Source organism: Phascolarctos cinereus, unplaced genomic scaffold (genome assembly GCF_003287225.1).
Source record: "Phascolarctos cinereus isolate Bilbo 61053 unplaced genomic scaffold, phaCin_HiC Scaffold_5;HRSCAF=322, whole genome shotgun sequence".
Lineage (NCBI taxonomy): Eukaryota > Metazoa > Chordata > Mammalia > Diprotodontia > Phascolarctidae > Phascolarctos > Phascolarctos cinereus.
In genome coordinates, this window is record NW_027555958.1 from 228,555,557 (window position 1) to 228,681,977 (window position 126,421).

Sequence of the window (126,421 nt, forward strand, 5' to 3'; positions counted from 1 at the left end):
AAAAAAGAAGCCTTGTATGAAAGAATGATGTTCTTATATTCTCTTTTCCCTTCTCCCTCCTAATTAACGAGTTAGACGTTTACTCAGATTAGTTTCTCCTTTGGTGGAGATGAATTGTACTGAATCACCCACATTCTTTCATCTCTTTGTGCCAAATCATTGAGACATCATTGCCTGGAGTGAGAAAAGTAATATCTAGAATAACCAGATGACATTTTTCCTTTGTTCATGACTAATTAGCCTAGAAAATGGTCAAATGGAAGACCCTGGGCCTCCAAGGCACCATCAATAATTAGCTAAGGAATCTGACAGTCTAGGACTGATGTCTACAAAGTACAAGGGTTTGGTTGGCCCAGAGAGTCATTCCACAGATGAGGGACAGGCAGAAATATGGGCAGAAAGACAATGACATAAAATACTTCCCAGATCATTTCTATTGAATTGTAAGGTTTACAAAGCACTTTGGTCTCAACAACTGTGTAAAATAAAGAATACCAATATTATTATCTCCATTTTTTATAAGTTAAGTGATTTGTCTAGGGTCACACAGCCACTATTACAGCCCAGATTTTAACCTCGGTTTTAAATACCGAGTTCTTTTACTAAATTATTTCTTCTTCAGTAGGGACCTAAAGCAATCGTGGATTGAGGGACACACGCTTGAGTTGTAAACGCCGGCGGTGGCCTTTTGTTGTTGTCGGCTCTCCCAGTTTGGGGTTTTCTTGGCAAAGATACTGGAGTAGTTTGGCATTTTCTTCTCCTTCCTTCATTTTACAGATGAGGAAACTGAGGCAAACAAAGTTAAGTGACTTGTCCAGGGTCACACAGCTACTAAATGTTTGAGATCTGATTTGAATTCTGGAACATAAGGCTTTCTGATTCCAAGCCCAGCACTCTGTGCACTATGGCGCCATCTAGCTACCCCTAGCCATGGTTTACAAAACCGAAAATACCTTCACTTTTCACTCTAGTCAGTTAACACCTACTTTTTGGATACCTAGGGCAGAGATTACTAACCCTTTTTGTATCATGGAGGACAGTTAGGTGACACCAAGGATAGAGTGCTAGATTTGCCCTCGGAAAGAGTTTGAATCCTGCCTCTAGCTGTGTGATGTTGGGCAAGGTCACATAACATCTCTCAACCTCAGTTTCCCCATCTGTAAAATGGAGATGATAATAGTATCTACCTCACAGGGTTGTTGTTAGGATCAAATGAGATAAAACATAAAACTCTTTGCAAACCTTAAGGCCCTTTATAAATACTAGTTATTTTGGATCCCCTTTGGCAGTCTGGTAAAGCTTATGGACCCTTTCTCAGAAAAATATTTTTTAATGCATAAAAGAGAATGCATAGGATTAAAAAGGAAATCAAAGGTTAGTGAAAATAAAGATGTGATTTTTTTTCCCTATCCAAGTTCATGGATACTTTTTTTTTTTTTGGTGTGTGTGTGGGAAATCTATGGACTCCAGCAAAGGACCCCTGCCCTAGAGTCTCTTTAACATTGTGAAAAGTAGTACTTTTCATAAAAGTATAGTGGAAAGAGTACTGGTTTTGGAATGGAGAGCCTGGGTTCAAATCCTACTTATGGGACTTCAGGCAAGTCAACAAACTTCTCTGAGCCTCAGTTTCTTCTTCTGAAAAGATAAGGAGATTGGACTAAATGGTTTCTGGCATCCCTCCCAACTCCAGAGCTACGAACCAAATATTGGGAGTGCAAGTGGTCAGGGAAGTGTACAGAATGCTAAAGAAAGGGTGGATGAGGCTAATTAGGGAAGGCTTGCTACAAAGCTGTGTATCCCACCACAATCACAGATGTCCATCTCTCTGCTCTAAGCAGTGTGTGTGTGTGTCCCACTGTCCCATAATCTATCAAAAATCATTTATTATGAATCTAGGTTCTAGGTGTTGTGGATTTAGATAGAAAGAATGAAACAATTCCTACAGAAAGAAGCCTCCATTCCTGAGGAAAGACAGGAGGGCTTCCTCCTCATTCCCTTCCTTTCTTTTCCACAAGACCCCTCCTCTACTTCAACAGGTACACCCTGGAGGGGGGTGGTGTACCTTTGAGGTGGAAGAATTTGCTGTTGCTCATTTGTGTCTGACTCTACCTTTAGGGTTTTCTTGGTAAAGATACTGGAGTGATTTGCCCTTTCCTTCTCCAGCTCATTTTTCAGATAAGGAAACTGAGGCAAATAGGATCAAGGGACTTGCCCAGGGTCACACAGCTAGTAAGTGAGTTCAGATTTGAACTCAGGTCTTCCTGACGCCAGGCCCAGTGCTCCGTCCACTGAGCCACCTAGCTGCCCCTATGGAAGAATAATCCCAAGGAAACAAGATCTTGAGGAAATGACAGAAGATATGGTAGTGGAAGAGGCCTTCATCCCTAGAACTAGAGTTTTATTTATTTATTTTGAAGGTGTGTAAAATCATTCGCATACTTTATTTCATTTGAACTTTACAAACTTATGAAGTAGGTACTACAGGATTATCTTCTTTCTTTTTTGTTTGGGTCTTTTTTTATTATTATTTTTTGATATTAATATATTTTTAGTTTTCAACATTCACTTCCATAAGCTTTTGAGTTTTAAATTTTCTCCCCCTTCCTCCTCACCTCCCTCCCCAAGAAAGAATGCAATCTGATATACATATACATTCTTATTAAACGTGTTTTTACATTAGTGATGTTGTAAAGAAGACTTAGAACCAGCAGGGAAGAAGAAACAAAACAAAACGGAAGGAAAAAAAGAGCAAATAGTATGCTTCTATCTCCAATCAAACTCCATAGTTCTTTCTTTGGAAGTGGATAGCACTTAGAACTAAGTTTTAGAGAGGCAAAGGTAAAATGTGAGATGCCCCTAAAAAATCCAGCTGAAGCCTGAGGCTGGAATCTCAGGGGGTAGGGTGGGGTTGAGGAGTTGCAGCAGAAGGGAGGACTTGGGGATGAACAGATGCTAGAAAATCAATCAAATTGGAGGCAGAAGGATGGAAATCAGGAAAGAGGGAAGAGAGAGAGGAAAGGACGGAGCCATGAGAGAAGTCCTGGTTCTTGGTGGTTCTATTATGGTAGGGGTTTCTTTAAAGACACCTGGGTGACCTTAAAAGCAGGCAGGGCTGTTTTTCCAGGTATTTAGTACCTTTAAATGCCGGTATTACCCAGAGCAGGAAGATGTCCTTGGATCATAGAAAGGGACTTTAGTGCTCAAAGGGCTATAAAATTGCGCATACCCTTTGACCCAGCAATACCGTTTCTAGGTCTGTATCCCAAAGAGATCATAAAAACAGGAAAAGGACCCACATGTACAAAAATATTTATAGCAGCTCTTTCTGTGGTGGCAAAGGATTGGAAATTGAGGGGATGTCCATCAATTGGGGAATGGCTGAACAAGATGTGTTATGTGAATGTAATGGAATACTATTGTGCTATAAGAAATGATGAGCAGGCTGACTTCAGAAAAATCTGTCAAGACTTGTATGGTCCGATGCTGAATGAAGTGAGCAGAACCAGGAGAACGTCATACACAGTAACAGCCACATTATGGGATGACTGACTTGGACAGACTTGGCTCTTCACAGCACCTCAAGAATCTAACACAATTCCAAAAGATTCATGATGGAAATTGCTGTCAACACCTAGAGAAAGAAATATGGAGTCTGACTGCAGATGGAGGCGTACTATTTGCTCTTCCTTTCCTTTGCTGTTTTGTTTTGTTGCTTCATTCTTAAGGTTCCTCTCATTAGTTCTAATTGTTCTTTATTACATCATGACTAATGGGAAAATACGCTTAGCATGAATGTGTATGTAGAGCCTATATCAGAATGTACACCATCTTGGGGGGGAGGGGGGAAGAAGTGGGAGGGGGAGAAAATCTAAAACTCAATCTTATGGAAGTGAATGTTGAAAACTAAAAATAAATAGAAAGAAAGAAAGAAAAAAGAAAGAAAGAAAGAAAGAAAGAAAGAAAGAAAAAAGAAAGAAAGAAAGAAAGAAGAAGAAAGAAAGAAAGAAAGAAAGAAGAAGAAAGAAGAAAGGAAGAAAGAAAGAAAGAAAGAAGAAAGAAGAAAGAAAGAAAGAAAGGAAGGAAGGAAGGAAGGAAGGAAGGAAGGAAGAAGGAAGAAAGGAAGAAGAAAGAAGGAAGGAAGGAAGGAAGGAAGGAAGGAAGGAAGGAAGGAAGAAAGGAAGAAGAAAGAAAGGAAGGAAGGAAGGAAGAAGAAGGAAGAAAGAAGAAAGAAAGAAAGAAAGAAAGAAAGAAAGAAAGAAAGAAAGAAAGAAAGAAAGAAAGAAAGAAAGAAAGAAAGGCACTTCAGGGGCCAACTAGTAAAAATCTAGTAAATAAGGGATTTGCCCTCATTTTATAGATAAGGAAAAATGAGGCCTGGGGAAGCCAAGCGATTTGGACAAAGTCATATAGATGGTAAACACCAGAGACAGGATGTGAACCCAGGTCCTCAGTGGTGACTTTGGGTGTGTGAAGGAATATGTGGTACTGTATCTCCATTATGGTTTGAAGATTAGCCCTAGAGGCTGATGGGATTGGAGGAGATTCTAATCATCTCTGATGCCTCCAACATGCAGAAACTCAATTAGAACAGGAAAACAAAAAAGGAGATAAGGAAAAGTCATTGTTTTCACCTCCCCAGCCCTCACCCCTTTAGGACATCTAGTGCCCCGCTTTCTCTAAACATTGTTCTTCCTCCCTAACTTTTTCTACCCCCAAACTCTGCTTAATACTTTCCTCCTGGAAGCCTGCCCTGATTTATCTAAGCTGCTTTGACACTTTCCTCTCAGAACTATTGTATACAAACCATATTGATGTCTAGAAAGCGAGAACCAAGACTTTGATCTGTAGAGAATCACTCTACAGCTGAGGGAGAGGGAGGAAAGTGAGCAGAAAGACAATGAAATAAAATACTTCTTGGATCTTTTCTACTGAGCTTTAATGTTTACAAAATACTTCCCTCCCAATGACCTTGTGAAATAGAGAATTCCAATATTATTTTCTCCATTCAGTCTGAAATTATTTCTGTACTTCATACGGGAACAGAAACCCTTTTCCTCTTCTTTCTCTTTTTTCCTACAATTATATATTTCCTATATATATTCCTATAATTATATGTGTTTCCTATAATTCCTATAAGGCCTATTAGGAGTCCTTAAGCTCCCTGCTACAGAAAATGAGGATGGAGAGGGACAACCAGAGACAGGTGTGTAGAGCTGAGGACAGGATCAAATGCTAACATTAACTCAAATCAGACTCACATTCATAGAATCGAAGATTTAGAGCTGCTGGGGCTTCAAAGACCAGCTAGTTCAACCTCTGAATTTTACAGACGAGGAAACTGAGGCCCAGAGAGGTTAAGTGGATTGCCTCTGGACACATTTAAATGGCAGAGCCAGATTTATACCCTGACCTGTGGACTCTAAATTCAGTGGGCTTTTCACCACAACACAATGCCTTTCATTCATTCAATTAATCATTTAATTAATTTCATTTAATCATTCAACAAATATTAAATAGAGAATTCCATCCAAGCTGAGGTCCTCATCAGGTCTCCTAACCCATTTTTCTGTCTCCAGTCTCACACATCACTCCCTCATCCCCTAATCCCAACAACACCCTCAATCCTTATACATACATACATGTGTCTATATATATATATATACACACACACATACACATATACATATATATATATACACACATACACATATACATATATATACACATGTATTTATCATTACACATAGATTATTGAAAGATGAATTTTCTAAAGCCCAGTTCTTTTCAAATCACTTTCCTGATAAAAAAAAATGTTCAGTAAGTCTTTACTGTCTACAGGATCACATGCAAACTCCTTAGCCTGACATTCATAGCTCTCCAAAATCTGGATATTCAGGTTAATTTCCCAGCCTTATCTTTCACTTCTTGACCACTGTCTAGCCTCAAAGGCCCACTATTCCCAGAGTTCCTGCAGTTTTCAATTAAATTGTTGTTTGTTCCCAGAATGTCTTCGTCATCCCCAGAATGCCATCTTAGCCTACTTCAGTCCTTCCCACTTGTTAAGACCAAGCTCAGAAGTAACTTTGTCCATGGAGCCTCCCCTGATGACCCAATCAGATCTCCTTCCTAGAACCTCTGATTGTTCGTAAGTTCCCATTTTCCATACGTGTGCATCATGCTCTATTTTGTATTGTAATTATTCAGGGGCAATCAGGTGGTGCAATGGATAATGCTCTGGCCTTGGAGTCAGGAGGACCTGAGTTCATATCCGGCTTCAGACACCTGACACTTACTAGCTGTGTGACCCTGAGCAAGTCGCTTAACCCCGAATTGCCTCACTAAAAAAAAAGTGATCATTGTATTGTAATTATTCATGAAGGTGCCTCATCTCCCTGCCCTCAAGGTCATAAAATCCTTGGAGGGCAGGAGACCAGTTTTATTTGTCTGTACATCTCAGTGTTTAGCATAGTGTGCAACACACAGTAGGTGCTTAGTAAATGGTCCTCAGTGTTCTGCACACAGTATAGGTACTTAATAATTGGTCCTTAGATAGCGTTCTGCACACAGTAGGGTCCTTATACAAACATGGACCTTAGATTGATTCTCTTCCTAAGTATATAAAGAGTAGCACATCCTAGCAATTAATCAACCATTATTAAGTACCTACTATGTGTCTACTGTGCTAAACCCTGGAGATACAAAGAAAGGCAAAAGACAGTCCCTGTCCTCAAGGAGCTCACAGATTAATCCAGAGCTCCGATCACCTCCCCGATGATCATAGTCCATGCTAAGCCTCCCACCCCCAAGACAGTCCCTGACCCCGGTCCCCCACCCATCCCAGGTCCCTCCTCACCTCTGAGTAAAGTTCCTAAGAATCAGGTCCTGGCTCACTCCTCTCTTCCTGGGCTCCCTGCTGCTACCACAAAGGCCACAGCCCTGGACATCTACCCGACTAACTATGCGCACCCCTTTTTATCCTCTAGTCTTCCCTCCTTGCCAAAAGCCAGCTCCCTCTGACTGGCTACCTCTCTGCCCTATGTCCTACCCACCTTGGGCACCTTCTGTCACCACTGCCTCCTCCCCCCATTCTGATGGGGGAGACAGTCCCTGGGCAATGCAGGCACTCCCTGACTATTGTGGGGGAATGCAGAGCCAGGCGAACTTTGCATCAAGTGGACTAACTGGGCTTGGCCCCAGAGGGAAGAATTTAGAGCTAGGGGTGAAAGCCGCAGGTGAAGGTTTTGTTTGATATAAGGGACAAACTATTCAAAAGTGGCATAGGCTGTCAGCCGAAGGTAATGGGTTTCTCCTGATCAGAAGTCTTAAGGCAAAGGTTGAAGGATGATAGTAATAATAACAACAACAACACTAGTTGTTTGACCCTGGGCAAATCACTTAATTGCTGCCTCAGTTTCCTCATCTGCAAAATGAGGATAATAATAAATAGTACCTACCTCTCAGGGTTGTTGTAAGGATCAAATGAGATCATAATTATAAAGGGCTTAGCACAGTGCCAGGCATATAGTAAGTGCTATGTAAATGTTAGCTATGATGATGATAACATTTTAGGGTTTGAAGATGACTATTTATGTAGATAAATTGTTTTTTGTTATCCTCACAATAGTTCTGTGAAGAAATACTATTATTATCCCCCTTTTACAGATAGGGAAACCGAGGCTGAAGTTAAATGACTTGTTGAGGGTCATACAAGTACTAAGTATCTGAGGTAGTATTAGAACTCAGATCTTCCTAATTCAAAGCTCAGCAGTCTATCCTTAAACCATCTACCTAGATGAATGATTGTCAGGAATGCCTTAAAGGGGACGGGAAACAGACTTGTGGTTTCTTTGGTTTGAGAGGGTGACTTAACTCCTTCTACCAATGCTGGTGGGCACCTTCTCTTCAATTTATAATCTTAGGGAGTTGTCTAGATCACAGAGAGGTTAAGGGACTCATTCAGCCAGTAGCAGGACTTGAACCCAGGTCTACCTGGCTCTAAGGCCAGTTCTCTAACTACTAAACCACTGCTTAAGTATGGGTTGGTCTAGACAGGCCAAAGGCTCCTTCCAGTTCTGAGTTGTGTGATCTGTCACAAGAGGTAGAGTGGTACAAAGGAAAGAACTAGAGATTGGGACCTACTATATTTGAGCAAGTGACCTGTAAGGTCCTTTCTTATCACTTCTGTACCTTAGTTTCCTCATCTGTAAACTGAGAGATTAGGTTATCTATTTTTTTTTAACTTTGAATAATATTTTATTTTTCCCAATTACGTGTAAAGACAATTTTTGATATTCACTTAAAAATTTTTTTGAATTACAAATTCTCTCTCTCTTTCCCCCTTCCTTGAGACAGTAAGCAATTTGATATTGGATATACATGTGCAATCATGCAAAACATATTTCCACATTTTAGTCACGTTGTGAAAGAAGACACAAACCAAAAAAAAAAACCCACAAAAAATAAAGTGAAAAATAGTGTGTTTCGATTTGTACTCAGACTCCATCAGTTCTTTCTCTGGAGGTCGATAGCATTTTTCATCATGAGTTCTTCGGCTGGATCATTGTATTGCTGAGAATAGCTAAGTCATTCACAGTTGATCATTATCACACAATGTTTCTGTTACTGTGTACGAAGTTCTCCTGGTTCTACTCATTCACTCTGCATCAGTTCATGTAAATCTTCCCAGGTTTTTCTAAGAGCACTCTGCTCATCATTTCTTATAGCACAGTAGTATTTCCATTACAATCATGTATCACAACTTGTTCAGCCATCCCCTCAACTTCCAATTCTTTGCCAGGTTATCTATTTTTAAAATGTATATTAGATTATAGGATCTCAGATCTAGAAAAAGACTTCAAAGGCCAACTCCTTCATTTAACAGGTGGGGAAACTGAGGCTCAGGAGAAGTTAAATGACTCACCACACAAGTTATCTAGTGGCAGAGCCAGGATTTTAACCCAAGGCCTCTAACCCTAAATCTATCATGATTTACTTTGCATCATCGCTAAGGTGATTTTTTTTCCTTTTTGAGGCAATTGGGATTAAGTGACTTGCCCAGGGTCACATAGCTAGTAAGCATCTGAGGCTGGATTTGAACTCAGGTCCTCCTGACTCCAGGCCCAGCGCTTTATTCACTGAGCTACCTAGCTGTCCCTCAAAGATCAATTAGCAAACTCTTATTAAATATTATTACACATGATCTCATTTGATTTTCACAATCAAATGCAAGAATTATTACCAACATTTTACAAATGAGGTGATTTGAGTCTCAGAAAGGTGGAAGAATTTACCAAGGTCATGTAAACACTGGTTGTTTCATCCTCTCTCCTCTGACTCTCAGGCTTTTGTTCTCCAGGCCTTTGAGCCTTTACCTGTTTGATTCATCACCCCTTCTCCTCTTCCTCCTCCTCCTCCTCCTCCTCCTCCTCCTCTCCTCCTCCTTCTTCTTTTTCTTCTTCTCTGAAAACTTCAGATTCACTTGTGAACCCATTGATGATCTATCTGCTAATTTTTAAAAAATTCTTATTCTTTAAAGCAGATTCCCTAAGGAACACTCTACCTGCCCCCCAGTTTGGCCGTTCTTAGTCACCATCCAATTCAAGTTCCCTTGGGATGATCCTATTTCCTGAACATGGCATGAAATTTCCTGCTTCTGTGTTTTCTTTGATCCATTTCATCTGCCTAGAATGTTCTCTCTTGGCCCATCTGTCTTTCAAGACGGTCCCTATCTTCTCCAGGAAGTTATCTGAATTGCTGATGTAGTCCGCTCTCTCCTTCTGTTCCTTGGTCCATTTGATACGCTTTCCTCTACATTTCTGCAGGCACAAGACCTGTACACGGCATGGCCTTACGGTGATGGATGTGCCAAATGGAATTGGTTTGTTTCCAACAGAATTCCTCAGCCTCCATTGTAGTACTCTTCCCATCTCTCATCCTGGTGTGGAGGCGTCTCTTGGTTGGCTGCTGATTGCGGAGAGGCCTCCCCTACCCAGGTGTTCATTTTAAGGTCACCATAACTTTTAGAAGGACTTTGACCTGCTTTTTGGGTTGGGGGGGCACCCACCCTGAAGAAAATGTAGCTCTTGCTCTTCTCTTGACCCGTCCTAGGTAACCATTTAAAATGGTGAGGTACTGTCTTGATCCAGAGAACCCCACAAAACAGTGCAAGTCAAGGGGTTCAAATCTCCGGATCCACTTCAAGAACACCCATGAAACAGCCCAAGCTTTCAAGGGCATGCATATCCGGAAAGCTATCAAGTATTTGAAAGATGTCACATTGAAGAAACCATGTGTTCCCTTCCAGCGATATAATGGTGGAGTTGGCAGGTATGCCCAGGCTAAGCAGTGGGGTCGTTCACAGGGTCGTTGGCCCGAAAAGAGTGCTGAATTCTTGCTGCACGTGCTTAAAAATGCAGAGAGTAATGCAGAACTGAAAGGTTTGGATGTGGATTCTCTTGTCATTGAGCGTATCCAGGTTAACAAGGCTCCCAAAATTCAACAGCGTACTTACAGGGCTTATGGTCAAATCACCCATACATGAGTTCTCCTTGCCATATAGAGATGATACTTACTGAAAAGGAACAAATTGTTCCTAAACCAGAAGAGGAAGTTGCTCAAAAGAAAAGGATATCCCAGAAGAAATGGAAGAAACAAGAGCTTATGGCATGGGAGTAAATATGACATTAAAATGCAAATAAAAGTGAAATGAAAACAAAAACAAAAACAAAAAATGTGGTTCTTCCAAAGTGTCAAAGTATTGCTCCAGGGATCATAGGTCTTGGAACTGGAAGTAAAGCAACCATTGTGATACGGGGGAAGGGACACTGACTGGAGAGTCAGAGGACCTGGGTTATCTGTGGCATTCAGGGCAAGTCATGTAACCCTCCTGGGCCTCTGTATTTACTTCTTAATTTACTTACTTCATATACTTATTTTACTTAACTTACTTCTCTGTAAAGTGAGGGGTTTCCATTAGATGATCTCTCAGGTTCATAGGTCATAGGGTTATTATAGGATCAAGAACCGAAGGGGATCTCAGAAGCCATCTAGTCTAAGCCCCTCAATTTACATACAAGGAAATTAAAATTGAGAGGGGTAATTATAACTTGCCTAAGATCACTCGGAATCAAACCCATCCAGTGAATTTTCTACTATACCGTGTTTCCTGGGGTTACTAGTCTTTTGTTGAAGTTTGGGGTCATGCTACTATCTGTGTGACCTGGGGAAGTGGTGTGACCGTTCTGGGTTTTGCCTTCCTCACAAGTTTAAAAAAAAATGAGATTGAACCCTATTGGGTACCTTCTAGCTCTAAAGGGTCTATCTGTCCTGAGCCTGTCCAATACAATGGACAAATGCCTTCTGGATGGAGGGACACCAGGGTGTTATGCCAGAGTCAGAATGCATTTGTTCAAAATCTGGTTTGGATTATTTTCTCATCAGTGATCTACCTTTACTTGTACATGGTGATGCTTGCCTGCCACCCTTTGCCCCCTTCCCCAGTATGCCCATCCAGGCAGCCTTCCTGGACCTGGGAGCTTATGCCCCTGGGTTGGGCATTTCATGACTCAGAAGCCTTGCTCATCATCTTCAACCTTCAGGCCTGTCCGGGTTTCCTACCCCCTCCTGACCATGTATAAAAGACATTAGCAGAGTCTTGGGCCAGGACATCCCTAACCCACCTGTGTTGAAATCTGGTGCCACCCTCTGGGCCTGCAGCCCATGTCCAGTAAAGGCTAAAGATGTACTCACTGTCTGGCCTTTGTCTGGCTTCTGGCTCCATGTGTCAACATTCTGTTTGCCCTGCTGATGGCATCGCTTGTCTGCCTGAGGCCAAACTCCTGGGACTGTTTCGTCTCTCCTCCCTTTATTATTTTCCCATACAAGCCCTCTCCTAAAAGAGGCTCCTGCTCCTATTTATTCACCCCAACATAATTATAAACTAATGTTTCTTGTCTCTGCCCCATAATGTTTGTGCTCCGATCTCTCTTCCTCTTTGCTCCCCTCCCTTCGCATGACTGTATTTTCTTGCTCTCTCGTTTCTTTTCTTTTTTATTCTCTGGATCTTGCCTGATAACAAAAGCAACAATTTATACCTCACATTTCTATGTAGCTTTAAAGCTTACAAAGCTATTTCTTCCCAAAGGAGGTACTGTAGTACAGGCAACATCATGCCCATTTTACAGATGAGGAAACTGAGGTGCAAGAGGTTGTTAAATGACTTGACCCACAGGCATAGCTCAGATTCAAAGTCAGACCTCTTTTTTTTTCCCCCAGGCAATTGGGGTTAAGTGACTTGCCCAGGGTCACACAGCTAGTAAGTGTCAAGTGTTTGGTCTGAGACCAGATTTGAACTCAGGTCCTCCTGACTTCAGGGCCCATGCTCTATCCACTGCACCACCTAGCTGCCCCCCAACTCAGACCTCTTGAGCCCCAGGTAACTCAAGGCTCCTGCTGCTGTACCTTGCTGCGTCCTATAACTTATGGGTGACAGGAGAGTAGAAAGACTGAAGGTGCTGGGGACCTCCACAGTGGGTTAAAAAGGCTTATGCGTTCAACAGGAATTTTGGGAAGACCCACTGTGGGCAGAGCATATACTTGGAGCAGGGATGATGCAAACTGGGAGGATTACAGACAATTCTTGGTGTAGGAGTTCTGAGGAGGGAGACATCTCCTTGTCTTGGGGGCTGAGGTGGTCAGGAAGCCTTCTTAGAGGAGATATAAGATCCCCTAAGAAACTCTTAGAAGAATGGTAGGGGATAATTTAGGGTGTCAAAGCATGAATAATGGCAGGACAGTGGCAAAAGAGAGTCAAGGGTGGAGGATAGCATAGAGTTGCTGTGTTCAACTATAGAGTTAAGAATCTGAAAAGAAGGGGCAGTTAGATGGCGCAGTGGATAAAACATTGGCCCTGGAGTCAGGAGGACCTGAGTTCAAATCCGGCCTCAGGTACATAACGCTCACTAGCTATGTGACTCTGGGCAAGTCACTTAACCCTAATTGCCTAGCCAAAAAAAAAAAATAAAAAGACTCTGAAAAGGAGACCAGAACAGAGGTGTCAGATTGGGAGAACAGGAAGGTATAGAAGGACAGAATGTTGTAATGAGGAGGAAGAATAGGTTTAAGAGGAGTAAGGGTTGGGGGCAGGACAGGAGGTGATCAAGGAAGGGAATTTCAGAATTCAGAATCATAGAGGCAGTAGTTATGGCCAATGGTGAGATGTAAGGTATGACCATCTCTGTAGATGGCTGAAGTAGAATGGAGATAGGAGGCCAGAGGGTTAGAGGAGACAGAGTGCCCAGGTATGAGATTGGACACAAAGACAGTGAGATAGGTTTGGAAATCATTGAGAAAGGAGAATGAGTGAACTGGAGGCCAGTGAAGCCTAACAATAAGGGTCTGGATGGATGACAAAAATAGATAGAGTCAAGCTCAAGAGAGATTGATGGGTGATGGCACCAAAGGAAGAGTTTGGAGATAGCCATGGGGAGCGAGGAGAGCATAATTCCTCCTCTGCACCCATTATGTAGGGGGCATGAGTGAAGAAGCAACTGACACTGGAGAGGGAGTTTGGGACGCAGAGGACCCTGGGAGATGGAGGGACAGGATGTTGGGACCTGGACTTGAAGGAGGCTTCTGTGTCCCTGGGCTTAGGCCTAAAATTGACACTTAAGACTGCATCTTCCAGAAAGAAGAGTTATGGACACCCACCAATTCACTTGTTCTTTCCCATATGGAGGATTGGCATATGCCAATAGGAAAAGACCTTAGCAGTCAAAAAGGCAGCTAAGTATCCTAATGAAAGGAGTAAAGAGGACTCTTCATGGGGCAGCTAGGTGGTGCAGTGGATAGAGCACCGGCCCTGGAGGCACGAGGACCTGAGTTCAGATCCAGCCTCAGACACTTGATACTTATTAGCTGTGTGACCCTGGGCAAGTCACTTAACCCCAATTGCCTAAAAAAAAAAAGGGCTCTTCATGTGGCAGCATGGGACTGAAGCACATGAGCAAAGGAGAGGGGAGAAGGGCTTTTGGGAAGAAGAGCCATGAAAGAGATGGGGCAGGGCATATGAATGATTCTGGTAATGATTAGAAATTTAGAGCTGGTTCCTTAAAGCAAGTGTGTTTCAAGTATGAGCAATTCCTGAACTTATCTGGGAATGTGGGAACCAGAATGACCTGGAGATGCTATGCAGAGGATAGGGCTGAAAGATGGGATACAGACCATGTATGTAGATGTCAGAACAGATATTTCCCTTGCCCTCCATTCCATCCCACCTGCTGAAGCAGGCAAACAGCAAAATGTGTACATGACCTTTGGGAAACTCCCCAACTCCGCCGACGTTTCTTTGGGAATAGGGACAGAAGGAATCACACCTTTGTTTTGCTACTGTTATTGTTCAGATACTTCTGATTTCATTACCATCTGGGGTTTTCTTGGCAAAGAAAATTTCCCTCTCCAGCACATTTTATAAAAGAGGAAACTGAGGCAAACAGGGTTAGGTGACTTAGGTCACACAGCTATGAAGTGTCTGGGGTCAGATTTGAACTCAGGTCATCCTGACTCCATTCAATGGGCCTGTGGACATATAAGGTATGTATTTCACATGAGAGAGATACCATACTTCAGGGTAATACTTTAAGTTAGAGTGACTCTACAGGTACCCAAGGTTGGTGGAGTGGATCATAAGGAAGAGTTTTCCTAATTACAGGCTCAAATACAAGCCATTTGTATTTTTGTTGGTTGAGTAAAGCCTACCTCATATTCGATGTCTTGTGAGCCTAAGTGGGAGCTTCGGACCCTTTGGGGAGAGAAACAAGCCACATTCTGATATGCCCAGAGGAAACCCTTCTTATTGCAGAAGTTCAGAGCTGGAAGGGACCTCAGCAGCCATGTAGCTGATTCCATACACCCCAAAAGAATTCCCGCCAGAATATACCTGAAAAGTGGCCGTCTAGCCTCAGTTTGAAGATCTCCAGTGAGAAGCACTGACCATCCCTTAAGGCAGCCTACTGCACTTTTGAATAGCTCTAATCATCAGGAAAATTTTCCTTTTTTTCAAGCTTAAATTAGTCTTTCAGTAACTCTCATCCATTACTCCCAGTTCTGCCCTCTAGGGTCAAACAGAACAAGCTTTCCAGACACTCGAGTATAACTATCACACTCCCCATGAGCCTTCTGTTCTCCCAGCGAAGCATACTCTGTTCCTTCAACACATCCTCTTACGGCATGGTCTCAAGACCCTTCACTTTCCTGGTTGCTCTTCTCTGGGTACTCTCCAGTTTAACATCATCCTTCTTAAACTATGTGGTCTAGAATTAAACACAGTATTATGGATGTGATCTGACCAGGACAGAGTACCATAAAACTTCCGCTTCCTATTCAATCAATATTTATAAAGCTCCTACTATGTGTCAGTTAGGTGGCACCATGGTGCATAAGACCTGGAGTCAGGAAGACTTATCTGCCTGAGTTCAAACCTTGCCTCAGACACTTACTAGCTGTGTGACCCTGGGCAAGTCACTTAACCCCGATTGTTTCAGTTTTCTTATCTGTAAAATGAGCTGGAGAAGGAAGTAGCAAACCACTTTGGTGTCTTTGCCAAGAAAACCCCGAATGGGGTCATGAAGAGTTGTGACTGAAACAATTGAATAACAGCAACAGAAATGGAAATAATAATAGCATTTATTTGATAGAGTCGTCGTGAGGATCAAATGGTATGTAAGAGCTTTTCAGACCTTAAAAGTGCAACATTTAAGATCTTGGGGTCTTAGAATGGGTGTTTAACCAATTTTAGATTAATTAATTGGTCTCAGTCACTAGCACTCTCTCTCTTAAAATGACTTTGTATTAGAAAAGTCAGTGGAATCAGGAAAACAATGCTCAGAATGACAACTCTGTAAATGGACACAAGAAACTCAGCAGGAGGCTGTGGAATTTTTAAAAAATGCTCTAATGGCCCCGAAGAAGAGGGGCACTGTGTATGGGTGTGGAATATTGCATACACTGTCAGACTAGGTTGATGGATTGTTTGGTTTTACAGACTTGTTTCTCTCCCTCCCCTCCCCCCTTTTACTCTTTGTTAGAAGAGATGGCTCACTAGGCAAGAAAGAGGTGGGCAAAGGGGAGGAGGGGATATATTTGGAAAAGATGACATAAAAGCAAAAAAAATAAAAATTATTTTTAAAAAATTAAAACAGGTTAGGGAAAGCTTCCTGTAAAAAGATGGGCTTTAATGCCTGGCACATAGTGCAGTTGTGTCCAACTGAAACTGAGGAAACTGAGGCAAACGGGGTGAAGTGACTTGCCCAGGGTCACACAGCAAGTAAGTGTCTGAGGCCGGATTTGAACTCAGGAAGATGAGTCTTCTTGACTCCAGGCTAGGCACCCTGTGCGCTGAGGACCTAGCTGCCCACACATAGTAGACACCTAATACATGTTGTTGAATTGAACTGAATTGAACTAAAGACAACCAGGAAAGTCAGTGGACAGGCTTGAGGAAGGACAGTATTCCCAGGAATAAGGGGCAGCCAGAGAAAATGCTAGGCAGTGATATCTCTATTAATAGAGCTCCTGGGGGCAGCTAGGTGGGCAGTGAATAGAGCACCCGCCCTGAAGTCAGGAGGACCTGAGTTCCAATACGACCTCAGACCAAACACTTGACACTTACTAGCTGTGTGACCCTGGGCAAGTCACTTAACCCCAATTGCCTAAAAGTAAAAAAAAAAATTTATATATATAGCTCCTGTTTGGACTGGCTGATTTGGCAGCCACTGTTGATGCACATTAAACTTTCAGTCCACTAAAACCGCCAGAGCATTTTCAGATAATGGGCTGCCTGGCCGTGCATCTCCTATTATGTATTTACAAACTTGGTTTCTTGAAACCAAGGATAAGATGTTACATTTTTTCCCTATTAAGTTTCATCTTGTTAGATTTAGTTTAATGTTTTAGCCTGCCAAGATCTTTTGGATCCTGACTCTGGATTAGCTAACCCTTGAGCTGTACGTCATTTGTAAACGTGATGAGTGTACCATCTATGCCTCTATTTACACAATTGATAACATTATGAAACAGCACAGGGCAAAGCACAGATCCCTAGCCTCCTTCACTGGGAACCTGCTTCCAAAATGACATAGAACCAGGAATAACTACTCTTTGAGACTGGCTGTTCAACCACTTTCAAATCTATATAGTTGTCATCCTGCCATCTTTTCTACAAGAATAGCATGAAAGACTTTCTTAAACACTTAAATCTAGGTAAAATCTATCTATGTCGATCTCTTCTTTCATGATGAGCTTAGCAACTATCAAAAAGGGAAATAAAAAGGGCGGATAGGTGGTGCAGTGGATAGAGCTCTGGCCTTGGAGTCAGGAGGATCTGAATTCAAATCCGACTTCAGACACTTGACACTTACTAGCTGTGTGACCCCGGGCAAGTCACTTAATCTTGATTGCCTCACCAAAAAGGGGGGAAGAAAAGGAAATAAAGTTGAAGTGGCATGAACTAGTCTTGACGAAGCCATATTAGTTTCTTGGGATCACCACCTCCTTATCCCTTATCATCTTTAATAACGCATTTTAGGATTTTTCCAGGAATTAAAGTCAAACTTACTGGCCTATGTGTGCTGCAGTTCCCATTCTCTTTTCTTTTTGGAAAATTAGAATGAGTACTTGTCCAGTGGTATCTCATCTGTTCTCCATAATAAAACAGATACTTATGAGACATACCCCTAAGGTGGATCTCAACCTGCAGTTATCAGGTCTGGGAACCAAACAACCAACAGGTTACATAGTCATCTATGTTTGTCTTTGGCAATCAAAAACACCCTCTCTTTTTTCTTTTGTAATTAAAAAAAAAAGATTTCTTTTGGGCGGAGCAGAGATTTATTGATGCTTTTTAATGTTTTTTTAAAATAAGTTTTTATTGATGTCTTTTTTTTTGTACCATCATAGTTATCCCAAGTATTTCTGCTCCCCCTCCCAGAGAGTCAACCTATATAATAAACGGTATTTTTCAAAGTGGAAAAAAAAATCAGCACAACTGATGGATACATTGAACAGCTCCAAAAACATAAGCAATGTGTAACAGCTGTGGACCTCCCACCTCCATGAAGGGGTCAGTTATGGGTGCCCTTTCATATCTATTCATTTGAGTCTGGCTTCATCTTTAACATTTTGTTACATTCACTTTTGATTTTCTGGTATATGGTAGTTCTTTTCATTTACATTGCTGTAGTTATTGTGTATATTGTTTTCTGCATCACACTGCATCAATTTGTGTAGATCTGTCCATGCTTTTCTGTATTCATCCTACATATCATTTCTTATTGCATAGTCATATTCCATTACATTCATGTACCACAGTTTGGCCATTCCTTAGTGGCTGAGCGTCTATTTTGTTTCCAGTTCTTTGCTATCACAAAAAAGTGCTGCTATTAATATTTTGAAGCATATGGGAACTTTTTTCTTATCAATGACCTCTTTGGGGTGTAAGTCCAATAACAGAGTCTCTGGTTCAAAAGATATGAATATTTTAGTCACTTTATTTACATGATTCCAAATTACTTTCCAAAATGGTTGCACAGTTTTTAACCAACAGTGTGTTACTGTGCCTATCATTCACAACCCCTTTAATATTGAGCATTTCCATTTTGGGGGGTCATTTTTGCCAATTTGTAGGGTGTGAAATAAAACCTCAGGTTGGTCTAGCTTTATATTTCTCCTATTTTTGCTGATTGGGAACATTCTTTCATGTGGTCATGAACACTTTGCAATTCCTCTTTTGGGAACTGTTTGTATATGTCCTTTAACCACCTGTTTATTGGAGGATGACTATTAATCTTACATATTATTACTAGTTGTTTCTATATTTTGGATGTCAAGCCTTTATTTGAGAAATATGATGCAAAGTTTTTTCCCATTTGATCACTTTCCTTCTTATTCTAGATGCATTAATTTTGTCTGTGTAGAAAACTTTATCTGTGCAGAAGTTTCTCACGCAATTAAAATGATCTATTTTATCTTTTCATAATTGCCTCTGTCTCTAGTTTGATTAAGAATGTATGTCCTACCCGTAATTGTGAGAGATCTATTTTTCTAATTTTTAAAATAGTGTTAACTTCAATATTAAGGCCACTATCCATTTAGAATGTGTTGTGGAATATGGTGTGAAATATTTACCTAAGCCTAATTTCTGCCAGCCTGCTTTCCAGTTTTCCCTACAGTTTTTATCAAAGGTTTTTTTTTCCCTCTAGGTAATTTACGTTTTCCTCTTTATCAAACATTGGGATATTGAGTTCCATTTTTTCCCGAGTCTCTCGTCTACTCTGTTCCATTGATCTCTCTATATTTTAGCCAATACTAGTTGGTTTTTGTGAGAAAACTTTATTGCATTATTTGAACCCTGGCTTAAACAATGAGAGAGGCGGAAAAACCAGACCTGTTCCTTAGAAACCAGGTTTGTTTAATGCTTAACTCAGGACCTAGGTTATGCTCCCCAGAAACCTTTCAGATCTGAAGATTGATGTGAGTTTCCTTTCACTGTACATCTTAAACAACCCACAAGTCTTATCTGGCATTTACTAGCTTCCTTGTTCCTTTGTTTAAATTCTACATAATGTGTATCTTGGTGTAGAGCGGACCACCCTTTTCTGGCTCTCCCCTTCTGCCAGACAACTTAATAAACTTCTTTCTAAACTATTTCAGTTCTGGGTTTTGTTTTTTTCTGCCACATCATTTTGATGACTGCTGCTTTATAATGTAGTTTGAAGTCTAGAAGCAGCATTCCTCCTTCATCCCTATTTCCTTTTGTCATTTGCCTTGATATTCTAGATCTTTTGTTTTTCTAATTGAATTTTATTGTTATTTTTTAACAATTTCTAGAAAGTTTCCCCGTGGTAATTTGATTGGTGTAGCATTAAAAGTGTAGAATTACTTTGGTAGTATTGCCATTTTAATTATTTTCGGCATAACCTAGTCATGAGGGCTGAATATTTCCCCAGTTATTTAAGTTGTTTGTCATTTCTTTTTTGGCTAGACAATGGGGTTAAGTGACTTGCCCAGGGTCACACAGCTAGTACTTGTGTCTGAGGCTGGATTTGAACTCAGGTCCTCCTGAATCCAGGGCCGGTGCTCTATCCGCTGCACCACCCAGCTGCCCCATTTGTCATTTCTTTAAATAGCACTTTGTTATTGAATCTTGACAAGTCTTTTGTGTGCTTTGGTAGGTTTATGATAGTTTATGCATTTTGTAGTTATTCAGAATGGAATTTCCTTTTCTATTTTTTTCTTCTTGGGTTTTGTTATTATTACATGGAAATACTTTTGATTTTTAAAGGTGTATTTTGTAACTAGCAACTTTGCTAAAGCTATTAAATCATATCAATTAGTATCTTTGCTGATTCCCTAGGATTTTCCAAGTATACCGTTGTATGGTTTTGTGTCCTTTTATTTGTCTTTATGCCTTTAATTTCTTTTCCTTGTTTTATTGCTGTTGCTAGCTAGCATCTGCATCACTATGTCATATAATTCTGGGGAGTGTGGGCATGCTTGCTTCACGCTCAGATTTATTACAGAAGGTTCTAGAATATCTCCTTTTCATAAGATGATTGTTTTAGATAGATGATTTTTATGATATTAAAAAAAGGCCCTCTATGGCTATACTTTGCCAGGTTTTTAGCATAAAAGAATGGTGTACTTTGTCAAAGGATGATCTTGTGGTTCTGGATGTTTTGATTTTTAATATAATTAATTATGTTGATTATTTTCCTAACACTGAACCAACCTTGTATTCCTGGTATAAATCCTACTTGGTCGTAATGAATGATTTCTTGGATAAATCTCTGTAGTCTGACAGGATTTTGTTTAACATTTTTGAGTTGGCCTCGTGATGGAAAATGCTATCCACATCCAAAGAAAGAACTATGGAATTTAAATGCTGATTGAGGCATACTGTTTGCTATTTTTTTCTTCTATTCTGTTTTGTTTCCTCTTTCTGGTAATTCCTCCTATTGGTTCTAATTCTTACTTACAACATCGGTAATGTGAAAATATGTTTAATAGGAATGCATATGTAAAGCCTATATCAGATTACGCACCGTCTTGGGGAGGGTGGTGGGGAGGAAGAAGGAGAAAAATCTAAAACTCAAAAGCTTATGGAAGTGATTGTTGATAGATCAAAATAAATTAATTAAAAAAAATAATAACAACAACAGAAAAAGAAAATCTCTAATCCTTCATCTTGCTTTGTCACATGACCCAGAAGAGCAATCACTTTTTGTGAACTTGTGAACATATCACTTTCTCCTCCTTACCCCAGGAACCATCTCTTGTAACAAAGATTAAAGAAAGAAAAGATAAAAGGAAAAAACTCAACACATCAACCAGGTCTGACAGTATACACAATATTCCATACCCAAAGTCTGTCATCCCTACAATGAAGAGAGGGAGAAAACCTTGTTTTTTGACCTGTAAGCAGTGTGAATGTGTGGGAGTTTTTTTGTTTTTGTTTTGCCCATGTAGGTTCTGTGTACCCACATGGATCTGTTGAAGTAGCTTGTAGGGAGGCAAGAATAGATATCTCTGGAGCTTCCTCTCTCCTTTCCTTCTCCAAGAGTAGATTTTGATTTCTGCCATGAGAGGAAGCAGGAGGCTGAGACCAGAGGCCGACCACTCTGTTCTCCTCAGAGAGAAGGGGGACCAGGTTAGAATTATATTTGCTCCCTTAAATATTGTTAGTTTGGGAGAAATTCTTTTAGGTTCAAGCTATACTCCTGATCTCTCTCTCTCTCTCTCTCTCTCTCTCTCTCTCTCTCTCTCTCTCTCTCTCTCTCTCTCTCTCTCTTCTCTCTCTCTCTCTCTCTCTCTCTCTCTCTCTCTCTCTCTCTCTCTCTCTCTCTCTCTCTCTCTCTCTCTCTCTCTCTCTCTCCTTCCCTCCCTCCCTCTGTCTCTGTCTCTCTGTCTCTCTCTTCCATTCTGACAGAGTGAGAGAGTTTTCCTATTGGGAGTGAGATAACTCAGCTTAACCAAGAGAAAGAGTCTCAGATCTTATTCAAGGGGAAATTCCCCAAAATCTCTAGTGTAGTAACCTGGGAATAGGGATATCCTGAAGTGCTGACTTCTCTATATGTTGGGTTTTTCCCAGAGTCTTTCTCTTCTCAGGTTGAAGTGAGGTTGGAACTGTGTGTCTTCTCTCATGAGACTAGAAGCCAGAACTCTCTGATATTTCTTCTCTCTACCTCTCACCCAGGTGTGGAGCACTCACTGAGTAATCAATCTCCACCAATGAGGAACGTCTCATCCAAATGGCCCTTTGAATCCAGGGTTACTGACCTCTTGGAAATCCATATATCTCCTATGGCAGGCTGCCTTAGTTCTAGAAATGAGCCTGTCCTCATCCCCAGAACTCTTCACCTGAACCCAACATATCTGTAATCTTCCGTGCTGGAGAATCTTTTGCGCTGGAGACTTTTAGCTCCAATGTTGTATGTTGCCTCCCCCTGCTTGTGACCTATCAGACTTGCTAGACATCTGGCCTCTACCCATAGAGCCCACCATCCCCCATCAGTATTGCTTAGCCATATGTGGGACCCAGGTGTTCCTGCCTCCAACAACACATTTGTGTGCCAGGGGTTCAGTTTTTGTTTAGTTATTTCCTACTCTTTGTGACCTCATTTGGGAATTTTTTTTTTTGGCAAATATACTGGAGTGATTTGCCATTTCTTTCTCCAGCTCATTTTATAGATGAGGAAACTGAGGCAAACTGGATTAAGTGGCTTGCCCAGGATCACATGGCTTGTAAGTATCTGAGGCTAGATTTGAACTCAGATCTTCCTAACTCCAGGCCCAGTACTCTCTCCACTGTGCCACCTAGCTACCCCTCCTGCTGCATCATCAATCCTTTCCTTTTTCCTGTTGTAGCCTAAAGATCATCTCCTTTGAGCCTCAGCAGTATCCCTTGAAGACTTACTGAGTCAAAGAACTGACCTCTACCCTGATGTGTCTTTGGACCTCTGGTGACTATAATACAATATAATATAATATAATATAATATAATATAATATAATATAATATAATATAATATAATATAATATAATATAATATAATATAATATAATATAATATAATATAATATAATACAATATGACATGATATGATATGATATGACACGATATGATATAGTATGATATGATATGATATGACATGACATGATATGATATAAATAATATGACATGACATGATATAATTTTATTTAATATAATAAAATATATTATAATATGATATAATATAATATAACATTATATAATATAATACAATACAATATAACATATGATGTGATGTGATATGATATGATATGATGATATGTGATATGATATGATATAATATGATACAATATGATACAATATAATATGATGATATTTACTTGAAACCCTTCCTCTCTTATGGCCCTCATTGCCCACTTCAAGGTGATTCAAGGTAGGCCTTCCCTTGTGTAAGTTAAAATGAACTTGTAATAAAAATCTATCACTTTTAGTATTCCAGGCTAGCATGCCACCCCAAACTGGCCCACAAGGCCTTGTGAACAGTAATGCCATCCTCTCTCCTTGCTAGACAGTAAGCTCTGTGATGGCAACAACTATAGCGTATCTAGATTCTGAGTTTGCCCCAGTGATGAGGACTGCGCTTTGGACATCGTTGCTGCCCAGTCGTGTTCAACTCTTTGTAACCCTGTGGAACATAGCACACCAATACTGTCCATGGAGGTTTTTTTGGCAAATATACTAGAGTGATTTGCTATTTTCTTCTCCAGTGGTTAAATGACTTACCCAGGGTCACACAGCTGGGAAGTGTCTGAGGCTGGATTTGAACTTAGGTCTTCCTGACTCCAAGCACGGCCCTCTATCCGCTGAGCCACCTAGCTGCTCTAGATATAGAAGATACTTAATAAATGTTTCTTGATTGGTAATGTTGAAATTGCAAAGAGGGATTTTGTCTGTGTGGCTTCTAATATTTTCAGTCTTTCTTCCCCTTCATTGTTTTCACATTTCTTCTTTTCAAACTAGTTCTGTGGGAAGGGGCTGAAAAAACTCATTCATGTATAGGCAATTACTATTGATAATGCTGAATGCATTTTCCCTCTTAGGGGTATATGTTCTTTAAGGACATATTGAAGTCTGGTACCAAAGGGATTTAGCAGGAGCTGTGAGATTGCAAGCATCAGTTAAGCAGGCGGAAGAAGGGTTTGGAGGGATGGGATGCTGAGGGAGAGAGTCTTTGTAAGCAGCCATCTGCCACACGGTTAAGGCTGGCCCTAAAAATGATGGTGCCACATTTTGGCACTTCATCACACATCCTTTGCATTATTCTGGTAGCACAATATAGTGGACAGGGCACTGGACATGGAATCAGGAGAGATGTGAGTTCTAATGCAGGCTCTAAAATTTATTAGTTATATGCCTTTGGACAAGTCACACAATTCTCAGTGTCTTTTTTTTTTGGTTACATTTTAAGTTCTGAACTGTCTCCCTCCCTTTCTCCCTCTCCAAACCACACTAGAGAAGGCAACCATTTGACACAGATTATCTATATATACATATGTAAAACCATACTATGCATATTTTTATTTATCTCTGGGGGTGGATAGCATCTTCTATCATGAGTCCTTTGTAGTTGATTTGAATATTTATAATAACTTAGAATAACTTAATCATGCACAGTTGTTTTTTCAACAATATTGCTGTTACTGGTATACAACGTTCTCTTGGTTCTGTTCATTTAACTCTTCATTATTTCATGCAAGTCTTTCCAAGTTTTTCTAAAATCAACCAGCTCATCATTTCTTACAGCACAGTACTATTCCATTATAATCATATACCGCTTGTTCAGTCATTCCCCAATTGAGAGGCATCCCCTCAATTTCCAATTCTTTGTTACCACAAAGAGAGCTGCTGTAAATATTTTAGAACATATAGGTTCTTTCCCTTTCCCCCCGATCACCTTGGGAAACAGACCTAATAGCGGTATTGCTGGGTCAAGGGGTACGCACAATTTTAGAATTCTTTGGGCATTATTCCAGATTGCTTTCCAAAATGGTTGGATCAGTTCACAGTTCCACCAACAGTGCATTAGTGTCCTAATTTTCTCACATCCCCTCCAGCATCTGTCATTTTCTACTTCTATCATTTTAGCCAATGTGATAGGTGTAAGATGATATCTCAAAGTTGTTTTAATTTGCATTTCTCTAATCAATAATGACTTAGATAATTTTTTCATATGATTATATGTAGTTTTGATTTCTTCATTGAAAAACTGCCTATTCATAACCTTTGACCATTTATCAATTGGGGAATGACCCATATTCCTATAAATTTGACAAAATTCTCTATCTATTTGAGATATGAGTCCTTTATATGAGAAATTGTCTAAAAGATCCCCCCTTTTCTACTTTCCTTCTAATCTTGGCAACAATGGTTTTATTTTTATGAAGTCTTTTTAATTTAGTGTAATCAAAATTATCCATTTTATATCCTACAATACTCCATCTCTTGTTTATTCACAAATTCTTTTTTTTTTGCATGAGGTAATATGTTCCATGTTCTTCTAATTTTTTTTTTATGATATCTCCATTTACACCTAGGTCACATATCCATTTTGACTTTATCTTGGTAAACGGTGTAAGATTGGTCTATATCAAATTTCTGCCAGACTGCTTTTTTAGTTTTCCCAACAATTTTTACAAAGTAGTGAATTTTTATCCCCAAAACTTAAATCTTTACATCTGTGAAACATAAGGTTACTATAATCATTTGCTACCCTGCTCTGCTGATCCACCTTTCTATTTCTTAGCCAGTACCAGATAGTTTTACTGCCTTACAATATTGTTTTAAGATCTGGTACTGCTAAAGTTCCTTCCTTTACATTTTCTTTACTAACTCCTTTCATATTCTTGATCTTTTGTTCTTTTAAATGAATTTTGTTATTATTTTTTCTAGCCCAATAAAATATTTTTTTGGGGGTAATTTAATTGGGGTGGAATTGAATCAATAGATTAGGTAGAATTATCTATTTTATCATATTGGTTCTGCCACCTACAAACAATTGATATTTCTCCAATTATTTAAATCCGACTTTATTTGTGTAAAAAGTGTTTTATAGTTATCTTCATGTAGTTCCTGGGTTTGTCTTGGCAGGTTTACTCCCAGGTATTTTATACTTTCTACAGTTATTTTAAATGGGGTATCTCTTACTACCTCTTCTTGCAGGATTTTATTGGTGATATATAGAAATGCTGATGATTTATATGGATTTCTTTTATATCTTATTGTTTTACTAAAATTATTAATTGTTCCAACTAACTCTTTAGTTGAATCTCTAGTATTTTCCAAGCATATCATCTGATCGTCTGCAAAAAGGGATAGTTCTGTTACCTCATTGCTCAATCTGACTGCTTCAATTTCTTTTTCTTCTTTTATTGCTATTGCTAGCATTTCTAATACAATATTGAATAATATTGGTGATAACGAACATCCTTGTTTCACTCCTGATCTTATTGGGAAGGCTTCTAGCTTATCTCCATTACAAATAATGCTTGTGAATGGTTTGAGGCAGATGTTTCTTACCATTTAAAGGAAAAATCCATTTAACTTCTGAGTATCTTGATTGGTAAAAGGGGATGATAATAATAGGTTGCACTGTCTGTCTCACTGGGTTGTTGGGACCACAAAGTGCATTATAAACCTTAAGCTTTTATAGAAACATGAGCTGTCAGGACAATTGAACTTTAGCTCTGGCTCTGCTACTAATTAGCTCTATGACCTGGGGCAAGTTATTTGCCTTGTCTGCTTCCTTATCTGGCAAATGAAAGGGTTGGACTCGGGCTTTCTACCCTTTTTGTGAAGCCCTACGTTTCCATTTCCCACTAGTCTAGGGCTGAGCTTTATTGTACTCTCTTTTTTGTCACAGGTTCTGGCGTTCAGAATATCCTTAAACTGCTTTGATATGGTATGGTAGCAGCAAATTTAGACCTGATCTTTTGAGGCTTCAGATAGACCAGTCTTATTCAACTAGGATTTATTAAGCACCTATTATGTGCAAGGCAGGGCACTAAGCCAGGTTACTGCGATACAGAGAGAAAAATAAAACAGCCCCTTCCCTTGAAGGGTTTACAGGCTACTGGGCGGGAGGGTGAGTATCACGTACACACAGAAAAATAAGAGGCAATTTTAAGAGGCTGAGTGCACTACCAATGTGGGTGAGCTGGGGTCATGGATAGCTTCACTGAAGAGGCAGCCCCAGACTCGAACCCTCAAGAAAGATAACATTTCCCAGAGCTGGAAAATGTGAGTGTCTGTGTAAAGGCTTGCAGATGGGTGAATATTCACTCTCTGAAAAGTACTATGTGTGAAAAGGAAGCCTTATGAAATAAGGCTGTAAAGGCAGACAGGTAGAAGCCAGATTATGGAATACTTTCAATGACAGGCCAGGTTACATTGATACTTTATCCTAGAAGCAATAGGGAGCTAATGAAGATGTTTGAAGAGGTGACTTGTTCTTTAGGAAGGTTATTTTTGGAAGCTACGTGTTAGATGGATTGAATAGAGGAGAGACTAGAAGCAGAAGCCTATCGGAGAACTTTGGGGCATACCCTTGAGCAGGGAGTGAGGCATAGCTAATAATTTAGCAAAGAACCTAAGAAAGACATGTCAGATAGGAGGAGAACCAACAGGGAATGGTCAAACAAGCTAAGGGAAGAAAGAATATCCAGGAGAAAGAGGGAACAGAGGATGAGGACTGAGAAAAGGCCATAGGACTGAGCAGTTAAGACATTGTTGGCAGGCTCAGAAAGCAGTTTCAGCCAAGTGATGAGGTTACAATTATAGACTCTAAGACAGGGGTAAGGAACTTGCCCCTTGAGGTCACATGAGGCCCTCTAGGTCCTCAAGTGAGGCTCATTGACTAAATTCAAACTTTGGATTCAGTCAAAGAGTTAAAGTCCTAGGGGCCACATGTGTCCTCAAGGGGCAGGTTCCTTACCCCTGTCTAAGGGGTTAAGGAGTGGGAGGTGAGGAAGGCAGGGTAGCCAGTGTAGACAACTTGTTTAAGGAGTTTGTCTATGAAAGGCAGATCAGACCTGAGTTCAAATATAACTTCAGACACTTAGCTGTATGACCCTGGGGAAGTCACTTAACCTCTGCTTCAGTTTCTTCAACTGTAAAATGGGGATAATAATACTAACCTCACAAGGTTGTTGTATCAAATGAGATATCTGCAAAGTGCTTAGCATAGTACCTGGCACAAAATAGATACTTAATAGATTTTCCTTCTTCCTTCCCTCCCTCCCTCTCTCCTTTCTTTCTTCCTTACTTGGCCACCATTTTCAAACCATGCTGCTTACACTCTTTCCATCAGCCTCATTCCCGCTCCTCCCCTCCCTCCTCTCCCCACCCCCAATCTTTGATTCTGCCCTCGGGATGCTGGGTTCTGAGAGGTGTTCTTTTGCTTTATTTTTACCTGGAACCAGGCCTACACATCCCTTCCTTGCCACCACTTCCAAACTACCCCCCTTTCTAGTTCCCGTCCTGTGTTGCCTTTCCCCATTAGAATGGAAGATCCATGAGGGCAGGAGCTGTCCTGCCTGACAGTGTTTAATAAATGCCATCCCCCAAATCTATCTGATAAAAGTTGAAAATATGGCAAGGTTAAATGAAGGCTATTTTTTAAAATAAAATTTAAATTGATATCTCTTGTTTTTACATAATCCGTATTTCCCAATGTAGTCTTCCCCAGCCCCTCTCAAAGAATCATCCTTTTAGCAAAGACTAAAAAAAAAAAAAAGGGAGGGTGGTAGAAACCAGCTCAGTGCAACTAGCCAACATATTGAAAAAGTCTGACGAGTGAAGGCTTTTTAAACATGGGCTCTACCTAAGCATGTTTGTAAGGTGACTGGCAAGAGAGATTAAAGATGAAAGAGAAAGGATGAGGGAGAATGACAGAGGATAATTGAACTAGTTAGCTCCTAGAGGTGCAGAAATGGAAGGGATAAACGGCACAAAGAAAAAGATTGGCTTCACTTACTTGTCTCCAAAGTCCCTTCCAGAACCAAAATTCTATTATTCTGTATTGCTTCTTGGGATTATTGTTGTTCAATCATGTCCAATTCTTTGGATCTCTGTCCTTGGGGTTTTCTTTGCAAAGATGCGGTAGTGGTCTGCCATTTCCTTCTTTAGGGGCAAATGGAGGTTAAGTGACTTGCCCAAAGTCACACAGCTGGGAACTTTCTGAGGCTGGATTGGAATTCAGGTCTTCCTGATTCCAAGCCCAGAGCTCTATTCAGTGCTCCACCTAGCTGCCTAAACTTCTTCTCAGTCCTCCAAATAAGTAATAGCACAGACTCTCATTTCAGTTATATTCATGTTATCATGGGCTCATGCCCACTGGGAAAAGCAGGCACAGGAAAAATGCTTCAAAGTACTAATAAGAGAAATGAAAATTAAGATAACTTTTAGTTTTCACCTTATAGATTCAGCAAGTTGGTAAAGATGATAAAAATCAGAAATAGTTAATATTGGAGGTGCAATGGAAAGATGAGGTATACTGATATGATACACTGTTGGTGGAGTTGTTAATAGAAGCAATTGTTTTAGAAAATAATTTGGAATTATTCAAGAAAAGTTACTGAACTCTTCTTATTCTTTAATCTAGCAATTCAGCCAATGAGCATATAGACTAAGAAAGTCAAAGAGAGAAAGGTTCCCACACACATTAAAAAAAAATATTTACATGCTTTGTTGTAGTAGCAAAAAAATCTGGAAATGATATGGATTCCCATGGATTTGGAGAATGGCTGAACAAATGGCGGGACATGAATGTAATGAAATATTATTGGAATATTAGAAATGGTGAATATAAGAAATTCAGAGGGACATGGAAAGACTCATGCAGAAAAAAGAAAGAATACATCTAATGATCAGGGTAACAAGGTGGTACAGTGGTTATAACTGGGCTTAGAGTCAGGAAGGCTCCCTGAGTTCAAATCTGGTCTCAAGACACTTACTAGCTGTGTGATCCTGGGCAAGTCACTTAACTGTGTTTGCCTCAGTTTCCTCATCTGTAAAATGAGCTGGAGATGGAAATGGCAAACCGCTTCAATAGCTTTGCCAAGAAAACTCAAGAATGGGGTTACAGAGTCAGACACGACTGAAATGACTCCGTAACAAATATATCTAATGATCACAATAATGTCAATTAAAAATGTCAAGAGGCAGCTGAACTCATGTTATTTGCAATGACCAGTTTTTGGTTCTACAGAACATGATGAAATACACTTCCTTCCATTGAGTTGAGAGGTGGGGGGGAGCAACGTTGTCAGTTGGGTTTTTGCTTAATGGTTTTTCTTTGGCGGTAGGGAAAGCAGGGGGAAGGGTAGATCAGAAGCTGAAGGCAAAAGGGAATAGATTTAAATAGATTTGAGCACAGAAAATTCAGAAATCACAGAATCCCAGGGGATTTCAACCCCCTGAACAAAGAATTCCTTTTATTTTTGACAAGTGTTCATCTACTGAAGACTTTCCCCCCTTTTTCCATCTTTTCCCACTTTCGGGCAGCTCTAATGATTAGGAAGTTTTTCTTTATATCAAGCTAACCTATGCCTCTCTTAAACTTTCACTCATTCTGTCCTCCAGACCCATGAACAAGCCTAATTTCTCTTTTGCATGTTGTTTTTGAGTCATTTTTCAGTCATGATCAACTTTTCATGACCCCATTTGGGGTTTTCTGGGCAGAGATACTGAAGTGGTTTGCCATTTCCTTCTCCAGTCCATTTTACTGATGAGGAAATTGAAGCAGTTAAGTGACTGGCCCAGGATCACACAGCTAGTGTCTGAGGTCAGATCCAGGCCTGTCACTCTATACACTATGGCACCACCTGGCTGCTCTTTTGCATGACAACTCTTCAGGAAGGTAGCTATCATGCTTCTTCTTTTCTAGGCTAATAACTTCTCACTCATTTCAACTGATCTGCATTTGGTTGGCTGCATTCAAGGCCCTTCACTTGGTGGTGCCTCCCATGGAGGTTATCCAGCTATAATCTTCCTAAAACACGGTCTTAGCTGAACAATAGTACAGTAGAACTCTTAGCTCAGCAGGTTCACTGGCCTCTGTGTGTGCACGGGAGGCAGCAAGGTGGGGACTGAAAAATCTTCTCACATCCTTTGGTCTCATCCCAGAACTTATCTTTGTCCACAGACACGTCATTGTCCAGTTGTGTCTGACTCTTTGTGAGCCTGTGGACCCATAGCACTCCAATACTGGCCATGGGGTTTTCTCGGCAAAGATACTAGAGTGGTCTGCCATTTCCTTCTCCAGTGGATTAAGGAAAACAGATTACGCAATTTGCCAGAAGCACTCAGCTAGGAAGCGTCTGAGGTCACATTTGAATTCAGGTCTTCCTGATTCCAGGCCTAGACATACACATTCTCTAATCCCTTCTCAAGCAAGCCTGGGGGAAGTGTGAAGGAGAAAGGCAAGGCGAATGGGTGTGGGTCCTTTTGTCGACTATCTTTCCCCGCCTCCACCCCCACATCCCTTCCTAAATTAGGCCCCATTGATTTCATTATGCTCATAGCTCTTTTGTGGAGGTCTGGTCCTAGAGGAAATGTCTCCCCCAAACTCTGCTCCTGCCTCTACTTGCTTCTCTCACTAATGGCTTTAAAGAAATTTAGTTTCAGCAAAAATCATGTATTAATAATAACTAACATTTAAATGACGCTTACTACGTGTGAGATTGTGAGATACCATGCTAAGCACTTTAATTCGGACACATACCTTCCATGGTTTAACATGACTAAAAAATTCACGGCTCCCTCGGCAGCCAACCTTTAATGACGGGTCTCCTCCACAATTAATTAGCTGGGATACTCTTCAGATACTGGATTGTCTCCAAGACCATTCTTGAAGCCTTTCCAACTTAGCAGCCTCTCTCAATTGCACCCTGCTTGCCTGGCCTACCAGAACACAGGGCTGCTTTCTTGCCATGATAGCTTGTCAAAGAATATTGGTGGATAATCACAAAAATAACTGACACCTACGGACAGCATGTTAACATTTGCAAAGATCTTGGGAAAATTATCTCACTGAAGATGAACATATACTGCTCAAATTATGTCACAGAGTTAATTTTATCCTGGATACCTGCTATACTATGGGCACACATAAAAGCAATCTGGCCCATCATGTAGTATTCTCCCAGTGGTGTTATGTGGCACCCAATCAGGATAGGCCTAAGTAGGCTACAGTCTATTACTAATGATGACTTACTCCATGAGAAGTGGTGTAAAAGATATCAAGGGCATGAACAATTGCAAAAGATGGGGCCATCATATAATAAGAGCATGGATTTAAACATGGATTGCTAGGCTTGGTGCTTACGGTGGTAGCCATCATATTTGAAAAGATCCATTAGGCCTGTAATATTTTTGATGAACCCCCTGAGGAAATGACACACAGAAAAGAGGACCAGTCTAGGTCTTTGGCCAGGAATACCCACACCAACATACCAGATCCTCTGAAGCACTCAAACTTAACAGGTCTGCCCACCCCAGTGGCCTCCCCTCCAGTCCTTACCTTTTTCTTTTACAAAGAAGCCCCAGACAGGCAATTGGAAATAGAAGAAGGGGGGTGGGCAGGAAGGGGAGAGTACTGAGAAGTGCAAGGATGGATTTGGGAAGCATCTCCATAGACCAGACACAGTCTCACCTGTTTTTCATTTTTATTTTAATGGAGAAAAAAAAGTGCAAAACCCCATTTTCCAGTGTCAGCTGTGCCCCTCCCCCCCCACCCCTCCCCCTCCCCGACTCCTTCCCCACTACCTGGGGGACAGATAGACTCCACTTCCCACTTGGCCCCCCACTCCTCTCATGCAACCCCCAAATGGGGTAGGTAAGGATAGAGGTGTCCCCAGAGCATAAGGGCCTGGTGGGGGATTGGGAACTGAAGGGGTGTAGGTCCCATTGTCCACCCTGACCCCCGCCATATCTCCAGTCAGTGCCCCCTCATGGCTCTCTTTAACCCCATTCTGGCCATTGCCCTGGGTGGGAGGGAAGGGCCTCTGGTTTGGGGGAACCTCCCCTTTGCCCTCCCCCTTCACTCTGCCCCGGGGCCAGCTCGGGGCGATTCTCCTCATTGGGCAGGGGAGAAGGGCTTTCAGGGGAGAGGCTGGCCTCCAAGGAGGGAGGCAGTGGGCACTATCCCCAAGGTTGAAATACCTTAATTAAAGCAGAGTGGGGGAAGGAAGAGGCTTTAAATCTAATAAATTATTAGCGTTTTAGTGTCCGTGGGGGGCAGGGTCGGGGAGGAAGGGTTAGGAGCAGGGGCTGAGCCACCAGGGCCTCCCCCACCCCCCTTACTGGTGGATTTCATTCTCTATGAGGCTCTCCACATAGGACTGGAAGTCTGTGTCTGAGAGCTCCTCCTGGGTTATCAGAGTCTCCTCATCATGCTCTAAGGACAATGGAGGCTCCTCCTTCATACACCTGGAATTCACAGAGGCCCCAGAAATTCCAGAGACCCCAGAAACTTCAGAGGTCCTAGAGCCCGCAGACACGCCAGAACCACCAGAGTCCCCAGAATCCCTGTCCTCTTCTGAGTCCTGCAGCACCTGAGCAATGTACTTCTGTGAGGGGAAAGAGAAAGGAACAGAGTGTACGTGAGTATGTACAGAGGAGAGGGAGGATGGTGCACCAAGATTGGGTAGAAGCAACGTCACTGGATGGAGGGTCTCTGGGGTTAAGCTATTTAAGGAGTGACTCCCAGGAATCTTGTGAAGGCGGGGAGAGACCTTCAAGATCATCTAATCCAGTTACTTTATAGAGGAGGAAAAAGGAGACCTGGATGGGGAGTGACTTGCCTATGGTCACACAGGTACTATGCAGCAGAGTCAGGATGTGAAACCAGGTCCTCTGACTCAAATCAAGACAACAAGCATTTAACAGACACTGACTACACGCCAGGCACTGTGTTAAGTGCTGGAAATACAAAGCAAAAGCAAAAGCAAAGCCAGGCCCTGCCCTCAAGGAGCTCATGCTCTTGCTAGTCCACTACAGTACCTTGGAGAACGCCTGTCATTTGGACATCTTTTTAAGGTTCCCAAAGTGTTTCCCTCAAAAACTTTGTGGTCCTTCATGAGAGGCGGGGTGGGAGCATCCTTCCTCCCTTGACTTGTGGAGGGAGGAATATGGAAAACTGCCATGAATCTCATCTTTCCAATGGCACATTGATTTTCTCTCCTTGCGGGAAATCATGGAATAATGGGCGTTTGGTGGAGGAGAGGAGGAAAAGGGAAGACCGCGTTGGGGGGGAGGAGAGAAGGGATACTCACTGCAGATTTGACAGTGGTGCGACTACCATTGATTCTGGAGTCAGTGGCATCCCCTGTTTCGGTGTGATCGATCTGGGGAGGGGGTGAAAGGTCAATCATGAACCACTGACTTCCTGAACTTCTTGGTCTCTGCTGGATGCTCTCTTCTGTTCCCCACCCCGGGAGTCCCAGTTGCTTAATCCAACAATGCCCAGAGAACCTTCATCACCACCTGGCTTCACCAGCCACCCCAAAATTCCTCAGAGGCTTAGCCTGTAGTTCCTAAGACGGATTTACTCTGATATCCTTCCCCATCTCACCTTGTAGTTGTGGGCACTGAAATATTTGAAATATCCGAAGCAGAGGTGACAGAGAGAGATGACAATGGTGATGATCAGGACCACAAACGTAAACATAGAAGTGGGGGCCAAGAACCCTGTGGGATTTGGAGAAATGAACAGGGTTGGGCTGGGGAGGGATGTGTGTCCACCTCTGCCACACTTCTTCCTTCTTTCCTCCTTTTCTCCATCCCTTTGCTCCTTCCTGTGTCCCTTAATCTCTTCCTACAGTGTCTTCCCCACCTTCTCAATCCCATCCCATCTTCTCCCATTGTCCAACTCTCCCTCAACTCTATTCCAGGTCAGGAAAAGCTGGATAAATTGAATTGTGGTATATTTCAGCCTCCCACAGGGCCCTGGGCCTTTTCCAACTGGCCTGGACAGGTCCAGGGGCTTTTTTTAGCTTCCTAACTTTAATGTCCGAAGACCTCCCCCCACCTCCAACCGAGGAGCTGTTCCCACCCTGGTCACCCCATCTCTCCCCAGGCCTCCCTCACCGGCACGCAAGATAGAGAAGAAGAGGAGCCAGAAGAGACAGAGGATGGGCGCAGCCACCACCTGGGTCACAGCCCCAGCATGGATCTTCTTGTCCAGCTTGGCCGGCAGGTATGCATAGTATAGGTTGTATCTGTCCACCAGGTGCTTCAGCAGCATGTACATGAGCCCTGGGGGGACAGGTAGGCCAGTGCCCTGACCTCTGACTTCTAAACAACCCTCCCTCCCTCCCCCATTATGAGCCACAGCCCAATAGGGCAGCAACCTATCACTGACCCACTGGGGCAGAGCTTACACGGTAATGATTAACGGCTCAGTCTCCTTCCCTCCCACCTCTGAAATTCTACCACGTGGTCCATTCCTTTAGAGCAGGGGCTTTTAGCCTGGACTCTGTCAGCTTTTTGTTGTTGTTGCTGAAATATTTTGAAAACTGTATTTCGACATAATTGGTTTTCTCTATAATCTTACATTTTTTCATTTATGCATTTAAAAACATGATTCTAAGAAAGGGTCCATAGGCTTCATCAGATCATCAAAGGGGTCCAAAATACACAAAAAAGTTAAGAAGCATGGGTTTGGAGACTGAGCCATTTCTTTAGAATGTAAATGACTCCTGGGTAGTCGGCTAGCACCTTAACTGGATCAGTCTTTCACATTTCAGTATGAATTAACTTAGATGATCAGTCTCCTTCCTTGGCTAAACCCAAACAAGTTCCTCGAAGGGTGAGATCTAAGTGAGGGTATAAGAGGGGAGAAGAACGGTAACTCTGGAGGACAATGCCTAGAGAGGAGGGAGATTCCAGAGAAGGGGCTGGGCTAGATCCAAGAGAAGGGTGGCTGGGGCAGGCCAACCAAGACAAACTATCATTTTGTAGCTGGCTTTGCCCCCCGGCTCCTGGGAAGGGAATTAAGTTGCAATCTGCACTGTTAAGGTAGCTGGATAACAGCTCAAGGAAGCTAAGGTTTGGGTGACAGCAGACAGGCCGGGAACCAATTATGGGCTAACTCTGCTCCACCAATGCCTGGCTGTTCAGAGCAGGGAGGTCTGTGCAAGGTGTGAAAATCACATGCCCTTTGTATTAGTTTCTTTCCTATGATACTATGGGCATTTATCACAAAAAATATCTTTGTACTTTGGGTAGTGTTTTGCCACTAAAAGCATATGCATTCATCCAAAGGATTATCAGAGTATCATTAGTGATTCCCCATGAATGCTGTGTCTGAGGTGACTGCTTACCTTGTCCGTCCCTAGTGCTGGCTAGCCCAGCCTATCTATAGCATAGACATCTCAGGGACAGTCCCCCTGGAGGTTTCAGCTTCAATATTGTGACTCACCTTCCCTTCAGTGCTCTGTCCCTGAGTGCTTTCCCCACTAACCCAAAGGTTCCTCTTCTGGTCCTGAAGACCCTTGAATATGTGCATGCATACACATGCACATACGTGGACATGTGTGAACACAAATGCATCTGTGTATGTCCAAATGTATTTGTGGACGTGCCTAAGCACTCAGGTGTGTGAGTACCTCAGAATCTGCCTGTAACTTTTTTAACACTGCCCTCCCTCCTCCCCTCCTTTTCTGCCTAGAGCCTGCAAAGGGTAGACCTGGGCTGGGCTGTTCTCTCCCCCAACCCACAGGCCAGGTCCCAGACTGAGGCAGAGACCGGGCGGGAGGATCCAGGGGCTCTGTCCTCCCAGCCCAGGGCTCTGTCCACTCGGGGCAAGGCCTGACCTAACCCTTATAGCCCAGCATAATGCTTCCCAGGTTGGGGAGTGGCCCTGGCTAGGGAAGTCCCCCTCAGCAGGGCCCAAGTCCCGGCGCGGCGCTGCCTACCGAAGGGTACGATGATGGGGCAGGTGATGCTGTAGGTCATGACCACCGTGAAGACGCACATCATCCAGGCATAGGCCGCGCCAAACTGGAACTCGTAGGCCTGGTGCTGGGGGGGAGATGGGGCAGGGGGTGGGGGAGTGGGTGGCTCAGAGACTTCTGGGGACCCAAGAGACAGAGAAACAGGACAGGGATGGATAGGGTATGGATAGCTGGGAGGCCAGGGTCATGGGAGAAAAAGCAGGGGAGATGATGGATATAGGGTGAAGAAAGATACATGGAGCAAGGAAAAGGTGAAGGAGGATAAATACGGAAGGTAAGTATGTAGGGGGCAGGGGAAGGAGTTATGGAGGTGGGGGAAGATGTTACAGACAAGGGAAGGGTAACAGGGATTGAAGGAAGAAGAATGGGAAGGGAAAAGGAAAGGGTGCTGGAAAATAAAGGAGAATGGCGGGCAGGACAAGGAATAAAGGCGAATGAGAGAGGATATAGAGGGAAGGGAGGATAGGTGATGAGGACATGGGAAGATAGGAAGAATGGAAAGACAGGGAGAGTAGAAGAAGGAGGGAAAAGGGGCTGAGGGGACAGAGGAGCTGGGGATGTGTGTATCGTGGGTGGTTTGTGTGAAGAGGTCAGAGAACAAAAGCAGGAGAAGGAAAGACAGGCTACCTAGGCTCATCTCCTTAGAAAAAGGATGGAGTGTCCCCTTGTGGAGTAAGAGCAGATGGCTGCCAGTCCTGCTCCCTTTCCCCGCTCCCAACCCTGTCTGTTTCTGTCCTTCCCAATGCCCTCCCTTAGGCCCCTCCTCTCCCCTTGACATCTTTCCCCACTGCTCTGCTCTCCCGCCAGGTGCCCAGGACTAAGGCCTGAGGTGTGTACAAGGGAGGCCCTCACCATACCCGCTTGACGTTGCGCCTTTCAGCGGCGGAGTGAGCGAGGAAGAGGCGGATCATGTATAACAGCAGCCCTGGGATTCGCAGCAGGTCCATGGCATTGCCGATGAAAGCCGAGGCAATGACGTAGTTGACAAAGAAGGCGCCGTTGTCCGGCAGGAACACACACCTGTGGGCACCATTGGTGCTCCACTACCATGCCCAATGGTGAAGGGCACTACGAGGCTCAGTCCCCAATCCACACACTTGAGGACCCTTCCTATCCCAGCCATCAGGAGCACTCTCCATACCCCCCTCACCTGCTCTACCCTCCTCCTTCGTACTTCTCCCCCCAGGGCACCACCCTGCCCTCTGTGTACTCTACACCACATGGGGCCCTTCCGACCCTGTGGAGGTGAGCTGTGTAATCCTAGTGATCTGATTAACATCTGCTCATTTAGCTCCAAAGGAACACTAACAAAGCAAGTGTAGACATTCTATCTAGAAAAACCACCACAATGGGTGCCCTAGATACCCCAGAGCTTAGGTTCTCCCATGTCCTAGAGTATGTCTCAGAAAAGACATCCCAGACTATGTCTCATGCACACTCCATCCACAGAGACCCCAATGTCCCAAAAGATGGTCCCAAAGCATGTCACCATTCACTCCATCATAAAAACCACTAGTGTACCCCTAAACACCCCAGAAGGTATGTCCTATAGAGATATAATGTGTTCCCACGGACAATATACACACAGAGACCTCTATGGAATGTGCTGCACAGACATCCCAAAATATGTTCCATTGAGCACATTCCAACAAGCATCCTGCCCACTGAGAGCACCAGGGAACGTGGGCAATGGACACACCACAGTGTGTGATCCTAGACAGTAAAACCAAGGCATGTGTGCACAGACACACCCAGGCTGGGCCTTCCTAGTGTGTGTTTCCCACAGACAGTCCACACCATAGACAGTTCAGAGAGGATGCTCCCAGGGAGGGTCCTCAGACACTCCTGAAGCAGGCGTTCCTGTAGACACAGCTCAGTGTGGGTTTCAGACTCTCATGACACGATCACTACAGTGTAGGTCCCTAGACACCTAGAGAGTGTACCCTGAGAGACCACCAGAATGTTTCCACACCCACACACCAGAGCATGTTCTTAGACATCCTACCTACAGAAACCACCTGAGTGTGTACTGCCAGAGATATCCCTACATGAGCTGTAGTTTGTCCCTCCTATGTTCTCCCACCTTTTACCTTTTTGCTATCCCCAGTGCTTAATAAGTGTTTATTGAGTATCTCACCCACAGAGACCTCTGGGGATGCGCTCCCACAGACAATACCAGAACACGAGCTCCTAGAGTATTAACTAGCCCAGAAACCTCCTACTCAGTGCCTGGACTCTCCAGAGAGTATGTCCCTACAGACAGACACCTCAATGTGGGCCTCAGATTTCCAGAGCATGCCTCCCTCCTCGACTCCAAGATAACCTATCCATAGAGATCACTAGAATACATGTTCCTATAGACTCCTCAGAGCTTGTGAACAGGGACACCTCAGAACGTGTGTCTGTTTGGGGGCAATCTCAGCTTTCCCACTGCCAGCAGCCACCCATCCATACCCTTCTCCAGCACCATTCCTAGCCATCGTAGACTGAGAGTCTACCCTCATAGACACACCAGCCACAAAGACCCCAGAAGGTGTGTCCCTGCACATCCCCAGTGAGTGGCAGAGCCTGCCCCCTTGCTGATGCCACTCTCCTATCCCCATAGGAGGCCACGATTGTTCTGTCGTCCCCTCCACCTTCCTTGTCACCTAGATACCCACCCCCCATCACTCCTGTGTGCCCCCCCGGTCACTCACTCAAACCGAATAGCCCCTTCAGCCAAGAACTTCTTGTCGAAGAGCCAGCGGAAAAAGAAGTCCAAGCTGTAGGGAGGACAAGGTGAAGGGTGCCAGTGAGGGGCAGCCCAGGCCCTTTCCCCATTCCCTTTCCTTCACAACTCCCAGGGATCAGCCTCCCTGTCTTCTCCCCTTTTTTGGGGGAGCGCCACCCTAGAGCGGCAAGAGATCCAGGGGGCAGGTGCCTGGCTTCCCTTTGTCCTCTCATCAGGGAGAAGTGGGAAGGAGGAAGTGGAGAGAAGGGACTTCCCCCCCCCCCACTGTTTCCCGAGTCCTACCTGGTCAGGCCCAGAGAAGGCAGCAGCAGTACCATGAAGATCAGGAAGGTGTAGCATTTGTGCATGGTTGTTCTGTTTTCTCCAGAGCTGGGGTGGGACAGGAGAGTCATCACCTTGGCCATCATCATTGTCAGTCCGGGACAGCAGTGCCCCTGCTCCTCACCCACCTCTCCATTCCTTTCTTTCCCTTCTCTTCAAAGGACTGGAGACTTAGAGCTAGGGGGGGACCTAGAAATCCTTTCCTTCTCAGTACCCACCTCCTCCTTGAAGCCTTTCCTGATGCCCTAGTTCTTCTCTCTTTCCTCAAAGCATTTTATATTTATTTATCTCTGTATCCACCTCCATCCTCCACCCCTACCAGGAGAATGTAAACTTCTAGAGGATAGAGACTTTTGTCCTTTGCTTTTTATCTCAGCAACCTCACTCGTGGTCAGTAAACTGAAGAAAGTAAAAGAAAGGAGGGAAATGATTTACTTAAGTTGTCCCAGAGAAGTGGAACATCTGGGATCTGAAGCCAGGGAGGGCTCCTCCACTGAGCCACCATGGCCTTCCCTCCAGGGGAGCACAAGCTAGGAGGAGATGGAGCTGAGCCTGGGGATCTCACCGGGTCCAGTGACTCTCTAGGAAGGTAGAGTAGTAGACGATGGTGGGCAGCAGGGCTGAGAAGCACCACAGCAGCAAAGTGGGGAAGAACTGGGTGATGATAGGGTTCTGTGGAAAAGACAAGGGAAAGAGGTGAGGCCACTGAGGCCTGGATCCATGCCATCCTGACCTGCTCCACTGTCTCTATCCAACTTTCTCCTGCCTCCCGTTAATCGAATGGCTACTCTGGGTGGGAAGCTTTTGGGATTCCTACGCAAGATCCTAGGAGATCATGTGCTAGCTTGAGCAAGGGATCTGTGGAATACTGAAGACAGGAAAGGATCGTAGAGGCTGCTTCAGCCAGACTGTGGTCTTACGAAAAGTGATTTGCTCCAAGTCACACAGCTAACCAGTGGCAGAGCAAACATGAAAATCTAGACCAGCTGATTCCCCAGTCCAGTATGCGCACGTGAATGTGTGTATGCAGTTAGCTCCTGAGAGAATATCCCTCAGGATTGGTGGGAGGGGAATAACGAACAAGAGCACTGGGGTGCAGACGGCAAAAAGAACAGAGTTGAGCAAGGAGTATTTCATTGCACAGGGGTCGAGCGAGGCTAATACTAAAGCAATCACGTGGTGGTAGGGCTGAGGTGTTTTGAGGTAGGGAGCGGGGAGTAAAGGGTTTTGAGCCTGTTTAGTTAGACTCTGAAAGCAGGCATGTAATCTTTCTATTAGCACTGCCCATAGAAAGTAGGTACTTAAATGTGTCATCTTGAAAGTAGGTGTAAATTTTTGAGGGTGTCCCAGAGAGAAAACCAAGCACCTGACTAACCCAGAATGACATTTATGATCTAGCTAAAGAAGAGGATCAGAGGATTCAGAAATGGGAAGCATCTTACAGATCATTTAATGCAACCCTCTCATTTTAAAGATGAAGAGTCCAGGGCCAGATAGCGTCTGGGGAGGGGAGTAGAGGCAGCAAGCAGCAGCTAACGCTGTGTGCCAGCTCCCCTGTGGGCTGAGGAAGAGAACCTCACATTGAGGAATTCCACAGGCTTGGTGACGTTGAACTTGTCCATCGTGGTGATGATGATGGCAGGAGTGGTGAGGAAGAACAGGAGGATGAAGAGCACCACGTTGATAATCAGGCATCGAAACCACCAGGTGAAGCCACGGATGGAGAGATTCTCCCTGCACATACATGTGTGCAGCGCATATGGAGGGGAATAAAGTCATCTCTAGTCCACTTTTTTCAGGACCACGCCCTTCCCTCTCTGCAGTCAGTCCTCTCAGCTTTCTTGCCCTATTGTCCCATGTTCGATTGTAGGGGGTCTTCATATATCCTCTCCTCATCACCCTCTTAGCCTCCCTGACCCTGCCTCTTTAGCAATCCCCAGATAAGCACCCAACTCTCTCCTCTCACCAGTAGATGTTCTGAGGGTCAGGGGCAAAAGACACTGTCCAGTTGGAGATGTTGAGGGAATCACTGCAGGACGAGCTTCGGGGCTCCCCTTGACATGTACAGCCTTGCCAATTACACGCATTAAAGTCCTTTAGGATACTGTGGAGGGGGAAAGGTGGACAGAACATATGATTTAGGAGTAGGGAGAGATGACACTGGAGAAGAGGGCACTGGTCTCTGAAAGAAAAGGAGAAGGGGCTACAGGTGGTGGAGACGACGATGATATTGGAGGAGACAAGACAGAGTTGGAGGGACCCTGGAAGAGAGGCCCTCAGAATGTCTAATATGTATATGGGAGGGTATCTTTACAACATAACAGCTGGGAGTCAGAAGTTCTAGCAAGGTGGTGGAGTAAGGGACTGGTTGTGGAGTTTAGGGAAGTTTGAGGGGCAGGCTGTGCCCCCAGGCTTACAGGGCGGCAATGCTCTCATTGTGGAAGGTCACAAAGGCCATGCCCAGTGGCTTCTGGTTCACTTTCTCCTGCTCTTGCTTATATTCTTCTTTCAGCTTCTGCTCCAACTGCGTGTAGTACTGGATGGCCTCCACCTGTGGGAGGGGCAGGGAAGTAAGGACTTCATAGAAAGAAGAGGCTCAGGGTTTTGGGAAGAATAGGCAAATATCAGAAAAAGACAGGCATTATTGGTGCGGGGTGGAACAAGAGACGAGAGGGACTGTGGGGCAAAAGAAGGGCCTTCTTTCATAGAAAACAGCCCTTTGAGATAGGCACGTAAGTCTCATTATTCCTGCTTTGCAAATATGGCAACTGAGGCTCACAGATGTCAAGCAGCTTGCCCAAGGCCACCCAGTTAATAAATGGCACAACCAAGACTTGAACCCACATCTCATGACACCAGTAGTCTTTCAGTTACACAACGAACTCTCTTGTCCCTCTCCTATGCTGAGTCTTTTGATGCTGTGGGGAGGGGAAGGTTATTGGAGCACACAGACGTGGTTATGTCTTTGGTCTTCTGTTGGTATCCATGGGCACAAGCCTGCGTGTGTGTGTGTGTGTGTGTGTGTGTGTGTGCTGTGCAGGAGTGCCCATGTTCCCAGCTCATTTCATAGGCGCTTTGGCATTTCTGTAAAGCCAGGTTTTCACGAGGGAGCCCAGGCCTCTGTACATGTCTCTGTGTACGCTCTCTAGCATTTCTCCTGGTTTCGCTAGCCCTCTTCCTCACCCCCTGCCCGCCCCTGTCTACCTCTTCACAGCCTCGAACAGCACAGCAGCAGAGGTGCCCACAAGGCTTCGGGTTGATCATAGTGGGGACGTTCTCCCTGGCCCGCAGGTTGCTGAAGTATATCCTCCCTCGCTCCGCCTCCTTCCTGTGGGACCCAAGGGACAAGGCTACCCATCAACAGTGTGGCAGGTTGAGGGCAGCACACTGCCTTTTCATTCTGCTAGTACTTCCTATCCCTGAGGGTCTTTTGTCCAGGCTATGTGTAGGGGAGCTCTGTTGGCTCTGAAGGTCATTGGAACCCTACTTAACCTGCCTCTGGACAGGATTATACAGACAAGACAGAGAGAAAGGGAACGGTCCTCTAAAAAAGATTATCAGTCTTCTTGGTGTATCCCTTGACTCTCTACATGTCAGCTCCCAAAGTCTAGCTGAATTCTTTAGGCTGCACCCAGAGCTTGTTTCTTCTAAGACCTTCTGCCCCTAGAAGGGACAGGTAAATGGTGGCACCCCTTATCCTATGGCCCTCCCTCAGAGAACCACTTACCTCTGATCTTCCAGAGACATCAGTTTGGCGACGTTGTAACAAGGCCGGGCTTCAAGCACGGTGCAGTTGGGATACGCCTCCCTACGACATAGTCCCCTATCACCATCTGTGAGGGACGTAGCCCTCCCCAGTGTACCCAACCTGTCTCTACCCTCTCCTCCTTGCCCATGAAGCCACACCAGTGCTCAGCCTCCAGAGATAGGAAGGGCAAGTGAGGCCCCAGCAGGTGCAAAAAGGACAGCAGGGTCAACTCACTCAAAGTGCTTCTTGATATTTTCTGATTCTGCATACTTGGAGATGCCATTGATGAAGAGGGTGCGCTTCACCTGGAAGGGAAGGGAGATGCAGAGGAAGATGGTTCACTCTGCTGGATCCTGTATTTCCACGGGTGGCAGAACCCTCAAAATGTGAGGTACAGAGTCTAGGCAGGGCCTGAGGCCAGAGAAGGGCCCAGAGAACACCTTATGATGGTAGGGGGAGGTGGTACCAGGGCATGAGGGAAAAGATGGGATCATACTGTAGAGGGTAGACTTTGAAGACTAAAGACATTAGGCAGGAGAACTGGATTGGAAATAGCGCCACCCCATCAAGGGTTTTCATGAGGAGTTGGTGTTTGTTGGGTGAGGAGGAGATGAGGACAGAGAACAGGAAGGGATGAGAAAAAAAGGACATGGAAAAGGAAGTGGATGCTGCAGATGTGGGAGGGATGGGGGAGACGAATGGGGGAACATGGGGGAAGACAGAAAAGGAAAGGACAAAACAGAAGATATGGAAAGAGAAAGTAGGATAAGAGGTGATTCGAATAGAGATGAAGAATGGAAAAATGGGTGGTGTGAATTTGAGGCTGGGGAATGGGAGCTGAGCATCAGGTGAGTTGATCTGCGGGTGGCACAAGTCTCTTTAATTTCTGCTTACCATGTCGTCTTCTTTATAGCGCATCTTGGAGGTATGTCTTCGCATGGTATACACAGTGAGCAGTAGGTATAGAAAGGCGAAAGAGGTGTGCAGCCATAGCAGGTTGTTACTGCAAAAGAAATGGGGATTTGAGGGATGATATCTCTAGCTGGGAGCACAAACCCTGTTCCCATAGCACCAATCTCTAATCCAGTCTGTGCATTAAATGTTTCACTTTGGGATCTCTACATTTCTGACTCTCTCAAGAGGCTTATGAGTTGACCCTGTCTCCTCTCTAACCAAATCCTAGAGTCTAAATTTACTGTCTGCAAGGTCCATCGCTGGTGTAGGCCTCCATCACCTTATACTTGGACTACTGCAGTAGAGCCTTCTACTTGGTTTCCCTATCTCAAATCTCCTGACACTCTGTTCCATTCTTCACTCTATCAAAATGAGCTTCCTCAAGTGCAGGTCTGCCCATGTCACCCTCCTATTAAGCAAACTCCGGTGGCTCCCTGTGGAGCACCTGCAGGATCACATAGAAAATTTTTTGACTGGCTTTTAAAGCCTTTCCTACTTTTCCAGTCTATTTAGACCTTCTTCTCCTTCATGCCCTCAGTGAACCTGTGTACTGGCCTTCTGGCTGTTCCTCTCACAATGTACTCTATCTCCTAGCTCTTGGCATTTTTTTTTTTTGCGAAGCAACTGGGGTTCAGTGACTTGCCTAGGGTCACACAGCTAGTGAGTATCATGTGTCTGAGGCCAAATTTGAACTCAGGTCCTCCTGACCACAGGCCTGGTGCTCTATCCACTGCGCCACATAGCTGTCCTGGCTCTTGGCATTTTCCCTGAGCCATCTCCCACACCTGGAATTCTTTCCTTCCTGGTCTCTGCCTTCTCGATTTCCTTCAAGTTTCAGCTCAAATCCCATCTTCTGAAGGAAGTCTTTCCACATCCCCTTTAATGCCTTTCTTCTAAGATCATCTCTAGTTTATCCTGTCTGTAGTTTGTTCACACACTGTCTCTCCCATTAGACTGTGAGCTCCTTGAGAGCAGGGGCTATTTTTTGACTTTGTTATCTGTAGTGCTCAGCAGAGTGTCTGGTATACACTAGGCCCCTAACAAATGCTTGTTCACTTGACATCCCCCAAGAGGCAGCCTGGTGCAGTAAAGAGTCCTAGAATGAGGAGTCCAGAGACTTGTGGGCGGTGTGACCTCGAACAAAATCCCTTTACCTACCTGTATCACAGTTACATTTGTAAAATGGAGAAAATATTTGACCTACGTGCCCTACAGGCTTGTTGTGAGTGTCTCTGGAGAGCTCCCTTCACTGCAGAGCCCAAAGACTCCCTGCTGGAGACATGTTCCAGGTTAAGTGCTCTCTCATGATGCAGTTTAAGGCCAGCCCCTCCTCTTAGAGGCCTCTCTAAGGTTCTTAGGTTCTCAGAACCTAAGAGGTTCTTCCTCTAACACACACCCTACAGGCTCTACCCTTGCTCCACTCCCCACTCTTATTCCCAACCTCCTCTTTATTGAGCAACCTTAACTTTTTCCTGCTGTCCCATTATGTCCTCCTCCCACCCATGCATCTCCTTACCTGGCTGTCTTCTTTCTTTCCTCATTCCCAGGTTACTGCACACCCACCTGCCTCCCCTGCCATCCCCACCCCTCCCAGCTCCACACTAGTGTACCTCTTTCCTTTTGGTTGGTTTCCCGTATCCTCACCTTGAGTCTAGGTTGGCAATGGTGGTTCTCCCAAAGCTGTAGGGGTTGTTTTCTTGGGGTAAAGGGAGAGAGAGACAGAGAAAGAGAAGAAGAATAGGAAGCTGTGAGCTTCAGCAATTGGCCCATCTCCTGTTGCCCAGTGCTTGGTACACAGTAAGAGTTTGATAAACATTTTTTATTCATTCATCATTCATTCACTTGTTCATCATACATTCATTCAAGTCACTTCCCTCCCCTTCTTTCCCCCCACTGTCCAGCAGGTTCCTTGAGAAATTGATAGGAAGCACACCTTCCCCCCACTGACCAAGCAGATTCCCTGAGAAGTTGACAGGAAGCACAATGCCCACGGAGAGAACACCTGCGACCGCAAGCAGCCCGATGATGTGCCGCTGGAATGTCAGGTAGTGCACTGCATCAGCCCCACACTTGTCCAAGATCTCCTCATCCCTGAGGAGCAGAATTGGAAAGGGAAAGGAAGTAGGAGAAGAATCAAAATCAATAGAGGGGGGAATGGCAATGGCCATTACCTTCTCCTAACTTCTGACCTTCACACCTCTATTTTTCCAACTTTCAGACTGGAAATATCACCTCTTGGCCTCCCTTCTCCCTGCAAAGGGATGCAGGATGAAGGAAGGGTTAGGGTGTGTGTACACGTATGTGATGAAAGAGAGGACAGAAGGAGAAGGGAAAAGGAAGTGGGAAGAGACAAGAAGGATGAATAAGAAAGAAGAGGAGAGAATAATAAGGGAAGAAAGAGGTATATGCTGATGTTACCTCAAATACCCTAGTCTTTCTAGTTCATTCATCCCCTCAACTCCCATGATCTGTAGTTTCTTCACTTAACCTCAACCACACAAGGATCAGACTTTAGATCTCACCACTGCTCACATCACATCACCTCTATAGGATAATTTCCCATCTTTCCATCTCACTCTTGCTAAAACTATCCTTTGTTCACAGTGAGACTGGAGGTCTCTGCACAAATCTTGTTTGATGAGCTTGGCCCTGGCCTCAGGTTTCTCTCTTCAGTCATGATCCTAGAGTTGACTACTTCAACTACACGCTCTTCTATGTGACTCCCTGTTCAATCACTGCTTACATCTCACCAAACTGCAGACTGGAGTTACCTTCACCATAGAAGCCTCCTCTGATCCTTTGTCTGCATTGCCATACAAGGTTCATCTGGGCCCTAACTACTGCTTGGCAAGTCTTCTTTCTCAAACTTGATTATTACATTGCTTGTAGTGGCTGTTCCAAGCAACTACTTCTCTCTGCAAGCTTCAGGTCATTCTTCCCTCCTCTCTCCCTTCTTCCCTCTCTGTGGAGGGCGTTGCCTCCTACTTAACTGAGAAAATCAAGGTCTTCTCTCACCCACTTTCTTTTCTCTGTACACCATTTCCTGTTCTCTATTCCTTTAGTTTAGCCTCTTCTGGTGCTCTGGTCAAACCCTCTTAATTGTGCCCTTGGTTACCTCTCCTCTGTAAACCTGTCCTTAAAAAAAAAAATTCCTCTAGTCTCTCATCTCAAGGTCACAGCCAAAGGTCAGGGAAGAATCATCTATCCTGGCTGCCCCCTACATACACCTGTCTTCTTTGGTTTCCATGACACTGCTCCTTCTGGTTCTCATTTTATCTATCTGATTCTTCCTTTTCAGTATTTGCTAAATGAACGAGTCTTTCAGGTTTGGGAAACAGTTGGTAGCCCACTGTTTAATTATCACCTGTACCAGGTGGCCCCCCCCCCAAATATATATGCAAATAACTCCCAAATCTCAACCCTAACTTCTCTTGGAATCCAATCCCAAATCACCAACTGCTTAGTGGACATTTCCACCTGGAAGTACCATTGACACCTCAAACTCCACATGCTCAAAACAGACCTCATCATTCTCACACTCTCCTCCATAGCCTCACCTACTCCAAACTCCCCTATTTCTGTTGAAGGTATTACTATCCTTTTAATCACCCAGGTTTATAGCTAATCAGCTGCAAAAAGTCTTGTTGATTCTACCTTTACCTCTCCTACATCTGTTCATTTTTCCCTACTCACAGAGACTCTAATATCCTTTATACCCTTATCACCCTTTACCTGGACTACTACAAAAGAGATCTTGGGGGCAGCTAGGTGGTGCAGTGGAGAGAGCACTGGCCCTGAAATGAGGAGCACCTGAGTTCAAATCTGACCTCAGAGCAAACACCTGACGCTTATTAGCTGTGTGACCCTGGGCAAGTCATTTAACCCCAACTGCCTAAAAAAAAAAAAGAAAAAAAAGTACAAAAGAGATCTCATTGCTTCTAGTGTCTCCCGTCTCCAATCCATTTTCCACACAGCTGACTAAATAATTTTATTAAGGCATGGATTTGAGCATGTCACTCCCTGCTCTAAATACTCTAGTAACTCTCAGGGCCTAGACAGATGGGACAAACAGAACAGACACTTAATAAATGCTTGCTGATTGCCTTTAGAATAAAATGCAAACTTACATGGGCATTTAAAGGCTTACTTTACATTACTTCCTCCTTCACTCAGTCTATATTTCAGACTAAGCGGTCCATTCCCTGTGCTTTGAACTTGACATTCTGTCACCAAGTCTTCCCAGAGTCTATCTCCCATGACTGAAAAGCATTCCTTCCTCTCCTCCAACTCTCCAAATTCTGAGTTTCCTTCAAGGCTTCCTACATGAGGCCTTTTCTGATCTCCCCAGTTGTTCACTCTTTCCTCCAATTACCATGTATTTACTTATTTGTGTGTTGCACATCTTATATTCCTCCCCACAGAATGTAAGTTCCTCGAGGGTAAGGGCCAATGCCTAGCAGAATGCCTTGCAGAAATTAATGTACTTAAATGAATATTTGATAAATTGATTTTAGAAAATAGGAAGGACAGACAGGAATGGGGAGGGTAAAGCAAGGGGAGTAGGGTGGAGGAGAAAAAATGATGATGATGATGACAATGATGGTAAAGATAATTGGTACCTCTCCGGTACATTAAGATTTGCAAAGGAGAGGAGCAAGAAGCTCAGGAGATGAAAAGGTAGATAGAAAATAAAGGGCAACAGAGAAAGAAGAGCAGGATGAAAGAGTTGAAAGAGAAAGGGGCGATGCACAGGGAGTTCCATTGATTCCATCTGCCCACCTCCTTTTCGCTCATTCTCCCATGACTCTCGTTCAGGCTTACACCCCATCTCACCTGGACTCTCATTAACAGCTTCCTAGCTGGTCTCCTGGCCTCCCATCTCTCCCTTTTCCAATTCACCCATCACACGGACATCAAGGTAATCTTCCTAAGATCTGATCACATCACTCTCCTGATCCTAAATCCCTTCAGTGAGGCTCCTTATTGCCTCTGGGATAAAATACAAATGTCCTGACCCAACACTTAAGCCACTCTATAGCCTGGCTCCTATCAACTTTCCCAGCCTCATTTCACATTACTATACTTCCTCTTCTGTGCCCACCATTCTGGCCCACAGTTGGCTACCAGCCGTTTCCCAAACCTGAAGTGTCATGTCTCCCTCCAGGGCATTCTCAGAGCCTGGAGTATACTCTCCTCTGTCCTCACCTTTCATAATTTTTCTCTTCCTTCAAAGTGGGTTCAGGTACCTCTTTCTCCCGTGAAGTCTTCCCTGACCCTTCCAGCTGAAGGTGTTTTCTTTACTCTCATTTCCTAGAATATATCAACTGGCTTTGTTTTCTATTTTGGTCCCATCACACCTACCTTATGTGTGCTTTTGGCAGGGAGCAACACCTTTGTATAGCTTGCACACTGTGCATAGCTTGAACACAGCAGGTGAAGTAGGAAGGGGAGGAGAATGGGAGTGGAGTGGGAAGAGAGTAGAGGCACACAAAGGGAAGAGGAGGAAGAATGAAGAGGGAAGAAGGAGGCAATAATGGAGAGTGAAGGAGAAAATAATTTAAATAGGAATGGGAGAAGGAAGAGAAGGTACCACTGGTGGATCAGTGGTACTCTGGAGTGTCAGAAAGGGGTTCTGTCCTTTGGCCTGGGGGATTGGTTGGGGAACCAGCTAACCTCAAGATGAAGTTATTTGATACTGCCTGACTGTTTGCTTTTTCTCCAGATCTTTGACTCTGCCTGTCAATTGAGTCGTCTGCTTTCTGGATGCATGCTCCTGCCAGCTGAGTAACTTCTCCTGCCAACTGGCTGCTTCCTCCTTCCAGCTGAAGGTTTCCTTCTGCCAGGTAAAGGCATGCTCCTGCCAGAAGAAGTCTTCATTCTGCCTGCTGGGGCCTTGCCTCTTCCTCTCGAGTAGTAGTTGCTCCTCTCTATTGGCTAGCAACTCCTGCCAGTTGGGTTTTGACCCCTCATAGCTACATACTGATTTCAGCCGTGAGGGGAATGTTTCCTGCCTGAACACTCGTCCCTGCCAGCCAGGCAGTAGGTCTTTCCTGTCGCGCATTGGCCCAGGCCAGCTGGGCAGTAGATTTTCCCTGATGGGAGGCAGGTGCTGCCTTACGAGCAGTTCCTCCGGGCATGTGGGTAGCTGCTCCTGACTGCTGGGCACTCGCTCCTGACTGCTGGGCACTTGTTCCTCCCTGCTGGAAACCTGCTCTTGCTTGCTGGGCACCTGCCTTCTGATAAATAGGGAATTGTTCTACTTAACTGCCCTACCATTTTGCCCAGACAGACCTGACGGCTGGGAGGGAGACCTAGATGACAGGAGGAGCCGCTGACGATAGTGGGTGGGAGGAGGGAAACAGGGATAAAAGTAATACCTCTCCTAGGTGATGCCCAGTATGTTCTAGGAAGGGTCAGGCTAGAGTCCTCAAAAGCTCTATCTTTGAAACTTTGGACATCGGCTGAGGACTGTGAGATAGGGGTTTGGGGAGCCTGAGGCCCCATTATACTTACTTTATCCTGAAGATTGCTGTCAGCCAGGAGCAGAAACCCTGTTTTGGGGGAGGGGAAGGGGCAGAACAAAAGAGATGTCACCTGGAGCTGGTTTCCTACCAACCTAGAAAGCAACACTGGCTCTTCCCCTGACCTTCCACCTTCTGCTCCTTCCTTCCTGTACCTTATTCCATCTACTCTTATCAAAGAACTTCAGTTGACTTTCCATTATCTTGAGATTAGTTTCCACTCTGGGCACTATCTAGTCCTTCTGACTCCACATTTCCTAGCTTTGCTCCTCTAGCAAAAAGGGCTATTGAGAAAGTCTCAAGATTCTCTCTGGTATCTATTTTCTGGAAAGACCTGACAGAGGAGTGGTTGGACTAAGATGGAGATTTAGTTTCAGTATCCATGTTCCATCTATGTCCTTCTCCCTCTAATTTTCCAGAATAATGACTTTCTAAAGCTAATAGACTCCTCACTTCCAACCTCTGCCCTCAGGCTCATTTTCTACTGGGACCCTGCTTCACTAGCTCCATTCCTGATGCCTACAAACATACTCAAGAGCTTCCCTGTACAAAAAACCCCAAACAACCCAAAACTTTCCTTGGTTCTGCTATACCTATGAATATTTCTTTTTCACTGCTGGGCCATAAAGAGTGGTCTACACTTGGAATCCCCACTTCTTCCTCTATAATCTGACTTCTGCTCCCACCACTATATTGAAACTTGTCTCCAAGGCCACTACTGGACTCTTTGGGTTTTTTTTTTTAGTGAGGCAATCGGGGTTAAGTGACTTGCCCAAGGTCACACAGCTAGTACATGTCAAGTGTTTGGTCTGAGGCCGGATTTGAACTCAGATCCTCCTGACTTCAGGGCCGGTGCTCTATCCACTGTGCCATGTAGCTGCCCTTCCACTACTGGACTCTTAACCGCTAAACCCAATAGCCTTTTCTCCTTTTACGTTCTCCTTGACCTTTCTGCAGCACGTGACATTGTTGAACATCCCTCCCTTCTGGATATTCTCTCCTCCAGTTCTTCAGATCCTTCTACCTATTCTCTTACCCTCTTAATGTAGCCATTCCCCAAAGGCCTTTGTCCTTTCTTCTCTCTCTACCCTTTCTTCTCTTAGCCATCTTATATAATCCCAGTTTTACCTCTAGGTAGACAATCCTCTAATCTATAAAACTCAATCTCAATATATCTGGATACTCAAAAACCTTAAATTTATGTCCAAAATTAAGCTTACCATATTTCCCCCCAAAACCTGTTCCTCTGTTTGTGAAGGATTTATGAATATCACTTCCTCCATTACCCAAGCTCAAAAGAAGATTCTTTTTTACTCCATCCTCTTCAACATCTAATTACTACATCCAGTCAATTCTACCTTAGCAATAGCATTTCTATCTGTCCTGTTCTTTCCACTTTCCACAATCTTAGTGAAGACTCACATGATTACATGACTGGTTCATCCCATGAAGATTCCTAATGAAATCTTCCACTGTCAGTTTCTCCCCACCTGTAATCCAGCCTACACACTAGGTTTTCTAAAGAACAGCTCTGGTCACATCACTCCCAGGCTTAAAAAACTTTGGGTTCCAACCACGTGCTGAATATAACCTAAACTCTCCAGGGAAGCATTGTCCTGCACAGGCTGGCACCAACTTATCTTTCCAGTCTTCCCCCAATCTATGCTCCACTCAAATTAGTCTCTTTGAGGTTTCCTAAGTCTATTTCACTTCTTCATGTTACTCCCTATGCCTGAAAGTCCCCAGGCAGTCTTACCTATCCTTTAAGACCCAATTAAAATGCCATGTCCTTCAAAAAGCCTTCTTTCCCTCCACCTGCAGTGGCATGACTGTTTGTACCTCTCAAACTGTTGTACTCCATTGTCTATCAGTTATCTGTGTAAGTCAGATCTCTACTGGATACCCCCGCCTTTTGAGCAGGGGCCACATCTTATTTAAATTTGTAGCTGACTTGACACCTAGTATAGAACTTTTCTTGCATGTTTAGGGACTGAATGTGGTCAAAGTTAGATTCTGATGCATCTCTTAGAGGTCTGGAAGAAAAAAGAAAGGGGATCTGAGTGATCTGAGTGGGTTTGGATCCATAATGAATGGTGAGAGGGAGTTATTTAGAGGACAGGGGCTCAGTCCTTTGGGAATCTGGGTTAAATTTCTAGTTCGTTTTTTTTTCCTAGTTCTCTTTTTAGGAGAAGGAAAGTAGGTCTCTTGGGATCCTCATGGTTGACACTAATAAAAATCTGTGACACTGTTGCAAAGAACACAGCTGTTAGGCCAAGAAGCAGTTTTCAGCTGCTATTGAGAGCTTGCTGAATCTCCTCTCCACCTCCCTTACCCTGGTGTAACACAGGCTAGGAACAGTAGGATGAAGGTCCTAAGAACAGAATCTTTCCCTAGGGTCAGACTCTGCCTCCGGGCCAGAAACAAAAAGGCTCTCCTGCATTAGATGGACGCTGAGCTCCGCTCCCCAACACTGCTGGCTAGGACAATGGGCAATGATACGCAATCACTTCAATTTAGTCTTGGCTTGATTCTGACCCATCTGGTTATTTGTGATTTATTCCTTTTTCATACGCAGGGAGTCCTCCAGTTTGTGACCTAGATATGCTTGCTTGTGAACCACTTTGTTGCTGCTCCCCTTCTTGCTGGTATCAGGGTCACTTGGACCTCTGAAGTCCTTGCATACACATTCCTCCTGTCTCCTCCCCTGACCCCCACAACTAAAAGAGCACCAATGTCCAAGGCTGGTAATTAGGGAGGCGATATGGCATGGAGGAAACAACACTGGATTGGGGGGTCACAGGTCCTGAGTTCAAATTCCAAGTTAGTTACTTACTAACCCTGAAACATTGGCCAAGTTTCAGTCCCTAGACTCAGTTACCTCCTTTGTGAAACTGGGATAATTGGGGTGGGAAGGAAGAAAGGGCTGGTTGGATCAAGATGATTTCTTAGATCCCTTCTGACTCTGCAGCCTCTAAGTTGGGGGCTGAGGTGTACCGTGAATAGATGGATGGATTACAGAAACTTTTATTCTGTGAAGTGGGGAGATCCTGAGATAGAGCCAGCCTGGTGTTTCCTTTGGGAAGAGAATAAACTTCCCCCAGCTGGATGGAGCATAGACTGGGAAGGGAAGCAGTACAATCTAAGACCAGTAAGATGAGTTGGTGACAGGCTGAGGAGCGGTTTTTAATGCAAACATGAATTTAGATTTTATTCAACAGATGAGGTAGGGTCAATTTTCAGATACACTTCAAGTCAGGCAGCAGCTGTTCTGTACTAAGACACTGTATTAGACACTAGGTCAGAATACAAAGTAGAACTCCAACGGTCCATTCCTTAGAGTTTATGCAACATTATGCTTCTATGGTGGTTTGCTTCTCTATGTCATATATTTAATCTGTTCCACTGATTGACTTTTCTATCATTTAACCAGTAACAAGTAGTTTTGATGATTATTGTTTTGTTAGTCCCTAGACTCAGTCTCCTTCTTTGTGAAACTGCGATTGGTGAAGTGGGAAGGAAGGGCTCCTTGAATCAAGATGATTTCTTAGATCCTTTCTGATTGGGGCCTCTACGTTGGGGGCTGAGGTATACTGTGAATAGATGGATGAATGGATGCATGAATAATTTGAGGATGTGGAGCTACTAGGCTCCCTTTCCACTTTTTTCTCCCATTATTTCCCTCGAGTTCTTGACCTTTTGCTCCTCCAGATGGATTGATATTATTTTTTCTAGCTCAATCCTTTGGTGGTTTGAATTGTATGGCACTGAAAAAGTAAATTAATATTGATAATACTGTTATTTTTATTAGATTGACTTGGCCTAATTATGAGCAATAACTATTTCTCCAATTATTTATGTCTGTCTTTATTTCTGTAAAAAGCCTTTTGTAGTTTATGGCAATGCCATTCCAGTAAATAACATCTCTCACTTCTGTATAAACACTGCCACTTCCTCAGTACAGTTTGTTATTACCATCTGTACAGACGATTATGATTAACATCTTCTAATAGGTCTTCCCCAATCTTTTCAAAATTTCACATAGTTGCCATATTTTCCTTATGTAGAGATCTAGTCATGCCACTCTTCTGCTCAAAAATATTCAGTAGCTCCCTATTGCCTTTCCATGTAAAATTCGAGCTCCTTTTTCTGGTATTCCAGGCCTTCCACAATCTGTCATCATCCTACTTTCTTGTTTTCTTTCACATTAATTTCCTCTATGTGTTCTATGCTCCAGTCAAAACGGTCTTCCCTTATGTCTTATGTTCTCCTACTTCTTTCTCCGTTTTGCCTTTTGAATTCCTCCCTACCTGTCAAAGTCTGATTCAAAAGTGACCTCTTTCATGAAGCCTTTCTTGGGCCTGTGATAACTTCCCAGATATCACACTGTACCTTATTCTGCAACTCTAATGCATGTACCATGTAATATGTGTACTATAGTTATTTGTATTTGTGTTTTTGGCTCCCTATTAGATAGTATGCTCCATGAAGGGAGAGAGCTAGGTGACACAATGTATACAGAGCTAAACTTGGAGTCAGGAAGATGAGTTTAATTCCTACCATAGACATTTACTAGCAGAGTAACCCTAGGGTAATTCACTTAATCTTTCTCAGCCTTAGTTTCCTCATCTATAAAATGGGTATAATAATAGCACCTGCCTCCCAAGGTTGTTGTGAAGATCAAGTGAGATAACATGCAAGCCACTTTGTTGTTGTTCAATTGTAGTCAACGTTTGTTGACTCTGTGGACCGTACTGCCCATGATGTTTTCTTGGCAAAGATACAAGAACAGTCTGCCATTTCCTTCTCCAGTGGATTATGGCTAACGGAGGTTAAGTGACTTGCCCAGGGTCACACAGCTAACACGTGTCTGAAGCCAGGTTTGAACTCAGGTCTTTCTGACCCCAGGCCCAGCGCTCTATCCACTGAGCCATATAGTTGCCTCCAAACCATTTTGCAAACCTAAAAGTGCTATATAAAAGCTAGCTATTATTACTACTGTTGTTATGAGGGGAGGAAGCATCTTATTTAAATGTTCTATCTCCCCCAGTGCTAAACATTATGATATGCACAGAGCACGAAATATTTAAATAAATGTTTGCTTAATCAATGAATATATGTCCAAAATGGAATTTTTTCCTAAAAATTAGTCTTTTGCAGAATTACATTATGCTCATTACTACATTATGCTATTACATAATCTAACCCTAACCCAAATGCATAGATCAATCAATATCAATACTTTATGTGTGTATATATATGTATATATGTACCTAATAACATAGCATCTAAATACTCAAAGGAAAAGATAGCTGAATTGAGGGGAGAAATAGATAGTAAAACTATAATGGTGTTAATAAAGGGTATCTTAATATATTCCCTTTTGACCTAATTGATTTGGTTAGACCAAATCTAACCAAAAGATAAACAATAAAGAAGTCAAGGGAATGACTAGAACTTTAGAAGAATTAGAGATGACAGATCTCTGGCAATTACTGAAAGGTAACAGAAAGGAATTTGCATACTGATAAGCAGTACATGACACTGTCATAAAAACAGACTATGTATGGGCACAAAAACCTCACTTAAAAATGCAGAAAAATAGAAATATTCAACACATTATTTAATGACCACAAAGCAATAAAAACTTCATTGAAGGATTAAAATGAGAAGATATGCCAAAACTTATGGGAAGCAGCCAAAGCCATTCTGAAGAGAAAATGTGTATCTTTAAACATTTTCATGAACATAAGACACAAAGAACAAATTAAGAATTAGGCATACAATTTAAAAATGAACAAAAACAAACAAAAATTAACCAAGAAAACAGAAATTCTGCAAATAAAGGGAGATGAATAAATTGAAAGCAAAAAGGCTACTGAACTGATAAATCTAGCAGCTAGTTTAAAAAAATTATTAAGATCAAGAACTAACATGAATTTTTTATGAGAAAAAAACTGTTTAAATTAAAAATGAAAAAAGAAAAACTTAGAACTGTAGAGGAAATAAAGGAAATTATCAGAAACTATTTTGTCCAATCATATGCTAACAAACCTGATATCTTGGAGGAATTAGATATTTACAAAAAGATAAAATGCCCAGATTAACCCAAAAGAAGAAACAGACCATTTAAAAAACTCATCAGAGAAAGAAACTGAAGACAATGATTTCGCAAAGGAAAAAAACTTCAGGATCAGATGGAATCACAAGTAAATTCTTTAAAACATTCAAAAAACAATTCTAATACTAAACTATCTGCAATAATACGAAAGAATGTACTCTTTCAATCTCTTTCTACGACAGAAATAAGGTTTTGATACCTAAACCAGCAACAAAATAAAAACTACAGACCATTATCCCTAATGAATGTTGACTGTCACAAAATTTTTTAAAATAAAAATTAGCAAGTAGGCTACAACAATGCATTAGAAAGATTATATACTACCACAAGATTGGATTTATACCAGGAATATTGTATGGATTCAATATAAGGAAAACTATGAATATGATAAACTATGTTAATAAAATTAGTAATAAAAAACATTTAATCAGTAGATGCCGAAAAGGCTTTCGACAAAATCCAACACTTATTTCTGTGAAAAACTCTAGAAATCATAGGAATAAATGGACCTTTCCTTAACATAGTAAATAGTATTTCTCCAAATTCAAATTAAATGTAGTTGAGGAAAGTCAGAGGCCTTTCCAATGAGGTCGGTTTGTAAAGCAAGATGCTTATTATCACACACCACTATTTAATATAATGTTAGAAATGCTAGCAAGGGAGCAGTTAGGTGGTGCAATGGGCAGAACACCGGCCCTGGAGTCGAGAGGACCTGAGTTCAAATCTGGTCTCAGACCAGATACTTGACACTTACTAACTGTGTGACCCTGGGCACTTAACCCTAATTACCTCACACAAAAAAAGTATTAATGATATATAAGTAGTTATGTGATATGTGAATAGTCCATGAGAATTTGACCACATAATTCTTGGGGGCAGCTAGGTGGCACAGTGGACAGAGCTCTGGCCTTGGAGTCAGGAGGACTGAGTTCAAATTCGTCCTCAGACACTTGACACTTACTAGCTATGTGACCCTGAGCAAGTCACTTAACCCTGATTACCTCACCAAAAAGCAAAAAGAGCTAGCAAGAACAGTAAGACCAGAAAAAATTGAGAGAATAAGCACAGGCAAAAATTATCTCTTTTTGCAGATATGATGGTATACCCCTAGTCAATGTTATCTAAGATAAATCCATATAGATTATCATTGGCATTTCCATATATAATCAACAAAATCCAGCAAGAAAAGATAGAAAGAAAAATTCACTCAAAATCACTGTAGTAGCTATTAATACTCAAGGGGGTAGCTATTAAGATTCATATAGAGACTATAAGAACCAAACTATAAAACACCCTTTGCAGAAATAAACACAGACCTGAATGATTAGAGAGACATTAATTACATGAATAGGTCAAGCCAATATAAGAGAATGACAATATTACTTATATTAGTTTATTTATTCAATGCTGTATCAAACTCCCAAAAGAGCTATAAATTTTATAGAGCTAGAAAAAATAATTATGAAATTCACATGGAAGAACTTGCGGTCAAGAATCTCAAGGGTAATACTGAAAACAACAACAACAACAAACAAACAATAGGAAAGAAGAGGGCCTATCAGTATTGGATCTCAAACTGTACTACAAAGCAATAATAACAGAAATGATTTGGCTGATCAATGGAACAGATTAAATATAAAGAAGCAAACACAGCAGCATAATGTTCAAAAAATTCAAAGACCTTAGTTACTGGGGGAAGGACTCATTATTTGACAAAAAATGTTGGGAGAAATCCTAAACAGCAGTCCGGGGGAAGTTAGGTTTAGGCCAACACCTCATACCAAGGTAAGTTCCAAATTGATACATGACTGTGATATAAAAGGTCACATTATAAATAAATCAGAGAAGCAAGGAAGAATTACCTCTTGGATCTATGGACAGAAGAATTCATGACTAAACAATTGATAGAAAGGATCACACAAGATAAAATAGATAACATTACATTAAGTTAAAAAGGTTTTGCTCAAACTAATCTAATACAGTAAAATTTAAAACAGAAACAAGTTTCTTTGATAAAAGTCTCATTTCCAAGATATATAAAGAACTCAAATTTATGAGACTAACAGCCATATTCCTATAGACAAATGGTCAAAGGATATATGAGAAGGCAGTTTTCAAAGACATCCAAAATGTTAACAATTATATATTTTTAAAAACACCCTAAATCACTAATAATCAGAGAAATGCAAATTCCAGCAAATTTGAGGTTCCATCCCACACTTATCAGACTGGCATGGATGACAAAAGAGGAAAATAACAAATGCTGGAAGGGCTGTGGCAAAACAGGTACAGTAGCTGAGAGAGCTGGTACTTGGCCCAGCCATTTTAGAAGGCAATTTGAAACAATGCCCAGAAAATCACTGATCTTTGAACACCTCTGTAGTATCATTACTAGATCTGTAGCTCAAAGAAAGAGGAACTGGATCCATGTGTACAAAATATTTACAGCAGCTCTTTTTATGGTAAGCAAAAACTGGGAAACTGTGAGTGTGTTGTCATTATTGGGGAATGGCTAAATTCACTGAAGAATATGAATGTTATTGAATATTATTGTGCCATACAAATGATGAAGTGGAAATCTGGGAAGAACTTTATGAACTGATGAAGAGTGAAGTGAGCAGAACTAGATAACAATTTGTAGTGATTATAACATGACTGACAAAAACAACTTTGAAAGACTAGAATGCTGATCATTGTAATGATAAACCATGAATGCAAAAGAATGAAGATGAAACAGGCCATTCACCTCCTGAAAGACAGGCAATGAACCTAAGATTCAGAGACACAGATTCTCGGAAACGGCTCATGTGGGAATTTGTTTTGTTGGACCACATAGATATATACTGAGGGATTTGCTGTTTCAGGTTTAAATTAAAGTTTAAAAACATTCTGTCCTTCTCTCCAACTACTTTATTCCTCCCAGACACTGAGACTGAACACCTTAGAATCTTCGACTGCTCTCTCTTCCTCACTCCCCCACCCCAACTCACATTCAGCTGATTGTCAAGTTTTATTTTCTAAAATCCATTGTTTTCCTTCTCTCCAACCATACTGCCACCATCCTAGCTCAGTACTCACTGCCTCTGACAGACTGTTGTAACAGTGGTCCCCTAGTCTCCAGTCTTTCTCTTTACTCTCATATTTGTCTCACTTCACAACACTCCCCAAATTGTCTTTGTAACTATCAGCTTGGATAACATTCCTTTGCTCAAAAAAATGATCAGTGGCTAAACTCCTTAGCCTGGCATGTAAGGCCTCCCACCAGCTGATTCTAGTTTACCTTTCCAGTATTACCTGAGCTTGACTGCCAAATAAGTGGAAATTCACCAAACCAGTTACTACATGAAGATGGCTCTAGTTTAGATGTTTCACAGCTATGCAACTTTAGAGATATCCTGGCATCTAACCTGCCACTGACCACCCTTCTTTCTCACCTGGAATAGTACCCCTTTCTGGACCATCTCTCTATCCCAGCTATCCCTCACCGGTGCTTCAGATCCACTCCAAACATCTTGCCATTGCCCAGTCACCACACGGATATGTCTTTCCCCCTCTGATAACAGTAATCAATAATACTATTACTCTGGGAAAAGACATGCCAGTCAAGTGCCCTTTGGCTCTACTCATCTCTGTGACTCCTCCAGACAAAGACTCCCTTCCCTGGCCATCATTCCTCTGCATAGAAAGGCTTCCCTTACTGGAAGGGAAGCTCCTTTAAGAGAGTTACTGCATCACATCTATATTTTATCCCCAGCACTTAGCCAAGTGCCTGGTACACAAGAAGAGGCTAATAGATGCTTTTTCATCCATCTAATTATTTTCTCATCATATCAGGCTTCAGCCAAATTGGACTGCTAAAAGCTCCCTGGTTGTGTCTCATCTTCTCACCTTTGCTCCTGCAAACCTGGGATGGATTTCCTGTGTCTCCAAGCCTGTTGAGATCCTTTCTTTCCTTCAAAGTCCACCTCAGGTGATATCTCCTAGCTTCCCCTGATCTTCTTAGGTGGAGGTGATCTCTCTCTTCTAGAATTTCTCAGAGCACTTTGTATAGTCTTAAGTCCTTGGTACTTAACACTTAATTTGTATTATCATTTACTAGTGTGCATGCTACTCCCCCTTCCCCAAAAGATGATAAGCATCTTGAGAGAAGAAACTATGTCTCATTTTTTTTTTGTAGCCCCAAAGCCCAGTACAGCACCCATGCATGAGGCAAGAGCTTAATAAATGTCTGTTGAATTGAATTGCTCTATCAGACCTCTGTAAGGTAACCCTAAGTTACCTTGTCAGGGATGATAAGGCTTTTGGACCCTGGGTGGGCCACTGCCACACTAGATGCTCTTATTGGCTACCATCTCCTGGTCAAGGACAGTGACTAATTTAGGATGTTACTGTGTAGGAAGAAAGTCATTGACTAGGGGTAAGGATGCCATCTGGCTGTTTGGGCATGTTCCTTGGTGGTTTTTTCCCTGTTGTGGAAGAAGCAGCAGAAGCCTGAGCTCTTAGGCAAGGAGGGTGCCTAGTTAGTTCAGGGAAATCTGCCCAAGGAAGGATCAAGTTGGAGCTCCTAAAGACTCCCTGGAAGCACTCATCTTTGGGGAAGAAAGGAAAAGGTGGAGGGTGAAAGCCACCACTTATTTGTAGGGAACTTGGCCTGAAATGAATTAGATAGGCATTGGAAATACTTTTTTAACACAGAAATTTCTGTTGCATATTGAAGTAGTGGTGCAATGGGAAAAGCATTGAATGAAGACTCAAACTACCTGGGTTCCAACCTAGGTTTGACGATTTAACAAGCAAGTGGTTTCTTTATTTGTCTGGGCCTCAGCTTCCTCATCTGACAAATAGAGGGGCTAGGCTAGACAGTTTTTAAGGGGTTAGTGGGCTTGAACCCTTGCCTTTCTGTTCCTTACAACTGAAGATGAGATTGTTGGTCACCACTGCTCATGGTGAGGAAAGAGGGAAATGAGGAGGTCACTTACATTGTCTCTCTGTTCAAAGTCCACGGAGCTGGAGACAGAAGTGAGGCGCTCGTAGCGATCATGGCTGTCTGCCTGCATTGCTGAGGACATACTGAAAGGTGGGGGTTGGGGGTGGAGGGAGAAAAGGGTTAGAGAAGAACTGTCCCTCAGACAGGAGGGAAGATGCTACTACACCATAGCTCTGTGGGCCAAGGGAGGCACAGGGCAACAGAGAAAGGCAAAGCGAGGATGTGGGGTGAGAGACGGGGATGGGGGTGATTCCTCTTCCCTTTTTCCCATTTCTGTCTCGTCTCTTTCTCAAGGAGGCCTGGGGATGCCTAGTACAGGATTGTGAACACAGTAGGTACTCAATCAATGCTGCATGAATGAAAAGAATGGGGGTGGTTAGAAGGAAAAAGGGTAGGGAGAAGTGGAGGAGGTAGTTAGAAAAGGGCAGGCAGGGGCTAGCCTTGAGGAAGATGATGGGTGTGAGATGAGGGCAAGGCAGAGCCTAGAGTGTAAGTCTATTTGGAATCAAATGAGCAAGCTGAGTTGTGATTATTATGTTGTTTAGCTGTTTCAGTTGTGTCTGATGTTGTGACCCCATTTGAGGTTTTCTTGGCAAAGATACTGGAGTGGTTCATCATTTCCTTCTTCAGCTCATTTTACAGATGAGGAAACTGAGGCAAACAGGGTGAAGTGACTTGCCCAGGGTCATACAGCTAGTAAGTATCTGAGGCTGTATTTGAACTCAGGAAGATAAGTCTTCCTGATTCCAGGCCCAGCACTCTATCTACTGCACCACCTAGCTACCAACTTGTAATAACTTTCCATTTAGTGCTTGCAAACTACTTTCTTCACAACCACCCTATGAGGCAAGAAGTTTCAAGTATCATTACCCCCCTTTTACAGATGAGAACGCTAAGGCCCAGAGAAGTTGAGTGACTTGCCTATCACCATATAGTTAGCAAATGTAAGAGCAGGAATGGTGGAAAGAGTATTGTGCTGGGAGTCAGGACACCAGAGTTCTAATTCTAACTCTCTGTGACTTGAATGGCTTTGTTCCCTGGGGTCTCAATTTCCTTACTCATAAAAGGTGGGGGTAGAGTTCGATAATCCCTCAGGTCCTTCCCAGCTCTTAGAAATAGAAGCTGTCTTGGTAAAACAAAGTCTAAAAGGGAGGCAGAAGGATGGTGCCCAAAGGCTTTCTGAAGCCTGGAGAGGGTGGCTGGTCAAGGGAAGAGCCCGGCCAAACACCCAAATTACTCTCTGCTCTGCTGCGCCCCTTCTCTTCTGGGGGAATGCTTCTTTAGCAATGCCATTTTCTCATCTGTCAGAGGTAAGGAATGGCCTAAACGAGCTCTAAGATCTCTGCTAGCTTTGGCACTACTGAGAGATTACAGAAAAAATGTCCATAAATTTATCCCCACCTCGCGGGGCGGATGTGAGGAAAGCACTTTTTAAACTTGCAAGAGTGCTACATAAATGTGAGTTATATGAGCTGTGAGTATGGCGAATGCAACGGTAAGAAATAGATTTGTGTACTAACAGAGTGACTGAGGTTAGACGTGAAAGGACTAGAGAGAGCAGAGGAAAAGTACTAGACCTGCAGTTAGGAGAGACCTGTGTTCAAATCCCAGCTCTAACACTTACTAGCTGTATGAGCATGGCCAAGTCATTTAACATCTTTGAACCTCAGTTTCCACATCTGCAAAATGGGAATAATAATATTTGTACTACCCATCTCACAAGATGGTTGTGAGAACAACTTAAAAGATATATTTTTTTATATACATATATGTATATATGTAGGTATGTATATATACATATATACTGTGAACTGCTAAGCAGTTTCTGATAGGGTGGGTGAGGGTGGGATACTCTGGACACTGGTCTAGCACAGAAGGCAGGTGAGCCAACTACTGCATGACCTCTGTTTCTGCAGGAAGGAGGGGCTGGTCCTGACTAGAAGGGCGGGCCTGAAAGAGGCAGCCTCTGGATATCTGCACTGCAGTGTGAGGAACTGCCCAGCAGGGGACAGTAGTACCATCCTCATGAGAAACTGCAGGCTTTGTTGGTTTGCAAAGGACTCTTTCAAGGAAACTCTTCTGTGAAGTCCCTTCTCCCCTGATCCTGAGTCTGATGGGAGGAGAGCTGGCTCCCAAATCCTATCCTGTAGGGAGGTGTTTTGGGGGAGACATCTGCAGAACTGGCCATTTACCCTCCTACTCCCCTTCCCCAGCCCAGTAGTAGTAGTAGCAGCAGCAGCAGGAGCAACAGTAGCAGCAGCAAAAGCAGCTTCTATCCTGCAAACAGAGACCAAGGCGAGAGGGGCAGGGCTGGGATAGGAGCTGGAAGGAGGGTAGGAGCCGGTGCTCCTTGGACTGTTCTGTTCCTGCAGCTGGGGGTGGGCAGACTTCCTGGCCACCAGGCCAAAGGAAGTTAGGAGGGAACCCTGGAATCTAAAGAACAGGAACTTCGGGGGAAGGAAGCCACAAGGAACCTCCTTCTTGTCTCTGCAGTTGAGGGTGAGTTTGAGTGTTCCAGGTAGGAAAGGTCTGATGTCCAGGGGATCCTCTTTTTCATATTCCCTAATAAAAAAAATCTAGAAGACTGCCCCAGCCCCAGTGTCAGCCCCAGTCTGGTAATCCTTTTGATGCTCAATTTCGGGAGTGGGTAGGTCGGGAGCATGTGTGATATTGTGTGTGTGTGTGTGTGTGTGTGTGTGTGTGTGTGTGTGTGTGTGTGTGTAAAACCCAGAGACAAGTTGAGGGATTCCCCGCTTTGCAAAGCACATCGCCTGAGTTAATCCCGAAACCACCATGAGACTGCAGAGAGACAAACTGCAAAAGAAAACATCAAAGTGGCAAGAGATGAGAAGTGAGAAAGCAAGGGAGCAAGGGAAGATGGTTTGCAGGGGAAAGAGAGGGGCTGATGCCCCACGTACTATTCCTGCTCCACTCGGTCTCTCTGCTGGCGTCGCAGCCTGAGGACAGAGAATAGAGAGTGTTAAGGTCTGAAGGTAAGGACTGGCAGCATCCTTTCCACGACCCTCCTCCCCCTGGTAAGTACTACCTTCTAACTGAAGATCACTTCTCACTGCTGTATTTTCCCCCAAGACCCCACATGCCCCTATCCAAAAAAACCCAACAATAGATATGGAAGGGGTAGGAGAATAGCACAGTCACACCCGAGGAAAAGAGAAAATGAGGAGACCTCGAATGGGGAAAGGCAGAGTTTTAGAAAACAGGGGTAACTCTTGTCTCTGTCTTCTCCCTCCCCCTTCCTCCGTTCTTACCTGTCAACATCGGTAACCAAGGCCAGTCGTCCATAGTCCCAAGCCACCTTGCGCAGGACGGAGAACAGGAACAGCAACAACTAGTGAAAAGGACATAGGGAGGAGACTGGTAAAACCAGGGGCTCTGCACATCCTCTACACGGAAAGGACAATGTTGATAATTTAAGGGTCTTGGAGTTTAGGGTAAGTGGGAGGTCCAGATAAGATGGGGTCTGAGGCCAGAGATGTGAGCTGGGTATATTATTAGCAGGTCAGGGAAGAAAGGGAGGAGGGAAAGAGAGGATCCCTTAGTTAGAAGTGAACAGGAAGACTAGGGCTTTTGTTAGGAGGTATGCAGCTGGAATAGGTAATTGTCTATTGCTGAGGGATGGTGACACAGCTATGTGTATCCTTGATCATGCTTGGGGTTGGAGGTAGGGGAGTTCTCCACGGTGGAGACTGGAGAGAGTTTGAGTACTCACAAGAAAGCATAGGAAATCCAGTGCAAGTACTGTGGGAATTCCCCCAAAAGGCAGTCCTTGGAGGACAGTGCTTCGGATCCGGGCTTTGTAACAGTAATCCTTGGCTTCTGAGCTGTTGTTGACTATCGGGTCGCCCAGCGGAAAGGGCATTGTGGCTGCTACTGCAGCATCGTCCTCCTGCAATAACGGAAGAAAAGGGTCAGCTGAAGGTCTTAGGGTTAGCCTCCTTTCATCCCCATGGCCCTTAGGGGCATATAAGTGAAAAGAAGGGGATGCCTTTAGTCCTCAGTGTAGAGAAACCAGTGGAATGGTCTAGGCAGACTGAGGAACTCTGGAAGACCTGGCCAGTGAAGACAAGGACGTGTGTGTGCGTGCGTGCGTGTGCGCGCGCGTGTGTGTGTGTGTGTGTGTGTGTGTGTGTGTGGAGGGGGGGGAATGTTCTCCTGAGACATAGAGTCTGCACCCCCCCCAACCCCAGAGAACTGGGCTCAGAGCTGCTTACCCCCTTCTCTCCCTCTTAGGAGGAGCAGGACTCAAGTTCCTTGCTCTCCAGTTCACATTTCCTTCTCCTTCCAATCCCTTCCCATCCCCCTATCTTCTGAGGCCTAGACCGTTGCTAACAGCAGGACAAGAAAGAGCTGAACTGGGGTCTCAGAGTAGCTGCAAGGGGGATGGATAGTGACGTTAAGTGGAGGGGGAAGGGGGTGTTATATTAAACCAGATCATAGTTGCTGCCTGTAGGAGGATATAAAAGAAAGTCAGAGGCAATCTATCCTGTTCACACTAAAGGGCATTATTTCTCTACGAAATTCTTCCTCATCACAGTGTGGAGGTGATTGGGTTTAAAAGGCTATGGAACTCTGTGGAGGTGCCTGCTAAGCTATTAAAGCTTCAAGTACTGCCTAATTATGGCTTGTATATAAGAGAGGTTCACCATTTGGAGGTATGACCACTAAGCAATTAATTCTTTTGGCCAGTAGAACTAGAGAAAACCATTAAAGAATGAAGGTGTTTCACTCCATCTGCAAGAGTGGAAAGTGTAAGCACTTTCATGAAAAATGGGTATCATTATAAACTAGATGTCACATGTAAAATGACAGGGTTGAATGAAAAGACCCCTTTTAACTCTAAAATTTCTTATTGATTCATTTATCCAATAAATATTTATTAAGCACCTACAAATATTCAAGACAGAGTGTTAAGTTCCATAACACATTTAAATGGCATCAACCAAAATGGATGATTAGCCTACCTGGATGCTTCCTTAGGTTTCTTGTTCTCTTAAAGAAGGGTGGGGAGTGTAGGTTTTAAGCGGCAATATGGATTTCTGGGTCTGGTTCACCAGATGGAGGGACTCTGGTAATGTACTAAGCTCTGGGATCTATTCTTTCTTCTCCCCTCTCCTCTCAATCCAGCTTTCTCAAGCAGACTCCTGCTGAGCTATGTTTCCTACATAGGGGCCACAAAGAAAATCACAGAATTGTAATTTCAAGGAACTTCGTCGACTACTTTGTCCAGCCCATACAAGAAGAAGAATCTTCACCACAACATGACAGATGCCTCTGCCTAAAGACCTCCACCAAGGAGGAACCCACCACCCCTGAATACCCCATTCTATCTATGAATAGATCTAAATGTTAGGAAGGTTTTTAAAAAATATTACATAAAAATCTGTGTCATTGTTTATTCAGCATTCATCAACTGTTAGATGTTCAGGTTGTTTACAATTTTTGCAATCACATACATTTAAAAAAAAGAGAATGGTCTTTATGCTGTCTTAGGGTATATTTCCAATAATATAATTACTGAATAAATGGCTAGGATTATTCTTATGAAGATTTTTATTTCTTAAAGCTTACAAACTTTAAAAGAATTCTTTTCTTCCTGTCGTTTTCTTTCCATCTAGCTCATACAGCCTACAGCCTACAATTCCCGGAATGCTAAGCTTCTTTCACAGAGCAGGGCTGTCTGGGAATGCCACACCTTCTACTAAGCTGCACCATTGGCGAACCACAGGGGAGTGGGAGGTTTTAAGCTTTACCCTCCCCAAAAATGCCCTCTGAGGGTGGGAGGGGGCTCAATGACGAGGAGACAATAAAAAGAAATCCTCCCCCCCCCCTTTTTTTATGCTGAAGGCCTGGCTTCACCTCTGTTATTTATAGATCTCCCTAAGCTCCCTCAGGGAAGTATGTTAGGGTGGGGCAGATAGTAGCCCTATCCTAAGAGAAAGAGCCCAGCCAATCCCTGGCCTAGACACCTGGGCTCTAGGAGAGCCTGGGGAATGGAAGAGGCGTCGACCCACGGCTAGAGAAGGCCCTAAGGAGGCCAAAGTAGCAGCTTCTTTGCTCTCCCTCCTCCCTCGCCACACTCACTCACTTCCCAAGAGGGGTCTCTCTGAGTAGATGAGGAGCCTGCTGGGGACCTGGGGACAGGAACCGCCTAGACTGAGGCCAAACAACAAAGGCAGGGGTGGGGCAGTGATTCTAAAAGAGAAGGCAGCCTCTTCCCACTGGCCCTAGCCTGACTCAGTGGGATTCTTGGCCCCCTCACCCCAACGCCTTGCCTTTCCCTGGGGGTTGACTATAGGTGGAGGGCAAGACACCTCCCTGACCTAACAAACTGGGGGTTGTAGTGAAAGGGGGAGTGGTAATGCATTTGAAGTTCACAGGATCATTAGAAATCAAATAGCTGAAATCATTCTCATTTTAGAGAGCAATAAATCAAGGTGCAGAGTAAGGAAGAGTTTGGTGTGGGATCACACAGCTAGTAAGAAGTAGAACAGAAACTGAAAATCCAAATTCAGGATTCTTTCCACCACACCATACAGAGGAATTTAGGAGGGAAGTAGGAGAAGGGGGAGCCAGTTCACAGAGACCATATGAATGGCACATGGCTGTGTACCTATGTATATAGGGGAGACTACCTCCCTCTTCCCAGTGCCTAGGTAAAAGCTCTATGCATTTAAGAGCAATTAATAAATGCTTATTGAATTATTGAACTGCTTTGAGTGTATAGGTATATAATGCCAGTCCTGGTGTGAAGATGCAACATATATCAGTTATGGGCTGTCGCTCAGGTAGGTGCATCTCTGTTGTATACTTGGGGAGTTGTGTGTGTTATGAACCTGGGTATGTAAACAAAAGTACCCAGAAGACTGTAACTTTAAGTTAAGGGTACAACGTAGGCTCAAAGTCCCTCTCCATCTCAAAACAATCCCCTTTTACCCAGAGGTTGTTGCAATACATCTCTTCTGCACTAAAGGCACATTCTGAGGTCAAGATACAAAGATAAATCCCTCTCAAGCTCCAATGTCCTGTCCCCCTTCCATTTCAGGGGATCCTAGAAGTTTGTGTGGCACTGCCTACTCCCATTCCCCATATCCCCGAGGGCAAGGGACCTTCATGACCTAACCACCCAATCAGGGTGAGTAGGTAAGAGTCATGCCAGCTGCTTTGTTAGTTAAGGAACTCTGCTGGACAGTTATTCTAGCTATGGTTGTTGTAGGATCAATGGAAGTAGAGGAAATGAGCAGAAGGAAGAGAAAAATGGCAGAGGTGATGGTGGGAGGCTAAGGGGGCAGAGGAACAGGTTTTATGCAGTTTAAGATTTTGAAGAGCGCTGGAGAAGAATATATAGTTCACATTTATATAGCACTGTATAGTTTATAAAGAACTTTATGCACATTATTTCATCCGATATTCACAATGCCCCAATGACTAGAGATGATTTCCAAGTTCCCTCTTATCTGGCTCTAAGTCCTATGGTCCCAAGTTGGTTTTGTAGGTATTATTATCTGCATTTTACAGAAGAGAAGACCTAGGTGGAGAACGGTTAAATGACTTGCCCAAAGTAAAACAGCTAGTAAAGAGCAAAACTAGGAACTTTGGTCTTCTGATATCCAAACCAGTATAATTTTCGCTGCAGCACAATACTTCTACAAGAGACCAGACTGGAATTCTTATGACAGGCAGTAACTTTCCTCCTTCTACTGGGCTGCCAGTGGTATCAAGATAGTCTCCTAGTTTGATTAAGATGCTTAATTTAAGTTGGCAAAGGGTTTATTTTCAGGCCAACTCAGGGTTTTGCTATTGTAAGGTGACAATGGGTGAAGGGAGAGGGTTACAGCTTAAAGTTTATTATTGCAGAACTGCAAGGGAAATTGTAATTTAGGACTTGTAATTACAGTCAGAAAGTATATTCCATCAGAAGGATGCCTTGGTTAATAGATAAAGAGACCAGGGCTCTAGTTTTAGCTAGGTGACTCTGTGACCTTGGACAAATCCCTAACCTTCTCCAATTCTCTATCTTTCTGTTCATAACAGAGGGATGTTAACGTCTCTGCCTTGGGCAGAAATGTCCTAGTAAGGATAAAACTTTTGAGAATGGGCCTGAAAAGTAAAAGTAATATAAGAATGAAAAAGATTACTTATTATCAAAGTAACTTGAAGGGAGGAGGGAATAAGCATTTTACGTAGCATTTACTATGTGCCAGGCATTGTGCTTTACAAATATTATCTCATTTGATTGTCATAACAATCCTTTGAAGTAGGATCTGTTACCACCCCCATTCTACAGTTGAGGAAACTGAGGCAAACAGGTGAAGTGACTTGTCTAAGGTCACACAAAACTAGTGTGACCACCTCTGAACTCAGGTCTTCCTGACTCAGCTCAGTTCTTTATCCACTGCACCAATTAGCTGCCTTGGGGACTGGTGATGGTATAAAATTTAAGTTTCTCTAGACCCTCCAGTTCTCCCACTGGATGATAACTTTACTCAACCTCCAACTTCTCCGGATTTTCTATAACTTCACGGTTAACCCAGGTGGTACAAACAGCTATCAAGTGTGGCCATTCATGACTCAGGGTTTATTTGCTTTGAGGGTAAATTTCTCCCACCAGGAGGTCCTTCCTGGATTTAAATTGCAGGTCACTGCAAGTTTTTACCTATAGAAAAAAGATAGTAGCCAAGGAGACTGAGGCCGGTATCCTGACTCTACCATTGACGAATCCTGCAACCTGGATCATGTCACTTTCTAGACCTTAGTTTCCACATCTATAAAACGTGTGTGTGTGTGTGTGTGTGTGTGTGGTTGTGTGACTAAATGATTTCTAATCTTTTTTCTAGTTCTAATTTAGCTTTTGCTTTCTTAAGAGAAATTCTGTGGCACAACAGGGACTTGTTACTGTCAGGTTGTTTAGTGGGGGAAGAGGCTGGTTAAAAACAAAAAATAAAAAAACAACAAACACAAAACCAACAGGGTTTACTTTGGGCTTGTTTAAGTGAAGATAGCTTTGATTAAGCTTATTTTGAAAATGTGACAAAGGGTCTTTCCTGTGCTATCCTTTATTTGGGGCTTTCCACCAGAGCTGTTTCCAAGTCCACTATATTCCCCTTGTGCCCTTCAGTCACATCTGAGTAATGGTGGCGCTGCTCAGGACCAGAGAGGAAGGCAGTGTGGTATAATGAAAAGAGCTTTGGACTGGGAACCACAAGACCTGGGCTCTAGTGTTGGTTCTGCAACTAATTAGCTGTGTGACCTTGGCCAAGTCATTTTGCTTTATCCTTCTTCTCCTCTGTGAAAATGAGAGTATTAGGCTAGAACAATGATCTTAAAAACCTCTTCTAGCACTGAATGGCATCCTATGTTTCTATGACCTAGGAGGGTATAGGATAGGCGGATGCCAATCTATCATTTTCCCTCTACCCATCAGGGAAAGACAGGCTGAACTACAGGTCCCAGCATGCAATACTTTGGGCATGCCAGGGCCTGGACTCTCATGCCACCCCAATGCCCTGGAGGGCAGCCATGCCAACCTTTTCTTTCCACTCAGGGTAGGGAGGAGAGGGAAGGCAGTGTTCCTCAGCAGTTGGGTAGACACTCCCTACTCCAGTACCTCAATGTTCATATAACCCTCTGAGTTGACATCAGCACCCTAGTAGGCAGAAGCAAGGGTAACCCCCCCCCCAACATACACACATCACACGTATTTTCTTTCTGGGCTACAGGAGACACCAGAATCGTGGCTGGACATCCCTTGTGGATGCCAGGCCTATGCCCACAATGACCCAAGCAGGTGGCAGCACCAAGGACAGCCAGGCTCCCACCTCCCCCACTGACCTCTCCATTCTCCAACACCCCGTCGGCCTCCACGCAGGACAAGGGGCAGTAGCCTATCCTTACCTATCCCCACCCTCAGGCAGAAAAGGAGTGCCTTTGAGAAGCCTCAGGTTCCCCGAAGGCCCAGGCTCCTCCGAACTAGCCCCGTCCAGCCTAGATCTTCCCACCGCCCTTTCCAGCAAGCCTCGGGCCACCGCGGTGAATAAGTCTGCATTGTGCTGGGGTGGAAGGACACTCACAACACACACACACACACACACACACAACCCCCCTCCACACCCCCCAGCAGGCTCTCTCTAGATCACCCCGGCTCAATCCCCCCCAGTCTGGGCCAGGGGACACAGAGCAGTCATACCGCAGCCCGGGGCCCAGCGCAGGGAAAGATTCCACTCGTGTACGTGCGTGCGTGTGTGTGTATGTGTGTGTGTGTGTGTGTGTGTGCGCGCGCGCTCGCGTGTTTGTGTTCGGGGGGGGGCGGCGGTAAAATCCACGGAGTCTATCAGATCATGCGACACCGTTCCCTTCTCTCTCCACCCCGCAAATAAACAAAAAAAAACCCAACAAAAAACACCCCAAAACAACAAAAAGCAACCCCAACCCACCAAACTAAAGCTTCGGCCGGGGGAGGGGGAGGGGAAGACAACATCTGGATCCCCGAAAAAAGGGCGGGCGGCGGGGAGGGGAAAGGAACCCTGGAGGGCGCATCGTGGGGGAGGGGGCACACACCTGGACTGGGCAGGTGGGCGAAGAGGTAGGGTGGGGGCCCCCCGAATAGCTGGATGCCCCGAGGACGGAGGCTGGATACAGCGCGGGGCGCATTTGGATCCCGGGTGGGGGTCAGGAGGTTTTTTTTGGGGAGGTGGTCCGCATAATTAAATTCTCGGGTTTTAGACCAGGGAGGATTTTCGGGAATAGGGGGTGGGGGAGCGGGGAGGGGTCGCCTACTCACCCTCGGGCGCAGACTCGGCTCCCGCTCCGAGGCTCGGGTCCGGGCTCGGGGCCGGGGTGGGCGGGGGCAGGGGGAGGGGGTGTCGCTGGGCCGCTTGGGCTCCGGGCTCCTGAGGCGGCCGCGGCTCCCGGCTAGGGGAGGAGGGAGGCCAGAGGAGGGAGGGAGGGATTGGGTAGGAGGAAGAGGAGGGGCGGGGAGAGACCGAAGTTAAGGCGGGGGAAGAGGGGGGAAGGCGGGGGAAGGGAGGGGGGAAGCAGGAGGGGGCGAGGCAGCGTCGCCGCCGACCGCCCGGGGCCCACCCCCTAACGCACACATGGCGAAGGCACGCTCGTACGTGCGCAGGCGTGGAATGGGGCCCGGGAGACCCTAGTGCGCAAACGCTCTGGAAAGGCGGTGGGGGCGGGGCGGGGCGGGGGGGGGGGGCGCTGTGGAGTCGAGCTGCTGGAGCTGGTAGGGGCGGGGCAAGACACGCGTTTAACCTCCGAGACCCCAGGTTTTCTCTAACGCGGCAGTGAGAGCGGTAATGGTGGGGAGAGTTTAAAAAAAAAGTTTTTCTTTCTTTTGCATTCCTCCACCTAATAGAGGCAACAAGGGAGGGAACTCAGCGTGGTGTAAATGCCGAGGTCCTAGTTAGGGGGAATAGAGCCAGGGGACACAAGGGGTCCTGGTTAGGGGAGGGGGAGGGGGTCCTGGTTAGGGGAGGAGGAGGAGTTGGTGGGGGAGGGGGTCCTGGTTGGAGTAAAGGAAGGGGGAAGGGTCCTGATTTAGGGGGAAGATTTAGGAAGGAAGAGTGGGGGACAAATGGGAGAGACGTCCTGGTTGGAGTAAAGGGCAGGATGACGGGGAAGAGTTCCCATGTAGGAAAGGGTGTAGGATAAGTGTTTTGTCCCTCTGCTCTTTCATCTTTAATCTCTTATTATATTTTTCCGGTTTTTCTTCCACCCTCCCTCCTGGGGAAATTGTGGTGGGGGTGGTGGTGGTGGGGAATTGGCCTAGCTAGGGGCACATCAGCCAACGTTGGCCCTAGGTTCTGTCTTCTTGCACCAGACCTTGGCCCCCACTGCTCTCGTTTGGGGATGAGGACTCACCTGGGAATGAGGAGCTGTGTTGCTTCCGGGGTGCTTGTGGATAGGTGGGGCTGGCTGTCGTTAAGGCTTTGACAGAGGCAGTGGATCCTGGCCTTCCTTTCCTTCTGCTCTTGTGGCATCAGCCTGTCGCGGCTCTGAGGCTGCTGTCCCTCTTTTCGGTCAATGTGGTTTCTTTCCCCTCCTTCTCCCTCTCTCCCTCCCCAACTCTTGATGTTGAGATGTCTCTTGTTTACTTATGTCCTTGTCCAGTATGCTTATGGAATAGGGAGTGAGTCCTTTGCTTTAACTTCATTCCCCTTGATGGACAAATTAATTCCTTGGACTGCAGTTATTTCTCTGCATTCTTATTTCCCTAAAGGGACTAAATGGTTGGGACCTTATTTTGAAAAAAGACTGGGAAGCCCCAATTTGTTCTTCAAATCCAGAGGACCACAGAACTGTCCTGACTCCAAATGATTGGGACCTTATTTTGAAAAAAAGACTGGGAAGCCCCAACTTGTTCATCAAATCCAGAGAACCATAGAACTGTCCTGACTCTATCCCATCCCCTTTGAAGTTTGTAGGTTGAAGCAGTTTTAGGACTAGTGAAAGTGCTACGTTCTACAGCAATTGGTAATTAGTTTGTGTATTTTGAAAATGTGAATAGCTTCAAGTATATAGAACTTTGCAAACCTTAAAAGCACCATATAACTGCTATTATTACCATAATAAATTTCAGGCTGAAAGTTCCATAAGGGGTCAGCGTTTATTCATCAAATATTTATTAGAACATACTGGGTTATTATGGAAAGATCCCTAGAGTTGGTGTGGAACCACCTTTGCCACTTAATACTTGAATGCCCTGACTACTCTGAGCCTTTTTTTTTTTTGAGGAGAATAATATATATACTTCCTGCTAAGGAGTGAAGCTCAAGTGAGACAGTAAAGTACTTTGTCACTATAAGACATGCTTTATGAATATAAGTTATTGTTATAAACATTTTATTGAGTGTAAGGGCTAGAGATATTAGAAGTGTAGCCCTAACCTGGTCAAATGGCATCAGAGAATAACTACTATTCTCTCTTCCAGGTAGTCTTTGTTACTTCAGACAATGCTGGGTTGTACCATTTAAACAGTCTGGCTTGTCTTGGTTGTTTTTTTTGAACTCAAATGTAAGATTTACATTTCTCTCCTTTAAATTTTATCTTGTTAGATTTAGCCCAGGGTTTTAACCTTTTAAGGACATTTTAAATTAGACCTGTTAGCTGACCCTGGCATTAAGTCATCTGCAGATTGATAACAATCTTTGTCTTTATTTAAGTCATTGATAGTTGCTAAATAATGCAGGGACAAAGAGAGACCCCAAAGGGAAACTGTGGTATCATAGAAAGAGTGCTGGATCAGAAGTCAGAGGACTTGGGTTCAAATACCAGTGCTTGTGCTTGTGCTTGCTGCAGTATGATCATGACCTGAAGCAAATTGTATCCCCTCTCTGGACCTCAGTTTCCGCATCCTTAAATTGAAGAAGTTGGACTAGGGCTAGGTGATCTCTAAAGTCCCTTCCATTTCTGAATATATGATCCTATATGATGTCTCCTCAGTATCTCTTTTTGATCAGTTGACACTTTAAGTGTTTGCTTCCTTTTAGATTTGTGGTATTTCAGTGTCTCAGTCTTTTGATTTTTTTTCTCCATTGGTAGATTGTGATATGAAACTTAAATGTTTGGTTTGTTGCCCATGGGAGGCATTGTTCATATATATAGTAAAAAAAATTTTGGTTATTAGAGAAGCAGTGAGGAGTGGTGGAAAGATCCCTGAACTTGGAGTCAGGAAATAGGGATTGAATCTTGGCTCTAACACTTACATACCTGTGTGTGGCCTTGGCCAAATCGTTTAACTCTAAGCCTATTTCCTCAGCTCCAGAATGGGGTAGTAATACTTGTATTGCATATCTTCCAGGGTGTAATGAGAAAAGAGCTTTTGTTAACTCTAGAGTGTGCAATATAAATACGCATTAATCATTACCTGGCCATAGGATGTGTAACAGGGTATACCTCCAGGTAGCAGGAAAAGACCTGAGCTTTATTCCTGGTAGCTTATAGTCTGATAGAAAAGATAGTCCTTTTTAGCAGAAATAAATGTGTAAAAGTATATTGAGGGGTAAGGTAAGTGTGAGGTTATTCTAGGGGGTCAGAAAGATGGCTAATTAGGGAAAACTCCTGGCTGGAGGAGCTATGATTGAAAAGAAGGTAAGTTGTTAACTACAAGGTATGCCTGTTGAAATTTGAATGGTGCCTATGTTCGTTAGTTCTGCGTTCTTGTAGTTGTCGTGGATGGAAGGGAATTGTTGAGGTTCTAAGAGATTTGGAATATTTTTCTTTGAGAAATTTCTCTTTATACCTGTACTACCATTTTTTGGTGGGAGTTTTCTGAGTACAGAATCCAGCAGTGTTCTGTGCATTTTATGATTGTGAAAACTTGAGTAACCCAGTGCCAGTCTGGCACAATGGATGGGAAGTAGGCTAAAGGCTTCGACTAACCCTGAGCTCTTTAAAGAAAATGTAGCTTATATTAGTTGTAATCACTCTATAACATTTAGTAATTGCTTCCTGTGTGCCAGGCACTATTGTGAATCTGAAATGTGTTGTTGATTCCTAGATTATAAGCATTTTGTATCTATGCTGCTTTTCTTTTCTGGGTAACATAGTTTGTATTTATAACACTTTGAGTTTTCTGATGTGTTGGGAATGCAAATATTGCTATCTCCATTTTACAGATCAGAAAACTGAGGCTCAGAGATGACTTGACTTACAGCAAGTAAGCAGCTCACCTGGGACTCAAACCTAGATCTTACTCTAAATTCAGTGCTCCTTCCACCACACATTGTTCCCTAGACTTTAGCTTCGAAGGAGTACATGAGAGGGCGTGTGGTATAGTGGGAAGAGCAGTGGATTTGGAAGACCCGGGTTAGAGTTCTGGTTCTGACACCAGCAGTGTGACTATAGGTAAGTCACTTAACATCTTTGAGCCTTGATTTTCCCACCTGTAAAATGTAACTACCAGACTCCTATGTTGTAAAGAAAGCACTTTGCAGACTTCAAACTGCTCTTTGAATATTATTATGATCCACATCATCATGTTTTCAAGTAGGGGAATAGCTCAGTACATCTGGAGGGAAACCAAGGAGAGATATAGCATTAAGAGAGAAAAGTACCTGTGATTGGGGCTTCTCAGAGAACCAGGAACCAACATAAGAGGTATCTGAGAGTATATTTGATATTCGAAGTTTTCTTTATCATGGATGGACACTGAGCCTCTGTTACTGTACTGTTTGACTCTGGCATTCTGCTGGATGCTTGTGTTCAGGCCGCGTGCTGCCTTGTCTACAGCGATCACGTTCCAGATTTCCCGAGATAGTCCTGATTTTAGGAGAAGGTCTTCTTTTAATGAGGCTTCACAAAAAAGTGATATCCTTCATCAGACTACATTTACTAATTTTTGTTTCAGAACATATTACAATCCCTGTCAGAGCTTAGGATCTTTAAGGTTGGGAGAATTCGTAGGAGATCAGTTAGTAGAGCTCTTTCTCTGTCTTTGGGTAGTGTTATACCCAGTTATCCAGACTCATTTGTCTGTTGTCAAAACTATTTTTGACCCATTTGAGGACTTGGTGGGGGAAATATTTTATTTTAAAATTTGGCGGTAGAGAGTGTTGTTCCAGCTAATTTTTCACTTCCAGAAATTCATCAAGTGCGTTCTAAGAGCAGAGCACTGTGTTAGGATCTGGGGGAGATTGGAGGCTACCCAGTTAATGCCTCATCAATAATAATAATGTTAGCATTTTGTTTTGTGACTCTCTTTGTGAGGTCAGGGTGGAGTGGAAGTTCTTAAGTAGCTGTGGAATGGAGAGAGGCAGGAAAAGCTTAATGAAAGAGGTGGTGTTTGAGTTGGATTTTAATGGATGGATAGGAATTCTATGGGCAAAGACAGCATTCCAGTAGTATGGAAGTGTCAGTAAAGATACAGAGCTGGGAGCATGGAGAGTAGGAAATGGTGAGTGGTCCTATTTGGCAGGAGCATAAAATGTGTGGGGTAGTATGAGATGTAAAGCTGGAAAAATAAGATAGTTTTATTGTAGGTCCTCCAGTTCCAGACAAAACAGTTTGAAAGAAATAAGCTGTAAAGAGGGACTGAAATTTTTTGAATAGATGAGTGGCATGACCAAATTTATATTCCAAGAAAATAAGTCTGGCACCCATTTGAAGGATGGACTGGAGGTGGGAAGACTTATAATAATGTTACTATAGTAATCAGCTAGGTGGTAATGAGCCTATATGGAGTTGGAGCCATTGGGATAGAGAGGAGAGGACATGAGAGGACATGAGAAATGTTATGGAAGTGGATTTGGACAGGTTTTTTGTACCTTACTGGCTATAGTATATTAAGGAGAGAGGAGTCCAAGACAGGGTTTTGAACAAGGCTCATTGGATTGATGGTGGTGACATTGATAGAAGTAGGGATTACTGGATCACAGACTTAAAGCTGGAAAAGACCTCAGTCCTCTCATTTTATAGAAGAGGAAGCTGAGGCTCAGAGAGAGGAGGGTATGTCTACCCAAGGTCACCCTGGTAAGTAAGAGGTAGAGCTGGGATTCCAATCCAGGTATCCTGACTCCAAATTGGCTCTTTGCAGTATATCACAACACCTTACTAGAAAAGTTGCTAGGGTTCAGAGCTTGTGAAAGGCTCAGAGGTATCTTAAGTTCAGCCTCCTCATTTTATAGATGAGGAAAATGAGGCCCAGAGAGGCAATTAGTAACTCATCCAAGGTCACAGTGAGATTCAAGCCCAGGTCTTCTGATTGCAGACTTGATGCTCTTTTCACTACAGGAGGGAAGAACAAGTTTAGGAGAAATGTAATCTTGATTTTGGACTTGTTTGAGGTATTGATAAAACAGTTCAGGTGGAGGTCTTAGAGCTCACTCAGGTCAGGTCTGGAAATACAGATTTCACAATCATCTAGGTAAAGGTGGTAGTTGAAACCAAGAGAACTATTTACAAGGTTTGGTAGCTTGTTCTGGGTTTTAACTCTTCTCGGATTAGTGCTTGTTTTTTTTGCATTTTTAACAAATACAAACCAGTGTGCCAAAGAGGAATTCAATTTAGAGCTAAGAAATGTTGTAGGTAAGACATTATAGTCTCTTATTAAGGAAAATGCCAAATAGCATACTTACTGTAAATTATTTGTTAGTGAAACAAGGTTCAGGTTAGGGAATAACTCTTTCAAAAATAATCTAGGACTCTAAGGAGATTGGGAGTACAGTGCTTTTTTAGCTCCCTTTTAACCTTAAAAAGACTATTAAGGCTAAGTGATCCTGAATTGTTATATTGATCCAGGAGCAAAAGAAGAGAAGGGAGGTGGGGTAAGATAGGATGTCAGTAAACTTCAAAATTAAAAATTTCTTTTAAATGAATTTTTATTGATACCTTTTGTTTTTACATGGTCTAAGTTTCTCCCTGTATCTTTTTTCCTCCTTTCTTTCAGAGAACTATCCTATATAGCAAAGAATTCTTTTAAAAATGAAAAGAAGAGGAAGAGTTTGAAAAAGTCAGCAAAAGCAGTCATTGAAAAAAGTCTGAATATATGGAATGTTCTGTACTTGTGGCCCTCTGGTCTCCCACCCCCTTTCTTCCTCCTGCAAAGGCTTTGGAGGAGGTGTCTTCTCATATCTCTTCTTTGGGACCAAGCTTGTTCATTTTATTTTTGCAGCCTTCTTTTTCAGTTGTGTGTTTTTGACAAATATTTATTAAGTGCTGCCGTATATAATGCATTATAAAGCCACCATTTCCAGGCAAGGAGCTGGTGTGCTCCCTCCCTCTCCCTTTAAATAAACTTGGCAGTCCGCTAATTGTGTACTGCTACTCTTGACTAGGAAGGGTTTTCCAAACGGAAACATCCATTTGGAGTTTGTTATTCGGGGAAGGCTTGGGGATTCTCTAGAGTGTGGGTTGTGGGAGTGGTGGTGTCTGTGCCTCATTCCAGCTAAATTCATGCTTTTTTGACCCGAGGCTTCCGTTTTATCTAGGGTTTAATGCTGTCTCTTCTCTTCCCCTAGCCTCTCTGCTCTCCCATCCCAACACTTCTCTAAGACCTTCCCAATTCTCCAAATGCTTTTATTAAGTAGTTCCTCACACATGGGAAATATGTAGGATTGAGAGACAGGGCCGGTGTAGATAAGTGAAATTCACAGTTAACAATTTCCTATTTTCATTATAATAATTTTAATAATCAGGTTTTTTTGGAATTGCAAAGAAAGGGCAATGAAAGCCAAGCACTATAAAGTGCTAGGTCTTACTTTACTTTTTTGATGAGGAAACCAAAAAGCCAGATGGAGAAGCCTAATAGAGTCACACTTTGGGCCTTCTGGTTCATTGATAAGCCAGTATTGATTGAATATTTACTGAGTTCCAGGTACTTTGGTAGGTACTAGGAATACAAATATAAAGAATGAAATAGCCCCTTCTTTGAAGGAGCTTTTATTCTGTTGGGGGAGACATGTACATAAGTAAGTATAAAAAATAAATGTGCAAACTAGTTTAAGAAAGGGTAGTTAGGAGAAGACGGCACTTGCAGTTGAGGGATCAGGAAAGTCTTAGTGTAGAAGAGGGTGCCTGAGCTGAGGTCTTGAAAGTGAGAGATTCTGAAAAGGAAATGTACTTCATTTTGGGGCTGTGGATAGGCTCCTGTATTTGCAGACAGACAACCCTTGCTTTGAATCTCTGCTTTGCTGCCTACTATCTTGGTTAAGTCGCTTGATGTCTTTGGACCTCATTTGTAAAGTAGATTTGCACTTGATGACTTTTTTTTTCCTTTGAGGCAATGGGGTGAAGTGACTTGTTCAGGGTCACACAGCTAATAAGTGTCAAGTGTCTGAGTCTAGATTTGAATTCAGATCTTCCTGAATCTAGGGCTGGTGCTCTATCCACTGCACCACCTAGCTGCCCTGACTTGATGACTTCTAAGACCCCTTCAAGCTCTTAAATCTATGAACCTCATGAGGCTTTACAAAAGGAATATCCTTTGTTATACCATGTGTCTTAAATTTGGTTTGGAATATGTGACACTGTAGGTATGACTAAAAGGATTAGAGCCCTGAAAATACAATACCTTGCCCATAGGCGTTTCATTTTTCCTTTGTAGATTATGTTGAGAAAAAAAGAACTTTTCAACTAATTATAAGTCATAGGATCAAGAGCTAGAAAGCATGGACCTTAGAAATCATCTAGCCCAGTCTCTCTCATTTAATAGGTGAAGAAACAGGCCTGTTTTTCATGACTTCACGTATGTAATGGATATCACTGCTTGCCTTCTTAATGGACGGGGAACAGACTAAGTAAGAGGAGGGAGAGAATGTGGAACTCAATTTTTAGAAAATGAATGTTTAAAAAAAGAAAAAAAAACAGAGAAGTGACTTGTCCAAGGTTGCATAGGTAGTCCAGCAGAACTGAAATTCAGACCAAAATCCCTTGAGTCTAAATCCAGTTTTTCTTTCTACATCATATTTCTCTTCTCCCCTCAGTGTGTGTGTAGGCTTGAGGAGATAACTTTCCTTTTCGTGTAGCTGAAGGAAAAAAAAGTTCATTTAAGGGGCTGAGCATGAAAGAACTTGTTTACAGATAACTAGAATTGGTCTTGTTTGCTGATGCTATGAGAAAACAAGTTCAATGACTGGGAGTCCCATCACTTTTAGCTTCAGCTTTTGACCAGTTAGCTTGTGATAGTGAATAGGGCAGCTAGTGATGGTAGAGATGTTTGTTGGAAACTGCAAAGTTATTTTTCTCTTGAGGCTTTTTTTCAAGTAAGATAAAGGGTCTGTGTCCTACAAAGAACTTTTACAAAAGAGAAAAAGTTTGCTTGTTTCATGCCACTTGTGTATATTAGTGTTCAAATGTTTGTGGCAAAAGCAGTATTTTAACATCATTATAAAGAAGAACTTCATGAAAGGTTTATTGAATGTGTTGAATGTGTTACTAGGGAGAGTGTATGGCTTTTTTTTTTTTAAAGTTCATTTTCATTGATTTGAAGTGGTTTAGTTCAGGATCTACCAGTAGGTATTGGGAAGACCTGAGTGATGGCTAAAAGTGTTTGATTCTGAGATAAAAATAATCTGCTTAGGAGGGATCTGTAAATCACCAATGATGATGAGTCTAGACAGTTGCTTTCTTTTTAGATCTAGCAGGGTCTATTAATATTTTTCTTCCTAGGGCATGGGGGATAACCTTAGAGCATCTTGATCTCTGGGAATTTTTCTCTCTTCTCTCTTCTTTTCTAGCCCCCATTAATTATATGGATACCTATCAGCTGGAAAAAAGTCTCTTGTGCAGATGATAGAAATGCATAAATAGTACCTATATATATATATGTTACTTTTTTGCTGGAAATTCCCATGCTTGTAGAAGTCTTTGTATTTGGACTGTATGGAAAGAAGTTGTTACACTTCAGTGCATACATAGGGATATCTTTGGACAGTTTCCTGGTTGGCTTTCAAAGATCTAGTAATTATTCCAATTTTCCATTGAACAGGAGAGGTGCAGGTTCCTTATATCTTGTTTTCTGTTCTTATTGCCAGTGTATTTAAAATAGCATGCTCAGTTTAGTTATTCTGATCTAGAGTGTTTCGTGGAGTCTTTGGGGATCTAGAGTACATATGAGCAACTTAAGTAGAATCTTTAACTCAAAAACAGTAGTGAGGGTAGACTGTGTTGTCTTATCTAACCTGGATAAATTCTTGAAGTTAGAGGACCAGTGGAACAGTCAATCATCTTTTGACTACAGGCTAATAATAACTCACTTGGGTAATTCTTGCTATTTTTCTCCATGTAGCTGTAAGGAGTCTCCTCTTAATTAAGTAGGATGAAAAATATATTTGTATATTGAATAAATTTATTTCATATAGTTTGGGGACATGGGGAGAATTCTGTTTCATATTCTAGTGTAGACTAGAAGGTAGTTTAAACAAATACCCTGGGCACAGAAGTCACATTACTAGGACTTTTTAAAGTGAGAAGTAAATACCATCTGGCTCATCTTTCTGCATAAACACTTTTTTTTTTGGTAAACACATTTTTTGAGAAACAAAATATTATATGGATTGTCTGAAATAAGTTTAAACTTGCTTCTAAGTCACTTGTTATGTAATTATAGAGTCAATTTTAATCTCCACTGTTAAAACCTAATTTCAGCTCTCCTATTTAGATATGGTTTGTGGAATTGGGGAATTTTATACAATTGAGAATGCATAGACATGGAATGTTAGTACTGCAAAAGACATTAGAAGTCATTTATTCCTACCCGTATATTTTGCATGTGAAAAAACAGACCTAAAGAAGTCAAGTATAGTGCCCAGCACCTTACCAAGGAAGAGGGCTCCCTTGGTACTTTCAGGTGGTGCATTGCACGGAGTACTAGACTTGAGAGTCAGGAAGAAAGATATAATCTAGCTTCAGATACTTAATAGCTGTTTGACCCTGAGCAAATAACCTTTCAGTGTCTCAATTTTCTCATCTGCAAAATGGGTATAATGGTACCTACCTCCCAAGGTTGTTGTGAGACTCAAATGAAATAACATGTAAAATGCTTTGTAAACATTAAAGTGCTATATAAGTGATAGCCATTATGGTTAGTGTTGTTACTTTTAGTGACTTGCTCAAGGCCATACAGCCAGTAAAAGGAAAGTAGAACCAGGCAAATGACCATAGATTATATATAGAGCTGTGGCTGTTGTATAGCAGGGGCCTGATTTCAGGTATCTGAGGGAGGAGAAAGATACCTGAGATAACTATGATGATGCAAGAAACAGAAGACGTCAATAAAAATTTTTTTTAGTTTTTTTTTTTATGATTTTCTGGTGTATGATAGTTCTTTCCATTTATATTGTAGTTACTGTGAATGTTGCTTTCTTGGCTCTGCATCAGTTCATGTAGATCTTTTCATGCTTCTCTGTATTTATCACACAGGGGTATACAGGTGTTCAGGGAAGACTAGTACCTCTGGTATGAGGGTTGCCACGTCATTTTCAGGGCTGCTTTCTACCCTTGGTGTCCAGCTGATCACCCAGTTCACACCTGTGGCTCCAAGATGCTATAGCATGCACAGCAGCCACACCCTGGTAAACTGTTTTGGTAGACAGGCTAAACCAGGTTGAGGGTAACCTACAGGCCTCAAACCTGTCTTGTGAGTTAGGGGATTGAGTGCCCCAAGTATGTGAAGACTTCCCCTAGCAGAATGGGTAGATGGGAACAGTTTGTTTCAACAGCCATGGAGGTGGCTAAAGCAGGTGCTGTGGAGCTTGGTTAGACATTGAAGATGCAAGGGACATCCGCTGCATCCTAAGCCATCTCCATGGCTTATTTTGACTTTTTTTCCTGCCACTGGAGGCCCTGTTGCAGCAGGCAAATACACAGGCCCAGAGGTCCCAGTGCAGCAGGCCAGGCCCCTGGCCCCTGGCTCAAGAAGCTTGGAACAATGCCCCCTGTATCCCAGGAGCAGAGCTAAACTTTAAAAGTCACATAGTACACTGGAAAATGAGCAAAAAAACCAACAAAAAACAACCCTGACCATAGAAAGCTATTGTGGCAATAGGTAAGATCAAAACACAAACTCAGAAGAGAACAACAGTGTCAAAATGCCTACACGCGAAGCCTCAAAGAGAAATATAAATATAAATTGTTTTCAGGCCCCAAAAGAACTGCAAGAGCTCATAAAAAGGATTTTAAAACTCAAATAAGAAGTAAAAGGAAAGAGTTATGCAAGAGAATCACGATAAAAGAATTAATAGCTTGGGAAAGGAAGCACAAAAAAAAATTCACTGAAGAAAACAACTATTAAAAAATAGAATTGGCCAAAGGGTAAAATAGTAATTGAAAAAATCCACTGATCACCTGAAAGAGATCCCAGAATGAAAACTCCCAGGATTATTGTAGCCAAATTCCTTTTTATTTGAAGAGCTTTCTCCTGATCCCTTGCAGAATTTATTGTTTCTTATTTGAATTATTACATTTAACCACCATGTGTCTTGGAGTTTGTGGCTTTGAGTTACTTTTTCTGCAGGTGATCTATGAATTCTGTCAGTTATTTCATTTTCTGTGTTCTGAAGTTCTGGGTATCATTTCTTTCATTATGGTGTTCAGGTTTTTTACCTTGTCATGTTCTCCTGGGATACTGATAATCCTAAGGTTGTCTCTAGTAATTCTGTCTTTGAGATCAGTATGTTTAGCCTGGATTAGTGACCATCTTTTCTTTCAGTTATATTGTTTTTTTCTTCTCTCTTTATAGTCTTTTGCTTCGGTGTATTTCCATTCATAACCGTTCTCTCTTTTGTTTCTTTGGTGAGACTTGCCATTGCAGATTCCGGTTTTTTTAATTCTGACCATTATTTTGCTGTCTAGGCAAAATTCTCATTTTTTTTGACCACTCAGTAACAGGATATTATGGTTCCATGTTCTCTTCATGTTCCATGGGGTTCTCTATCTCACCAAGATTTGGATTATTTCCTTTTGTTTCAGTATTTATTCATAGATGCCTGAATTTGTTTGCTAGATCTGAAGGCCGTATTTCCTTCTGTTGATTTATCTGCTTATGTTCAAGGTCTTTGAGTTTTCTTCATCCTGAGATATTTGGTAATTTTTGTTTTTGTTTTATTTTTTCCCCTTGTTTTCTCCTATTGCTCACTTTCTGATTCCCTCCCCTCTAAGGTGGTTTTCTGAGGTGGTTTCCCTGGAGGTTGGATCTCAAAGTGACTCATCTTCTTCCCTGTCTGTGCAATTCGGAGTTCACCAGCTTAGATCTCTGCCCCAGTTGGCTTTTGGTGGGACAGAACTCACCCCAGATGAATGCCCAACTCTTTCCCTCAGGCTTAGTAGACACACACACACACACACACACACACACACCCCACACACACACCCCTGTTTGTTCTGTTCCTTAGTTCTCTGCAGGGAGGCACGGTGTGGAATAGAGCTCTATTTCAAGCGCAGACCCATATCCTGCTTCTTTCCTGTTGTTCCTCTGCTCCCTCACTGCTCACTACAGCACTGGCTATTTGTTAGGTCCTGAATTAAGCAGTCTGGCAATTTGATCTCCATGGTGCTGAAAAGAGGAAGGCAGGGAGTGAAGTGTGGGTTTGGGTTTTGCTGCAAGCTCATGTTTTAGGTCCTTAGGTTGGCTAGTACAGCCTCCCTGATGGCGATGTGGTGGTGGTGGTGGTGGTGGGGAAGGTGAGGAAGCTCAGGTTAGGTGTCTGTTCCTTTTTTTTTTCCTTTTGATTTCTTTTTTTTTAAAAGCTTTTGGATTCCAGGTATACTAGACCATGGAGACAGCTGAACTTGCGTTTTATTTGGCACATAACTTTTCTGTTTTAGAGAGGTTGAGGAGATCAGAGAAAATGTTTAGTCTTCCATCTTGTTGGTCATGTGACCCAGCAGTCTCCAGAAAGTATACTTTTGATGAGAGTTTGCAAGAGAAATATCTTTGTCAGTCTATGTCTCCTGAATTTCCTGATTCCTTTCAATGCTAATGCCTTCCCTCTGAGACTAGCTGTAATTTGCTGTGTGTGTATATATATATATATATATATATATATGTATATGTGTGTGTATATGTATGTGTGTGTGTGTGTGTGTGTGTGTATTCTCTGTCATTACAGTGAACTTCTTGAGGTCAGGGACTGGTTTTGCCTTAGTTTCTATCCTCAGGTCCTGGCATATAGTAGGTGCTTAATAAATGAGTCTTGTTGAATTTTTTTTTCCACAAAATATTTCTCAGGTAGTATAGACTCAAATCTTGGATTGGGCCCACCATCATCATGATAATACTTCTTTCACATATATAGCACTTTACAGTTTATAAAGGATTTTCCTTATAAACCCTGTGGAGTAGGTGCTGAAAGTCTTATTCCTCTCATCATCACCTTATTAAAACCTTATTTGGTGAATTGCTATATAATTATCTACTTAGGCTACATATAGAATACATAGACCAGAGATGTAAATTTTGAAATATTTTTAAGCCAGGAGAAGACACTCTTCTGTCACTGCTTTCCATCGTCCCCTCCTCTCTCTACTCCTCCAAAAATATGTTGTAGAATTTTCTAGGGGAAAGTGGAAATATATGTAATGTTTATTTGAATACTTTCAATTTCTTTAAGGCTCTTCAGTAGCCAGTTTCCAACCTTCATGTCTAAAACCTTTAGACTTGCATTTAATCTATCCTGAGGCTTTTGAGCAAGCAGGATATTCTCTCTAGGAATAAGTGGATGCTACTGCTGCTGTTCTTTCAACTGCTAGTCCTTTGAGGCCTAGTTGGGAGGGCAGGAACATTTCTGCTGAATTTCTAGATCAAAAAAGTAATCTTCCTCACTTAGAGAAAGCACACAAGCGAAAAACAAAAAGTCTCTCTTTCTCCTCTGTGAAAATGGCCACACCTCTTGAGACAGAAGTGCATCTATCTTGCTCTTGTGTTTTAGAGTTGTACACTAATGTTTGTACTGAGTGGCTGCAATGTGCTGGAATTATACTGCTCTGATACTGTAGATAGCTTAATACAGAAATCTTCCCACTTGCTCATTTTTAGAAATTGCTTTGGGGGAGTAAATAGTTTGGTAGCAATAGATGAACACCTTCTTTCAAATATTTCAAATATTATATTCTAAAAAATTGCATAATAACCCCAAATTGCAGTTTTTTAAGGAGAAATCTCTTTGGGGAAAAAACCCACACTTCTCTTCCTCCTCCTCCTGCTCATGTACTTGGTTGCAGGTACTTTGTTAGGAGAGCTTGTAGTCTGTGACTACGCAGATATAGACATGGGTGCAAAGATCCTTTAGTTGGTATGGTATTTTACCTGGAGAAATGGGTCCTGTTTCATTGAAAAATGAAAGTCAAGTGTAGTATACATTTCTTGAAGTCCTGTAGCTGTTGCTTGAAATAAGTGATTTCTTGTCTAGAAGGTAGAATGGTATAGGTGGATCTGGAGGCACAGGATTTCAGTATGAAATTTGACTCTGCCTCTTTAAATGCCTGTGCAACTTTTGGAGAAGCCTTTTTAATCTCTCTGAGCCTCAGTTTCTTCGTCTGTAAAATGAAGTTAGATTGGGTGGCACCTGGTCACTTTCAGCTCTAAAGTTTTGCTCTTATGATTCTGGTGGGCGGTGCTTGATAACATTACCACTCACTTTTCCAGTATGTGCAACAGATTCATTCAAAAACCTAATGTTTTTAATTATGAGGTGGTTATGTTCTGTGTTGTTAATTGTGAGTAAAGAGACTTGGTTTTTTTGAGGGCATGGGATCATTCAGTTCCTAAATCTGACCACCTGAAGAAAGAAGTAATTGGAGCCGTTCAATTAATAGGATTGGGTTGGATTTGGATGCAGAGACCTTAATCTCCAGATGATCCTGAAGATATACGGAAGGGCAATTCTCTAACCTGATCAATGAACTAATATTTACTTTGCCAGTTATAGAAGAGATACAATGAATTAATAATAGGTGACATTTTAGTAGTACTTTAATATTCAAAAAGATAATAAATTTTATGAAAAATTCCTTCCAAGAAAAGGGGGTATAAGGGGTGTTAGGAGAGGCTTTTGAGACAAGGTTTGAGCTGAGTAGGAGTGAGATAGGTTGAGAAAAGGGGTATGAGGAACAAGTAGGGAAGAGGGGTTATAGTAAATGACTGGAGATGGGAGGCTTAAGGCTCAATTTTTTGTTTGTGCAAATGTCATGCCCTCAAACCAGTTTGATCTAATTCCAGTTTCTGAGAGTCCCAAGGGCTCAATTGTAGTTCTTGGGCTAAATGTAAACATCTTGAGTGTTCATTTGAAGTGTTGGACTGGTGGAGAATGTTGCCATGCTGTAGAGAGAGGAATGTGGGTGGTGATTTATTAACCGTAAATCTCTCTTAAGAGACATTGAGTAGTTGCTTCCTATCCTTCCTCCCAGGTTTTCGTGTGGGTCTGCTGCAGGGAGTTGTGAGTGAGTGCTTTAAAACAGCCGACTGAGAAGCTGTCCCAAAGTTGTGGTAATGGTTGTACATGATCTTAATCAGATCATGTTTCTTTTTTTTCCCCTAAGTAATTAATATTTTCCATTTTATTGCAGACCATGTTTCAAGACATTGAGGTATTTTTTTTTAAAGAGGAAGCTTTGAATAATTTGTTTCAATTCTAATTTTTTGTTAAAAGCAGCTGCAAGCTCTTCTTGCCACAGAACTAACCCTGTGAATCGTCCTCAAAATTGAATTTGGACAATAAAAATGTGAAGAAAGAAAGTTGTGGTGGAATAAAGTAGATCATTCTCCCTAGGTCTTTAGTCTGCATTTTAGCTGACAGCGCAGACATTGGGATGAGTAAAATGCGTGTCTGCTGTCAGAATGGAAACTGGTTTGGCTTCTGCAACATGAATGATTTAACAGTTGGAATAAGATTCATATTTGAATTTTAAACAGCTATGGTAGTTCTGAGAGTTAAACTGAGAGAAATGGCAATCATTTACAAAAGTGTGCCAATTCTTTGTCGGTATTCAAATTCTAGAAACTGAGATGCTTTTATGTAGCACTTAATTTTCCTATCATTACTTTTGGAATGAAGACTTACTGGGTTATTTCAGGGTGTTTCTCAGAGGCTCTTTAGAAAAAAATTGGATTGATAAGAGCTATGGATTTGGAGTCAGAGTACCTGTGTTAAAATCCTGGTTCTTCCAGGTGACTTATCGGACCTTTGGCAAGTCATTTGAACTTCTTTGGGGCTCAGTTTCCTCATTTGTAAAGCAAAAACACTGAGTAGATGGCTTCTAAAGGCCTTTATTTGTTCTGCATAAGCTGTTTCCCTAAGGAATATGAGAGTGAGATTAGGAATGGGGGGGGGGTTTAGTACTTAGTAAATATTTAATTGAGTGCTCAGGTAGGTATCCCTGTGGAGGTAAACAGTGATTTTTTTTTTTACCCACATTAATAAAATCTTATCTATAGTGCTTTGAACTTGTGGGAAGAAAGGGGTTCTATGTAAATACTGTAGCAGTGGAAATATGGATTTTTATTCATCTGAATTCTTTTTTTTGGCTAGGCAGTGGGGTTAAATGATTTGCCCAGGGCCACACAGCTAGTAAGTGTTATGTGGCTGAGGCCAGATCTGAGCTGAGGTCCTCTTGAATCCAGGGCCTGTGCTGTATCCACTGCGCCACCTAGCTGCCCCAATTTTTTTAAAGGCAATTGGGGTTAAGTGACTTGCCCAGGGTCACACAGCTAGTAAGTGTCAAATGTTTGGTCTGAGGCCGGATTTGAACTCACTTCCTCCTGACTTCAGAGCTGGTGCTCTATCCACTACGCTACCTAGCTGCCCATCTGAGTTCTTGAATTTTCTGTCAGTGGTGGTAAAATTAGGCCCATGCCTTTGTTAGATGCTTGTTGGGATTTCCTTTCATCCTGGACCTAAACAGTGACATAGGTGAGGAAGGAAGAAGAGGTACCATTGCTGCATGTGAATCAGGTTGCTGTATTGAGTGCTGTGAGGCAACTGGGCCAAGCCTCGTGAAGTTCTGGGCCAGCTCCTACAGAACGTGGTCTTTGGAAAGACCATTTTGCTCTGCCCTCCCTGTATTTTATTTTGTTCTAAAGGTTGTTGGTACCCATGGAACCAAACACAAGCCATGTACTGTCCTGTTGTTTTTTTTAAATACATTTTTATTGATTTTTAGGTTTATTTATGTCTCTACTTCTACCATCTCCCCTCACCCACTCCCAGAGAGCCATCCCTCATAATAAGTAACAGAAAAGGAAGAAATGGGAGGAAAAGTTTGGTAAACCTACCCAGCAAATCTATAAAATCTGACACTAATATGGAGTATTATACACTTTTGGTCCCCCCACTTCTGAAGCGAGGAAGATGTCTTCTCATTTCTCCTCTTTTTTTTTTAAACCATTGATCACCTTTTTATTTTTTAAAATTAATTTATTTTGATTTATCAACAATCACTTCCATAAGCTTTTGAGTTTTAAATTTTTCTCCCCCTCCCTCCACAAGACGGTGTGCAATTTAATATAGGCTATACATATACATTCCTATTAAACATATTTTTACATTAGTGATGTTGTAAGTAAGAATTAGAACCAATAGGAGGAATTACCAGAAAGAGGAAACAAAACGCAACAGAAGAAAAAAAATAGCAAATAGTATGCTTTGTGGCCAAGGTTGATTATTATAGTTTTGCAGCATTGAGATTCAATTGTTTTGTTGCTGTTATTCTTTCCATTTACATTGTAGTCATTGAACATATTGTTTTCTTGATGTGGCTTCATTTTGTGTCCATTTTTTCCGTGTTTCTATGTATTAGTCATGTTAATTGTTTCTGACACACAGTAATAGTTCATTACATTAATGTGCTATAGTTAATTTAGCCATTTTAGTTATTGGGCAGCTACTTTATTTCAAATTTTTAGCTACCACAGAAAGTTAAATAAATATTTTGATGTATATGAAATCTTTGTTTTTGTCATTTTGTTTGCTTTTTTTTTTTGGTTAATATTTTCTCTGTCCTTCTGAGTACTTTCAATATATTTAGCCTGTGGTGTGCAAGGCACATGCCTAGTCAAGATATGCCAACAATTTAGTTGGTCTTTTCAGGTTATGCCCATATTTGAGAGTTCATCTTAAGTCTCCAGTGTTTACTGGAGCTTTCTTTTAGTTGATGACTTTGGAAACAAAATTAGCTTCTTGGTACCTAATTTTCCTTGGACCCTGTGATACAGTGGTGTTGCTTTGATATTTCTTCTTCAGAGGACATCATAAGAAGGAGCCAGTGATTACAGAATATAAATGGATTCCTTTATTTTGTTAGTTTATTTTTAAAATTCTTGCTTTTTTTCTTTTCTGAAAAAAAGAATATAAACAAATGGATATTTACAATAGTTTGTATATGATTAGTTCTTCAGACTTTTAAAAGCACTTTGACATGAATTACCTTTTTTTGTTCTAAAGAACTGGCTTGTGACTTGTAAGTAGAGTATTATCTTCCAAGGTCATGTCTAACAGGTGGCAGAGTCAGGACTCAGACTGAGATGTGCTTGATTTCAGACTCTTGCTGGCATATTCCTACAGAATGTGGGATGGCATTGGGAAGGAGGAAGGGTGACTCATCTCTGTTCCCTTTTTCTTGACTAGGTTCAGAGATTGAGTGGACTGACTTTTTCAAGTTTCTGAGAGGTATAAGTGAAAGATGGACTTATAAGTTTACTTTGTGCTTTTTGTTTTCTTTCCCTTAAATACTTAGTAAAGCTTTTTAACTGTGTCTCCTTGTGATAGTCTAGCTGCCTATTTAGAGTTCTTTGGTTAATATTAGACTGGCAATTGTGGGAACTACATGGTGAAAAATGCCTTTTGGAGGAATTAACTTTAGGGTTCAGTTGAGGAAAACTATCTACACACCCTTCTGCTACTTAGACTTCTAAGCTCTTGGATTTCGGGGAAAGGGTGACATGACAGGTTAACAAACAGGATAGTCACAACATTTGGATGCAATTATTTAGATAATCAGTGTTAGAACTGATAATTCTTCTCTTCAGGCAAAGTCCAGTTCTAAGAAAGGCATATAAACATTAATTGGGAAGTGGTCTCAAACTAGGTGTATACCTGATAGCTTTTTATCTGGAAGTGGGAATCTGGGTGGTAGCAGGAACTTGGGAAACATCTGTTCATCCATAACTTCTTTAGATAGTGAGCATTATACCAATTAATTGGATAATATGCATGTACTGGGAGTGCTGCCTTTCTTCCTTTTCTTCATCTCCAACCTGTGTCCCTAGTCCTTTTTCAGAGTGCAAATGAGCTATCAGTAAAAACTTTGTCTTACAAATAAATTTGTTTTCTTCTGCAGGATTTCATTCCAGAATCCCTATGGCTTTCTCTGTGGGGCATTGGGGGTCCCTTCTAAACCCTGTCAGCAGAGCACTAAGCCAGCGCTATTTCAGGTAATTCTTTCTTTCTGCCTGGCCCCTCCTTTGCAGGCATGGGAGATTTGTTGATGTGAAATATTGCATATATTATCAGATTTTTTTCAATATACTGATCAGTTTTGTTGAATTTTTTTCCTCTTCTCTTTTTTTTTTCTTTTTAAAAAAATAATTTTGGGGGAGATAGGAGAAGGATATAGGGGAAATTTATGCAATGTAAAATTAAAGATATCAGTAAAATGTCTTTTTAAAAACTAAGAAAAATATTTTATTAGTACCTTTTACATCACAATCATTTCCTACCTCCTCTGCAGATTGAACCCTTCCTGGTGATGTAGGAAAACAATTAAGCAAAAATATTTTCTGTGGAAATTTATCTGATTTTATACAATATTCTGTCTTAGTATTCTTCCACCTCTGCCATGAGGGAGGAATTTTGGACCTTCATCATTTTTTCCCCATTACTGTTTAAATTCCTTTTAGAGATCTTTTCATTCATGTTGTTATCATTGTGTATATTGTTCTCTTGATTCTGCTTATTTTATTCTGCATCATTTTATACAAATATTCCTCTTTCTCTGAATACTTGTACCTTTTTTTTACTGTGTGATAATATCCCATTGTATTTGTATACCATATTTTTCAGCCATTCCCTAATCAATGGGCAGACACATATACAAATAACCTTTGTTTCTGTCTTTGACTTCATTGAGGTATGTATGTAGTAGGATCACAATCTAATAGGTTTTCCCTCTCCCCCAACAACATAAGTTAAGCTAATTTTTCCCAAGATTTGATTAGCCCGGGGGACCAAGGCTCAAGGGACAATTTTGTTGCCTTTCAGGGAAAAATTAGCTTAACCAATATTTCCTGGGGAAAGAGGGATAGGAGGGAAACTCTAGTAGGAAGTGGTTCTGTGGCAGGGAAGATGACCCAGTAGAGAATTTGCAGGTCAGAGGGTATGGAGAGTTTAATCACTTCTGCAAAATTCCAAATTGAAATGTATAATGGTTGGGCCACTTCACCCCCAGTGATACTCTCTCTTCTCTTCGTAGAATCCCTCAAACATTGACTTCCGATCTTTTGTAATCTTTGGTTAACTGCTTTTTAAAAAATGGTGCTTTGTTATTTTTCCATCATTGTCATTTCTTAATAAATTTGCTTTTGCCATAGACCCCTACCTTATCATAGAGAAACAGTTAGGGTAAAGCTGATATATCGATTGTCTGACAGTTGTCTACAGCATTCTGCATCCATTGTCCTTTCCTGTTCCCTCAACTTGTAGTACCTTTCCTCCCAAACTACCTTGTATTTAACTACTTTGTACATATATGTATATATTAATTTTATATCTGTGCTGTATTTATTTTCATATGTCCTTTTCTCCTCCATCAGGCTCTAAACTCATTGTGAATAGGGATTGTTTTCATTCTTTGTATTTGTATTTCCAGCCCTAGAGCAGTGCCTGTCACATAGTAAGTGTTTAATAAGTATTTGTTGATTGATTTGATTATTACCTCTCTATTGAGAAGAGGGGAATAGTTTTATCAGCCCTCTGGAATCAGGATTGGTCCTTACATTAATCTGAATTCTAATGTCTTCTGTGTTGTTTTTCTTTACATCATTGTGGTCATTGTACATGTTGTTCTTTTGGTTTTATTTTCCTTGCTCTATATACACTTAGTTCATATGAGTCTTCCCAGGTTCCCCTGAATTGTTCATATTTGTCATCTTTTGATGACCATTTCTTAATAGTGCTGCACAGTAATATTCCATTACATTTAAAAACCACAATTTGTTCAGCCATTCCACAGTGAATGGGCACTTATTCATCTGTCAAATTGATCTTCCTTAAGTGCAGATTTGACCACGTCACCTTTGTATTCAATAAACTCCAGTAGCTTAGTAGCTTCCATTTTTCTCAAGGATCACATGTAAATCCTTTTTTGTTTTTGAAGCTCTTTATAACCTAGCCCCTTTCTACCTTTATAGGCACCGGAGGAGAAAGTGAGTCTTGGTGACTTTGTATAGCCCTCCCTTACTTAAATCCAATTCACTTGCATGTCATGGCAACACCTTCCTGATGTCATAGTCTTCTGTTTCTTGCATGTGACACGTCTCAATTTGGACATTTTCACTGTCCTCCATGCCTGGAACTATTTTTTTTTAGTCATCTCCACCTATAGGCTTCCCTAGCTTCCTTCAAGTTCCGTCTAAAGTACTGCCTTCTGTGAGAAGCCTTTCTCAGTTCTCTTTAATATTAGTGCCTTCCTTCTGAAATGATCACTTATTTATCCTGTATAAATCTTGTTTATTTATAGTTGTTTGCATGCTGTCTCTCCCATTAGATTGTAAACTCTCTGAGAGCAGGGCCTGCCTTGTGCTTTTCTTTGTACTCCCAGTGCTTAGCCCAATGCCTGGCACATAATAGGTGCTTAATAAATGCTTTTTCACTGACCAGCCTACTTTGTTATCACAAAAAAAAAATGCTGCTGTGAATATTTTGATGTAAATGGGAGTTTTTTCTCTGAGGTGATGGCGTGTTATATAAGTGAATTGGATTTAAGTAAGGGAGGGCTGTACAAAGTCACCAGCCTCACTTTCTCCTCCAGATTTATCTGAGTCCAGTGGTGAGATGTAGATCAGGATGACTGGAGATGGCAGAGGATACAGTGGAAGACCTTGGTCTTTGTAAACTAAGGTTTTTAACAGGTCTTAGTATGACGGAAGCAATGCCCATTCAGTGATTAAGGCTAGGTAAGAAATGAGGCAGAGAATGGCTTCTTTACTTAGTCCAAAAAAAAAAATTCAGTATGGCAGGGAAAGACCCTCAGAGTTTCTGGCCAAAACCAAAACAATTGGTATTTACATTCACTCCGAGCCAATCAAGGCCCAAATAAAGACCAAGTGGGGAGGGAGGGAGAGAGAGAGAGAGCGAGAGAGCGAGAGCGAGAGAGCTGTGTTGCCCAACGGGCCTGTACTACTCACAGATGTGATTGTCCTTCATGCTCGAAGAGGACCATGACATCAGGGAGGAGATGCCATGACGTACAAGTTTGTTGCATTTAAGCGAGGGAGAACTATGCAAAGTCACCAGCCTCACTCTCTCCTTTGGAACCATCTAGGTCCAGTGGCGAGGTATAGATCGTGATGACTGGAGATGGCTCTCTTCCTACCCTGACCACTCCTTGAGAAGGAGGCACTTACATTTCAGTTATACATGTGAGGTCATTTCCATACTAGACATGTTGCAAAAGAAAACACAAATAAAATAAAACAATAAAAAGTAAAAAAAAAAGTATGCTTCAGTCTACCTTCAGAGTTTATCAGTTCTTTCTCTCGAGGTGGATAGCATTTTTTATCATAGGTCCTTTGGAATTGTCTTGAATCATTGTCTTGATCAGAGGAGCTGGGAGTGGGGTGGGGCAGGGCTTGTAAAACTTGGACTCAGTCAAAAGGCTGCACCCTAGGACCTAGAAGGTTACAATGTGGCCTTGAGGCCACAGGTTCCCCACCCCTGAGCTAAGCCTTTCCCAGTTGATCATCCTTACAATATTGCTGTTACTGTGTACAATGTTTTCCTGGTTCTGCTCATTTCACCTTTTTTTTTTTTGCTCATTTCACTTTGCATGAGTTCATATAAATCTTCCCAGGTTTTCTGAAAGTATCTTGCTTGTCATGTCTTATGCCACAGTAGTATTCCATCACAATACCACAACTTCTTCAGCTGTTCTCCAATTGATGGGCATCCTCTCAATTTCCAATTCTTTGTTACCAGAAAGAGAGCTGCTATTAATATTTTTGTATGAATAGGTCCTTTTTTCCTTTTCTTTGATCTCTTTGAATACAGACCTAGTAGTGATAGTGCTCCATCAAAGGTATGCACTGTTTTATAGCCCTTTGGGAGTAGTTCTGAATTTTTTCCAGAATGGTTGGACTAGTTTACAACTTCACCAACAATGCATTAGTGCACCAATTTTTCCACATCTCTTCCAGCATTTGTCATTTTTTCTGTTATGTTAGTGAACTTGATAGGTGTGAGGTAGTATCTCAGAGTATTTGGGGTTTTTTTGCATTTCTCTAATTAGTACTGATTTAGAGCATTTTTTTTAATGACTATTGATAGCTTTGATTTCTTCTTCTGAAAACTCCATGTTCACATCCTTTGACCATTTATTGACTGGGGAATGGCTCTTATTTTTATAAGTTGGCTCAGTTCCTTATACGTTTGAGAAATGAGTCCTTTATCAGAGAAACTTATTGCAAATTTTTTTTGTTTCCTCTTTTTCTTCTAATTTTGGCTGCATTGGTTTTGTTTGTGCAAATGCTTTAATTTCATATGATCAAAATTATCTATTTTATTTCCTGTAATCTCCTGTGTCCCTTGTTTGGTCATAAACTGTTCCCTCATCCATAGATCTAACAGGTAGATTTCCCATGCTCCCCTAATTTACTTATGATATCACCCTTTATATCTAAATCATTTATCCATTTTGACCTTATCTTGGTATATAGTGTGAGACTATGGTCTGTGTATGCCTTGTTTCTGTCAAACTGCTTTCAAATTTTCCCAGCAATTTTTGTGAAATGGTAAATTCTTACCCCAAAAGTTTGGATCTTTGGGTTTATCAAACACTAGATTACTGTGGCCATTTACTACTCAATATTGTGTACCTAGTGTATTCCACTGATCTACCACTCTGTTTCTTAGCCAGTACCAGATTGTTTTGATTATTATTGCTTCGTAATAAGTTTGAAATCTGGAACTGCTAAGCTGCTTCCCTTTTCATTATTGATACTAGTAATTTGGTTTTCTTTTTTTTTTTTAAATCAAATTAACCAATGTTTTATCTATTTTATGGGTTTTTTTTTCCATAAGACCAGCTCTCAGTTTTATTTATTAGTTCAGTGGGTTTTTTTTACTTTCAGTTTTTATTAATCTCCTTTGATTTTTAGGATTTTCATTTTGTGTTTAATTGGAATCTTTATTTTGTTATTTTTCAGGTTTTTTTTCAGTTACATACCCAATTCATCTGCTCTTTCTCTTAGTGATGTATGCATTTAGAGATACAAATTTTCCCCTAACTAATTTGGCTGCATCTCATAAATTTTGGAATGTTGTCTCATTGTTGTCATTCTCTGATTATTTCTATGATTTGTGACCCACTCATCCTTTAGGATCGGATTAATTTCCAATTGTTTTTTAATCTGTGCTTACAAGGCCCTTTATTAAATGTAATTTTTATTACATTATTGTCTGAAAAGGGTGCATTTAATATTTCTGCTTTTTTCCATCTAGTTGTGAGACTTTTATGCCCTAGTACATGGTTAGTTTTGGTGTAGGTTCCATATCCTGTTGAGAAAAAGATGTATTCCTTTCTATTTTCATTCAGTTTTTCTCTAGAGGTCTAGCATATATAATTTTTCTAAAATTCTATTCATTTCCTTACCTTCTTTCTTATTTATTTTTTGGTTAGATTTATCTAGTTCTGAAAGAGACAAGTTGAGGTCCTCCGCTAGAAAGGTTTTACTGTCTATTTCCTCCTATAATTTGTTTAACTTTTCCTTTAAGAATTTGGATGCTATGCCATTTGGTGCGTATATGTTTAGTATTAATATTACTTCTTTGTCTCTGGTTCCTTTTAGCAAGATGTCGTTTGCTTGCCTATCTGTTTTAATTAGGTCTGTTTTTGCTTTTGGGGCAGCTTGGTGGCAAAGTAGATGGAGTGCTGGTCATGGAGTCATCTTCCTGAGTTCATGTCTGGCCTCAGGCTCTCACTAGCTATGTGACCCTGAGTAAGTCACTTAGCCCTGTTTCAGTTTCCTCATCTGAATATGAGCTGGAGAAGGAAATGGTAAGCCATCTAAGTATCTTTGCCAAGAAAAGCCCAAATGGGGTCTTAAAGTGTCAGACATGACTGAAAAACAATTGAAAAATTTTTACTTTTGCTTTGTCTGACATCATGTATGCTACCATTCCCACCCCCCTCCTTTAAAAATTTTATCTAAAGCATAATAGATTCTGCTCCAGCCTCTTATTTTACCTCTGTGTGTGTCTCTCTGTTTTAAGTTTATTTCTTGTTAACAACATATAGTTGGATTCTAGTTTCTAATCCATTCTGCTATCTACTTTTGTTTTATAGGTGAGCTTATGCCATTCACATTCACACTTATGATTACTCACTGTGTATTTCCTTCCATTTTTTTCCTTCAGTTTATCCTTCTCTCTCTCTCTCTCTCTCTCTCTCTCTCTTCATCCTGTCCCTATTCTAAAGTCTGACCACTGCCTTCTTTTATCTTCCTTCCCTGTTATCATCCCTGCTTTCCCCTATCTTCTTACCCTCCTAAGTCCTGGTTGAGTAAGATAGATATCTCTTACCAGTTGAGTACATATACATATGCATACATACATACATATATTCCCTCTTTGAACCAATTTAGATGTCATTAGATTTTATTCATTCTTCCCCTCTCTTATCCCTTTTACCAGGGCATCCCTCTTTCTCACCTATCCATTTTTTTTATGTCCTAGCAACATAATTGACTCACTCCCACACCCTTTTTCTATGTTGAATCCTTCTAACTGCCTTAATGATGAAAGTTAATAATGAAAAGTTCTTGGGAGACACATATATCATCTTCACATGTAGAAAGGTGCACAGTTTAACCTTATGGATTACCTTATGATTTCTTTTTCATGTTTACCTTTTTATGCTTCTCTTGAGTCTTGTATTTGAAAATCAGATTTTCTCTTCAGCTCTACTCTTTTCATCAGGGATACTTGAAAATCTTCTATTTCATTAATTATTCATTTATTTCCCTTGAAAGATTATATTCAGTTTTTCTGGTAGGTTATTCTTGGTTGTAATCCCAGCTTTTTTGCCTTCTGGGATATCATATTCCAATCCTTCTATTTCCTTAATGTGGTAGCTGCTAAATCTTGTGTAATCCTGTTGCTTTGTAGTATTTGAATTTTTTTTCTTACTATTTTAAGTATTTTCTCTTTGACCTGGGAGTTCTAGAATTTGTCCATAATATTCCTGAAAGTTTTCATTTTAGGATCTCTTTAAGGTGGTGATTGGTGGATTCTTTCAATTTCTATTTTGCCCTCTGATTTTAGGATATCAGGGCTATTTTTCTTGATAATTTCTTGAAACATGATGTCTAGACTCTCTCTTTGATCATGGCTTTTAGGTAATCCAATAATTCTTAAATGATCTCTCCTGGATCTATTTTCCAAGTTAGTTTCTTTTTTCCCCCAATAAGATATTTCACATATCCTTTTTTTTTCATTCTTTTGATTTTGTTTTATTTCTTGTTGTCTCATGGAGTCATTAGCTTCCACCCACCCAAATCTAAGTTTTAAGGAATTATTTTCTTTGGTGAGTTTTTGTACCTCTTTTTCCGTTTGGCCAATTCTGTTTTATAAGGTGTAATTTTCTTCAGTATTTTGTTTTTTGCTTCTTGTACTAAGCTGTTAATTGTCTTTTCATTATTTTCTTCCTTTGCTTTTGTTTTTTTTTACCTAATTTTTTCTCTTCTACTCTCATTTGAGTTTGAAAATAATTTTTCAGCTCTTTCAGGAATTCTTGCTGGGCTTGTGTCCAATTTACTTTTCTCTTTGAGGCTTTGCTTGTAGCTGTTTTGATTTCGTAGTCTTCTTCTAAGTTTGTGTCTTGATCTTCCCTATCACCACAGTAGCTTTTTTTTGGTCAGGGATTTTTTTTTGTTGTTGTGTTCTCATTTTTCCACCCTATTTCTTGATTTGGAACTTTATGTTAAAGTTGGGCTCTTTTCGAAGTGGTGGGGATAGGGTGGGGCATGGGGCTCTGTCTCAAGGTTCAGGCTTTTTTACGCTGTTGTTTTCAGAGCTGGTTTTGGGAGTTTGGAAGTTTTTGGTGCTTCTAGTGTGGGCTGATCTGGGGAGAAGTATGGTCGCTGCTTAACAAAACTAACCATCATATCAAAAAAGTCTACTTCTCTAAGCAGTTTTCCACATCCAGAGTCTCCCACCCCTGTACCAGAAGTGGGAGAAGTGGCTCTTCATATCTTTTCTTTGAGGTGAAAGCAGCATTTGGTTTCAGTTGCTGGTGGTTCTTTCCCTTTCATTGTGCACGTTGTTTTCTTGGCTTGGCTTAACTCCCTTTGTGTCAGTTCTTTCCATGCTTCTCTGTAGTTATCATATTCTCTGTTCCTACAGTACAATCATATTCCGTTACATTCATGAACCACACTTTTTTTAGCCTTTCACCAATCATTGGCCAACTACTTTGTTTCCAGTTTTGTGCTACCGCATAAAAGTGCTGCAATAAATATTTTTGTATAAATGCAACATTCCTTCTTTTTTTTTTTAACCATTTCTGTGGTATGTGCCTAATAGTAGGATCACTGGATGAAAAGGTATGGGCATCTTAGTCATTTTACTCTGATAATGCAAAATTGTTTTTATGCTTAGTTGGACAAATTCAGAACTCCACCGTCTCCACCACTGTGCCTTTTCACAGTCCCTCCAACATTGACTGTTGCTGTTTCTTTACCAATTTGGTGGGTGTGAGATAAACCTTAGATGTTTTGTTTTGCATTTTGTATTAGTACTTTGAAGTATCTTTTTTATCATATGGTTGTTGACATTTTTTTAACTGCCTCATATCCTTTGACCATCCATTGGGAAGTGGCCTTTGATCTTACAGTTGTATCATTTCCCATAGATTTTGAATATGAGATTTTCATGGGATTTTTGATGCAACTACTCTCCCTTCAGGTAATTTCTAACTGAATATATAAGGATGTTTTCCTTTGAGCATTCCCTTAAATTCAGGAACTTCAGTATCCTTAATTTTTTCTTGCTAGAAATCTTCAGGCTTCTGTTAGAAAATTAATAGCTCTTTGGAAGTCAGCAGAGGTCTAGGAGTGAGGTGAGTTTATGGGGAGGAGCATAAGCAAGGATATTTGGATTAAGCTGGGTAGTTGGGATTGGAGGTGAGGGTGGCATAGAAATGAGAATCAGTTCTGAATCAGGTTGAAATGGAGTTTTCATCAGATCAAGATAATGCCGGTATGTTGAGGATCTTGATTTTATTGGTGTGCAGTCTTTCGTGTGCAGTCTTTCTCCGGGGATGTAGATTATAGCACTTCTGTGATTTGGTGAATTTTTTTTTTTGGGAGCTGCTGTGGTCAGCTCTCCCCTTCACACCTAGCTGTCTTGGTCCTCACCCAAGTCTGTGCTTGAAGCTTTTCAAAGTGGCCAGGATTGGCCAGCACTTAAACTGTGTTAGCATAGCCTTTGAGAACACAGAGTCATCTCCATGCTATGAGGAAGTGTGGGAGGAGTGCTGTAGTGGAAGGGTCTTGATGGAAATGATCATGAAAATGACTGCCATTTGTCTAGCAGTTAAGGTTTACAAAGCGCTTTACATCCATCATTCCATTTGGTATATAATGATAGTATGTGAATGACAGTTGGGTATATGACATTGAGTTGGAGAGGAGGTGGTGGAGGAATTTGATTTGGGAGCTGGAGTCAGGTACACAGTAGAACTTCTATATCCAATCACTCACATTTCTAGAGCATTTTAAGTTTCTAAAGTGTCTTTTCCAACAACCCTGTGAGGCTGAGTGTTTATTTACCATGATAGCTGCCTTGCTTTATTCAGAAGTATTGGTGAGTGGGGCTTGGTGTATTATAGTCAGCTGGGGACTTTTTCCATGCCTCTTCTTTTCCTGTACTCTGCCCCCCAATACTATTTTCCTCCTTGCCAACTTCACAGTGTTGTCTTGAGGAAAACACTTTGTAAACTTGAAAAAGCTATATAAATGAACTATACACACACACACATACACACACACACAATGAACTATTATTATTACAAAAGAGTAGAAATTGGGAAGAAAGCAAAGTGAAGAACCATTTGTGAACATATTCTCCTCTGGCAGGAGACTCAGGTTTTTTTGAGTATATCCATCATCTCATTTAATAGTTAATAAGTGAATGAGGGATGGGCTCATGAAATTGGACTGCAGAGGAGATGGTATAGTAACAGGAACGCAATTTGAGAGCATGTACTGCTGAAATGGCTGAAAAATTGGCAACCTAATTGAGGAATTAGTAAACTTAAAGAGTCCGAGTTCTTTATTGTATTAGGAACATCTATTTGCTGGTGCTTAAAGGTCGGCTGTCAGTGCACTTGTTCCCAGGCTGGGTCAGTGATCTCAGTATTGTATAAAGATCTTAGAGGTGGTGTCAATGGATGAGGAAACTGAGGTACAGAGAAGTTATGGCACTTGCTCTGTCACAGATAAGTTTCAGGAGCTCAAGACTCAGGATCAAGGATTCTTATTCCAAGTCTGCAGCTGTTTGTAGCAAAGGTTTAAGAAGTGACTGTGTCTAGAGGGATCCCTCTAAGGGTTGGCATTTAGAAGAGATAGTTTAGACTTTTCTCGGAAGCAATAAATCTTAGCAGTTTGGTTGGGAAGATTTTTGGGGTGCTAATATGACTTGGCCCATAATTTTCCTTTTTTTGGTTCTTTAAAATTTCATCTCAGGAAAGGAAGACTTTGAGATTAGACTGGGATGAAGATACTTTACAATACACAAGTCTGGTTCTTTTTAAAATGAGTCTAAAGTTCCTTAGCTGGAGAGCATTTTCTCTCCTCTGACAGGTTGGGACTTTGAACACTGAACAGAAGACTTTAGATTGTTGGACTAAAGTGACTTTGGTATTGACATGTAAGACAAGCAGAATGGCCTGTGGGTAGAAAATGGGCATCAAGGTCGGGAGGACTTGGGTTCAAATCCTACCTTGACACATCTTGGCGAGTCTCAGTGCCCCAGTCCACTCTCTTAAGACTGAGTTCCAGAGGAGGTACAGATCTTGGTAGCAGGAATTTCTATGCCAGCACAGGAAGTTTTCTCTGCCAGTGAAATCATGAGTCAGTATCTCCTCCCCCTGCCCCTAGACCAAGCAAATAGAGGCAGCATGGCACAGTGGATAGGATTTTAACCATGGAGACAGGAAGGCCTAAGTTCAGATCCTGCCTTCGACATTTTTTAGCTATGTGACTAAGAGTTTGGTGGTAGAAATTTCCACCCAGAGAAATTGCTATGTTGTGAGCGTAAGCAAAGAGGTACTAGTATATACCTTCTTGTCATAGATTGAATCTTTCTTTTAATCTTCAGGGGAAAAATGAGGGTTGAATTATGACCCAGAGAATTTATCACTAATAGATGGTCTTCATCCTGGGACCTCCAGATCAGTTGATAATGAGTAAAATTGTCAGGCTTCCAAGAGCTGCTTCTTGGAAGACAGTGTCTAATTTTAGATTGTTTTCTCCTCCTTTTTCCAGCACCACAGAGGCCCTTGGAGCAATACAGAAGATGACAAGAGTACGCGTGGTAGACAATAGTGCTCTGGGGAACACTGCATACCACCGCCCCCCTCGGTGCATCCACGTCTACAATAAGACCGGAGTGGGCAAGGTGGGAGACCAGATCCTGGTGGCCATCAAAGGGCAGAAAAAGAAGGCCCTCATTGTGGGGCACCGAATGCCTGGGCCCCAAATGACACCAAGGTTTGATTCAAACAATGTGGTCCTCATTGAGGACAATGGGAACCCAGTGGGTACCCGTATCAAGGTACCAATTCCAGCGAGTCTCCGGCGGCTGGAAGGCGAGTATTCCAAAGTGCTTGCCATTGCCCAGACCTTCATATGAGAGGCCAGGGACTCTGACTGCAGGAGGTGCTCTTGGAGGGAGACAATTCACAGAGCAGTCCCCCACTAAGAACAGGGAGGATTTTCCCCTTCTTCCCCCCAGGATGGAGGGAGAACTAAATTCTGTGAAGTAATAAAAATATTTTATGTGTATTTTCTTTGACATTTTTTAGCTGTGTGACTCTGGACAAGTCAGTTAATCACTATGTAATGGTCTCCTTGGGACTTCCTGGGACACTGTCTTGAAGCAAATGACACCAGCCTTAGTATATATTGCTAATTCTGGAAGTCTCCTTTCCTGGGGGCAGGGGGAGGGGGGTATCCTTGGCCCTGAACTTTATTCAGACCACCTCTAGGTGTTTTGAGGAATAGTATCCCTCCCCTCCCTCCCTCCCTCCCTTCCTCCCTTCCTTCCTTCCTTCCTTCCTTCCGTCCATCCTTCCTTCCTTCCATCCTTCCATCCTTCCATCCTTCCTTCCTTCCCTCCTTCCATTTTGGGCCTCTGGGGTCTCATAGGAGAGTAGCCATTTTGCTTTGCAGTGTTTGAACACAGCTGAGGAGGGGCAGTCTAATTAGCCCACTTGGTGCATCCTTTGCAAAGGTGTGGTGTTACCCTTGTAGAGGCTGCTGCTCAGCAGGCTCTCCATCTGTTACTTTCTAAACTGGTTTAAGGAGGTCTGTGGGGAAGTGGAAGAGATGTTTAATCTAGAGTAGAGGAAAGGCCAGCTGGATTTTTTTCAGCCTGTTCCCTGGAGCACACCCCTGTGTGTGCTCTAGTCCTCTGCATTTGAAGTCCAGATGGCCTCTGGCTTTGAGGGTGGTGGTTCTAGGCCCAGGGAGGACTGCTCCCCCTGCAGCCACCCCCCTTACTTCTTGGAGTTGTCACTTGTAACCTCCTCTCGCCCTTTATGTCAGCTGGAAGTATTTTTTAGTGTCACATACTCATTGGGTGTAGACTTAGCATTTCATGCCCCTTTGTTTTCTCCACCCTGTCTTCTTCTTCCAGCTTGTTTAGTAGTAACTGATGTTCAGGCTTTCCAAAGCCAATCTGAATAACTCTTGTTAGCCCTTTCTCTGACTTTCCATGACCTCAGCCTCCTCTCCCAAGGTGTTCTTTGCTAGCCTCGTAGTGGCTGTGGTTTCAGCAGGATTGGGCAGCCCTTTCCCCATCAGTGACGTAGTCGCCTTTAATACACGGCCCAGAATAGCTTCAGCTTTGCTTTTCTTCCAGCTGTCCTATCACTTTGCAAACTGGAATCTAATTTGCTGTCCACTTTCCCTACGCTTGCTCTTAGCTGGTACAGCTTTCTCTTGCCCATGAAATATTTATAATTGCAGATTGTGTTTCTTGGTGTTTATAAACTTGCCCTCTTTTTCCCCTCCATCACTTGAAGACATGTATCTTATCCTCTAATCGTCCTAGGTATATCCATGTTATTGCTATCTCCGTGAAGCTATACCCAGCTGTTCCCACAGTTGGAATCTACCTTTCAGGTCACCCCCAGAATCTGAGGTTGGTTACCGTAGTGAGTGAGAGCATAGTGCTCTAAAACTGTGCCAAGATTGTGGGTTTGACCCTTGGATGGGCACTAACCACATCATCACAGCTCTTGAGCTTTCCTCATGGCTGCTTTGGTTCAGAGAGCCGTGATGGAAATTACCTGTTGCCCTAATACACGCTTTGCATAGATCCTTTATTTTTCATTTCTTAAAAAAAGTATACATACATTTTTATTTTTCCCTAGACACTTCCCAAAAAACAGCCAAGCAAATCTCACGAAGTACATTCCCTGAAAAGAAGCTAGTTTATCAACAGCTAACAGGAAGAAGAGATGTGTCCTTTGATTTTGACAGTGTGATATTTACCTTGACCATTAAATTTGACCAGAGTTTTGTTGCCTGATAGTGTTGGCTTTATGCACATTGTTGTGGTCATTGTGTCTGTTAATCTCTCTCTTTCTTTCTCTCTCTCTCTCCCTCTCTCTTCTTTTTTTTTTTTTGGTAAGGGCAGTTGGGGTTAAGTGACTTGCCCAGAGTCACACAGTTAGTGAGTGTTATGTGTCTGAGGCCGGAATAGAACTCAGGTCCTCCTGACTCCAGGGCCAGTGCTCTATCCACTGCGCCACCTAGCTGCGCCTATGTCTCTTATTCTTTTGTCCTAGCTTGCATCACTGCATCTAGGTCACCTAGTGCTTTTTAAATTTTTTCATGTTCATCAATAATCATCATTCCTTAAGATGTTATAGTAAACCATATTCTTCTCATGTACCATAATTTGTTTCTCCATTTCCCATAGTCCTTGGGCACATTCTGTTTCTAGCCTTTAGTTATCACAGATAATGCTTTTACACAATTCCTTTTGACCACACTTCTTTCCATAGCTGTGCCTCAGTTAAGTGACCCTCAACAGTTCAATGCAGCCAGCCTTTATAAAGCATCCACTGTGTGCCCAGTGTGGAGGTGATAGAGCGAAGAACTGGCAAGCCCTTTGCCTTTAAGGACACTAATGGGAGGAGGCAGGATGGAACATGTATACAAATATATAGGTTACAAAGACAAAGAAAAGATCTAGACAGAGTTCTCTTAAGAAAATTTCAGGAGGGAGACTTTCTGTTGTAGGAAATTGGGAAAGGCCTCCTGGAGGAGGTAACATTTAAACTGGACCTTGAAGGATAATTAATATGTATTAGTATGTAGATGGGATATCAATATGTATTAATACGTAGATGGAACCGTGTAAAGAAAGGTTGTAGGCCACTGGTGAGGGCCAGTGAGATGAGACAATGCCTAGTCTGGTTTTGGTGGAATGCAGAGTGTATGAAGTAGGGAATAATGAGGATTGAGACAGGAAAAGGAGGTTGGAGCCAGGTTGTGAAGCCCTTTTATTCTATCTGGACAAAAGGAGTCCTTTATTCACTTGGCAATAGTGAGTCACAGAAGGTTTTCTTAGCAGTGGAATGAGACACCACTGAGAAAGTGAGGTCCATCAGGGTGGAGGGAGACCATGGTGTGGTAGAAGTATACTCAGTAGAGGATACAGTCACAAGTCCTGGATTTGAATCTCAGGCCTGCCATGTAGTTACCATGTGAGGGAAAGTCACTTTAATCTCTGCCTCAGTTTCCTCCTTTGTGAAAGTGAGGGGAATAAATGATACCTATAATATTTTTAAGGGCAGCTAGGTGGTGCAGTGGATAGAGAGAGCACAGGGCTTGGAATCAGGAAGACTCATCTTCATGAGTTCAAATGTAACATCAGACACTTAGCTGTGTGACCCTGGGCAAGTCACTTAAGCCTGTAAAATGAGCTGGAGAGGGAAATGGCAAACCACTCTAGTGTCGCTGCCAAGAAAACCCCAGATTGGGGGGGACACAGAGTTCGACACGACTGAACAACCAAAGTATTTTTAAAAGTCATTGAGTTTTTGTGAGGATCAGATGAGGTAATATGTGTTAACTGTTTGCAAATTCTAAAGCACCAATTATGAGTTTTTAGTAATAGTAGTAATAATGCTCATTCACCGCGCCCAAGAGTGGGTAGCTGTTAAAATGGCCATAGTATTTTTCATTTGAAAAATAAAGTTTTATTAATGTTTTAAAAAAACATGATCTTCCCTATGACTTACATCCTTCCCCCAATTCTTTGGAGTAACAAAGAACTATAGTTAAGTAAAATAGACCAACACATTGGCCTTGTCTGACAATATAAACTGTTTTTCCAACTGTTCCTTTGGGTATCTTAATTAACTCACACTGCCTGTCTTAAAAACACCTTGCGGGTGAGCTAAGCTCTCAGCCTCATATTCTTGTGCTCTATACTTTCTTAGTCTTTCTTCTGACCTTGAGTCCTATCCTATCCTTGCTTCAACTATTGTGAATTCTTATTTTCCACTTAAAGTTGTATGACGTTGGAATCAGCTGTTTTGCTGGAATCCAGATCTGTCCTAGCAGCTTTTCCTCCCACTAGTTTTATAATTCTATCTTAAATTTTTTTAAGGTAGGTGATTTTGTGATTTTTATTCCTTTGCACTGTCCTGGTCTTATTGATCACGATTCATTTCTCAACCTAGGGACTGATTTTCTCTCTATATTGTCTTTCTGAGCATTTTCCCGAATCTCTTGGACCTTCAGTGGTTAAAGGGGTTGACAGGTTTGTTTCTCCATTTTCATCATCACACAAGGTTTCCATGATTGCCAGTAATTCCCAACCTCAGTTGGAGTTGTCATATCCTGGAGTGATAATAAGAGGCTCTCCCATGTATGTAGTGCTTTGTGGTTACAGAGTCCTTTATATACAGTACCTTAACTTGTCTTCACAGCTACCTTGGGGTAGGTAGTGCACTCTGTTATAGATATCTTTTGATGAGTTTTGAACATTGAGTCCCCTGAAGTGATTGTATGTATTTGAATGTTCATTCTTTGTTTTTTTGTTTTTTCTCTTTTTCTTATCTTTATCATTCATTTAAAAAAGAAGTTCAAGTTTCAGATTCTTTCCTCTCTCCCCTCCTCCGTCCATTGAGAAGGCAAGCACTATATCAGTTATGCATATAAAGCCATGCAAAGCATATTCCCATATTAGCCATGTTGTAAAAAAACAAAACAAAACCTAATAAGCAAGAAACATAAAGTGAAAAAAATATGCTTCAATCTCTATTCAGAGTTCATTAGATCTCTTTCTGAAATCTGATTCTGAAATTGTGCTCTTTGAAGTGCAAATATTTGCATGACATATGATTCCACCCCAATGGAAGTATGCCCCGTTAACCGGAATACACGTGACTACTTCAGGAGATTCATTGCTTGCACTAATCAAGACTGAGCTGAATTATGTATTTTACAGCTGAGGGCACTGAGGCACACAGCTTTTAAGAGGCCAACGTGCCACAATGACTGGTGAGACTTAGAAGTGAACACAGGTCTTCTGACTTGAGCTACATTGTTCTTTCCACTAACATTCTTTATTTGGTGGGTTTCCATGGCCAAAGAATTCCTCACCAAGAAGCCACCCCACTAGTGATAAGCCTCTCCTACGTAGTAGCTAGCTAAGCTGGTTCTTTGAAGCAGATTCGGTCTGTTGCTGGGACCGTAGTCAAAGTCTTTCCAGCCCTTAGAATCTGCCAAAGATTGTACTACTTTGTGGGCATGGCCTTGGAGAAGCCAGAGTCTCCTTTATACCATTATCAGAGTCAGATTATAACACCTTTCCTCAGAAAAATGCCCATTTCATCTGTGTGGCTGCTTTTTGGAATGTGAATTGAAGTTAATTTTTGTTTTGAGATTTTGTGATACCACCTCCAGAGATGACTAGGACACCCTCTGGTATTGTGAAAGCAGGATTGCAATCTGTTTTAAACTAAATTTGGCACATGCCAAATATAGCCACCATTGGATGACTGAAGACCTGATTATCTGGTTTAAATGCTGGTCATTTGTGTTCTACTTCTTTTCATCCTCACCTTTAGACTGTAACACCTCCAGAGAGTAGGTTGGATGGGGGGGGGGAGTCAGCATGGTGTAGTGGAAGGAGCACTGGATTAGGAGTCAAAAGACCTGGGTTCTAATCTTAACTCTCCTGCTGATTTTCTCTCTGGCTTTAAGCAATTCACTTTCCCTTCCTAGGCTTCAGTCTCCTCTGAAGAATGAGGATGCTGGGACTAAATAAACTCTGAGATATCTCCTAGTTCTAATATTCAAGGATTTTAAGATTTTAAATTGGCCAGTTTTTTCTGACTACCCCCCATGTGACAATGACACCTTCTAACCCTCTGTCAGGAGGGCATACAGTTACTATTGTTTTCTGGTAGTGGAGATAGGTTATGCTGATGCGCGCGCGCGCGCGCACACACACACACACACACACACACACACACACACACACACACGTGTCCAGTCAGATTCCTTTGTGATCATAGCATATATTTCCGCCATGGCTGGACTTAGCTACTGGTATAACCCGAGGCCCTGGAAGAGTTTTTCTTTGTATGTTAGCCTCATTAGCATCCTTCTCCTCCCCAGCTGAGCTAATAGCCTTTTAAAATTTCAGCTTTGGTTAAGAGGTTTGGTGCAGAAGAAGACTGAAACTGAATTCAAATGAAGTCCTTGGTTTGCCAGTGTGTGGATTTCCGTTGTCTGGGCTTAACTCCTAACAAACGATTTGGAGTTTGTTATATAGTTCTACAATGAATTTCCTGAGGATCCTTTACTGTGTAACATCTGTGCCTAGAACTGCTTTTTGGAATTAGTATGAAACTCTTTGGTCTCTTAGTATGGGGCATTTTCAGTCAACATTGCTATCTTTGTTTTAAAAAGTGTTTTTTTAAAATTTTAACTTCCGTTGAAAAATATAGGTATTTAAATATATAAACAAGTACATGAGAAGAGATCCAAAAAAAGAGCATGAAAGATGAAACAAACAACTCCCCCAAAAGGATTGTAAATGGTTGTAATATATCTGTAAATCTCTGTTTGCCAGTTTTTTCCCCTCATATTAGCCAAGTTGCAAAAACAAAACAAGACAAAAACCAAAAATGAAGTGGAAAACAGTTTGCTTCAATCTACACTCAGAATTCAGTTCTCTCTCTGGGAGTGGATTATGTTTTTCATCCTGAGTCCTTTAGAATTGTCTTGGATCATTGTATTGACCAGAGTAGCCAAGTCTTTCATGGTTGATCATTGTTACAATATTGCTGTTGCTGTGTGCAATGTTTTACTGGTTCTGCTCACTTCACTTTGTATCAATTCATACAAGTCTTCCTAGGTTTTTCTGAAACCATCCCCCTCATCATTTCTTATAGCACAGTAATATTCCATCACATTTGTATACCACAAATTGTTTAGCCATTCCGCAGTTGATGAGCTTTCCCTCAATTTCCTGTTCTTTGCTACCATGAAAAGAGCTATTATAAATATTTTTGTACAAAAAGTCCTTTTCCTTCATATTTGATCTCTTTGGGATTCAGACCTAGTAGTGGTATTGCTGGGTCAAAGAGTATGCACAGTTTTATAGTCCCCTGAGTATAGTTCCAAATTTTAACATTGGAATCTTCACGCACTCAGTTCTTCCCTCCTCCCCCAGATTCTCCTCAGATGTAAATGATCACTTTTGTCTATTCCTTAATTTGATTTTAAACAGGCATCTGAGTATAATAAAAATATTAAAGGACGCATCCTCAGTTGTTTGGACTCTAAGGCTAAAATCAGATTGGAATGAGCTATCGTAGTTTTCGGTGTGTGGGATTCTCTGAGCTGGGACTACTACCTACAAGCTAGTGGGAGCTACGATAGAGCAGCTGAGTTTTTGGCCTGGTCAAGGGGGTGGATAGTTAACCCCTCTTGCTGTTATCAGTGCTTTCACATTTTTAGCTGTTGTCTCTCCCTTTTTTTGTCACTGGGGTAAAGGCTCTAGTTGTATTTTCTCCTTTTCTTTTCCTTACTCCAGATCAATGACAAGTGGGTAATTCATTTCTAGGACCCTGAAAGACCCTGTTTACCTTGTTAACTTTTTGAGGAGAGGAGGGTAGGAAGAAGTATAGGAGCATGATGTCCCTGAACTTATCTCATGGACAGAGTATGTGGCCTTTGGGTTTCTTTAATGATAAAGGGGTGAGTCTTCAGGATGGTAGAAGACTAGACTTAGTCTGGAAGACCTGAATTCAAATTCTGCTTTTTATGCTTAATAGCTATGTGACCCTGACAAATTATATCACCTCTTTCTGCCTTAGTTTTCCTTATCCCTAAGATAGGGAGAGTACCAATAGTTACCTAGGTGTCTCACACCATTGCTTTGGTGAGGCTCCAGCGAGATGATGTATGAAGAGCTATATATATATATATATGTCAGCTACTATCATTATTAAATGCACTTTCTTACTTGGTCATCATTCTACAAATATTTGTTTTTCATTGTAAAGAAGGGCATGGGTTTTCTTTGGCTGGCTGGCTAGAGGTAAGATGCAGTCTATGATGGGGAATGGTTTTTTTCAATTCAGACTGTGGACAAGTGACTTCCCCTTTGTGGAATGAGAAAGTTGGACTTAAGTAATATCTGAGGTCCTCTCGAGCTCTAAATTCTAGGGATACTTTTCTAGGGCCCCAGATACACTAGGATAGGGGTGGGGAACATGTGGCCTCTTTATATTAAGGGGATTTGTTCTGTGACTTTGCCTGAATCCAAACTTCACAGAACAAATCCCCTTAATAAAAGGATTTGTTCTGTAAAACTTGGACTCAGTCAAAAGGCCACACCCAAGAACCTAGAAGGCCACATGTTGCCTCAAAGTCGTAGGTTTCCTGGCCCTGCACTTGGGTTAAGTGTGGTGTCTGTGGTGTGTGGGAGGGCTGGGGTTGACTTGACTTTTTATTGCCCCTGTGATGCCATGATCTGAAATCACTTCTTCCCGTGCGTGTGTGCCAAAAGTATTGTAGTTAATTAGAGCTTGTCCTTGATGGAAGAGGAGGATTTTAACAGGTGCAGATAAGAAGGAAGTACATCCTTGGTTTGTGCAAACATATGAAGAGAAGAGATGGGTCCAGATCAAAGAACAGCTGGTAGTTAACTTTTTCTTTAGTGTAGAGTGTGTGAAGGTTAATAATATGAAATAAACCTAGAAAGGTAGACAGGAACCAGATTGTAGAAGGCTTTAAACGCTAGTAAGGAATTTCATAGTCAGAAAATCCATGTCTGCTTTTTTAGAGTGTGAAACTACTCAAGTCATACAACTTTTCAGTTCACCTTACCCTCATGTTACACAGAGAAAGGCTTTGATGCCTTCTTTTCCTACAACCAATATAATGGAAAGAGCAGTGAACTGGCCGTCAGGGAATTTAGGTGCTAGTCCTTATTCTACTATTAACTAACAGTGATGTTGGGCACTACCAAGTCAGTACTCCAGTCTGAGCCTCAGTTTCTTGAGCTGACATTCAGTGCTTCTAAGGGGCTTAACAAATGGAGTCTTTTAGTAGAAAATTCCATGTGGTAAAAGTTCTTAAACTGGAGGCTGTGAACCTTTTTTTTTAATATAGAAAATATTTTAATAACTTTCAGTATAATTAGTTTCCTTTGAAATGCTACATATTTTATTTTATGCATTTAAAAACATTTTGAGAAGGTAATTTGTTTCTTCCATTGGTGTAAGAGAAATTTCCTATCCTCCTTCAGGGAGCTTGTCATTGTCTTAACAACAAACATTTGTTACATGTTTTTCTGTGAAGAAGAGTACCATATTAGTTTCGAGGCAAACAGTTAGAAAAACAGAACAGCCCCTGAGGGGTAGGGTCCTCCAAGTGGTGTAGGATAGATTTCAATTTTTTTTTTTAGATTTTGTTATCTGTATTTCAGTATAATTGGTTTCCTTGATAGTCCGATGTATTTTATTTTGTGTGTTTAAAAACATCATGAAGAGGGCTCTGTAGGTTTCACCAGACTTCTAGAGAGGTCCATGCCTCCTCAAAAAAAAGTTAAGGACCCCTGGCCTAGATGGGATAGAAACTTAGCTTCTATTCTAGGGTTAATGACTTTGCCAGTGATGTTATGCTATCCTGGTTAGTCACTTTAGCTCTCCTGGTTTCATTTTATTTGTAAGATTAATTAATTCATTCAAGAAATATTAAGCTCTTCCTATAGGAATCTATTTTAGGCCTCAAAGAGCAAGTTTAAATGAGACATGATCTCTACCCTTGTGGGGCTTAAAACATAAGCACAGATACCTATAGCACACAATATTACGTGATTTGGGTATCAGAGAGCTGCCAAAGTGTTATGTAAAGGCTGAGGGGAGAGAAGATTAGTACCAACTGGGAGAAATCGGGGGAAGCTTTCATGAAGGAAGTGAAGAATAGGAAAACATTATCATTCCCCTGCAATGCACGTTTCAGATGGTTGGGATTATGAAATGCCAAATGCCTTCCTGTTTAATTCTTTTAAGTAAAAAAATCCCACATCCAATGGTGGTAAATCCGTAAAGAAAATGGCAGATTGGTGATGGACTTAGTAACACAGGAGATAACTAACATTACAAGAGGGTTATAAGGCAGCAGGATGGTGACTCCCTCAGAGACTTGTGGGGACAGTCAGTGTTGTTGGACTTGAGAGGAGGAAGAGACTAACTGCTGTGGCCTGGGGTCACTGGCACAGGCTGGCAGTTGGAGGGAAGATATCATTCCAGGCTAGATAAAGGAGCAGGAGCAGAAGTGGGGCCACGTCCCACTTCCATTCCGATTGAACTTTCTTCTTGTTGTACAACAGGGAATAGGGAAAACACTTTTGTGACCAGGGAGTAATGTGAATACTCACTGAGATCATGTTAAAAGCTTACAAACTTTGAACTTAATTGGCATTTCAGTAAAGAAAACACTCTTGGCATCTTTGGAAGATTCATTCCTATCAGGCTGTTATGGACCTGTTGGTTCTTCTTTCTTTGGGTAGCCCATGGAATTTTGGGCTAGAAGTTGTCTTAAAGGTTGTATCATCTAGCCTCCTCATTTTGTAAGTGTGGACACTAAGGCCCAGAGAGAAGCTGCAGTTTATGCAGGGCTGGGGATTTAAATCCATGTCCTCTGAATCCAGATCCAGTTCTTTTTTCCTACTGCTCTGATCATTCTTAATATTTGAACCAGTCAGTACGATTGGGCAGCTTCTGTGTGCTAGGCACTGGATTAGGGTTTAGGGAAAGTGCAAAATAGAATAAAACATAGTCCTAGCCTTCAGGGAACTCCCTGAAAGGAGTTATTATGTTAATATTATTTTAGTAATATATTATATGTTATGTGATAACATAATATTAATATTATTTAAGTCTATTTGCAGGCATGGAGTATGGGTCCTTTTTTTGGTTCATTTAAGCTGTCTTTGTGGTTTTTTTTGTTCCACTAGTTATCTTGTGAAGTGGATAGAGTGCCAAAATGGAATCAAGAAAACCTGTGTTCACATCCTGCCTCTGATGCTTAGTAGCTGATTGTGGGCAGTGATATTTAACATCTGGATCCCCAGTTTCCTCTTCTGTAAAATGGGGCTAATACCCACTGTACCTATCTCACGAGCTTGATGTGGGACTCAAATGATAGAATGTGTGTAGTGTGCTTTGCAGACTTTAAAGCACTATATCAATGTCCTGGAATCTTATTTATGAATTAATGAAAAGCATTATTAAGTGGTTTCTATGTGTCAAACACTGTGCTTAGGCTGGAGATAGAAATAAAAAAGCAAGTCATTCTGCCCTTAAGGAACATTCCATGGGGGAGACAGCACAAATAGGGGAGTAGTGGCCCGGGAAGAGCGTCTCCGCCTAGGAAGTCTCATGGATGATGAGTGAGCAATTGGTCAGTCCACTGACAGGCCTTTTCCTGAGGTAATAGTAGTATTGTTGGTATGGTAGTTCTTGGAACAAAAGGTAGAAGGCATGAAAAGGCCAGGTTAAAGACGAGAATGCCTGATCCCAGGGAGTGCAGAGTATGTGGCTTACTTAGCTTTTCCCGGTGTTCTGGGCTGGAAGGTGGAACAGCAACAAGAGTGAAAAATGGATCCGATGAAGGTGAAGATGCATGATGTGTCCAGATACTTAAATTCCTATAAATATAGTTGTGGTAGATGTAAACTATTTTTAAACTCAAAAAACAAAAACACTTCGTGAACTCTAAGGCAAAAATACAGCAAAGTACCCACAACGGACTTCCAATCAATACTGGCTAATGTAGTACGTCTTTCTTCTTACGCTGTGTGGACTGAGGTCAGAGTGAGACCTAGAGTCAAGGTTAGAGCCTTCTAAGGGAGGGCTTAGAGTGCCAGAGCTTAGAGGGGACTTGGGAGATTAGAGCATCTAGTGCAGCCTGCCTCTTTGTTTCACCTCTGAAGAAATTCAGGCCCCACAATAGGAAGTCACTTGGGGAAGGTCAGTGGTCATTGAATCGTAAATTTAAAGGTGGAAGGTGCTTTAAAGGTCATCTAGAATAATTACATCATTTTATTCAGGAAACAGGCCCAGGGAAGATAAGTGACTTGTGGAATGTAAGCTCTTTGAGGGGGACTTTTGTTTTGTTTTGTTTTGTGAGGCAATTTGGGGGTAGGTGATTTACCCAGGATCACACAGCTAGTGAATGTTAAGTGTCTGAGGCTGCATTTGAACTCGGGTCCTCCTGATTCCAGGGCCGGTGCTCTATCCACTGTGCCACCTAGTTTCCCAGGACTTTTTTTAGGGTATCCCCAGTGCCTGGCCCATAGTAGGCCTGTAATGAATGATTGTTTATTGTGCAGAGGCTTTTTTGTCCAGTGGTAGTTGGAGTAGATTCATAGCTTTCTGAAATGTTAGAGCTAGAAGGCTATTTTTGACTTATCTAGTCCAACCTCTCAATTTCGCAGGTGGGGAGATTGTGCTGGATTTTTCCCTGGTACTCTTATGGCAGTTTTTCTTTGGCATAGACATATAGTTACTCGCACATTTTTTTGTTGTTGAGTCGTTTCAGTCGTGTCCAACTCTGCATGACCCCATTGGGGGTTTTCTTGGCAAAGATACTGGAGGGGTTTGTCATTTCCCTCTCCAGTTTGTTTTACAGATGAGGAACTGAGGCAAACAGGGTGAAATGAGTTACCCAGGGTCACACAGCAGCAAGTGTGTGAGTCCAGATTCGAACTTATGAGGATGAGTTTTCCTGATTCTAAGCCCAGTGTACTATTCACTGCCACCACCTAGCTGCCTATCACTGGTAGATGATTAAACAGTGTTTGTTGAATGAACAGTCATGTTTTAAGGTCCACAGCACACTTAACATTTTGTTACTTGTCCCTTGAAATAACCCTGTAATTTAGACATTATTCTGTTTTACAGATGAGAAAACTTAGACTTAGGTTAAGTCACTTGCAGCTAGTAGGTGTCAGAGGTATTTGGATCCACACCTTCCTGGTTCCAGGTTCTACACTCTACTTGCTTTGTCTGCTCCCCTGGATCAATCTGATCCTGTGCCAGCTCTGCTCAGAAATCTTCAGCAGCTCCCAAATAAAGTTCATATTCCTTTTCCTAACTTTGAGGCCCTTCCACAATCCAGTACCAACCCATCTTTCCAACCTTATAGTCTCCCCTCCTTGCACTCTATGTACTACAGCAAAAATGGACTATTCTGACTGTACCTTTTGTTTCACTGCCTCAAGCCTGGAATGTTCTCCCTCTGTTTGTCCTCTCAATTCCTTCCCATTTAGAAAAACTTTTTTTAATCTTTTATTTTTTTTTTCAATTATATGTAAAAAAATTTTTTAACATTCTTTTTTTTAAAAATTTTGAGTTCCAAAGTCTCTCTGATCCTCCCTTTCCTTCTCCCTCTTTGAGAAGACAAGCAGTTTGATATAGGTTATATACATGTAGTCATGCAAAACACTTACCCATTCTTTTTTTTAGGGTGAGAATTATTTATTTAAGCCATCCCAATCACAAGCACAATGATGCAAGGTCAGCATATTTGTCACTGTGTGATGCAAGTGAACTTAAGGTCCCATAAAATTTTCTGTTCCACGTAGAAAGAAAAGGATGGTCTAACTGCTGCTGTGGTCCCCCGGTGTTTGATTAGTATGGTCCAAGTTTTCTTTACTCATCCTCACACCCACCTGGGAGAGGATTGATGTGATGGTTATGAAATAGAGTGTGGTTTCCATCTCCCCATGGGAAGGGCTTGGTTCGGATGCGGAGATAGGGGTAGAGGACGAAATCAGGCCATTCGTGATTCGTGGAGGGGACCTGAAAGGTCATCAGGTCTGGCCCCCTTATTTTACAGATGAGGAAATGGAGGCCCGAAGAAGTGACAAGCTTTGTCCAAGGTTACACAGGTGGTCTCAGAGGTGGTATTTGAACCCAGGTCCTCTTGACTCCACAGCCAGTACTCTTTCCACTTTACCATGATTTCTCCTCCACAGCATTAGATACCCAGTTATGACATTTGTAGACCAAACACAGGGAAGTAAGGATAATTTAAAGCCCCCCAGAAATCCTAGGTTTCAGCTGTTTCTAATTCCTTTCCAGTTCACTTTTCAAAGGAGTACCCAAAGCCCACTGGTAGTCTTGAGGGAGCCAACCCATTCATGATTAGAAACAAATCTCCTTCTCTGGTCCCAGACTTTGTGCCTAAAGGGCAGCTCTGTTTACTGACCTGCTATTGAATATCTGATAAATGCTTGTCGATTGACTTTTAAAAATGTTAACTCAGTGACTGGCTTAGATTTTAAAAAGGCATGTGTGGAAAGAAAATGGAAGCCGTGAGATGGTGAAGGATGATTGTCCTCTGAATTCTCCCCCAGTCTAGATCTAGGATTCTTTCAGTATAAAGGAATGGCTAAGTCTTGCCAGAAGAATGTCTGGAGTACTAACACTTGAATCAAAATCAGTGGTGACAAGTGCTAAGGACAGCAAAACAAGGCTTTTTTCAAGCTATGTTGGAAGAGAAGACAATCAAAAGAAGGATAAGACTCATATCCCAGAGAGTAGGGAAGGACAATACTAGGTAGAGGGGATTCTTCTGTTTCCTCTGCCAAAGAGGATAGCCTTCAGACTGGGAGTGATAGAGCAAAAACTCCATGGAGAGCTGACACCAAATAGAGTGTAAATGAACAGATGAGAGCACCTAGCCATCCTCTGTGAGTTTATCCCCAGACTCAGAAGAATTGCATGTTGGATCTCAGGGTAATAACAGATATAAATGTATATCTATATCTGTGAATACATATACACACATATGTGTATAATATAGATGCATCACTTTATGTATCACTTTATTGACATCATCTCACAACAACCCTGGAAGATAGGTGTAATAGGTATTTTTACCCCCATTTTATAGATGAGGAAACTAAGTCTAAGAGAAGCGAGCTAATGAGCCTATGGTCCCAAGCTAGTAAGCACCAGAGGACATATTGAATGGAGACCCTTCCCACTGCCCCACATTGCCTTTTCAGAGCACGGCCAGGTATTTTTGCTGAGTCCCTAAGTGATCTTTGAAACATTGTTGAGAATAGGAAGAGGCGTTAGAGAACTAGAAACAGGTAAATGGCTCGGTTTTCAAAAATGGGGAAAAAAAGGAATCGCCTTCAGACTAGAGGCTAGCTTGATTTTGCTTCCCAGCAAAATTCTAGAATCTGTTATTCAAGGAATGGTTTGTGGGTTTTGAGGGAGAGAATGTCCCCTGAAAGCCGGCTTCATCAAGGATGGGTCTTGCCCGCCTCACCTCATTTCCGTCTTTAGAAAGGCTTCTCAATTGGCAGGCCAGGGGTGTGCATAGACGTAGTATATCTGGATAGCTTGTGCTGTACTTGTGGGCAAATGGGGCTAGATTCAAAAATGGTTGTATAAATAGAACCAAATTAATTCTACACTTGGACTCAAGAGCCAGCTGGGTTGACTCTTGCCTTGAGCCTCATTTTCAACATCTGTAAAATGGGGATGATAATATAGGGTTGTTATGAAGATCAAATGGACAGTATATGTAAAGTATCTTGCTACTGTTAAAATGTTTAATTATAACATGAGGGGTCAGCACAGTGCCCAAGACCTATTTTATTATTTTTCTTCCAAGTGAAAATTTTTGTATTTTATTTTTTCCCAATTATGTGTAATAACAGTTTTTAACAATTATTTTAAAAATTCTGAGTTCCAAATGTTCTCATTTTCCTCCTACCTCTTTGAGAAGGCAATCAATTTGATATGGATTATACATGTACAGTCATAGCATTTCCATATTAGCAATGTTGGGAAAGAAAACACTGATTAAAGACGAAAACAAAACTCAAGAAAAATAATGTTCAAAAAAGTATGCTTTGATCTGCATTCAGACTCCATCAGTTCTTTGTCTGGAGGTGGATAGCATTCTTCATAAGTCCTTTAAAATTGTCTTAGATCATTGTATTGCTCCGAATAGCTAAGTCAGCCACAGTTGATCATCATACAATATTGCTGTTACTGTGTATTAGGGTTCTGCTTACTTCACTTTGCGTCAGTTCATATAAGTCTTCAGGGACTTATTTTAAAATATAGGAATGTTTAATTATAGCTGGAGGGTACACAACAGTTCCAGGGAGAGGTCTCTGGAACACCTCACTAAAGACCTGTCTCTGAGTGGCTTATTTGAATATTTGGGTGACTTTCCGGGAAGACTACAGCATGGTTCCCCAGTGAAGGAAGACTCACTCAGAAGAAAAAGGAAAAACTGTTAGAAAGGAAAAAAAAGTGAAAATAGTATGCTTTGATCTGCATTCAGACTCTATAATTCTTTCCTTGGATGTGGATTATGCTGTTATTTTAAATTCGGTGATTTGGATAAAGGCATATTTGACATGATTATCGAATTTATGTACACCTAGGAAGGAACATTAACAGATAATTGAGGGCCCAAAGAGATCTGAACAGGCTAGAACAATGAGCCAGATTTAATAAGATGAAATTTAATTGGAAATAGATGTAAATTGGCACAGTGGATAGAGCACAGGCTTTGGAGTCAAGAGGATCTGAGTTCAAATTCAGCCTCAGACACTTAATAACTATGTGAACCTGGGCAAGTCACTTAGCCTGAATTGCTGCTAAAAAAAAAAAAAGAAAGAAAAAAAAAAGAAGAGACACAGATGTAAAATCTTAACAATTGGTTACCCAAAAAATCATTTGCAGAAGTATAGAATGGGGGGACCTGTGTCTGGACAACAATAATTTATGTGAACAGGGTCTGGATGTTTTAGGGAGCTTTTTAATCATAATTGTGACATGGAGTGCTCCCTACCTTTTGGTATTCAGGACTATGGAAAATAATGGTCTACTCTGCCATAGTCAGCTGACATCCTGGAAGATTGTGTTGGCTTTGGGTGCTGTTTTTGGATAGTTTTGGACAAAATGGAGAATGAGCAGGGGAGGACAATTCAGTTGGTGAAGGGCCTCAGATTTTTACTCCGTGAAGATTTGCTGAAGGAACTAGAAGTGTTTAGCTTGAAGAAGAGACTCATCAGATATATGGTAGCTGTTACAGAGTAGTGGAAAGGTAGATTTTTTTCTGTTTAATCACAGAAGTACCCTGGGTGGGTGGAGCAGGTAATAGATACTAGATATCCAGAGGTAATAGATGTCCCACCACTAAAAATCTTCAGTGGCCCCTTAAAGATGTTTCTGACAGGATTCCTTTTCAGTTACAGATTAGAGATGCTTTCCAAGGGTCCCATCCTGCCCTGAGAATTGGCAATAAGGAAAAACTGGGTTCCCTCCCTTCAGACAAATACCTCTTCCAAAATTCCCCATTATTATTAATGTCACCACCATTCTTTACACCTCAGAAGCTCACTACTGTCATTTTTTTTCTTGCCTCATGTTTTCTCCCTACTTCAAGTTTGTCACCAAGCTCTGCCTGCTCTTCCTTAGCACTGAAGAGCTCTCCTCAGTTCCACAGCCACCAGTCTCCTGCCTGGATTACTGCAGCAGCCTACAAACTGCCTTCTCCCTCCGTCCATCACTTCCTCCCCACCCCCCCAACCCCTCCAGTTTGTCCTTCACTCAGCAGCTGAGTCATATATTCCTTAAGCATCATTTGGATTGTGTTCCCCGGCCCGTCAAAATCCCACATCAACTCTTAGTGACTACTTAATATGTCATATACAAACTCTTTGACATTAGTCATCAATGTTTCCCATTAATAAAAATCTCCTTCAAGGAGGGTTACTCACCCAGGTAATTAAAGTAATCAGCTCCATTTTAGAGATGAAGAAATTCAGAGAAGATAAATGACTTTTTCAAGGTCACTTAGCTAGTAAGTGGCAGAGCTAGGATTTAGCCAGATCACCTGCCCTCATATCTAAAACACTCTCCATCATGGTCATGCTACATTGCCTTGGCTCGCAAGGTCACAGATTTAGAGCCAGGAGGGAATCTTAGGAGCCATCCAATTTAACTCACTCGTCTTCCAAATGAGCAAACTCAGGCCTAGATAGTTAAGTGACTTGCCCAAAGCCACTTAATGGCAGAGGTGGGATTTGAACTCCGGTCTCCAGATTTCATATCAAGCACTGTCTTCCTTTTACCACTTTCACTGCCAATTTGCTCTCCCCCACTTCCCCCCAACTGTGGTTTGTGTGGGCCATTGGAGCTTCTTAAGGAACCATTATCTCCTCCTTCCTTGGAATCTCCTTATCAAAACAAGCTCATTGTATATGGCCCTGCCCATAAATATGCAGTCTTTTCTGTTTAATTGACCTACTGAATGTAAACCAGAGTTTCCTGAACATGTTTCTTTCTGCCCCCTGGTGGCATGGCTGGGCAATGAGTCACTCCCAAAGAAGGAGTCTTCAGGATTGTCTGTCTTTGATGTATCTATAGTGAACTGATTTAAAATCAACAAATGGCATGACTTTCAGTCCCAGGTGTTGTGGATTTTTACAAGTTTGGGATAGATATAGTCCCTTTTGTTGTTGTTCAGTCGTGTCTGACTGTGTGTGACCCCATATGGGGTTTTCTTGGCCAAGATACTGGGAATGGTTTGCTGTTTCCTTCTCCAGGTCATTTTATTGATAAGAAACTGAGGCAAACAGGATAAAGTGACTTGCCCAAGGTCACACAGCTAGTAGGTGTCTGGAAAGCAGAGTTGAATTCAGGAAGATGAGTCTTCTTGACTCCAGACCTGGCAATCTGTCCACTGTACCACCTAGCTGCACTACCCCCTCCCCACAATAGTCCCTATCATCCAGAACTTTAGCCCCTTAGAGGTCTAATGGAAAGCACGGTGTAGGTTGTCTCTCTTTTTACAATGAAGTATATACATCCCTGGGAACTCATCAGAAAATCTTTTGGTAAATTGGTAGCTGGAGTGGCATAGTGAATAGAGCAGTGGACTTAGAAACAGGAAGACCTACATTCAAATTCTGCCTCATATGCTTAACAAGCTGAGTGACCCTAGGCAAATCACTTAACCTTTTTCTACTTCACTTTACTCACCTATAAAATGGGGTTAATGATAGTGCCTACCTCCAAGGGTAGTTGTGAGGGTCAAATGAGATAATATATATAAAAGGCTTAGCAAATCTTAAGAGAGCTATGTAAATGCTAGCTATTATTGTTGTTGTGAGGACAACTTTAAGTGTTACATATAGATAGGGGCTGCTATTATCCGAAAGCATTTTGTATGTCCTTGTGCTCATCTCTTGGAACATGTCCAACATCAGTGATGGAAACCCTTGAATGAGAGAGTAAAGGGAAGGACACATCATACCAGAAGACTAAGGATGAAAACACTACCTGCCTCCTGATGGATGTTGGACTCAAGGTGCATAATGAGATAGAGGATATGACCAATGTAGCGATTTGTTTTGCTTGACTACTCAATTTGTTAAAATAGGGTTTTGTTTTTTAATTTGAAGGAACATGGGAGGAAAAAGGGGGCTAGTAATAGAAATGTAAAAAAAAAAGTCATTAAATTATTTTTTAAGAATTCACAGATCAGAACAAAGGGAAAGCCAGAATGAAATGCAAACAAGCAGGGCAGCTTTGAAAGCTACGTGTTGAATTTATTATATTTATTTAAGAGGAATTACATGCTTTTCCTTAACGGTGATTTGTGGTTTCGGATATCCTTTTTTTCTCTTCTACTGCTTATTTTATTTTGTATTAAATTCAAAATTAAAAAAACTAGAGGTCATAAAATCAGAGAATGTTGGAATTGGAAGATGCCTTAGAGCTGATCTCATTTGAACCCCTCATTTAACTTAGTGAGTTCACTGAGAGCAAGGCAGTATCAAAAGAATGGACCGGTGATGTTGAAGAGCAGCTAAGTGGTACAGTGGACAGAGTGCTGGGCCTGAAGTCAGGGAGACTCGTTTTCCTGAGTTCAAATCTGGCCTCAGACACTAACTGTGTGACCTTGGGCAAGTCACTTCACCCTGTTTGCCTCGGTTTCCTCAATTGTAAAATGAGCTGGAGAAGGAAATGGCAAGTGATTCCAGTATCTTTACCAAGAAAACCCCAAATGGGGTCACAGAGAGTTGGACATGACTGAACAACAACATGTTGCTGAGCAAATATTGAGCAGGTGAAAATTGAAAACTGGTTCTGTAAGTGAGATCAGCTTGGATGGGCACATCCATTCCACAGAAGGGTGAATATATGATGCGAAAGTACTCAAGAGAAGAAGGGAGGAAGTGATTTCAAGGAAAGGAACGTTGGGGATAATAGCTTCCTAGAAGAAGTGGAATTTGAGCTTTATAGAATGGGATGGTTGAGGAAGGACAGCAGAGAGGATTGATGTGGTTGCTGTGAGGCTGAGTACGAAGTATTGTTGTTTTGGTGTTTGGGAGTAGCTTGGTACTGGTGGAGAAGAGTTCATATCTCCCCTTTTATAGATGGTGACCCTGAGGTCATGGGCTAAGGAATAGGTCATTCGGTTATTTCAGTTGTGTCTGACTCTTCCTGACCCCACTTGAAATTTTGGTAAAGATACTGGGAGTGGTTTGCCATTTCGCTTTCTAGTTCATTTTACAGATGAGGAGACTGAGGCAAACAGGGTGAAGTGACTTGCCCAGGGTCACACAGCTAGTAAGTCAGTATCTGAGGCTAAATTTGAACTCAGGAAGATGAGTCTTCCTGACCCCAGGCACAGCACTCTATCCACTGCATCACCTAAGCTGTCTTCCAAGGGATAGGACTCATAAGGAAACTAAAGAACTGGGATTAGCCCATCTGGAAGAGAGAAATTTGAAGGGATATTGGCTATCAGTCTTCAAGGCTGAAGGATTATTCCTTATTAATTCAATTCAGTTCAACACATTTATCAAAGACTTGCCATGTGTCATGCCCTGTGCCAGATGCTGTAGAAACAAGGTGAAACAAAACAATCCTTGTCCTTAATGAACTTAAATTTTACTTAGGGAAACAACTTATACCCAAATAGGGATGGACAAAACATAGAGGATAAATAGAAAGTGATTTATTGGGCTAGGAAGAGCACTAATGACTGGGGAGATTAAGAAAGGCCTCTTGTGGGAGGTGGTGTCTAATGAAGGAAGCTATGCGTTCTACAAGGAGGTGGTTAGGAGGGGGAACATTCCCTCCTATGGTATGTGCAGAAGCAGAAGGAGAGAAGAGGAAACATTGATACAGGGAATGGCAAGCAGTCCTTTTTGGCTGGAATATGTGTGTGTGAGATGGAGTAATAGGAACTCAGTCTGGAAAAATGGGTCGGCGCCATATTCTAAAGGACTTTAATGCCAAAGAGAGGAGTCTGCTTTTTATCCTAGAGGCAATCAGGGAGAACTGAATGATGAATATCAGTAATACTTTGAATTTATTTTATTTAGTATTTTTGTCTGCACCTGTAATTTCACTGGTGTGGGTGAGGAAATGTCTAGATGTTCCGCAGCTTGTTCACTTAGAGCAATGGTATCAAACTGAAACAGAACCCTGCAGCTGCCTGTTGACTTAGAAA

At 42.0% G+C, this 126,421-nt stretch overlaps 3 protein-coding genes and 1 pseudogene across 6 annotated transcripts; 2 read left to right on the forward strand and 2 right to left on the reverse strand.

Moving 5' to 3' along the window:
• Positions 1 to 9,711: 9,711 nt before the first annotated feature.
• On the forward strand, positions 9,712 to 10,683 carry LOC110213602 (large ribosomal subunit protein uL22 pseudogene; annotated as a pseudogene).
• A 22,612-nt stretch (positions 10,684 to 33,295) lies between these two features.
• TMEM63B (transmembrane protein 63B) lies at positions 33,296 to 73,366 on the reverse strand. The gene is given in 25 exon segments (XM_020993860.2): positions 33,296 to 33,398; positions 33,400 to 33,663; positions 34,369 to 34,440; positions 34,668 to 34,783; positions 35,183 to 35,350; positions 37,012 to 37,117; positions 37,908 to 38,070; positions 39,747 to 39,812; positions 40,064 to 40,150; positions 40,668 to 40,774; positions 41,683 to 41,836; positions 42,069 to 42,206; positions 42,520 to 42,653; positions 43,307 to 43,430; positions 43,830 to 43,910; positions 44,085 to 44,155; positions 44,745 to 44,853; positions 46,449 to 46,500; positions 46,753 to 46,895; positions 51,318 to 51,355; positions 62,423 to 62,513; positions 65,349 to 65,387; positions 65,700 to 65,779; positions 66,161 to 66,337; positions 73,229 to 73,366. Coding segments are annotated over 24 exon segments (2,655 nt in total). The 5' UTR covers positions 66,311 to 66,337; positions 73,229 to 73,366; the 3' UTR covers position 33,296.
• Positions 46,903 to 51,048, reverse strand: LOC144457957 (uncharacterized; the record flags this gene model as incomplete). The annotated part of the gene is given in 2 exon segments (XM_078156788.1): positions 46,903 to 50,556; positions 50,559 to 51,048. Coding segments are annotated over 2 exon segments (642 nt in total), but the record flags the coding sequence as incomplete, so codon positions are not given.
• Positions 73,367 to 73,650: 284 nt separating the features above from the next.
• Positions 73,651 to 105,160, forward strand: MRPL14 (mitochondrial ribosomal protein L14). Of its 4 annotated transcripts, none has more exons than XM_020993861.1 (3): positions 73,651 to 73,748; positions 93,223 to 93,316; positions 104,642 to 105,160. In XM_020993861.1, exons 2-3 carry the CDS (start codon positions 93,243 to 93,245, stop codon positions 105,006 to 105,008), a joined length of 441 nt encoding a protein of 146 aa, XP_020849520.1. In that variant the 5' UTR covers positions 73,651 to 73,748; positions 93,223 to 93,242; the 3' UTR covers positions 105,009 to 105,160. The 4 variants fall into 4 exon arrangements, with proteins under 4 accessions (XP_020849520.1, XP_020849523.1, XP_020849521.1 ...); XM_020993862.1 differs by having other exon boundaries at positions 73,655 to 73,754; XM_020993863.2 differs by lacking the exon at positions 73,651 to 73,748 and adding an exon at positions 89,312 to 89,374.
• Positions 105,161 to 126,421: the final 21,261 nt, after the last annotated feature.

Excerpts from the sequence above, each read along its gene's own strand:
- MRPL14 (XM_020993861.1), top strand. The coding sequence starts at position 93,243 with ATGGCTTTCTCTGTGGGGCATTGGGGGTCCCTTCTAAACCCTGTCAGC. Across the intron at positions 93,317-104,641 it reads CTAAGCCAGCGCTATTTCAG|CACCACAGAGGCCCTTGGAG; the intron begins GTAATTCTTTCT and ends TCCTTTTTCCAG.